The sequence below is a fragment of the Vulpes vulpes genome, chromosome 14 (assembly GCF_048418805.1).
Source record: "Vulpes vulpes isolate BD-2025 chromosome 14, VulVul3, whole genome shotgun sequence".
NCBI lineage: Eukaryota > Metazoa > Chordata > Mammalia > Carnivora > Canidae > Vulpes > Vulpes vulpes.
Window position 1 is genome coordinate 93,550,505 of NC_132793.1, and position 144,179 is coordinate 93,694,683.

Sequence of the window (144,179 nt, forward strand, 5' to 3'; positions counted from 1 at the left end):
AGATATAATAGATTTCAAGACAAAAACTATTATCAGAGTTAAGAGGAAAACTTCATAATGGTGAAAACATAATGACTCAAGAAGACATAACAATTATAAATATATGTATCAAATAATGTAGCTAAGAATAATTTAACAGAAACTAATATAATCAAAAAAGAAAACTAAACAATTCCACCATCATAATTGAAGATGTTAGTATCATTCCCTTAGAAATTGGTGAGTCAACTATACAAAATCAACAAAGGATTGGGACAATGAATGCTATCAGCCACTTTCCTTGAATATTAATGAGACACCAAAAAACTACAGAATGTCCTTTTTTGTCAAAGGCATCTGGTATGTTTACCAGGAAAGACAATTTGGTACACCACAAAGCAAGTCTTTTTTATTTATTTATTTATTTTTAATTTTTAAGATTTTTAAAATTTATTCATGAGAGACACAGAGAGAGAGAGGCAGAGACAGAGGCAGAGAGAGAAGCAGGTTCCATGAAGGGAGCTCGAAGCGGTACGTGATCCTGGGACTCTAGAAACATGCCCTGGGCTAAAGGCGCTAAACTGCTGAGCCACCCAGTCTTCCCTATTTATTTATTTTTTATTTTTTTATTTTTTTTTTTAAGAACAAGTCTTAATAAACAAGAAAAGATTGAAATAATTCAGAGTATATTTTTGACCACACTGGATTCATGATGGAATAATAATAATAACAATAGTAATAAGAAAGCAAGAAAAATGACAACATATATTAAAATTAAAGAACACAATTCCAAGAATGTATGAATGAAAAGAAAGTACATGATTATATATAATCTGGAGAAGAAATTATAAGTGGTGATAGAAAATATTTAAAAAAAAAAAAAGAAAATATTTTGAATGAGTATACAGTGTGTCAAAATATTAGAGTTTCCTGATATTCCCTACTTAAGGAAATGTTATAGCTTTCAATGTTTGTATTAGAAAGAAGAAAGACCTAAATCCAGTAATGTAAGCTTTCATCTTAAGAAATTAGTAAAGGGAGAACAAATTAAACTCAAACAAATGTTAAAAAAAATTATAAAAGCAGAAATCAATAAAAGAGAAAATGAGAAAATAATAGGTAAGATATAAAACCAAAAGTTGTTTCTTTGAAAGGATGTAAAAAGTATATTTTTAAAAAACTGATCAAAGGGAGGAAAATAGGAGTAAAATAATCAAAATTAGAAATGAAATAAGGGACATCACTATAGATCATGTACATGTTATATGATAAAGGAATACCATGAAAAACTTGTCAGTAATTGTGACAATCCATGTGAAATAGGCAAATTTCTTTAAAAACAAAGACTATGAACTAAACTAGGTGTGGAGGCTGAGAAAAATTAAGGCCATCCCACTTAAAGTTTAGCATTAGCACAAGTACAGCCATCTTAGGCCCCTGTGAATAAGAGCTGAACTTTACGGGAAAAACTACAGAATGTCCTCAATGTCCTCAGCAGGGAATCCCATACCAGAAAGACAACAGAGCCCACACCTGTGGTAGAAAGTCCCATATTAGAATGAGAACAGAGCTCAATGCCCTTGAAAGCCCCATATCAGAATGTAAACAGAACTTAAGAAATTCCTCCACCCCTTCTGAAAATCCCCTAGACCAGCCTATAAAAAACCCAGCTGTAACCCACTTTGGGGTCCAAGTCCCTGCTCCGCTGTGTCAGGTATACTTGGACCCAAGCTCGAGCTTGCAAATAAACCCTTGTGCGCTTGCATTGGTGTCAGCTCCTTGGTGGTTTTTTGGATTCGCAATCTTGGGCACAACATTTGGGGGCTTGTCCGGGGTTCGAGAGACCTCCAGGACCCTATCCAGAGGGTCCCATGCATGGTGAGTGCACTCAACTTTTTCCACCTTTTGCGAGCATATTCTCTGAGAGCTCTAAACTGTACTTTTACAGGAATTCCAATCTGTATTGGGTCCACGTTAGCTTAGGCAGACACGCTGGTGGGCCGACAACCGGGAGTCTTTTTTTTTTTTTAATTTTTTTTTTTATTTTTTATTTATGATAGTCAGAGAGAGAGAGAGAGAGGCAGAGACACAGGCAGAGGGAGAAGCAGGCTCCATGCACCGGGAACCCGATGTGGGATTCGATCCCGGGTCTCCAGGATCGCGCCCTGGGCCAAAGGCAGGCGCCAAACCGCTGTGCCACCCAGGGATCCCGACAACCGGGAGTCTTGAGGAGATGTCCCTTGCCCTTGCCTGGAGGACGGGGTCCTCATCTGTAAGGAGGGCTGGCTGCCAGCCCTTCGGATTACTTTCTGTTTTGTCTCTGCGGCGGCATGGGCCCGTTTGTCTGTGTTACTATGTCCTTGTTAACTGTGCATTTGTCTGTATTACTGTGTCTTTGTTAACTGTCATAACTGTTTACATAAGAAGAGGGAAATATCAAACTTACTGCATGTCAGAATGGCCAACCTTTGGCTGGGATGGCCCTGAGAAGGAACTTTCCACCTACCTATTATCTTATATGTTAAGGCCATGATCTTCAGGGACAAACCAGATGGCCACCCTGACCAGGTGCCCTACATCCTGGTCTGGCAGGACATGATCGAGAATTCCCCTCCTTGGCTAAAACCATTTTTACCCCCCAAAGCGCACAACTCGTCTGAAGGTAAGGAGAGACTCCAGGTCCATCGCCAGACTCTAACAGCAGGTCTCCAGGCTGCCACGCGCAAGCCTACCAATCTGGACGAGGAATGGTTATGTAAGACAGGGTAAGGACGAGAGTCCAGCAGCCTTCTTAGAGAGAATACTAGGAGAGAAGAGCTTTCAGGACTTATAGTAGCAGGAAGAGTCTATAATAATAAAGTCTGGAAGAGCAACAAACCAAACTAAGTGACCAACAGACCTGAAACCTGGCCAAAATCCTGCTGACCACAATCGTGGACCACCCACAGGAAAGACAGAGGCACCTCAAGAAGCTGGATTCAGGGACAGGTAAGGAGGATGGCCCTGGTCCCTGTCGGGAGTGCCCTAAGCTGAACAAAAACCAATGTGCTTATTGCAAAGAAGAGGGCCACTAGGTGAAAGACTGTCTTAACAAAAGACCAAGGCCCCTGCCAAGATCTTGGAGATGGAGGACCTGGATGACTAGGGGAGTCGAGGTTTGGCACCCCTCCCCGAGCCCAGGGTAACTCTCAGAGTGGAGGGGCAACCTGTTGAATTCCTAGAGGACACTGGGGCGCAACATTTGGTTTTATTACAACCCCAAGGGAAATTGGCAAACAAGACTTCATGGGTACAAGGGGCCATGGGCACCAAACAGTAGTCATGGACTACCCAAAGAACTGTGGATCTCAGCATGGGCTGGGTATCCCATTCCTTCATGGTCATCCCTGAGTGTCCCTATCCATTGTTAGGTCGGGATTTGCTCACCAAGATGGGGGCACAAATTTGCTTCCACCCCGAAGGGGCAAAAGTCCTAAACAAGGAGGGGCACCCTATTCAGGTGCTTGTCCTGAGTTTAGAAGACGGATATTGTCTCCACCAAATGCCCTCAGCCTCAATGACTGACATTGACCATTGGCTGCAGGAATTTCCCCAGCGTGGGCAGAAACTGGGGGAATTGGGCTGGCCCGGCACTGAACAGCCATATACATAGAACTAAAGCCAGGGGCAGACCCTGTCAGGGTCTGCCAATACCCCATGCCTCTCGTAGCGTGTAGGGGAATCACACCCCACATACAGTGACTGTGGGACTCCGGCATATTGAGGCCTTGCCAATTGGCATGGAACACTCCCTTGCTGCTCATTCGGAAACCACACTCTAACGATTACAGGCCAGTCCATGACTTAAGGGAAGTCAACCAGCGAGTAGAGGATATGTACCCTATGGTCCCAAACCCATACACCCTCCTCTATTTAAAAGATGCCTTTTTCAGCCTGCCTTTAGCAGCCAAGAGCCAAGACCTCTTCGCCTTTGAATGGACGGACCCTGAGAAAGGCATCAATGGCCAGCTCACCTGGACTCGACTACCACAAGAATTCAAAAATTCACCGACCATCTTCGATGAGGCCTTACACGAAGACTTGGGTGAGTTTCATTCTGAGCATGCTCATTTGATATCCTGTTGGCGGTGCAGGACCAGGACACATGCCTACGAAGCACCAGGGACTTGCTCCAAACCATACCGGCTCTAGGATACTGGGCCTCAGCTAAAAAAGCCCAGATCTGCAGATCAGAAGTGAGCTACCTTGGGTACAAATTAAAGGATGGACAAAGATGGTTGACAGATGCACAGAAGAAAACCGTCTTAAGGATCCCACAGCCACAAACTGTCCGCCAGGATGGACAGAGGCATTTCCCACCAAACATGAAACAGCACAGACCGTGACCAAGAAACTGCTGAAAGACATCTTACTGAGGTATGGTTTTCCTGTTAAGACTGGATCAGACAACTGCTCAGGATTCGTCTCTAAGGTAACACGGGGAGTGGCACTAGTACTTGGGACAGATTGGAAATTATATTGTGCATATAGTCCCCAAAGCTCAGGACAGGTAGAGAGGATGAACAGAACATTAAAGGAGACCTTAACTAAATTAGCACTGGAGACTGGTGGGGACTGGGTGACTTTCCTCCCCCCACCCTATATAGGGTGAGGAACTTCCCATATAAGTTGGGACCGACTCTCTACGAGATCATGGTCAGTATTCCTCCACCTATTATCCCCAATTTAAAACATGAGGTGCTTTCTGAGTTTGATGATTACCAACTCCTTTTCTCCCTCTAAATGTCACAACAAACCCATGAGCAGGTGTGGCCTAAGCTGAGGGCCCTCTACGAGACTAGGCCACCCCCAGGCCACCATCGATACTGGCCAGGTGACTTGGTATACGTGCAGAGATACCGACACCAGACACTTCAACCTCGCTGGAAGGGACCCTACATCGTGATCCTGACCACTCCCACCACTCTCAAGGTCGACAGGATTACTCCCTGGGTCCGCTACACCCACGTCCAGCCTGCTGACCCACACACGCCATTCTCAAGGACTTTGTTAAGACTGTGCCGTTCTCACTTACCCCACTAATGTTGCTTATGCTCTGTCCTCTTCATGCCAGAACCAATCCCCATTAGCCATTTAAAAATGTGTACCCCATTCAGCCTTGCTTTTAAAGTCTTTTAAGGGTTAAAAAGATGGGGGCATCTTAACTGTAGAGAGGCTTTTGCAAGCAAGGGGAGGGCTATATGTTGCCCCAAATGAGGAGTGTTGCTTCTTTACTGACCACTCAGGAATAGTCCGGGAATCTATGGCAAAAGTCAGAAAAGGTTTGGCTAGACATAAACTGGAGCAAGAACAGCAACAAGGTTGGTTTGAATCATGATTTAATCATTCCCACTGGCTCACTCTGAGACCAACCTGGACCCATGATTGGGTCCTTCCTTAGGTTCTTCTGAGAGGGGGAAATGTGGAGGCCGAGAAAAATTAAGTCCATCCCACCTAAAGTTTAGCATTAGCACAAGTACAGCCATCTTAGGCCCCTGTGAATAAGAGCTGAACTTTACAGGAAAAACTGCAGAATGTCCTCAATGTCCTTGGCAGGGAATCCCATACCAGAAAGACAACAGAGCCCACACCTGTGGTAGAATGTCCCATATTAGAATGAGAACAGAGCTCAATGCCCTTGAAAGCCCCATATCAGAATGTAAACAGAACTTGAGAAATTCCTCCACCCCTTCTGAAAATCCCCTAGACCAGCCTATAAAAAAACCCAGCTGTAACCCACTTTGGGGTCCAAGTCCCTGCTCCGCTGTGTCAGGTATACTTGGACCCAAGCTCGAGCTTGCAAATAAACCCTCGTGAGCTTGCATTGGTGTCAGCTCCTTGGTGGTTTCTCGGATTCTCAATCTTGGGCATAACACTAGGTAGATACGAAACTTAAATAGCTCTAATCATAAAAAAAAAAAATAAATACAATCTAAATAAAGAACCTTTCCCACTGCAGAGTTTAGAGAGAAAAAGGTCCCACAACAATCCTGACTCTGAAACCAATTGCAGATTTTGGGTTCTTTAATCCCATCCTCAGATTTGATAATTTGCTAGGACTCGGAATTTACTGAAGTTATTATATTTAAAGGTATAGTTTATTGCAATAAAAGGATACAGATTAAAAATCAGCCAAAGGGAGAGGCCTATGGTACATGGTACAGGAAATTTCCAAAAACAATGATTCAAATTGTCCTCTGTCAGTGGAGTCATAAGCAATACTAATTCTTCCCAGTAACAATGTGTGCTGGTGTACATGGAGCACTCTCAACCAGGGAAGCTCACCTGAGCCTTGTTAATCCAGTTTTATTGAACTCAATCTCTCCTGTAGATACGATTGACCACAGAAGTGGTCATGTGGCTGACCTTTAGTCTCTAACACTTATGGAGGTGGAGATGTTATAATGTGACCCAAAGCCCCACCATAAATTACATTGTTAGACTATGTGGTGTGGCCCAAGGCTTCCAGGTAAACAATGGCACTCTTATCAGGCAGGACATTCCAAGGTTTAGAAATCACTTCCCAGGAGCTAAGATCAAAGGCCAGACCTTTGATAGGCAAATTCTTTACTACACACCCATAAGGAAATCTCCAGATCCTGCTCTCCTCCTTAATAAATTCTATCAAACACCTAAGGAAGAAATAATATTAAGTCTACAAAAGCTCTTTCAGAAAATGGAGGAGAAGGAAATATTTACAATGCCATTTTATGAGGGCAGAAAAATTGTGATAGTAAAATCAGGTAAAAGCATCAGTTTTGAATACAGACATGAAAGTACTTAATGAAGTATTAGTAAGTGAAATCTATCAAGATGTAAAAGGATAAACATCATACCCAAGCAATGTTTGTCCCAGGATTTCAGTGTTGTTTCCACATTTGGAAAACCAATCAGTTTAACTACCCAAGTGAACAGAATAAAGGAGAAAGCCATATGATCATTGAAGTAGACAAAGAAAAAAATCATTTCATATTTGACACCCATTCATGAAGAAGAAAAATAAAACAAATTAAAAATAAAATGGAACTCTTTCAGTTTTTTAGCAAAGGAAACATAGACTGAAATTTCTTCAATCTGAGTAAAAAATGTGAGAAACCTCCAGTTAAATCATGCTCCGCAGTGAGTGGATCAAGGCTTTCTGCCTAAAAAGCCTTTCTGTCAAGGCTAGGCAAGGACATCTATTCTCACTACTTATATTCCACATTATCCTGCATTCTTAGCCAAAGCACCAAGGTAAGGAAAAGAAAAAGGCATACAATTTGGAAAGACAGAAAAAAAGTGTCTTTATTTGCAGATAACATAATAGCTTGCAGGAAAATCCTAAGGAGTCAAGAAAAGACTTCTAAAAATGAAAGTAAACTTAGTTAGCTTGAAGGATACAAGGTCTATATTTAAAAAGACTTAAAATAAAGTAAGTTGTATGTCTGCCTGCTAATAATGGAAAATTAGAAAATGAAATTATCTCCACTTACATTAGCATTGAAAAAGTACTTTGAAATAAAAAAAAATATGCAAGGTTTGTACACCAAAAACTGCATAATGTTGCAAAAGGAGATTTTAAAAGATCTAAAAAAGTGGAGAAATATACCATGTCCATGGGTTCTAAGACTTGAATTAAAATATTTTTTGAAAAAAGAGTTAATGCAATTCAATGGTGAGAAGAAAGGGGTTTTTTTGTTGTTGTTGTTTGTTTGTTTTTAAGAAATGGTGCTGAAACAAATGAATACACCTGTGGGGGGAAAAATCAACATCAACAATTGCATAACATTATAAACAAAATGGATCAGATATGATAAAACTATTAAATATAAAACAGAACATAAAGGGGAAAATTGTGATATTGGGCTGGCCATATTCCTTAAGTACGACACAAAAAAATCACAATTCCAAGTAGTGAAAATAGTAATAATAATAATAATAATAATAATAATAACTATACAATTAAAACCATTTGCTTTTTGAAAAATAAGTTAAGAAACAAAAGGAAAACCCCAAATAGGGTGAAAATGTTTGTAAACCATATATCTAAAAAGGGCTTATGAAATCAAGAATTACTTAGAACCAAGTAATAAAGAAACCCAATTAAAATGTGGGCAAATAATTGTTTCAAACATTCCACAACAGAAGATACACGAATGGCAATAAATATGAAAATACATCCACATCACTAGTTATCAAGTGGTAACACACAATGGAGTATTATTCAGTCATAAAAAATGAATAAGCCCTACCTTTTGTAAAAACAAGGTATTATACTAAGTGAAATCGGTTAGATAATGGAAGACAAATACTATATGATTTTACTTATATGTGGAACCAAAAAACAACGATAACAACAACGAAAAAAAGCAAACAAAACTTAGGGGAAAATAGACCAGATTTGTGGTTATTAGAGGTGAGGCATGGGAGAGGCAACATAGACGGAAGGTAGGCAAAAGATACAAACTTCCAGCTATAAGATAAAGAAGAACTGGGCATATAAAGTGTGACAGGATACTACAGTCAACACTGCTGTAGGATATATAGGGAAGTTGTTAAGAGAGTAACCCTGTGCATTCTTATCACAAGAGGAAAATTTTTTTCTTTTTTGTTTGCTTTTTTCTTTTTGTTGGATCTCTATGAGATCATGAATGCTAGCTAAAATTATTGTGGTAATTACTTCACAATATATGTAAGTCAAACCACGATTACCTTCAGCAGTAATGTATGTCAATTATGTCTCAATAAACTTGAAAGGATTTAAAACCATAATGAAATACAATAGTACATTCACATGAATGGCTAAAAATAAAAACATCTGTCAACATAAAAAAGTTTGGAGCTCTCACATGTGGCCACATGTGGGATGGCCAAATGGAATAGCCACTCTGGAAAACAATATTGTAGTCTCTTATAAAGTTACACTTACACTTATCATAGGACCCAGCAATCTAACTCCTGAGTATTTACCCAAAGGAAGTGAAGGCGTAATTTCACAGAATGACTTTTGTGTGTATGTTCAAAGCAGTATTATTCATGGACATATCTCAAAAATATTATACTCAGTCAAAGCAATCAAACCCCAATGGCAAAATATTGAATGATTCTATCTATGAAAGTGTAGGAAAGGCAAAACTGTATGACAGGAAGGAGGTTGGTAGTTGGCCATTCCTCAGGGCAGGGAGGGCAATTCACTGCAGAAGGCATGAGGAAACTCTAGGGCTATAGAAATGTTCTATTTCTTGACAGTGGTGGTGGTCACCTGATAGTATACAATTACCAAAATTCATCAAATGTATACTTAAAAACTGCATGTTTTGTTGTATGCAAATTGTACTTTAATAATGATAAAACATGATAAATTCTGACAACTGTTTGAAAGATTATTAAAACTCTTGATGTCTGTCAGGGTATATCTGCTGTCCTTTTGTTACTGTGGAAGATCTGCATAGTTGAGACTGGCTAGAAGCAACAGCAGTGAGACATTGCCATATTAGGAAGAGAAGGACATTTCTTCTGAGGCAGAGCCCCCTGGCTCCCTGGAAGGTTAATTTCTTTTCTCCTAGATTTGAATGTGAAGGTGACTTCTATCACTACAGCCCATGGATCATTCATAACTTCTTGGACAGGCTTTGCTTCTGAGTTTTCTGTTAAATTTACATTTTTAGGTATTTTGTGGGCCCAGGTTATCCCCCATAATTGCTTTCTATACTAAAACAATAACTATGTTGAGACAAAAACAAACAAACAAACAAACAAAAACAAACCAAACACTACTGATGAATTTGACCATTTCCTTCAGGTAAATATAATTCACTGAACGCAGTGATTTCTCCAGACATTTATATCTGTGGATTCCCCTTCTATCCTTTCCACAGAGAGCTCTTAGTTAACTATTGCTGAAATTGGAATCTCAAAAGCAATTCTGACTGAAAGAGCAACACTTCAATTAAATGAATAATCAAATTCAAAATGTTATTTGAATAATTTGAGTTCTTAAATTAAGCACGGTGATTTTTTTTTTTTTTTGCAAGTAGGCTATAAATTACATTTTCCGCTACATTGACAGTAAACGGGTAATTAATATCTCAACTTTTCTTTCTCAATGTTGATTTAAAAAATAAAATTAAATAAGCACAGAACATAAATCAGCATAGCTATCCCAGATTAGATGTGATTGCCTATCCCCTGTTTATCCTACTTTCACTCAAGTGTGTTCTTCCGTTTTGGAGTGCTGTGTGGACCTGAGAGAGAATGGTACACACAAGACAAGAATTGAGGTCATTGTGGAGGTGGTAACTGAAACTTTAGGAACATAATAAAATCTATTAAATAATTATTAGCTCTTTTTCTACTCCAAATATATAAATAATAGTCCTACAAATAATGGTGCCTTTGATTTACTATGCTACTTCCACTGTAACTGTCTTCACCATTGGAAAAGATAATTAAGTAAGAAACTAAAATATTACCCTTTAGGCTGTATTTTCTACATGTTCGATGATTTTGATAAGAACAATAAAATGTTATTTTAAAAATATCATAAGAGGATTTTTCAAGTGTGCCACAGAGTGCTGTAAAGGCTTTAGACATACTAATTCATTTAAGTTTCACTATAACCTTAGAAGCATGTTATGTTTATCATTTCTCTTTAATGGATGTTCAAACTATTAAGAGAAGGCAGCTGTTTGCCTGAGCTGGGAAATGGCAGAGCAGAGATTCAACATGCATGGTGCTTCACCAAAGCCTCGGAACCTAACTCCCATGCTAGAGTGCCCATCCTCACCACAGTATGGACTCACTCCTGCAGCTATCCATAAGAACAAGTATTTTACTTCTTGGTGCAATATAATTTTGAACACTAACTACTGGGAGTTAGGGTGAATGTCTCAGGTTAAGGGCGTGGTCCACCATAAGACTGCTCTCACTTCTGAGCGCCAGCCACAAACAGAGGGGTTTGCAGGTCACCAACTGGTTAAGAATTTGGGGGTCCCCACTACCTCCTCAAGTTTGGTAATTTCCTGGAATGACTTACAGAGGTCAGAAAAACATTACATTAAGATTATAATTTTATTAGAGTGAATACAAATCAAGACAAGCCAATGAAAAGATGCGTAATGTGAAGTCTGAAGGGTCTCAAATGTTATGTTTCCATGTCCTCAGGACTTGTAACTTTCCCAACACATTGATTTATAGTTACCAACCAGGGAAGTTCATTGAAGCTTTGGTGTCCAGAGTCTTTACTCTAGTGCCCAGAGGTTTTGTTATGTAGACATAATTAATTGTTACCTTAGGGAAGCAACATAAGAGTTATTATATCTAACTTCTCAGAAACCATGCAAGCAAGAAGAGTGCAATACTTAAAGTGTTAAGAAAAAACCCACTGTTCTGTGCCTTGCCCTGGCTACATCATTGAACTCAATCTCCACACCCACTCCTCTCCCTGGATTTTGAGAGGTTGGACCAACATCACTTGGCTCAAAGTCAACCCACCAATCTTATGGTTGGTCTTTCTGGCATCACTAGTCCCCAACCTGAAATGTCAAGGGACCTACTATGTGTCAACTTGTTAACATAAACTCAGTAACAGTTTGAGGGCTCACTAAGAATAACAAAGACACTTCTATCACTCGGGAAATTCCAAGGGCTTAGAGTCCTCCTCCCAGGAACCAGGAACAAAGACCATGCTTTATTATATAATGGACCATCTGATGAACATTCTTCTCCTCTTGCAGCACTGTCTCTCTCCAGCTTTTTGAAAGGCCATGCTGGAAAACCCTCCTAAAGACTCTAGCACTCTAGTAGAACATCTTGCTTGCTACCAAACCAACAGCATCTATGAAATCCAAGAGTTGGTGTTCAAACAATAGTAGGTAAAGTCTGCCATATTTCATGTGACCCAAATGAAGAAGCAAGAATTAAAATCAGCCACTTCTCTGTCTCTTTCACCCTTTCTATCTTCAGTTTTGATGACCCTTTCAGATCTTAGTCTAACTCATCTCTGTCCCTTGGTATCAGCCTCCTAGCACAGTTGTTTCTTTTCACAGATACACAACACCAACCCCAACTATTTCTTCCTAATCACATATTTGGGAGCATCTTCATTTCCTCCAGTCACTGTTTGGCTCCATGTGCCTTTGAGTTCCTTTTAGCATTTACATGTCTTTCAAAATTAGGATGTGATACTGAACTTAAAGAAATGTGGTATGGCCTCTGGCATATCTGCCACCAAACTACTTTTCTAACTTTATTATCTCAGGGAGTCTATTTTACCACACTGTGCTCTTTCTTAACGAAATAACACAGTACTGATTCTCTCTAGGGGGAAAAAAATCCTAACAACTTGTGTTTCTTCTAAAAATCTCTCTTCATTTTATGTACGTATCTATTTATTTTTAAGATTTTATTTATTATATATAAGGAAAGCAGGACATGAGCAGTGGGGAGGGGCAGAAGGAGAAGAGAAGCGGGCTCCCCACTGAGATACTCAAACACATCACTTTACAATCAGACTCAAAAATTATATTTATGTGTCAAAATATCACTAAAATGTAAAGAAATAAAAACAACTCTATAAACATAACTGGTTCCATTTCATTCATTCAAGGTCTTGGTTATAAAGCTATTTTAATATCCCTTTTTAAGCTAAAAGATAACTTTATCTTTGATTTTTTGGTCATTTACCTGCTGATTAATTTAATGTGCATCCACTGAGTTTAGAGCACGTAAAGATAGGGAGGTAAGAAACAAGTGTAATAAAACATGGTCCTTCTCTTTGACCCCTAGTCTCTGACACACGTGTAGCAAAAATCATGAATTATTAGTTTGACAGGATCTTTAAACACCTTCTTCAATATCATGCTCAAGGTAGAAATAGAGTCTAAAACATCCTATTCATCAAGTTGCATTTTGAGTACTTCCAATCAATTTTAACCCTAATGCTTAAAAATTATTTTAAAAATGTTTTCCCGTTTTCTATCTCATTCCCTTTCTACATAAAACAAAGGAGTATTCTTAGCTCTATTAAGTCAATCTCCCCTCTGGCTCCCAGTAAGCGATCCAGTATCCATGCTCATACACTACACAGAATAAATATAAACTCTTCTCAACATGAAGTACTCACTAGACTTTTTCTTTTACTATCTTAATGCTACTATTCATTTGGCAAAACTTGCTCATTGTTTCAACTGTTCTTCATGTGGCATTGTTTCTTGATGATTTGTCATCCTAGAATCCTTCCTCTGAACCCACTTAAGTGTACTTCATGTTCCTTGTGAGACTCTATATAAATAGTTAAACCCAAAGAGGCATAATGAAAGGGATATGAGTTTCGGGGCCAGACAGATCTGGGAACAAATGCCAACTTGGCCACTAAAATGAGCTGAATGAACTTGTGTTAGATATTTACCTTTCCTCATCTGTAAATGAGAATGATTATCTTTCAAGGTAAAAATGTAAAGTAGTATATGCAAAAGACCCAGTTTAATGCAATACATATATAGGCAAATATTTGGCATTTTTACGTTAGCTATCTCTTATACAATGAGGATGCCATTGTATTCCATTATCTTTCTGATAACTACATTATATTGTTGACTTATTATCCATCTATTAATTTACTAAAGCCACAAGCCTTTTGCTTGTTTGTTTTCTTTTCTTCTTTTTTTTTTTTTTTTTAAAGATTTTATTTATTCATTTGTGAGAGACACAGAGAGAAAGAGAGGCAGAGACACAGGCAGAGGGATAAGCAGGCTCCAGGCAGGGAGCCTGAGCCTGACGTGGGACTCGATCCTGGGTCTCCAGGATCATGCCCTGGGCTGAAGGCAGCACTAAACCGCTAAGCCACAGGGGCTGCCCTGCTTGTTTGTTTTCTTGTTCTGTATTTTCTTACAGAGGAAATCTTTGCTATCCTGTTAATTTATGAATTTCAGAAGAGGATTTAGTTTAGTATTTTCCAAAACTAACAAATTTGAAGACATGAAACTACAATTAATATAATCCTATTTCTACCTCCTCCACAGACACATAAAATCTATACACATAAAGTCTATTTTTTGGCTTTCTTCTGGTGACTCTTTGCCACCAACATTCTCAAATATACTAAAGAAATAACATCACAAGTGGATGTCATCATTCATAACTTAAGATTGAATATCAAGAAGCCAATAATTAGGCTTGAGTTACTTGACTATGGAACCTCAGTGAACTATGGAACATTCAGGAAATGTGACTCCACTTGCAACTTTGCCAGTTATTTGTATGACCTTGAAAAAGTTACAACTTCATCTGTAAAATCAGAGTAAATGATTTCTGAGGTCCCTTCCAGAAGAGACCACTATTTATATTACTGATTTGTATGTTCACATTGCCAGTATCTTTATTGAGAAGAAAAGAAAAATTTGGAATTTCATATTTCGATCTATAGTTTCTCATATTTAACCTTCTCTTCTACACTTACTGTTATAATCATTAAACAAATGGCCAAAAGGAAAAAGAACTAAAATGAGAAGAGAAAGAAAAGAGGAAGAAAGAAAGAAAAGAAAGAAAGAATAAAGAAAAGAAAAGAAAGAAAACAAAAGAAAAGAACACATCCATTTGCTTTTGAGTTTAATATTCAGGTTGTTACTTATAATAATTTTAGGCAGCTGATTCGTTTTACATCTCAAAAAATATTGCATTTACTATTTTGGCCTTTAAATAAATAATGCCATTATTCTTGAGAAATCAATTTCTTTGCATACATCTCTTTTATTCTCAGTGAGTCAAAAGGAATCTGCCTGTGACCAAGAAGGAGGGAAAGGCTTGTAACAACAAGCACCCAGATCTTGGCATCAACTACATATCTGCAATGCCCAAGTAGTAATCCCAACCAGCAGCTTTGCTCATTGACAGAATCAGGCTGGGGATGTACTCTGAAAAGGGAATTCGAAGGGATGCAGATCTGCCTAATTCAGATCCTCAAATGAGTTTTGCTGGCCCTACCACCTGGTTTGCCCACAACCAGGCAAGGAGTTGACTTACAGCCCTAGTCATTTGAAGTATGTCTTCTAGTTCCATTTGACCAGAAAGGCTGGTGAAACCTCCTGGAAGCTGTTCTGGAGCAGTGGTGCTCCAGCAGAAGGCTGGTGGGGCAGAGCTGATTGCCCCCTGGGCAAAGCCAGTATCAGGAGTTTATGGATTGGAAGAATTAATATTGTTAAATGCCAATACTATCTAAAATCACCTGTAAATTTAATGCAACTCTATCAAGATTTATGTGACATTCTTTACAGAAGTAGAAAAAAAAACTACAAAATTTATATGGAACCCAAAAACCCTGACTAATTAATGAATCCTAAGAAAGAAGAATAAAGCAGGATATATCTCATTTCCTAATTTCAAGCTATACTATTAAGCTATAGACATCAAAATAGTTTAGTACTGAGAGAAAAATAGACAATAAGATCAATGGAATAGAACCAAGAGCCCATACATGAACTCAAGCATATATAGTCAACTAATATTTATTTGACAAGGGAGCCAAGAACACTCAAGGGGGGAAACAGTCTTTTCAGTAAATATGCTAAGATAATTGGATATTCACATGTAAAAAAATGAAATAAGACTTACGTCTTACACCTGTCATGAAATTAATTCAGAACGGATGAAAGTCTTAGATACAAGACCTTAAGCCACAAAACTCCTAGAAGTTAGCATAGGAGTAAAGCAACTGGACACTGGTCTTGGTAGTAATTTTTTTAATATAACACTAAAAGCATAAACAACAAAATAAAAATAAAAATAAATAAAAATAAAAATAAAACAAGTGAGACTACATCAAGCCACAAATCTTCTTCATAGCAAAAGAAACCTTCCAGCAAAAGAAAATGCAACCTATGTAATGAGAAAAAATATTTGTAAATCATATTTCAGATAAAGAGTTAACATACAAAATTTATAAAAAACGTATACAACTCAATAGCAAAAAAACAAATAACATAATTAGAAAATGAGCAAATGACCTAACTAAACATTTCTCTAAAGAAGATATATGAGGGCAGCCCAGTGGCGCAGCGGTTTAACGCCTTCAGCCTTTGGCCCAGGGCGCGATCCTGGAGACCTGGGATCGAATCCCACATCAGGCTCCTGGTGCATGGAGCCTGCTTCTCCCTCCGCCTGTGTCTCTGCCTCTCTCTCTCTCTGTGACTATCATAAATAAAAAATAAAAAATTAAAAAAAAATAAATCTTTAACGCCTTCAGCCCAGAGACTGATCCTGGAGACCCGGGATCGAGTCCCACCCATGTCAGGCTCCCTCCATGGAGCCTGTTTCTCCCTTTGCCTGTGTCTCTGCCTCTCTCTCTCTCTCTCTGTCTCTGTCTCTCTCACGAATAAATAAGTAAAATCTTAAAAAAAAAAAAAAGATATATGAAAACCAACAGATACATGAAAAGATAATCAACATCATTAGTCAGTAGAGAAATGCAAATGAAAACCACAAAGAGGGCAACCCCGTTTGCCCAGTGGTTTAGCGCCACCTTCAGCCTGGGGTGTGACCCTGGAGATTTGGGATTGAGTCCCACGTCAGGCTCCCTGAATAGAGCCTGCTTCCCCCTCTGCCTGTGTCTCTGCCTTTCTCTCTCTCTCTCTCTCTCTCTCTCTGTCATGAATAAATAAATAAAATCTTAAAAAAGAAAACACACACACACACACAATGAGATAACTCCACACCTGTTACGATGGTCATCATCAAAAATACAAGGAATGGGGGATCCCTGGGTGGCGCAGCGGTTTGGCGCCTGCCTTTGGCCCAGGGCGCGATCCTGGAGACCCGGGACCGAATCCCACGTCGTGCTCCCGGTGCATGGAGCCTGCTTCTCCCTCTGCCTGTGTCTCTGCCTCTCTCTCTCTCTCTCTCTCTCTGTGACTATCATAAATAATAACAAAAAAAATGCAAGGAATGCTGATGTGGATGTGAAGTAAAGAAAACATTTACGCACTGTTGGTGGGATTGTAAATTGGTGCAGCCACTATGGAAAGCGGTGTGGAGGATCCACAAAAAATTAAAAATAGAACCACCATATGACCACTTCTGGGAATACGCCCAAAGAAAACAAAAACACAAACTCAAAAAGTATCAGTATCCCTATGTTCATAGCAGCATTATTTGCAATAGCCAAGACATTAGGAAATAACCTAAGTAGCCAAGGTTGGATAAATGGATAAAGGGATTTTGGCCATAAAATAAAAATGAGAAAATCTGACCATTTATAACAACATGGGTGGACCTCAACGGTAATATGCTAAGTGAAATAAGTCAGACAGAGAAAGACAAATACTGTATGATTTCACTTATATGTGAAACTTAAATCAAACAAAGAAAAACATTATAGAAGAAGAGATTAGACTTGTTACCAGAGGTGGAAGGTTTGCTGGGGGGAGGTGGGTGGAGGGAAGTGTATGAAAGTAGTCAAACGTAACAAACTTCCAGTTATAAAATAAATGAGTACTAAGGATATAATGTACATCATGACTATAGTTAACACTGCTATATAATATGTAGGAATATTGTTACTTTCAAGTAAATCCTAAGAGTTCTTATCACAGAAGAATTTTTTCCTTTTTTGTCTTTCTTTCTGTTTTATTGAATTTATATGAGGAGATGAATATTAGCTGAAACTATTGTGGTAATCTTTTCTCAATATATGTAAATCAAACTATCATGCTGTATGTCAAACTTATACATGATGTATGTCAATTATAACTCAATGAAACTGGAAAAAATAAGGTACTTCCTTATTTAAAAGCTCAGGAAGTTCTCAGACTATATAAAACTTTCTTTCCTTCCATATAAAACAATATGAATTGTATTCTGTTGATTACTGGACATTTTAAATAGTGTGTTTGCCAATTCAAGAAAAATAAAACAAAAATTCGCAACTTTGATTCTCAATGTCTGAGAATATTCCTGATTTCGTGTCATTTCTTATCAATGGTTATATTCCCTGACATGGTTAATTAGAATGATCTGTGTATTTGGCTAATTAACCTGCTTAGATAGAATTTGTCAAATGTGAAAAAAGAAAAGTTGATATCTCATAACTCATAAATAGAAAATCTTGGTATTGATGCTGCTTCCATAAAAGGAAGCTTTAATCATTTTGATACATAACTGTATTTGAATAAATATCAAACATTTACATTCATTGAGTATTAAGTAAATTCAGAAGAAACATTCATAATGCAAAGGCTCCTACGTCACCATAGTAGTCATATTGTAAGCCTGATACTACATAAGGTCATGTCATATCCAGTTTTGAAATAAATGTGTTTCTATTATCTGCATCTTCAAAGTGAAAAACCGGGGCTTTGTCTACATACTAGAGCATAAAATAAGGAATAGGTATTACTTATGTAATTTAACACACCAATGATTATGTTTACTTATTGTTATTATTATTATTATTTATTGCAGGAGGTACTAAAAAAGACACCATGCCACCCTACAGAGGTGAGAATATAAAAATCACCCTTCCCATGTCAAAGATTTTGATGTTACCAGTCCTCCTGGCATATCTTTGAGAAACACTTGCAATACTTCAGTGAGCTACTATTGCCAATGGAAATAGATTGGCCCCCTTTGGGAAGGGAAAATTAGTGAAAGAGAAAGAGACTGAAGATCTTTCGGTATAGAACTCAGGAGTGCAAACTCCAATTTCTACAATGGTCAGATGGGCAACATAAAAGTGTCACTCGGGCAGGAGTATAATACTAAGTAGAAGGCAGAGACTGGAAATCTATAGAGCGCATATCCTATTTAAGAAGATGCAATTGTTTTTGTTTGTTTCTAACTATGGAGCTAGCCAAATAAAACACATATGAATGGCACTGGATTTTGATATTTAACAAATAGTCAAAGGGGGAAAAAATGAGAGAGTGCCCATTTTACTTGGAATGGCTTATAATATTGATCAAAATAACTGAATGTCTCAAAGGTCTGTAGGAGTATTTTTCAACCTCAGCACAATTGACATTTTGGTCTGGCTAATTATTTGTTGTCCGGAACATTTGTGTGCGTTGCAGGCTGTTTAACAGCATCTCTGGCCTCTACCAACTAGATGGCCACAGTAGCCTCTTCCCCCCCCCCGGTGCAAGTCATAATATTTCGATGTGTCTTCAGGCATTGCCGAATGTCCCTTGGAGGGTGAAATTGCCCCCAGTTGAGAACCATGGGTGTCACATACAATTCAAAGTTTATAAATGCTTATGAAGATATTTTCATTAGTAAATAAAGGAGAACAAAGATAAAACATTTACATTAATGTAAATATTTAATAAAATAAATACCCAAACAAACCTAAGATAAAAAGAAAGAAGAAACTAATAAAGAAAAAGATAAAAATACTGATGAAACAAATAGAGTGAATATTGATTCCCCCAGAAAATCTAGAGTTAACTTTTTTATACTTGAAAATTATTGACAAATATAACTTCAAAACTAGAACAAAAGAGCCTAGCAAATACATAAAAAATATGAAATATATAAAAAATAGTGTTAAAAGAAAATATGTATAAATTTATGTCAAAATACTTAAAATTATCAGTGAAAGAAAATTCCTTATAAGAAAATAGATACCAAACTAAGAGAAAGCTAAACATGTAAGATTTAAAAATCACTAAAAATAACCTCATAAAAAAGAGACTAGGGTACAAAATATTCTAAGTGAATTTTTGAAACTTAATAAAAAGCTAAGTCATACACCACACAATCTCTTAAAGTAGAGAATAATATGAAAAATCCATTTATTTTTCAGAGTTCTTAACTATTTGCATTTTAGGAAAACCTCCCTCTCAAAAAAGGAAGAAAATGTATATCTCTATCCCCACCAACAGCCATCATCACTATTAAAATATTAGAGAAATTCCCAGTGTTACCACTACTAATAATTGTTATTTTGTTAGTACAATACTATAAGTATTTACTTATAGTAAATACTATATATTTACTATATATAGTATATATATATATACTATATATAGTAAATATAAAAATATATTTATATATATTTACTTATAGTAATTACTATAAGTATTTATAAGTTTAATATAAACCAGAGGTAAAATGACTGAAGAAGGTGAAGATATATACACAGTAGAGTACTTCCTTAGCTGGAAAAGTGAGAAACATCTGCTACTAGAGAAATATTGAGGACAGCTTCTAAAATAGGAGAAAAGAAAATAATCCTCCATATCACCATTTTAACACAATATTGTTTTGAGATATGATTAGCCAGCACAATAAGAAAGGTTAAAGGGATTAAGATTAGAAAGAAAAACAAGAATCTGATTGTTTTGCAGTTGATATAGTCTATATAGAATCCTAAAATTTCAACAAATTATTAGAAGTAATTTTAATTTAGTAAAATGACTAGATATCCAGAACTAATTTCAATTCTCTTCACTAACAAGTAACTAGAAAGTAGTTTTTAAAAATACAGCATTTGATATAGAAGCCAAAATTATAAAATACCAAGTCATAAATCTAACAAAAATGGGTAAGATTATACAAAGAACATTTTAAAACTTCAGTGAATAGACGCCTGGGTGGCTGAGCGGTTAAGTGTCTGTCTTCCACTCAGGGCGTGATTCCTGGAATCCTGGGATCACGTCCCACATTGGACTCCTTGCATGGATATGTCTCTGCCCCTCTCACTGCGTCTCTCATGAATAAATAAATACAATCTTAAAAAGAAAATTCAGTGAAATTCATTAAATAAATGGAGAAGTTGCACATATTCATGAAAATAAAAAATATCTTTCAGAGATCAAATCTCCTCAAATTGATCAATTTTTTTGATGTAATTCCAATAAAATTTTCAATAGACTTCTTCAGGAAATTTGACAAGTTCCTTCAAAATTTTATATGAAAAACAAGGGATTGTCTACCACCAACATTTTCTGAGGGAGAAAAGGTGAGAGAGTTGTCCCCTATCAGATATTAAAACATATGAAAAATATATTCTATAGCTATGTTAGAGCTATAAAACATATTGTAGAGCTATAGCAATTAAGATAAATTGACCAGTGGAGTAAATATTAAACCAGAATAGCCCATGCATACAAAGAATTTTAATATGTAATAGAAATATATGTCAGATCATTGAGAATAGAGGCTGTTAGTCAAGAAAAATGAAAATAAAAATAGAAGATGCTTTCAATACATATATTTTAAGAGGTTAAAACTCTTATAAATTGTTAAGAAAAAGGAAGCTCAGTAGAAAAATAGGCAGAAGACATGAGGGACATTTCACAGAGAAGAAAATCTGTATGTCCAGCAAACACATGACAAAACCCTCTACATCACAGCATCAACATCATTAATCAGGGAGGTATAAACACCAATTATGATAGTTGTTGACAATTATTCATATTGTAATAATTAAGAATTCTTAATAATACCAAGAGTTGGAGAGGATGTGACTCAATGTAATCTTGGACTTTGCTCTTGGTAGTGTAAACTGCTATGACAAACTCAGGAAATAATTTGGCATTATCTTATAAAGTTGTATACTTACATACCCCAGATTTTCCTCACTTAGGTACAGACAAAACAGAAACTTTTGCATATATGTACAAGAATGCTTACTGCATCACTTTAGTCATCCAGAAACAATGTAAGGGTTCATCAACAAGCAAATGGATAAAAACATTGAGGTATAGTTACACAAAGAATTGCAGAGAGGATAAATGAAGTGAAATAAAATGCAATGGAACACAGCCACACTTAACATTATGAATGACTCTTGGTATAATTTAAGTGAAAATTCCAGAAGACTACTTACAGACTGATACATTCCTTTTATAAAGTTTAAACCCAGCAAAATCCCACAATATGTTATTCATTGACATGTACATATGTCAGTGTGTGTGGTGGCTGCCTTGCTCTCTCTGGGAAGAGCTGTATGTCTTCAGCAGTGTCTCTCATTTCTTCTGATCAGCAGAGATCACTTTCAGCTCCCCTCAGATGTCACCAGCTTTCAGTGAAGCACCTGTAAGTAGTCAGTGAAGATGCAGCAAGAATTAGGGGGTGGGGGCAAACCCGTTATGAGGCTGATGCACTGTGGAATTCTAATCTGTCATGCCAGCCCACTTAGAGCCATTAAAAGACCATTAAAACTTAAACTGGCTTCTCCTTACTCTTTTCTATGGCCTGTCCTCTTTCTCCTGAGCTCCACCAGGGATGACAGCAGCTGTTGGTCTATTGTAATCTATCAAGGGATCTTTGCCTTCTAGAATTAATTTAACTTTCTTTGTGTTCTTGTTTCTCTGATGTTTTTAAAATAAACTATGATTTTGTAGTCTATCCAGTTTATTTTGCTTGTTGTGGTGAGAGTAATGAACTCTTTCAATTCTCTACAACCTCAGCCTTGATGGCACAACATTTTAAAGCTACAAATCATTGAAAACTATCAACTGTTGTCATGCGTTATTGTTATTTTTGTAACTTTATCATTCATTTTTAATTTTTTTGATATATATTGATTTATTAATTTATACATCTTTAGAATCATTCCTTGAGGTTTTCTATTATGCTTAGAAAGACCTTTCTTAGTTTGGGATTACTTACAAAAAAACATCTTCTCATGTTTTCTAATAGTACTTTAATGCATTTATTTTTAGTGTAAAATCTTTGGTCCATCTGGAGTTTATTTTGGTGTTGGAAATAAAGTAGGAATACAATTTTATTTTTTTTCCAGATGGCTACTAAGTTGTCCTAACTCCATTTATGGACAAAGAATATGAACAGAGTTTTACATATAAGTAATTTTTAAACATACGAAAAGATATTCAACTACAGTCACAATTTAACAAACTGAAAATAATAACTGTAGTTAAATGTTATTTGGCACTCTACACCTAAATTAAGTGTGCATATATCTCCCAATCCAACAATATTATTTCTGGGAGATTAGGTTATCACATATATTTATAAATACTCAACTACATGGATATTCATTGGTACTTTGTAAGTAAGTAAGACAAAAAAAGTACAACTATGTAAATGCCCTTTAAGATGAATTGGTATAAAAATTTTTGTACATCCACAGTAAAGACTGTGAAGCATTTACAAAGATATAGATTACACGTTAATGTTAAAGTATGATATTTAAGACATATTATTAAACTTAAATCAAAATGCTTTTATGTATGAACCATACACTATCACTTCACCAAAAAGGAACACATATACACATACACATACACGCAAACATATGTGCACTTGCAAGTTTATATGCATAGACTTCTCAGAAAGGCTTGTCACAAGATTCGGTGTGGAACAAGGTGAGTCTGGAAGTAGGAAGAAATCTCCTCTAGTTATTTGAAAGTAAGGAGTATTTTTCCAAATGTGATTTCAAGAATATTGTTGGGGCACCACCAAATTGAGAAAAGTGACTAGTCAACTTTGTGAATACAAAGGCCCACTTGTAAAGTCTTGTGATACTCACAAGTTCTGCTGGTGGTTTTGTAAACTGAAGCCAAACAAAGAGCAGAACATTGGACTTAAAGCTTAACTTGAAACTGAAATGCATTGTTTACTTAGTACAAATTTGCTGAATGCAAAAAGAGAAAAATTCAGTTTCCAATACGTCTTTCCTCCATCACTGCCATTACAAACAGAACACCCCCACAGGCTCATTTTCTCAGCCACTGTTTTTCACACTGGGATTGGTGGAGAGCCAGGCTTTCCTCATACAGGTTTCAGATGCTGCCCTGGGAAGTGTGTGTGTCTGGGGGTGGATAGGGGCCAAGGGTGCTTCCCACTTCCTTTCCCTGCTTAACCAGCACAGTTTCGCTATTGTCTTCTGTTACTAATAGGGATGAGGGGGATTCTAAATAATTTTTCTTTTTAAGAAATAAATCTTCAGTCAACTAAAGAAAGGTATCAAAGCATATTCTTCTCTGTTACTGCTTCAATAGACATGATGCAGTTAACAATGAAACAGCTTCATAAACTTCATGAACTTAAAACCCTGGAAGTTTAGGGCTAGGAAAGACCATACAGAAAATGTAGTCCTATCCTCTCATTTCATAAAATAGAAGGACAATGAAGTCACAGAGATGAAAGGATACGTCCAAGGTCACACTGTAATTGCTGGTGGCAGATTCAGGACTAGGGAGCCAGCCTCTCAAATTGGTAAATGATTAACCAGCCTCTCAATATTGACATTTGACAAGGGATTTGGATCAACATTTTGCTGTTGTGGCTGTAAGTTACTCACGTGACCAAGCTCCCCAATTCCTCTCTTTGGTAAATATTTACTTTTCAGTTCAATTTTTTTTTAAGATTTCCACCAATCAAATTCTGCCCAAGAAAGACAACTGCTCCCACTGGTTGTCACCTTTGACAGTCATGTATAAACCTAAACCTAGTCAAAGACAAAGCAACTCATCCAAACGGGAAAATGCATCTTTAGAATAGGTCTGAAGGTAAAAGCCTTGTGATCATTGTATCTATCTATGCATTTGTATTATCATTTCATAAGGCAAAACAGAAGGTGGCAAAAGCCTACTGCCATCCTCTAGTTTTTGATGGAACATATTCATCAAAAAAGCATCCAGTCCCCTGAGCTTGCAGCCATATGCTACAGGAAAATGTCACCAGTTAAAGATGTATTCATTTGCTGTTTTGAAAACTCTGTTTGATATTCATGCATTCCAAGTGTTTTGACCTAGATTTCTGTAGAGGCATTAGATCCAGTCTTGTGCAGGCAGCTAGACAGCTGTTGCTTATGTAGTCAAAGGAAGAATCTAAAGTTAAAAAAAGAGAGAGAATGAAAAAATGAAAACATTTATTAATGGGTGCCAACATTTTGCACAGCCAATATGTTTAATACTAGATGAACTAATATAAGCATATGGGGATGCATTTGTTGCAAAGCTTTAAAGAAAAGAACAAAGAAAAAAGTTGGAAGTAGCTAAAGTTCAAGGGGAATGGAATTTGCACTTTCTTCTGTAAATGAAAGCTTGGTGAAATGGCAACATACTTTAATTATAAGCAAGTGGCTAATGTCATAGCATTTAAGATATTTTAAGAGGAGATATATGATGTTTCATGCTCTGTGCACATCTTAGATAAACCTAAATTCTACATATCACAGCATATTCTTGAAATCTTTTTGGATATCAATCTTGTTCTTAGCCAGAGTTGTCTTTTTTTTTTTTTCTGATGCTTATAAGGTCTAGTGAGTTCAGTTGTGAATTCATGTTAAATAATTTAATAATAATGGTAGTAATAAATATGAATACTGATTCGTCCTCAGTTCTATGTTCTTCCAGCAAGGAGAGCAAAAAAGGTTATGTTACTCATCTAAATATTTCCATATCACATGTCTACAAGTTATACTGAAGTTATTCATCAACATCTTCTCCCCACCTCAGTAGGATAATAGTAGTCAGTTGAGTTATAATGCAGAATCATTTAGCGACACACTCCCAGACTCTGTTCCTCTACCTCTTAGTGACAGTGTTGTCAAATACATATTTATGTAGCAACTAGAAGTGTGAATCCATTTATCTGCCCAACTGCAAATGGCTATTGAAGAGCCAGTAAGAACAGACACTGTGTTAGATTCCAGGACCATAAAGATGAAAGGCAAAGTCTTTGTCTTTTAGCAGCCTAGAGATTAATAGGTAATTACTTCTCAAAGGTACAAAATGATTTTGTCCAATCAAGTCCCTAAAAGAGTTTCATTCAGCTGAAGTGTGGATTTGTTGGAAGCACAGTGAGAGATCATGGAAAATCAGTATGTCATGCAGAATGACTCTGTTAGTACCTAGGTTCTAACAAAGGAACACAGCATTTAGACTGACCACAAACCATGTTTTCCTAATCACTATTTATTGCTGGCTTCCCAATTTCCAGTAGGGGAAATGGACTGAAACTCTCCCTTTCACACACAGGTATGTGTTAATTCAGTAAACACTTATGTGAGTGTGTACACTGTAGTAGACATTGGAAAACTAAGATGGTCACCTAAAGTCCTTGCCATTAAGATGCTTGGAGTTCAAAAGTAATGGTAAGTACATACACACCTGATTATAATACAAAGTAATAAACAATGCTTGAGATTTATACAATGCCATTGAGTTGCAGAGTCGAGAATGATTTATGGCTGGGGAGGTAATTTATGGAATGGGTCATAAAGGATGTTTATAACTTAGCCATTTAGAAACTTGGGAATTGACATTTCAGGCAGGAATAATGAAATGTGTGTGGAGATAGAGGCCAGAATATGTTAGGTAAATGCTGGAATTGAGAAACCCCAAAATAATACAACCATGTCTTTGAAGCCTCTGTAGATGTAATAGCTTCCTTACTTCTTCATAGGGGCAATCTTACTTTCCAGAACAATCTTCTTAGCAACTTAAATAAATACTTTGGTAAACTTATTGGGTAACTGGCAAAATCCTCAGGATATGGATACTTAAGAAAAAACTTGTGCAAATCAGTACCCTAGAATAATGAAAATCGAATGTCTGATTGTGGGAGATGATGAAACAAGAGAATGGAAGGAAGAGAGAGAGAGAGAGAACCATGAGATAATAAAAAATGACTGACATTGAGAACTTATTTGAGATTGGGAATGTTCCATATGCCTCATGTGCAATAATTATAATGAATAATTAATTAATTTTTCACAAGAACTCTGAGATGGAAATTACTGTGCTCCCACTTTAAGGGAGAAAACCAAGGCACAAAGAGATTAAGTAATTTGTCCAAGGTCACATAGGAAGTGGGAATGCAAGAATTCTGGCCCCATGGGTGCCTGGGTGGCTCAGAGAGCTGTGTCTGACTTTTTTGGCTCAGGTCATGATCTCAGGGTTATGGGATTGAGCCCTGCATCAGGCTCTGTGCACAGCATGGAAACTGCTTGTCTTTCTCCTTCTGTTCCTCTTCCTGTCTCTCTCTCATAAATAAATAAATAAATAAATAAATAAATAAATAAATAAATAAATAAAATCTTTTTTTAAAAAATATGAATTCTGGTTCCAGAGTCAGTACTTTTAACTTTTCTGCTCCACTGCCTAAGAAAGCTATGAGGTACATGGTGGGCCTCTGCCCAGGTCAAAACTTCAGTAAGTCCTGGTGAAGTAGGTTTTTAGTGGAACAACCTGAGGAGCTAAGGTTATCAGCTAGATTGGCTGAGAGGCAAATAAGTAGAGTCAAACAAGGAAACATAGCAACATGTCCATGGTGGTCCTCATTTGGGATACCCTATACTCATGGGACTGAGAGAAGGAGACAATTTGGACTTTCCATTCTAAACAACTCTATCTCCACTTTGCAAAATACACACTATCAAGCAGAGGTAAAATAGACCATTTTCAAAAGTGGATCCTCCAGATTTTTTAATAATTGGGAAGCCACATAAATCCCTCTGTGAAGTAGTCAATGTTATTTATAAGGTGCAAACTAATCAGTGAATGCATTTCAATTCAACAGACTGATTAGTATATTTGAGATGCACAGTATCATAGCTAAGAAGACTCATGGTGCATTGATCAGCCCTGCTGTGTACTGACACAGGTTGTATGTACTGTATCTAATGGGACCAGAAAGGGCTCCAGCTATACTAGGCCCCATGGGGATCCACAGGGGAAGTTTTCATCAAATAGAAGCAAAACTGTCATTGAGCTCTTGCCTGACATAGGTATAAGGACATTTGATGCTGACCCACAGAGATAACATAATGAATGGGTATAACTTCCTTTGAATCTGAAGAAAAGATAAAGAATCTACTTTTTCTTTGCCATAACTTGGAGTTCAGCAGTAAGGCAGAGCAGAAACTGAGCCCCAGATTGGGTTGGTTAGCAAAGGACACTGGGAAATGGAATTGTAACCCAATGATTATCACAGAGTTGATTTGTGGTGAGCCCCTAGCAGATGAGAAGCTAGAATCAGGCAAAGTTCAAGGTTTTAAAATTGGCATATATTGATTACTCTGCCAAAGTGTATTAAAATCCACCAAATAATTGCGACAATCAACTTCTTTCAGTTGGAAGAAGGGGGTTCATATAAAAAAATACACACAAGTAATAAAGTTGAATTTAAAAGGCATAAGAATTACATGATTAAAATCATACATAAGACTTGATATAAATTTTGTTTTTATGGTAAGATGCATAAAGGACATGCCCACACCCTCCTTACCTCCCTGCTTCCTAGAGAACAAGGTCAGTTTCCTCTGCTGTTAGAAGAATTAGTAGAAAAGATTTAGATGGTCCTGTGAAGAATATTTGCTTTCTGCAAGGACTGAGTATGTAAATACTGAGAGAGGATCTGGGGAAGTAAATGGTAGAAATGATGAGGGAAGAGCTGCTTCTCTAACAGATATTTTAAATTTTATTTTTAATTTTTTAAAAAGACTATTTATTTGAGGAGAGAAAGAGCAAGCATGACAAAGAGAAGGGGTAGAGGGAAAGGGAGAAGCAGATTCCCCGCTGTGCAGGGAGCCTGGCTCTGGCTCAATCCCAGGACCCCAAGATCATTACCTGAGCCTAAGGCAGACACTTAACCAGCTGAGCCATCCAGGTGGCCCTCCATCTGATTTTAAATACTTCCAGAGCTGGTGGCCTTCTTAGTACTTCACTGTGTTATGAAGGAGACCTGCTAAGTTTATTATTGCAAGTAAAGGATCAGATTTTGATTAGAAAATGAAAGGTCCCTGTCCTCCAAATCACAATTTTTCAAGGATATAATTAACAAAGTCCAAATCCTTCTGCAATAAATGTTAAATTCCTTACCTATTACCAATACTATAGATTAGAAGGTTTTCTTCCTTAGTGCGAGTGACTGTGTTAATTTTATTAAAATCCCTCCACCAATTATAATTAGAGTAAAATGAGAATATATTTGTTTTAGCAGGTCAATTATATGTGGTATTATTTTCAGTTCAGCAAGTGTTGATTGATGACTTGCCATCTGCCCACCGTGATTTAGTAGCAGTACCTGTGGTGTGTGTATGTATATGTGCACATGTGTCTGTATGTGTATACACCTGTAACATACACACACCATATGGATTTTTCAAGGTAAGAATAGAAGAGTATACTTGATTATCATTGGACGAATTGTTAATGAAAACATTCCTTGGTTGTTTTTTCTTCCTTAAGAAGTCAACAGAGTTTTTTGGAGCAATGTATATCCTGAGGTCCCTTGCTTTTGGCTTTCACAGTCTCAATAAATGTGGCCATGAGGAAGCAACATTCAACTAAACTCATGCCACCCCATGTTTTACAAAATATTTTAATGCCATAGATCCATGCTTGTCTCAACACTCATTAGGGACATTCTCAGAATAGACTAGTTTCTACTCTGGCAACAACTACTTAGGCATCCATATGTAGCCTACTGGAAAGTCACAGAGATAAAACCCTGTACACAGTAAGGATGTTTAGAGCCATGCAACAGAGAAGATGAGTTGTCGATGTATATTCGCTCTTCACGGTTACATGTGTACACATGGGAGGCAACTTTGCGTAATTAGGATTGCAGATCCGACAGTTTCCCTATGAGCTGCCACATTAGGTTAAGAACTGAGGATTACAGAGGACCAAATGTTTCTGTTTCAGCTCCAGAGGATTAATTTATATTTTCCTCTTTTTTAAACTTGGCAAAGGAAGACATATAAATGTGAAAACAGAGAGTAACTAAAGAATTGCAACCAATGCATCTTGGTTAGTCATCATAAAAGTAACAACCTCTATATAGCCTGTTTAAGACATTTGAGAAATGGACCTGGTTGGGTGTTGTTCCATTTCTAACCGGAAGTGATTTCCCAAGGAGCTTTTAGATTGTGACTCTCTTACCCCATGAGCCCAGATTACTGTATCAGAGGGGCTATGGGAAACAGTGAATATATTTTTTCATTAGTATCATCCCTATCTGTAGCCATAAAGCTGCATTTCCTAATGTGCTCCAATTTAAAACTACATGCAGCTAGCTGTATTACAGCCAGTTTGAACAGATGGATTTAAGACAGTCAGAGTCAAATATATTTCTTTTTGGAATTTGGCTGCTTCAGTCACTCATGTTACTGTTACAGAGGGAGTTGCATTGCTGAAGCTGTCAGATGTTTACTCTTTTGCAAAGCTTTGTCGTAGGGTTCCCTTATTCCACTTGTAAGTAGAATTATTGAAAGGATGAACCTACAAGAGAATTAAAACATTCTCAGGTATCTATCTTTTTCTCTTGAGTAACTGGTACAGAGGTGTGTCTGTAGGCCAGGCAGGAGGTTGGCATAACCTTAGAGACATTCCAGCAGATCTAATGGGATCAAAGGGGAATCCAGAAATAAGAACATGCAGAGTTCTGGAAGGTCTGACAGTTGAGATGGAGGTAAGTCCAGTTGGAGAGGAACTGGGCTACAGAGATAGTAAGTGGAGGGCATGGTCCCTGGACCAGTGAGTAGCTGCAAAATCAAGACAAGTCTCCAGAAAACTGTGAAGAGTATTAAGATAAAGAATTAAATATGAGGAGAAAAGAAGAGGAAGCCTTCGCTAGAGCTGAGAAGAAAAGGTAAACAGGATTGAGGAATGAGTTAATACCAGATAAAGTCAACTTGGCCTAATGGAAAAAGTTACAGGGACCTAAACTCCAAAAGGACTTATGTTAACTGAATCTGGTGCCAATGAGACTCTTTAACAAATGCTAAATATTTATTCACATAGCATTAGAGCTAATTTACATGGAATTATTTGCTATCATTATTTGGATGTAATGGTACATCTTATAAAAGCATTAAATTCTGAAATCTATATAAAGGGTGAAAACCATCTCTTATAAGGAACACAGTTCAGAGAGTCTCACAAATCTCCCATAATCAATTTACAGAGGAGTTCTTATGCATATGATGCTTGAGAATACTGGTTAGACTATAGAAAGGAATAAAAGGAAAGTCTATATGCAATACTAAGATGTTCAAGTCATCCTTCTTATATTAGAAAACACTAGCAAATCTCTCTTGACAATTAGGTGATGTGGGAAGAGTTCCAGTGTGGTGTCTGGCCTGCCTGCAAGATTATGTTATTCATATTTTACTATCAAGTTTCTATGACTTGGACATGTGTATAGAGATTGACATTTTGTTATACAAGTTAAATAAGAAAATAAAGTAGTGTCTTACAAGGAATCGAAAGACAGAAGTCTACAGGAAACCAAAATACTAGGTTATAGTTCCAATACAACGTAATATATAGTTGTAGCAGTTTCTTTCTTTTAAAATATAAGGTAGAAATAGTCCAGGAACCTTCATCTGAATACATTGTGTACATTAGTTAGCTTAATCCTATGTGTAACCCTGAATGTTAGACATTTTTATGTATATTTTAGAGATGAGAGAAGCAAAACTCAGAAATATGAAGTAACTTCCAAGTCCATACAAATAAACCCATGATTTTTGAAATGTCCTGGTCTGCCTCTGTAGAAATTTCACTTAATTTGCAAATGTAATTCGATGTTAATAATTTACATTTTTAGAAGAGCTTCCATAATGACCTCAGAAAATATCCCCCAAACTCTTCTATCCAATTTATGCAGGAAAGGTCAAGTTGGATGAGTAACAACCATACCCTTTTTGGATTTTATCCCCCAACTTGCAAGGTCTAAATCGGCAGAGAAGTCATGAATTGCTGGGGACCCACGAGATCAAACAGACTAAACATCCATCTGTCTTTCTCAAATAATAATAATGATTAAAAATTAAATGAGGCAAGGTTATTTCTCAAGGACATGACTTAGAAACCCTCTTAATTCATTTAGCTAATTAATGGAAGAAGGAATGAAACTTCCCATTTTTAGCTGCTCACCACATCAAACTGCTTCCAGACAAAATCATTGAAAACCAAATTCAGTGACCAAAAAAATAATCAATACTGTGGTAAGTGAAATTCTTCTCTTCCTTGTAAAAAACAAACAGGAACTCGGGAACTATTTAGTGATTTCATTTGAATATTGGAGGATTAGATTCAACTTTCTGACTGCTGTTGAGTTTGCAGTGTGTATGGTGTGTATGTGTGTGTGTGTGTGTGTGTGTGATTTCATTTTGTTTTTTGTTTGCTTGCTTGCTTGTTAAGTTTTTTGCGTCTACTTTTCAGCTAAGCCCTGCCTATATGGATAAATCTATCTTATTTTCAAGAATATGGTTGTCCAAGTTAGACCCACTGCTGTCTGAATTCATTAATCTAGCAAAGCACATGGCTAACCAATCAGGCTCTGGGGTCTCAGGACCCTCTTTTGTGAGCTTTTCAAGATAAAGGCAGATTTATGAACTCAGCCTCAGTTGGGGAGCAGACACCATGTTACATGTTTCCCATGAACTAGAACAGGGGTATGCTTTTGTGCTGGGTCATCAAGGAAGGTCTCTCCAACCTGTGATCCGAAGGAAATGCTTCACAGCAACTCTGCACTGCATTTTCTCACATTTGATAGACGAACAAGTTGAGGTCCAGAGAGATCAAGCAATTTTCTCAAGGTCTCAGAAGTATGGAGTGAAATAGGTGAAATTCAAATCCAAGTCCATCCAACTTCAAAGCCAATAACCTTGTCACCACATAAAGAAGGTAAGTTTGAACTGATTCTTGGAGAAATAGACATGTAGAGAAGAAGCTCACACATAAACCCAACTTGAGACACTTAGAAAATAGGCTATCTTTTTTTGTTGTTTCTTAATGTGCTGAGGCTGCTTTTCACTCAGAAAAATTTGTCTCATATCAGCCAAGTACAAGAGGGACTATACAGAGAGACCCAAGTCATCAACAGCCAAAGAAAACTGGAAAAGTTGTTCTTCCCTAGCAAATTGGCTCTGCTTCTTCTAATATACACAAAAACAGAATGATAAAAAAGGAAGAATTTAGACAAATATTTATACATATGGTGGGTGAGGACACCTGGCAGAGCAGGTGAATCAGCTACAGAACGATATGCTGCCTGCAGATACAACTATGAAGAGAAGTGACACATTTTACAGTTAAATTTAATGCAAACCAGATCTCCAAATTATCCCCCCAAACTCAATAGAAATGAAGGATCTCTTTGTTTTCTTTTACATCCACAAGATTTTAAAACTAGGTGCTTGTGTGAGCTGACCCTCTATTCTGCACAGACCAACTTAGGAGGACAGAATTGAACATCTCTGCATCTTACCCAAATTTGTGATGTCACCTACATCATCCCAGAATAAAATCTGGCCTGTGCAAGTATAGTACTTACCATTAGTGTAATGCACAGACAGGCAACTGTAATGATTATTTAATTGAATATGGATGTTGGCTGAATACCAGTACAAAACACCATGCATTTTAAATCAATCATGATCTGTATTAATTCAGCACTCATAATAGACTATTTCCTATAACAAATGTAAAAGGGAAGAATCTCAGCCTTGAGATTTTATAACTTACACAAACACATATTCTACATTTAAATCTTTCATATTTGCTTGGAAAATAAGGGGAGAATTTGACAAAAGTTTTAATTTGGCATCAATGTGCAATTTATTTTTGCATAATGACGGTAATGGTTTTGAGAAAGCAATTTAAGGTTTTGCAGCCTTATTAATTATATAAATAGTCATTTTGCACAAATATTTATCGAGACATCTACTATGTACTAGGCATTATTTTTGATGCTGAGTGTAAAGCAGTGAACAAAAGAAAAAGGAGGGGAGTTGTCCTGATAAACATATATGAGAGGGTAAAGATACACAACAAAACAAACAAATAAATGGACACATAAAACTACAGACAATAACCACTGCTATGACAAAGACAAAAAAATAAATTCAAGAAAATAGAAAGTAGAAGTAAGGTAGGGAAATGGTTTTATATAAAATGTTCATAGAAAACTCTTAAATTACAAATTGTTTATTTAAAAGGGCTCTTTAACTAGTTATGTTAAAGTCTACAGATGGAATATTCCAGAAGGAAGAAATGCTAAGGCTGTATTGGCATGTACATGAATGTAGAGTAGGAAAGGCAGTGTCAGGAAAGCAGAATGACCTTGGAGGGCAGTGGTTGAAGGGGAGGACAGAAATTGGGTGTCAACCAAATAAATCACAAAGCCTCTGAGGTCATTGTTATGACCCTCTTTTCCTCCCTGTGATATGGGGTACCCTTTGAGGATTGTGAGTAGAGAGTGATGATGGTTTTAGATGAATATAGATTGGAATCCCTAGAAAGCAAATGTTCATCATTCAGAACTTGCAGAATCTCCAAATTGATCTTTCTCTCCTAAGAGGCTGATGTTTTAGTCTTAGAAGCAATAAAGTTGAATAAAGCATAACTACTGAACTGAAATAGACATTCTTCTTCATTTACGTCTTTCTCACCTGAATTTGAATACTCTTATAATTACATGATTGTGTTTTAGTGGATGTGGACTTCTAATGCAGAGTTGGATAGGGAGGAAGGTGTTCAAGAGATTGCAGAACATTCTCGCACACCTTATAGAATTGACTCTCCTCATGTTTTGGTAAGTGTTGAATGCCAGATTGCCCAAGTACTTTATTTACATTATAACATTTAATCTTTCTAACACCTTTTGAAGTAAACATTACACTAATGTGTCCAGATTAGAGGGTGAGGGAACTGAGCCTTAGGGAACTATGTGACTTACCCAAGTTCATGATTAGTAGGAGGTAGTCCTGATGCACGAGTTATGTGTTCTCTCTCCCTGTAATGCTTAGCAAGAGCAATGTTACTTAGGTAAGGAGAAGAGAAGTGGAAAAGAAAATATGAAAGATTAAAAATGAGTAGCATGCTGTAGAAAGGAGCTTGGTGATTTCTCAAAAGTTGAACATATAATTACCATATGAACCCACAAATGCACTCTTTAGTATATACCAAAAGGAGCTGAAAGTAGAGATTCAGGGGCTCCTGGTGGCTCAGTCAGTTAATCATCTACCTTCTTCTCAGGTCATGATCCTGGCCGGGGTCCTGGGACCAAGCCAGGGTTGGGATTCCTTGATTAGCAGGGAGTCTCCTTCTTCCTCTCCCTCTCCAACCCTCAGTCTTTCTCTTGCTCATTCTGTCTCTCAAATAAATAAATTAATTAATTAAAAAATAGATATCCAAACAAATACTTGTACATTAATTTTTTATAGGGCACTATTCACAATAGCCAAAAGGTAAAATCAATAAAACAAATTGTGGTATATCCATACAATGAAATATAGCTTCACCATAAAAAGAATGAAGTACTGATACATGTTATTACATACATGAACCTTGGGAACATCATGTTAAGTGAAAGAAGCCAGAGAGACAAAAGGCCACATATAGAGTAATTTGATTTGTAGAAAATTTCTGCAAAAGGGCAATCCATAAAGGCAGGAAGAAGATTGGTGTTTTCCAAGGGCAGAGGAGAAGGAGGAATGGGGTATAACTGTTTATTTGATACAGGGTTTACTTTGAAGGTGATGAAAATATTTTGAAACTTGTAGAGGCGGTGGTGGTTGCACGCCATTGTGAGTGTACTAAATGGCATTGAACTGTTCGTTTTAAAATTATTAATTCTGTTTTGTGGATTCACCATAGTAAATAAAAGGAGTAACAAAGGAAAGAAAGGCAAATAAGGGGGCAGCCCAGGTGGCTCAGCAGTTTAGCGCCGCCTTCAGCCCAGGGCCTGATCCTGGAGACCCGGGATGGAGTCCCACATCGGGCTCCCTGCATGGAGTCTGCTTCTCCCTCTGCTTGTCTCTCTCTCTCTCTCTCTCTCTCTCTCCCTCTCTCTCTCTGTGTCTATGAATAAATAAATAAAATATTTTTTTAAAAGGCAAATAAATAAAAGGCAGGAAATGAATGGTTCAGAGTTGCTCACAACTTTTCAAAAATGGTGGAATATGGTAGCAACTATATGTACGTGATCCTTTCAGTTCCACTGTCACCTGCTCTGGCTCCATGTTTATTACACAGAATCACCATAAAGCCATATCTGTCCTGAACTATCTTTTCTGTTTTATTTATTTTTAAATATTTTATTTATTTATTTATTTATTTATTTATTTATTTATTTATTTGAGTGTTCTCACAGAGTGAGAACATGCACCAACACGGGGAGGGGCAGGAAAAGGAGCAGGAAGCAGGACCTGGGACTCGATCCCAGGACCCTGAGATCGTGACCTGTGCCCAAGATAGATGTTTAACTGACTGAGCCACCCGGGGACTTTTCTTTTTTATTTTATAACTCAAATGTAGTGAGTTTCATCATGTAAAAGTTCAAACAATATAGTAGGGCATAAAATAGTAAAATACAGTACTCTCCCATTTCCCCTCCTCAATATTAACTGCTGTAACAATTAACTATGATTTTTTTTTTTTTCTTTTATCTCATTTAGTGAAAAGTGGTTGCCTGGAGGATCGAAGGTCTTACTTAGGAAAACATCATCATAGTTTAATACTAATGATCCTTCCAAAAACCTACTAAATCATCTGAATCATACCAAGGATTTATAAAGAATACTTTTTCTGATACATATTTACTCCTTACTAGTTGACCAGTTGTATCTCAGTGAACATTTTTAAAAAACAAACAGAAAAATAAATAAATAAAATTTTTCATAACCAACCATTGACCTAGTTGAATGAAGTGAGGAGTGCAGGTTAAATTAGCTAGGCTGCCATTCCATTGTGCTAAAGATGACAAACCAACTGAAACAGATAGAGGCAATGAAAGTAAATGGGCCCAAAGAGCTTGCAAATAAACCTTGCTTCACCTCATCATAGAATACATGACCTTCCAATATATTGTTGCCTTATTGTGTACGGCTAGTCTTGACCTACTATATCACAAATAAGGACTTACCATTGGAACAACTACTGCTTTTTTAAAAAATAATCTTAAACATAGAAGACTTTTCTGTTCTAAGAAGAAAAGTCAAGTTGTCATAAAGCCAAATATCTCCCATTGCTATTACTATTAGCTAAATAAAAAACAAGTAAGATAAATATTCACACACTACTTTAAGTATTACATTGAAGATTTTACAAGCTGTTAAATTTAATATGAAGAGTATTCTTTGCTACATGAGCTCTTACAGTTGTCTAGCTCAAAATCTACTAAGATAAAACTTTGGTATATCTCTCCCTACAGACACACACTTTAAAAAAAATATTCTTGAATCTAGCTATCACTGCAATAGCTGTATTGGCACAACACAGCTAATTATATTATTAGTAGTAGTTGTTTGTAATGCTTGTTTATTTTTAAGTACATATTTGCTGTACAAGATTTTTCTAGCAATGATTTGCATAGCCAATCCACACTCATTATGAAATGCAACTGCAATTATGATGACACAGATAAGAGTATCATATGGACACATTTATTTTCTTCCTGGGATAAAGTTACTGAGGATCATTTTATGCCATTAATAAAGTGGCACAAATGCCTAAAATTTGTTGTTGTAAAATTTATCTTTGGCTGCACTGAACACTTGGTCAATATCCATGCCTATATATCTTCTGGTAGTCCATGATGTACTATCTGTGAAGAAAACTGTATGACCTTCTTTGCTCCTTAAGAATCCCAAGAAACTAAACATTTATTCTCTCTCGTATATGTTAGAGTGTGAAATTTTTGTATAAATTAGAGAATTTAAGAGGTCAGCTGCTTTTTTTTCTTTTTGAGAGAGAGAGAGCACATGAGTGAGGAGGGAGGAGAAAAGGGAGAGGGGGAGAGACAGACTCTTTTTTTTAATTTTAGATTTATTTATTTATTTATTTATTTATTTTTAATTAATTAATTTATTTATTTATTATGAGAGAGAATGAGGAGAGGGAGGGGCAGAGGGAGAGGAAGAAGATTCCCCACTGATCATGGAGCCTGGTGCAAGACTCAATCCCAGGACCCTGAGATCATGACCTGAGCCAAAACCAAAAGTTGGGCACTCAACCACCTGAGCTATCCAGGCACCTTAGGAGACAGAGAATTTTAAACAGGCTCCATGCCCAGTGTGTAGTCTGACATGGGGCTCAGTCTCACAAACCTGAGGTCATGACCTGAGATGCTTAACCAACTGAGCCACCCAGGTACTCTCTCATATAATATTTTTGAAAATGTACTAAAAAGATGAAGTAAAACACTCTCTTAATGACATGTCTGATATAGTTAAGTGCTTCAGAAAGTTCTGCACTGAAATTTAGTTGATTTGTTAAAAATATTTTTTCTGCACTCTTGGGAACTACCTCCCAACAGGGAAATAGAGTATATCTCAGACACCCCGGCAAGAATGATAATGTTTGGCAGGTAATTTGCTAACTTTGGCAAGAATGTCTTACATAGAAATTTGAAAAAGTGAATGCCATTATATGAAATCGAAGAATCTAATATTAGCAAAGATAATAAGTAAGACATGAAAAGAACCATAACTGTGGTTCTCAACTGGTCAGAAATTTACCTAGGGAGTTTTTAAGAATCTGCATTATCTAGACAGAATATTTGAGAGTGGGGCTCTGGAAAGTACTGTGGGGTTTTTTTTATTTCCTTTTTTTCTTTTTTCTTTTAAATATTTTCTGGTTATTATAATGAGAAGCCAGGTTGAGAACCATTGAATTATAGTTAAGGATAAGAACAATCTCAGATGTTTATGTATTGATACTTAGCATATAAGCAATAGCAAAGTAAACAGGTGTTATTGAAAGTTGACAAAATCAGATTTTGGCAATATTAATGTCTTCTTCCATTGTGTTTTCATAGAACTTTGCAAATAACAATAGCAATTGTGTATTTATCTGTCTGTCTTCCAACAGGTGGCAAACTTTCTAGGAGTAAGGAGTGGATCACATTTTCATTATCCCTTTGTCTCTACATCATAAAAGACTGCCCAACACATAAGAGTTCTTGATAAAAACCTGTAAATATGGCAAATGATATTTAATCAAATGGCTTTTAAAGTTGTTGGTTCCCTTCTGGAAAATCAATCCGAGGAAGAATGGAAACAAGACAGCACAATGGAAACTATGCAAAACCACAGGAGAAAGAGAATTCTCTTTAACTTTTCACATATAGAGGATGGCACATGAGGCACATGGAAAGCTGTGGTAGGATAATACAGGAAAAAAACTTTTTAGAGTCAGCTTCTGCTTCATCCCCACCATTGCTAGAGACTACCAATGCCTGTCGCCCAAACCTGAAAGTATCTTCAAAAGTAAAATCTGACAACGCATAACGTGGTTAAGAGAGCAACAAAGTAAGAAAGTTCTGCGTTAAATAGCCTTGGAAAGCCTCCCTTACCCTCTCCTACTCTTTCAAAGCCATATAAAATAGATTGACTATAGTATAGGTAGTTTCTACTGTTGGGAAGGGACTGAGAGTAAGACTTCATTTGAGTTGTTCATTGGGGACAGAGGGATTAGCTACATTTTTCTGTGCAGAGAGCTCTCCATGCTAGGGTTTATTTACTCTAGTGTCTTTGTCCTTGAACTCAAGAGAGCTGACAGTAATTAATATCTGAAGAGTGTTTGAGTTGACTGGATAAAATAGAGGTTGAGTGCAGACAAGTGTGAAAGGGAGAAGCTCCTGGGGTCACAGTCACAGGTAGAATCTCAACCTTTTGTGGATTACCTCTCCAGGGACCCCACCAAGTTTTCATGGTGAACACAAGTAAAAGCTCCTCAAGCTGCCCAGGCAATAAAGAGGATGAGAAATCATAGTGAAACCCTCCCAGACTTTTCTACCTAAAAAATCCTGGTCTCCATGGATTAGAACTTTTCCAAAGGGCACTTCTGAAACTTTATCCAGCTGGGGGAAGAGAGCTCTGTCCTATGCCAGCCCACACGAGCCTTTCTGTCATATCTAAGGAATAATAAATAAATAAGAACCATGGTTAACAGAGGAGAATGCTTTGAGGAAATGATTAGGGTTGGGGTAGCTAGGGAATGGACAAGAGGCAAAACGTTAAGAAATAGCTATACTCCCAGAGGAGGGACAAAATACCTCTGAAGTCTACACTTCTAAGAAATGAGTCCACTAGGGGTGCCTGGGTGGTATAATTGGTTAAGCAGCCAACTCTTGGTTTCAGCTCAGGTCATGAGATCAAGACCAGCATTGGGCTCTGCACACTTAGCCTGGAATCTATTTAAGATCCTTTTTCTCTCTCTCTCTCCCCCGCAACCTGTGTGTACATCCATGCATACATATTCTCTCTCTAAAGTGAATAAATAAATCATTAACAAAAAGAAAAGAAATTAGCCCACTAAAAGACTTAGACTTGATAAAAATGTTAACTCCCTCCACTATACCTTATCACCACACTAGTAGACCACCGGTGATAATAGCAGTAGATTATGACAGAAAGTTCTTCAAGACACAGACTGTTTCTGAGAAACATTGTATAGGCAAGCAGAAAGCAAGAGCAGACAAAAAACAAAGACACTGAAGGTAGTAGAGCCTCTGGTGCCTGTAGCTACTACCATTAAATATAATCTACATCCTAGATAGATTAATATAAATCCTCACCCTAAAAGCTTTTTTTTTCTTTACCGCAGCTCCTGTTACCCCTAAATTTCAACAACAGCTGCAAAAAATCACAAAAGGAAAGAAAAAAAAAACAGTCTGAAGAGACAGAGTAATCATCAGAACAAGGCTCAGGTATGACACAGATACTGGCATTGCCTGACAAGGAATTGAAAGTAAGCACAATTAACATATTAAAGGATTTAGTGCAAATTATTAGGCAAAATGTAAGACTAAATTGGTAATGAAAGTAGTGAGATGACAAATCTAAGAAAGAATAAAAAGAAATGCTAGAAACAAACAAACAAAAAAACAAGACAAAACACAGCAACAGAAATGAAGATACCTTCAAGAGGCTCACCAATACAATTGACACAGCCACAGAAAGAATCAGCTAACTTGCGATAGGTTGATAGAAACTCCCCAAGTGAAACATAAAAAGAAAATTAAATAATGAAACAAACATTACAGAACATGTAAGAATTATCGAATAATATTAAAAGTATAACATATACACAAAAGAAATGAAACAGTGGGGCAGAAAAAAAAATCTCTAAATAAGCAATAGCCAAGAACTTTAAAAGATAAATGAGGGATCCCTGGGTGGCGCAGCGGTTTGGCGCCTGCCTTTGGCCCAGGGTGCGATCCTGGAGACCCGGGATCGAATCCCACGTCGGGCTCCCGGTGCATGGAGCCTGCTTCTCCCTCTGCCTGTGTCTCTGCCTCTCTCTCTCTCTCTCTCTCTCTCTCTGTGACTATCATAAGTAAATAAAATAAAAAAAAAAAAATTAAAAAAAAAATAAATAAAAGATAAATGACAAACACCAAACCACAGATCTAAGATGCTCAGAGAATACCAAGAAGGATAACAGAAAAATCACATCTAGACATGTGGTATTAAACTCAGAAAACCAAAGACAAAATGAAAATCTCCAAGAAGTCAGTGTGCAGGGAAGGAAACCTTACCTACAGAGGAATAAGGATACAAATTAGAGCCAGTGCTCATCAGAACCCATGCCAGCAGGGAAAAAATGTCAGTAAAATCTATCAAAGGGGGGGAAAAAAAAAGAAGAAAGGAAAGGAAAGGAAAGGAAAGGAAAGGAAAGGAAAGGAAAGGAAAGGAAAAACCCTACCAACCTAGAATTCTATACTCAACAAAAGTATCCTTCAAAAATTAAAAAAAATAAAGACTTTCTTAGGCAACAAAAACTGAGGGAACTCCTTATCAATAGAGCTGTCCCCTCCAAAAAAAAAAATGTAAAAAAAAATCCAAAACAAAAAAGAAAGCTTTTTCAGGTAGAAAAGCCTATTATTCCTTTGTCCTTTTTCTTAACTGATCTAAAAGGTAACTGCTGTTTAAGATGATAGCAGTAACAACATATTTGGGTATTCACATCATATGAAAATGTAAAATAAATCACAGCAATGTCATATGGGATAGAGGAATTTCAGAGTCCTTCATAAGTTACCTGTACTCCCTGTGGAGTGAAATAGTGTTATTTGAAGGTAGCTTAAATTAATTAAAAGTATATTGTACAACTAGAGGGAAATTCCTTTAAAAATCTGGATACAAAAGATATGTAAAAAAAAAACAAATGATATATAAAAGAGAAGATAAACTGGAATCATATAAGCTGCTTAAGTAAAATCAGAATATGCAGGAAAAGACAGAAGCATAGGAGAAAGGAAGACACAAAATTAACAAAGGCAACAGATAGAAAAAGATCATAACAATGGTAAACTTTATCTGACTATATCAATAAACACTTTGAATTGTATAAACACAGCAATTAAAAGAAAAGAGATTGTTCAATTGGATGGGGAAAAAAAAAGATCCAAAAAAAAGATCTATCTACAAGAATTCAACTTTAGGGGCACCTGAGTGGCTCAGTCGTTGAGTGCCTGGGCTCAGGGCATGATCCTGGGGTCCTGGGATTGAGTCCCACATCTTTTAAAAAAATAAAAGAACCCAACTTTAAATATAATGGCACAGATAGGTTAAATGTAAAGGGACAGAAAGAGAAATATCATGCTAATAGTAATCAAAAGAAAGTAGGAGGAGCTATATTAATTCTAAATAAAAAGGACTCTAACACAAGTATGATGATCAGGAATAAAGGAGGGATATTATGTAATGATAAGGTCATCATTTCTCCAAGAAAAAAAGATCTAAAACCAATAATATAAGCTTCCTTCTTTTTTTTAAAGATTTTATTTATTCATTCATTAGAGACACAGAGAGAGAGAAGCAGAGACATAGGCAGAGGAGGAAGGCAGGCTCCATGCAGGGAGCCTGATGTGGGACTGGATCCAGGATCTGGGGATCATGCCCTGAGCCAAAGGCAGTTGCTCAACTGTTGAGGCACCCAGGTGTCCCTATAAGCTTCCTTCTTAAGAAATTAGATAAAGAAGAGCAAACCAAACCTAAAGCAAGAAAAAAGAAAATACTCATTTGGAAATAAATCAAACAAATAGAAAATAAGAAAACAAAATGGAAATCAACAAAATTCAAAGCTATTTCCTTGAATGTAGTCATAAATTCATCACTTTCTAGCCAAGCTAACCACACAAAGAGAGAGAAGATATAAATTACTCCATCATCAGAATAAAGAGGGTCATAACTATTGATCCCATGGACATTGGAAAGATAATAAATATGTGGAATATCTTTCCTTATGTTATTGGTATGAATGAAAAATGATATTGTCACTTTGGAAACAAGTTTAGCAGTTTCTTAATCAGTTACACATATATTTACCCTATGATCCATCAACCCCTCTATAGTATTTACCAGAGGGACATGGAAACTTAGGTTCACACAAACCATGTACACAATGTTTATAGCAGCTTTATCCATAATTGCTAAGACCTAGACATGATTCCATTTGCATAACATTTTGGAAAAGAACAGTTACAGGAAAATAATACACCAGTGGTTGCTGGAAGATGTGGAGGTAAAGGGTGGAATATTCAATACCAAGTGGCACAGGGGAATGCTTTTGGTGATAGGTGGTTTGGTATCTTCTTTGTGTTGATGGTTACTTGACTGTATACATTTATGAAAACTCATGGAACTGTGTACCAAAAAGTGACATTTTCTGTAATTAATTTTTTTGAAGTGAATTTAAAGAAATCCAAGGTCTGGCCGTGTTGTTTGTTGCAAAGGGCAAGTTTTCGTTCTTTTTTTCTGTATAAACTTTGGTAAAAAACAAGTTGATGAGCAGAAAGACAGCTCTGGAAATGTTCTAAATTGCTAGTATAGTGTTTGTATCTATATACCTATAATTCATGTCTATATCTATATCTCCATAAATCTCAGAGAGAGAGAGAGAGAGAGGATATATGTGGTTGTTTAAATCATGTGTGGGGGGGGGATTTTTGATAAATTCAGGTCTCAAGAAAATTGCCTAAAACCAAAATAAATTTAAAAATTACAAAAGAAAAAAACCTCGAAGACATTATGCTAAGTGAAATAAATAAGAGAGAAAACAATAAGTACTGTATGATCTCCTGTATATGTGAAATCTAAAACAAACACAACCAGAAATCCCATGTTCGTACAAGGTCATAGATATAGAGAACAGATTGGTAGTTGCCACAGGCTGGGGTGGCAGTGGGTGAAATGGGTGAAGGTGATCAAGAATTATAAACTTCCAGTTATAAGAGAATCATGAGATGGAATGCACTGTATGACAACTATAGTTAAAAATAATGTACCGCATATTTAAAAGTTGGTAAGAGAGTAGATCTTAAAAGTTCTCATCACAAGAAAAGTCTGTAACTATGTATGATGACAGATGTTAGCCAGAATTATTATAGTGGTCATTTCTCAATATATACAATATATATGTTATACACTATGTTGTATACTTGAAACTATAATATAATGTATGTCGATTATACCTCAATAAAAAAAAAACAAATCCAAGACTTTCAGTTGACCAGAAATATGTATGTCTACAGTTTCAACGGAACAGAGCAAAAACAAAGACAAAATAGCAACAGTCAAACAAATTAATCACACATCTTTTGTCTATGTTTTAAAAACTTGAGTATCCAGATTAGCAGATTTAGTAGTAAGATTCTAGAATTTTTTTTTAGCTTAATTTGGTCCCAGCAAATAGTTCATCTAATTCCCAAGGAATGATCTGCACTTGAAGGTAGCTAAGCAATGCTTTCAAAGATGTACAGTTGGTAAGTAGATGAGCCCTGACTCCCCGTTCAGTGTTCTTACTTGTTATTTGTCAGCCACCCCTGATATTGTATCTTTTTTTTAATCCTGTGTCTTACATGAATCATCCAGAAAAGGGCAATTTTGATAGTAAGAGATCTTGAAATCTTAACACATGTGTAACACAATGAAATTGGTTACCCATGGTCTACAAATAAGTGATATTTTAAGTATGGGTGGATGTCCAAAAACAGTTTTCAGTGATCTGAGGGACAAAAAACAAACACACAAATAAAAATTTGGACTTATCTCACATGTTTGAAGGCGTTCAAAGAGAATACATGACAAGTATCAGAGATTTATGATAACTATCATAATCCCTTCAAATTCCTCACACTCTTGATTTCAATTGGAGTTCTACTGATGAGATGCATGTCCTGAAAAATATTATACCCTTCTTCACATGGATTTTTAAGAACCTCAGTTGGAAGTTTTGCCAGATGACTTTACATTTCCTATCAACCCAGAACTTTATGAGATCCTGGAGACCCAGGATCGAATCCCACGTCGGGCTCCCGGTGCATGGAGCCTGCTTCTCCCTCTGCCTGCTTCTCCCTCTGCCTGTGTCTCTGCCTCTCTCTCTCTCTGTGACTATCATAAGTAAATAAAAAAAATTTAAAAAAAGAAGTAGATTGCTTCAAAACTAGTGAGTTTGCATTTGGGTTATAAACAGGAAATTATGAATTCTGATTTTTCCCTCTTTATCTTCCTATTGATATTATTCAGAAAGCATAAAAAGATATACAGAATTCAAAGAATATTGGTTGCTATGTGCCAGTCAATATGTGAGTTCTACTGTTGAGACACAACAGCAATGACACACAGAAATAAAGAGAGGAGTTTAATTTTATTTAGCCAGTGTATCCTCACCTGAGAGAGGAAATTTCCTAAGTAGAGGTATCATCTCCAACCCTATCAACAAACCACACACACACACACACACACACACACACACACATCACACATCACACTCATATTGCACAGAAGCAATTTAAAGTGAATTGACTTTCACTTCTGTATTAGCATTCTGGGTCTGTATTTCTTAACTTCAATGGGCTATTGCAAATATGGGGATGGGTTAGAAAAATAAAAAATGTCATGTCCAATAGTAAAATCAGTGATAGTTATAATGATTACCACACCTTCTCCATCTGTGTTGCTCTCTTTACCTCTGTCTGCTTCTTATCCTTTTATTTATTTTGAAATATATATATATATTTTTTTTTTGAGAGAGAGAAAGAGAGAAAGAGAGAGAGAGCAGGGAGTGGGAGCAGACAGATGGAGAGAAAGAATTTGAAGCAGACTCCATACCCAGCACGGAGCCCAACAAGGGGCTCAATCTCACAACCCTGGGATCATGACCTGAGCCGAAATCAAGAGTTGGATGCTTAACCGAATGAGCTACCCAGCCACACTTTGAAATATATTTTAATCTATATTATTCAGCTATCAAGTACCTAAAATATCCACCAGGAATATGAAAAATGTTCCATGAAAAACAACATTTGGCACAGAGTGGGTTCTTTATTATGTTCAGGTTCTTCTGTAACACATAAGAAACAATAATAAAAGATAAACAGCAGCAGTGAGTAGGGAGTGTCCTGCATGTATTCAGAGAAAGGCAAGATTTTTGAGATTCAAAAGATCTGGTGAGGTGGAATTTTAACTGAACCTTGAAGAACTGGTATACTTGGAGAAGAATGAAGTCATATTCCAAGCAAAAATAGCCCTGCCACATCTACTTGATGATATTTTGATGACTCAAAGGCACTTGAAACTCAACATACCTAACACTGAACTTGTTACTATAACTCCCTCAACAAACCTGATTTTTTTCCACATCGTCTATGCTCAGGAATGGTTCCACCCTCCATCTAGTTTCATAAACTGAACATTTGGGGGTCCTCTTTATCACATCTCTTTCCTTTCTATTTCTCATTATGTTCTCATCTTAACTTCCTGAATACATATGGCTCCAACTTTCCCCTTGCTTCCATTGCCACTTTCCGGGCTCCAACCGAATCAGTTCTCCTCCAGGAGCTGAACTAATACAATAGCTTTCTATCAATAGAGCATCTTGCAAATCTGTTTTGCATATACCAAAATCACCTAATGGGGAGGGGATATATATATATATATATATATATATATATATATATTTCAATCCTTTTCTAAATCTTTAAGTGGCATTCATTCATCATGAGATAAAAACTCAAAGGTCTAGGGGCACCTGAGTGCCTCAGTCGGTTAAGCAGCCAACTCTTGATTTTGGCTCAGGTAATGATCTCAGGGTTGTGAGATTGAACCCCCGTTGGGCTCTGTGCTGAGCATGGAGACTGCTTAAGATTTTCTCTCTCCCTCTCCCCTCTGCCAACCTACCACCTCCAGCATGCATATTTTCTCTAGAAAAAAATTCCAAATGTCTAATATGGTCTATAGGGCATCCATAGCATAGCCCTGCCCACATCCCAGCCTCATCTCCCACCACAATGTCCCCCTCAGTCCAGGAGCTGCATCCACACTGACCTCCTTCCATTTTCCCATAAGACGCACCATTCTTGGGCTACCACAGTAGGGGGCTTTGCAAAGGCGCTTTCCTCTGCCTAGAATATTCTCCTCTCCTATACTTGCCTGCCCTGATCAGTTCAAATTCTATTTTATACCTGAAAACATCATGTACCCCCTATCATACAACACAGTTACTATACTATTCCTATAGCCATGTCATTATTTAAATCATCTCTCTTCCTCCACTAGATTACAAATTTCATGAAATCACGACCTGCCGGTGTTTTGTTCTGTTTCATTTAAACACAGTACCATAAGATTCAATAGAGATTTGTTGAACGAATGATTTTTTAAAGTCATTTATAGAAGATGAGTGTTTTGAAACATTTGAACTCTGTAGCATTCTGACTCCAAGGTAGACGTATTGATCCCTCATCTGTGTTCTTCTTTCCTATAATATAACACTTATCACATCAATTTTTTGTTACTGGTTATTATCTTTACTGGCAACCCAGTGACTTATTGCTTTGGATATGAGAGTGTCTTATTCATTTGTGCATCCTCTGTCCCCAAAGAACACTGGCCCTTAGTGAGACCCCAGCACAAGGTAATTGGAGTGACCTCCACAGCCGCCAGAGGGTAGCTCAAACAATGTACAAAACTGGGTTGCCGTTTCTTGGTAACAATACAACTGAGGCCAGCTTTATACAAAACAGACTCAGGCACGCATTGGAGGGGAATTTAGACCACATTCACCCAACATGGATAAATCAGAAAACTGAACCTCCAGCCTTATTATTCCAGGTTGATTAATAAATTGTTTCAAATTTATTGGTGCTCACTTTGCTTTGACTTCCGTTTGAACACTTACCCTAGAAATGGCATGTGCTTTTCATAGAAGGGACATAGCCCATTTCAATTGAACAACCCTTCATTAAAACCCGGGGGAGAGCCTACGTCCTACAAAGTGTAGGAAATCATTAATAAGGAAGAACTGAATGCAGTTCCTTGTTCCTCTGACCTGTGAATTTTTGCTTTGTTACAAGATTTCCTAGAGAGCCAGCTCCCGGTTGGAGAAGAGCGTGGGCTTGAGAAATGTTCTTTATTTCAGGGATCAAAATAAAATCAAAATCAAAACCATGGCAATGCATAGGTGGGCCAAAACAAACAAACAAACAAGCAAACAAAAGTTGCAAGACCTCCTTGCAGAAGTTACTGAGTATTGGCTCTGGAGCTAGCCGTCTGGATTGTGATCCCGGCCACCCCATCCAGTCGCTCTGTGTCCTCTTGGATTCTGTCTTCCTCTCCTCACCTAGACTAAGAAGGTGGGAATTCCGCAGCACACCCCCAGCTTGCTATGCAGAGTGGAGACTCAATACCTCCGAAGTGCTTAGAACCGTGTCTGGCACTTTTCAAAACCAAACGAATGTCAGTATCAAAATCGTCGTTGTTAGCGAATCCCTCCGCAGACCGTCGCGATGCTGCCTCTTAACGGGCCCGGAGGCCCTTCTCTCCGATGCCAAGAGCACGTTTTGAGAAAGCTCCGTCGCAGCGTGACAGTGAGCAAGGCGGTACCCGGAGGCACCGCCGGCGCAGAGGCGCTGCTCCCGGGCGCGGCGCGAGCGAAGTCCGTCCCCGCCGCCCCCGCCGTCCCCGCGGCGCCCCCCCCCCCCGTTTGTTTGGGGCGCGGCGGCAGGATGTGCGCGGCCTCGCGGGGCGCGTGTGGCTGCGCGCTCGGCGGACAATGGGCTGCGGGAGCGAGCCCTGCGCCGGCCCGGCCCCCGCCGGCGCCCCGGTTCCGGACTTGGGGCCGCACACATCCCCCCTTTGTTTGCCCGCCCGGCCGCGCGTGTCGCCGCCGCGGCCACCCCGCCAAGCTTTTCCGCCCGCCGCGCCGCGCCCCGGGGCCGCGGGGTCGCGGGGAGGAAGCGCGGGAGGAAGCGGAGGGCGGCGGCGGCGGCGGGCGGCGGGCGGCCGGGGGCGGCGGGCGGCGGGGGCGGCGGGCGGCCGGGGGCCCGCGGAAGTGCGGCCGCCGCCCGCCGCGCTCGGGGAAGGCCTGCGCGCCGCGATAAGGCCCTGCCCGGCCCATTGTCTGCGCGCCGCGGCCGCCGGGTGAAAGTTCCCGGCCCCGCGGGATGCGCCGCGCGGCGCCGCCTGCACCTGCACCTGCAGCCGCGCCCTCGGGGAGGGGGGGGGGAGGGGAGGGGCGGGGGGGGAGGGGAGGGGCGGGGGCGGGGCGCGGCCCGGGGGACCCGCACCCTGCAGAACCGAAGCCCCGCGTCCGGGTGTCGCAGGCCCGGTGCGCCCCGGCGCACTTTTATTTTTTATTTATTATTATCTTTTTATAATAAATCTATTTTTTATTGGTGTTCAATTTGCCAACATACAGAATAACACCCAGTGCTCATCCCGTCTCCCAGGCACCCCCACCCCCGCCCTCCTCCCCTTCCACCACCCCTACTTCGTTTCCCAGGGTTAGGAGCCTTCACGTTCCGTCTCCCTTCCTGATACATTCCTACCCGGCGCACTTTTAAAGGATCCTTCAGACTCGTCGCCTGGCCCGCAGTTTGCCAAAGAAAATGCCCTTGGCCTGGGGCCAGCGTAGGACCCACCAGTTCTCAATTCTGGGAGAGCTGAGGCCACTTCTTGCTCACTAAAAAAAAAAAAAAAAAAAAAAAAGGTGGGGGCGGGGGAGAAAAGGAAAAAGGAAAAATATAACGCTGAAAAGGAAAAGTGCTAATTTCTATAAATTAACGTGTTTAATATACAGACACACATCCGCAAAGGGGCACACATCGATATAAGGTTGTTATTTACAAGATAATTACAGCATTTCCAAAAAAAAAATATATATATATATAATCTCATTCTCAATATATAATATATATTCTCAATTATATATATAATATATATGTAATATATATTCTCATTCTCAATATATAATATATATTCTCAATTATATATATATTATATATATATATATATATATATTTTTTTTTTTTTTACTCTCAGAGATTGTGGTTGGAAATGATACAGTTGTATGATGAAATGTTTCTTTCTTCAGTCTGGTGTATAGCTGTGACTGCCAACCTCGCTTGGAGACAACTTGGATTTCAAAAATGTAAATAGGAGACTCTTCATAGAAGGCAGGACGAAGCCCTCCTACTCTGCGCTCTCTCCCGGGCCAAAGAGCAGGCAACTTGAACTAGTGGATCTAGGAGCCAGGATGCTGTGATACCCTTGTTTGAAAGCATTTCAAACCCACTTGCTCTACTTGGTAGGCTCTGTCTTTGCCCTCTTGCCAAACCTATGGGGATGTTAATTACAGACACCACCGCGCAGAATCAGAGAATACCATAGAAAAGGACATGCCAAGGCAGCCCAGGTGGCTCAGCGGTTGAATGCCGCCTTCAGCCCAGGGTGTTATCCTGGAGACCCCAGATCGAGTCCCACATCAAGCTCCCTGCATGAGCCTGCTTCTCCCTCTGCCTGTGTCTCTGCCTGTCTCTCTCTCTCTCTGTCTCTCTGTGTCTCTCATGAATAAATAAATAAAATCCTAAAAAAAAAAAAAAAAAGAAAATAGCATGCATGCCATCCATTCATAAACTTGTATATGAGACTATCGCATTGTTTCTTTCAAACTGCCTGCTTATCTTTGGTTACATATAATGCTCTAAATGAGCTACTCAGTACTACACCAAGGGCCTGTTGAAAAATAAAATGTATTTTAATAAAGAAAAATAGGCATCATGTATGTATAGCCCACTCTTCCAGCCCTGTTCATTTTCTTTGAGCTATCTGGCAACTCTTTGTGAATTGTGGGTTATGGATAGTAATGTAAATTCTGTCCTATCCAATAAAGAAAGATTTTCATTGGACAGTACCACCTCCTTTGTGGAAACACCATTTTTGTTTCTTTTTGCGACCCAACTCAACATTCTTTTAGGTATCTGTGAATTGTGTATATAATATGCCATATACATTTGTGGTCTTTTGACTTTTCCTTTGAACTAGTTATAAAATCTGCCTAGTTCCTTCATATCATAGAAAAATAAATTATTTCATGTTTTCCTATTTGTATCTGTATGAGGATCATGATCTTAGCTATTTTCAAAAACGACCTTTCATCAAGCCTCCCAATGAAGAGTAACACAAGTCAAAAGGAATGCATGAAGGACAAACAGCCAGAAGAAAGAAAGAAAGAAAGAAAGAAAGAAAGAAAGAAAGAAAGAAAGAATAAAACAGTGACAGATAGTTCCCCATTCGATGCAGAAGCTAAATTCATTAACTTGTTCACCATATATATGGAGCACTTTGTGAGAACCTTTTGCAGTGGGAGGCAAGTGTGAAGCAATTATTATCTCTTTGAATTGCTTTTATTAATCAGTGAAAAAACTGAGCGGACTCAGAAAGAGTGCAAGAATTGAAGCCAAAACATCTGTATTCAAATTGTGGATGCTGCCACTTAAAGCTCGTGGCCCAAGCAAGTTACTTAAACCTTTGGACCTCAGTTTTCTATTCCATAGAAATTTATTTACCACCCCAGGGTTGTTGAAGAAATAAATGAAGTAGTCTTTTGTGACAGTTCTACTATTGTGTCTGATGTTCTTGAAATGTTGGTTGACTCCATACTGTGTTGCATTCTGCTAGTTATTTTGGGTACAGATACAGGAAGTAGCAACATACAAGATCCTGAAATTGAGGAGCTATCAACATAAGGTAGAAATAAGATTTCAAGGCAGAAGTACTTTTTTAAAGCCTTTTCTTTTCTATATTTACATTTTATTTATTTATTTATTTAGTTAGTTAGTTAGTTAGTTAGAGAGGGTGGTGAGGAGGGGCAGAGGGAGAGGGAGAGAGAAAATCTCAAGCACACTCCCTGCTGAGTGCAGAGCCCAAAGCAGGGGCTCAGGAGTTCAATCCCGACCCTGGGATCATGACCTGAGTCAAAATCAAGAATCAGACTCTCAACAGACTGAGCCACCCAAGTGCCCCAGATTCAGAGCTAAAATTCACATTGAGATCCTGTGTTTAGCAGTGGACCTTGAATGAGTAAAATAATCTCTCGGAGCTACCACTTCTTCATCTGAACAGAGATTAAAATGTCTAACTGGGATAGTTGTTGGAAGTGAGACAAGGAGTGCAAAATTTGGGTTGAGACAGTGCCGGGCAGAAAGAACACTCAGTGATAGATACCTCTCAATAAGGCATATCTAAATAATTAAACTCAACATCTCTCTAATTATGACCATAATTCTTGATTTGCAGCAACATATTTCATAAACAAGCCAAAAACGCTGTGATTCCTTCTTTTCAGAGAAACCACTAATGAATCAAAATTTTTCGTTCCAACTTGTGCATACTCTATTCCCTGAAGCGACTGCCAACTGAAGAAGGGAAGTATACTTTGAAAAGTTAAAATAGCAAATCCGTTTCTACACAGAGAAAGGGATGTTTATTTGTCATCTGTAACCAGGACCGCCACTGGAGTATAAGGAAGCAGGAGCTTCAGGAACCAACCAGAGATATCCATGTGGTTTAGTGCTTTCTTGAGGGTTATATGGAATGTGGAATGTCTTCAATCTGTGATAAGCATAAAGTCTTCATGGCACTCTGATATTTAATAAACAGGGGTTGTGGGGAGAGCAAGCTATAATACAACATGTTGTAGATAGGAAAAATCAAGGATGGTCAGAATCACTTCTTTAGCATAAGTAGATATATTAATAGAGAACAGAGCTGAGCGAAAAAAAAAAAAAAAGCCAGAAGACTATATGGCAAAGATTCCTGGCTGTGCCCTTCCTTTTCCAGAATGGACAGTTGTCCCTGCAAGGCAGCTGCCCAGCCTGGGACATTTCCCAGTCCTCCGTGTCTCCACGGAAATTACATGTTAGCGCCTGGGTTGCAATCTTTAGGATAAAGGGGGAACTCTTCTCTCTTTCTTCTTTTATACTGGCTAGATGCAGAAGACCTCAAAGTCTGAAGGGAGTGAAGATACACAAGACAGAAGGAGCCTGGATCCCTAAATCCTGTTGAGAAGACAGCTGTTCACTGGCCTGAATTCCTGCATGGGACTTGTGTGGGTTTCTCGTGCGAGTTAGCACACCTCTGCTGCCTTAAGTCACCTTCGAGTACACGGCCATGAGGGTTCACTGCCACAAATTCTAGGCCATGTGTATCCCTAAAACACATCTTCACTTATTTTTTTAAAATATTTTATTTATCCATTCATGAGACACACACACACACACACACACACACACACAGAGGCACAGAGACACAGGCAGAGGGAGAAGCAGGCTCCATGCAGGGAGCCTGATGGGGGACTCAATCCCGGGTCTCCAGGATCACACCCTGGGCTGAAGGCGGCACTAAACTGCTGAGCCACCCAGGCTGCCCACATCTTCAATTATTCGAGGTAACTTGAGCCAAACATCTCTGAGCCTTATATTTATAGATAGATAGATGAATAGATGAATGGATAGATAGTCCTATCCGTACACATACACACACACACACACACACACACACACACACGCAGTTAGAAGAGACTTATAATTTTTGTTTTTTTACATACATTTCAAATTTTCTAACATGAGCATATGTTTTCTGTAAAACAAATATGGGCATGCACCCATACATACAAATACAAACAGTCACTCTATATCTGGCATAATGAATATTTTCCTACTCATTGAGGTCCTAAAATTTCTGATAAATAACATGCAATATCTTGATCCTCCTTGATAAAATATTTGCCAAATGAAAAGTGGAGCAAATAAGCAGTAGAAGAATGCCTGAACTTGCTGAAACAAAATATTTTTTCCTATAAAATAAATAACTAGGATTAGGGTTCTTGTTTTCCCTGGAGGTAGTCATGTCACTGATGTGCTGAGAAGCTAATTACTGTTACTTATTATTGAAACCTGACTGGAAATGAGTCTTTTGTTGAGCTAGCATCATTCCTTAATGATCTCAACAGGTCACTTTTACACTGAATTGATTCTAGAATAAACCTGATATTAAAAGATGGGGGCATTGCCAATCGAAACTTCCAACCCAGGAAAGAGAAAATATTCTCTCCAAGTTAGGTTCTCCAGTAACTAATTATGTGTGAGGTGGTATCTGGATCTCTCCTATGACTAAAGAATATTTCTAGAAACTTAAAAAGAGAGAAAGAGAAAGAGAAGAAGGAAGGGGGGCAAAAGAAAAGCGAAAGAAGAGGGAAATTAAAGGAACAAAAAATGCAGAGCTATATTTTCCCTTGACATGCAAGGCCACAGTGTACGGAAATGGGATAAGTGTGTGTCAATTTCTGTTGCAGATACAAGATATGATAGCAGTGTGACAACCCTAATGCAAATAAATGAACATCACAGCCAACTTTGAACGTCCTTTGAAAGTTAGTGGGAAAATGTGGCATTATATAATTTTTTGTGTGTGCAAAGAAAAGCAATAGGCAACATATATTTCAATAAACATATTTGTTGTAGCCAATATTCATTGGCTCTCGATTCTAAATATTCATTCAAACTTCTGGCACAAAGACACGAAACATATGAATTATAGAATCCTGACTGATTATTCTATCTTTATGTTTTGCCTTTGAAATGTGAATTTCTGCCTACCAGAATTAACAAACTCAATCCTAATCACATGCCCCTTAGGGAAGCCCCGTACTTATGGTCTTTTCGGAGGTACTGAATCATCTCCTTTGTAATACTATGCTCCTGGAACTTTTTGAGACTTCCCAAATATCGACTGGGAAGGAGCATATCTGTATAACATAGAAAGCATAAGGTACTTAATTTTAATGGAAAACTCTTTTTTCTTTCTTTCTTTTCTTTTTGACAGAGGCAGATCCTGCTGTGTTTGACAAATATGTTCTAGAAGAAAGCTCAATCTAGATGTTATGTGTAACTTTATCTTATTCCCCTTTGAGCACTACTGTTCTTACAAAATGATCTCTCCACTGCCCAAAGTCATTACATTCTTTCCCTTTCACATTGTCCCTCTGTAAATGTCAGGCATAACTACATTTTTATTTGCAGAGATACCACTGCTATGAATGAGTAAAAATTTTCTGCTCCCCCGCCTCTCTCTCTTTACCCTCTGCGCATTCTACTAATATGATTTGTTGGACAAATTGTTCCATTAATCTGGGGCTGTTTGACAGAGTGAGAAAATAAGTGCCAAAGTGAGAAGATTCACAAGAATCGGAAATCTCCGTGCCTCTTTCTCAAGGTAAATAGTTATTATATCAGGGTGTCAGACTGGTGAAATGGATGTGCTTTCATTCTCAGTTTGTAAATGTCACTTTTCCTCAGCCCATCAGGGTGACAAATGAGGTGTGGGTTACAGTAAGAGTTCATTCTTTGACAAAGTTCTTAACAGTCTATTTCAACAGAAAGCATCCAGCCTTCCTCACTTTTATAATCTAAACCCTGCACCACTGCCAGAAACTTCCCAGGGCTTGTCTTACTGCTGCATCACTGTCCTCAAAGAGAAACATGTCTATAACACAATTTAAAATCTCAAGTGAAAGTAAAAGTAAATAGATTAGAAGCTAGTTTATAAGCCATAACCCTGATTTCCCAGGGAAATTCCATTAACTGGTTCTCAAGATTTTATGATCCCAGAGAAATTTATTATATTTTGGTTTTCTTTAAATGTTCTTTCACATTTTTTTACATCTAATCTTGAAAGAGATTTTTTACACTTTTTCTTTATGACTTAATTAATGATTATATTATATATAAATAATCCAGGTAAACCCGTTGCTACAACAACAAATGAATGAAGGTCTGAGTGGAAGATAATACTGCATCTGACTTAAATCCTTGCCCATAAAACATGCTCCTTTGATTACCATGAGAATATAATATTTGCACAGGAATGAGATAGGTTGGTTTTATATGTAAAAGAAGCTTAAGATAATATGTGCAAGTATACAGAAAACAATGTCATCAATGGCCACACATACTATGATGGAAAGATTGATGCTAAAATATGGTGTGTAAATTGATGCCATTGCTCCAGGAATCACATTCATTTTTCTCTTGCGTGCAATTAAACATAGTTTGTTGGTGAGGCTCATCATCACTGTGATCTATCATCTTCCAATTTGCCACATCAATACTTCTGCAATTAGCAACGGAACCACAGGTTCGATTATTGATGCATCATGGTCTACCTTGTACCATGCCATTTGCCAACTCAGTTTTCATCTCTGTGACATTTAAGGTCCCTGAGCCTTGATCCCATCTATAGAATGAGTATGATGTCAGTCTTTAAAAAGACAATTGTGAGGATCAGTGAAATAATGGAAGCATACCCTATATAAAGTGTATTTATTGGCACATACGTGTTTTTCTTGAGATGTAGATCAGTAGATTTCTAAAATCCAGGAATCCCCAAATGGTAAAGTACCTCTTATTTTAAAATTGTTAGATATAGAGGAAAAAAGGGAAAGAATGAAAAGGAAGAGAGGAGAGAAACCTGGCATACTATAAGCCAAGAGAGAAGAAAAATGTATATTGCTCAACAATGTCATTCTCAAAGAGAGACAAGTCCTTGGGGTCGAAGAACCAGGATGTAAAAAAGGAAAGAGAAGATGAAAACTACCTGACAGTCCAAAGGCTCCAAGTGAAAATCTTTAAGGTATGACATGATGACTAGAAGATCACTATGAGCAAGCCTAAGATGGAAGAAGGATAGAGGCAAAGCACCTCAAAAGGCCTTAGCTGAGGAGGATGATGATTCTGCCATGGATCATCAGGCCTTGGACTCCATGAATGTTACTATGGTGAACAAGAGGTAAGTTCATGGCTACAAAGACACTGAGGATGAAAACACAGAGAAGGTAGTTTTCCTGCTTCTTTTACATGGGGCATGTAACCAATCTTCTTAACTGTACATACTTTCAAAACTCATCTTTCCTTAATTTAAAAAAATACAGAGAATGGTAGCAGTAACCATAAAAGGAAACTTTACTAAATTCAACCAAAGTGTAATTGAAAACTCTGTATATCAAGATTCCATAAACAGAAAAACAAGCCACAAGCAGGCAGAAGTCATTGCCAATGCATAAAACCAGAAAGTCTATTCTCTAGAATACGTATTTTGAAAACTTTACAAATCAATAAGTAAATGGCAGTCAGTCCAAGAAAAAGACTTCAATGGGTACATTCCAAAATAGGAGACGTAAATGGCCAATGAACATAGAAAAAATATATTCAATCTCATTAGCATTCAGGGAAATTGAAAGAAAACTTCAATTGGCAATATTTGAAAACCAACTGAGGCAGTGTGGCCAAAGGTAAGGACTTTATTGTAGGCAAAGAGCAAAAGAAAAGTACTTCATCAAGAATGAAAGCTGAGATAAGACCATAAATGAGATGATAAATAGTGATGCTAGGAGCTCTTATTTATTTGGTTAGACTCGATGCCCAGGGTGGGGTTTGAACTCAGCACCCTGAGATCAAGAGTCCCATGCCTACTGACTGAGCCAGCCAGGTGCCACACTTTAGAATGTAGCTCCCAAAGTGGTTTGGGTCCTGCTGTTAAGGACTAAGCCCTGAATGGTGAGAGTATTTTAGAAACCAGTTAGCGTGCCATAGCTTTGAGAGTGAGCCAACCAGGCAAGATAGGCAAGGCATAGATTCCGAATATCAACATGGTAAGTAACATGGGAAGATTTGAGTTCTGTTTCTATACCAATGAGTTTCTTTAAATAACAGGAGAATGATCTCTATCCAACCAACCTATGTGGCTATTTGTACAGTGATACTTCCAAGTAGTCAATAGACCTCTGGAATAATTCCATGTCAGAGGTCTTCTATCTTGCCCAGTGCTCATAATTATTATCTGGGAAAGCAAAAGAAGTCTAATAAGATAGCTTCCCACTGTGCTAGAGAACTGGGCTGAGTAAGAAACTCCCATCAAAAGGGACAGGTGGAAATTGTGCCTGCAGACTTAATCAACAAGAAGTCAGAGTTTGCTATGGTGAAATAATGTTCATTAGAAAGTTAGTAATAACTGACTTATTTAACCAAGATTTTAAGGCCATCAAAAATTAGTAGTATAAATCTGAGTGACTCTAAATCCTGTTACCTGATTTTGGCTTTGTATATATTCAATTCTTAGGCCATTAAGGAAGTATGCTGATGGATTGAGAGATGTGATTACAATCCCTTTGTATATGTCTTTATATTATTCATATTACATTATTTTATGTTCCCCAAAAAGTTGTAACATTGGCAAGACAGGTGTCACGTTCCTCACTTTACAAATAAGAAAACTGGGACCCAGAGTTTCTAAATTATTAATCTAAGATCTCAAGAGCAAGGGAGGAGCCATGATTGTGAAATTCAGACTTTCTGGTGGTGCTAAGTCCAGCTCTTTCAGCGATACCATAGTGCTCCTGAGGAATTTTGCTGGAGCGACTGTGAAAGTATGGACGCTACCTAAAAGGAAACTTTCGTTTAGCATGTTCACCTGGAGTCTCTTACTGTGCGTAGTCCTTGGTCAAGGCAGCAGTCATGGAGTGACAAAGTAGGAGAGTGGTGACTTGAAGGTGCTTTGCCATAAAAGACAGGTATGGAGGGTTATGGCTGAGGTGGATGGTGGTACTGACAGAAGAAATTGATAAAAAGGGACTGGGAAGAATAAGTTTGGGCTGGAGTGAGGCTGTCAAAGATAAACCTTATCTCCTTATATTACCTGAGGCCAAGTTCTATCATGGGTCTTTATATCTCTTCTCAAAAATTCATATTCATTACTTTTATTTTCACAAGGAAAAGTTAACCTATGCCTCAAGGGATGCAATTGTTGAAACTAAGATTCTAATTGAAAGGGTCCCTGTGTATAGAGACATGTTAGATTTATTGCCATGTTAGATAGTTTTAGATTACTTCTACCTGTGTTCTTAGTGTTTTTAGTTGAGAAAAATAACAAGCTGGGAAAATATTTGCTACATATTAAAGATATGTTTAATCTATAAGTGGCTCTTCTAAATCAGAAAAAAGGGGAGAATACACATGAAAAGAAGTATAAAGAATGTGTACACTCAATTCTCAATAGTATGCAAATGATCACAATAAATATATAAAATAATATTGTCCTTCACTAGTGATCAAAAAAATTTAAATTAATATGAGATCATTTTCATCTTTCATTTAAAAAATTAATGATATTTCATGGTGTTATGGAAGATATAGAAAAAGAGATGTTATATATTGCTGTGGGAAGGTAATTGGTATGTTTTTCTGGAGGGCAATTTGGTATAATATATATCAAAAGCCTTAAAAATGTCCACACTTTTGATTCCTTAATTTCCACTTCGAAGAGGAAAAAGTAAAATCTAAGTGATTACCTCCTTGTATGAAGCCAGAACTATCCTGATTTTGCAACAAGACAATGACATTACCAGACAAAACAATTAGAGATCAATATACCTCATCAATATGTGTTTAAAATCTTGAAGAAAATATTTGCAAATCCAATCCAGCAATATATAAAAAGTACCATCCATATCAATTACAGTTTATTCCAGGGCCATAAGGTTGTCTTATCTTCTGGAATAAATCAGTGTAATTCTCCATTTTATTTTTTTATTTATTATTATTTTTTAGAGAGAATGCTCAGAGTGGGGAGGGGAGGGACAAAAGGAGAGGGAGAGAGAGTATCTTAATAATCTTAAGCAGGCTCCACAGTGGGTGTGGACCCTGATTCAGGGCTCCATCTCACAACCCTGAGATCATGACCTGAGCTGAAATCAAGAGTTGAACACTTAACCAGCTGAACCACACAGGTGCCCCTAGCTCTCCATTTTATTTCATTTTTTTAAAGATTTTATTTATTTATTCATGAGAGACACACACACACAGAGAGAGAGAGGCAGAAACACAGGCAGGGGGAGAAGCAGGCTCCATGCAGGGAGCCCGACATGGGACTCGATCCCCCATCTCCGGGATCCACCCCTGGGCCAAAGGCAGCACTAAACTGCTGAGCCACCAGGGCTGCCCTAGCTCTCCATTTTAATAAAATAAATAAAAACATATATTATTTCAGTAGGCATAGGAAAAGACACCTAACCAATTTTGATGCTCATTCATTCATGATAAAGAGCTTCTACATACTAGGGATAGTAAGAAACTTCCTCAACCTAATAAAGCACATACATAATAAATCTATAGCCATCATCATAACTTATGCTAAAACAGAGAACATTTTCCTTTGAGTTGAAAACAAAGCAAGGATGTCTATTCTTATCATTTATGATCAGCAATTTACTGGAGGTTCTAACCAATGCCTTAAGGTAATAAAGAGAAATAAAATCCATCTATATTAAAATTAAACTATCTTTTTAAATGGTGACATTATTCCATACTTTTAAATTCTAAATAATTTAAAAGAATGAGAGAAAGGAAAAAAAGAGACAAAGAGGGAGGAAAGAAATCTTCTGTTCTTCAAAAGGCACCAATAAGAACATGTAAAGTCAAGCCTTAGGTCGAGAGAAAATATTTGCATTCTGCATCAAGAATGTTTAAGGTGCTCTTGAAACTCAATGATAAAACAAACAATCCAATAAAATGCAGGGCATACAGTTGAACAGATACCAGAAACAAACAAACAAAAAAGAAGAATGCTCAAAAAGCAAAAGGAAAATTCTCAACATCATTAGTCACAAGGAAATTCAAATTTGAAATCACAATGAAGTACCATTATTCATCTTCCAGAATGGTGAAAATTAAAAATATGGTTAGTACCAGGTATTGATGAGGATGTGAAACAACTGAAATTCTCATTTGCTGGTAGGAGTGTAAATCATACATACATTCTGGAACACATGTTGATAGTTTCTTACAAAGCTAAATATATGCTTAACATGGGACACAGAAATTTCACTTCTGATTATTTACCCCCTAAATGAAAATATATGCTTACAAAAATCTGGATGAAAATTTTTGCAACAGTTTTATTTTTATTATCAATACTAGAAACACTCAAATTATCCATCAACATTGCAAGGAATGTATAAACTGTTGTTATATTATTATAGAATGGAACACCACCCAGCATTTAAAAAAAAATGAACTACTGATATACACGATAACATAGAAGAATTTAAAAAACACTCATCTGAGCTAAACCTCACATACACATAAAAGATTATGTGTCCTACATGATTGTATATATATGTTATATGTATACATATATATGTATGTAATATATATATGTGTGTATACATATATAATGAGAAAAAAACTAATCAATAGTGATAGAAAGGAGATCAGTAGTGCCTGATACTGAAGATAGGGGTAAATTGGCTACAATGGGTTAAAGGAGATGGAATGATGGAAATGTTTTATTATCTTAACTAGGGACATAATTACCTGGGTGCACATGTTCATCAAAACTAATTAAGCCATACATTTAAAATGGGTATGAATTTTTGCATATAAAGTATATTTCAGAAAACCCTGACTTTAGGGGTGGGTAGGTGGCACAATTAGGCTTCTAACTCTTGCTTTTGGCTGGGGTCATGGTCTCAGAGTCATGGGATCAAGCCTTACCTTGGGTTCTGCATTCCACTTTGAATTTGCTTGAGATGCTCTCTCCCTCTCCTTCCCCCAGCCTCCCCCCACACACAAATAAATAAAACCCACAAATTTGCCTTTAAAAATAAGATTTAACTTTATGGAATGATAAGACAAATAACCCAATAAAATGGTTGGGTGACTCAGTTGACTGGGTCACTCATTGGCTAAGCATCTGCCTTTGGCTCAGGTCATTATCTCAGGGTTCTGGGATCCAGCCTTGAATCAGGCTCCCTGCTCAGTGGGGAGTTTGCTTCTCCTTCTCCCTCTGACATTCTTCCCTGCTTGAAATCTCTCTCTCTCTCTCTCTCTCAAATAAATAAATATTCTTAAAAAAATAAGATTCAATGAGTGATTGGATGTGGAGGGTGAGGGAGAAGAGATTTCCTCTCTTGGCAACTGATGTTATCATCCATTGAAACAAGAATCCAGAAGAAGCAAATTAGAGAATAAAGGCAAGAGGATGAATATAGTTTGAGAACTGGAGAGTTCAAAGTGCCAGAATATCCAAAAAGAGATGTAGAGTACACAGGAGAATATATGTCTCTGCTGTTCAAAATGTGAGAAAGATATATAAATGTAGGAATCATCTGCATATCATTGATACTGGAACTTGCCATAAAAGGTGTGTAGAATACCAAGAGGTTGTTAGGAAGTTTATAATTTTAAGAAGAGTCAGCAAAAAGAGAAAAGCAACACTTGAGTTGAATGTCATGTTTCATTTCAGAATCTCCAGTTTCTTGGAGATTGGGTACTTAGCTATAAATAAATAATAAACAGATGGAGTTGAGTCCTGTGACATTTCACATGAGGAGAAATGGTTATTCTGAAAAAGACAGTTAAAGTTGACCTATTCAATGGCAACATGTTATGATTTTGTGAATGATCCATGCATGGTTAACTGGTTTGCAGTGATTATTCCTGCTTGCTGTAAAAAATAATCAAAGGTGCCTGTTTATATTTTACAGTTAACTATGGTTTAAAAAGGACCTTTGCACAAAGTACTTTATTTTTTCTATGTAAGGAAAATAAGGCAGGTATTATTATGCACATTGCAAAGATTAAAAAAATCAAGTTCACAGATTGGAATAAATTGGATTAACAACAGGCTTACCAAAGCTACAAGGTAGGTCTCTTGGCATAGTCTCTCCAGGCTCTGGAAAGAGCAAAGAACCATATCCAAAAAGGGCAATACACTCGACAGACAGGATTGTGATGGGATAGACCTCTAGAGCCGTAGTCCAAAGGATCCTGAAGACAGAGAAAGGCAAACATCATCTTTCAAAAAGTCAAGGTCTTTTTGTTTAAAATGTTGTTCTGGAATTAGAGGTCAAGAAGATAAAAGGGCAGCCAGGTGTATAACAAAGGATAGTTTGTCTTTTATGCTACAGTGATGGGAGAGATGAAGAAAACAAAGGGAAAGCATACTCAGAATTCATTGTCTGGAGCCCAGAAGTATGTGAGGGTCTGGAGAAGTTGAAGTCCTTGACTGAACTCCACAGCCCGTGGCATTTGACTGCCATGGTGGAATTAAAGCTGAATGCTTGTTACTTTTCATTTTTCACTTCAGACCCACCTTCCACCTCTTGTAAATCTTTTGGGATTGAGATGCTGACTCCTGTGTAATAAATCAATGAGGCTCCCTGGTTTTCTGGTTTCCAGCTGGGTTCAGATAATAGGAGGCAGTACTGAGCGATTGGAGGAAAGGAGGAGTATGGTTTATGTATACAATGGAATATTACTCAGCCATTAGAAATAACAAATACCCACCATTTGCTTCAACGTGGATGGAACTGGAGGGTATTATGCTGAGTGAAATAAGTCAATCAGAGAAGGACAAACTTTATATGGTCTCATTCATTTGGGGAATATAAATAATATTGAAAGGGAATAGAAGGGAAGGGAGAAGAAATGGGTAGGAAATATCAGAAAGGGAGACAGAACATGAAGAGTCCTAACTCTGGGAAATGAACTAGGGGTGGTGGAAGGGGAGGAGGGCGGGGGGTGGGGGTGAATGGGTGACGGGCACTGAAGGGGGCAGTTGATGGGATGAGCACTGGGTGTTATTCTGTATGTTGGCAAACTGAACACCAATAAAAATAAATTTATTATTAAAAAAATAAAATAAAATGATATTCAATGGCAAAAAAAAAAAAGAAAAAGAAATCAGAGTATTTATGTTACTGTCCCCATGACACCACTGCTCCCTAAACAAAAAGCCCTCTTCACACAGCTTCCTTGCCTTTACTCAAGTTCCCTCCTTTCACCCTTCAGACCTATGGATGGCAATGGCTAAATGTTACTAGTTCCAGAACAATTTATTATTCTTTGTAGGTTCCCTAAGTTCTTTTTTTTTTTAATTTTTTTTTATTTTATGATAGTCACAGAGACAGAGACAGAGACAGAGACATAGGCAGAGGGAGAAGCAGGCTCCATGCACTGGGAGCCCGACGTGGGATTCGATCCCAGGTCTCCAGGATCGCGCCCTGGGCCAAAGGCAGGCGCCAAACCGCTGCACCACCCAGGGATCCCCGGTTCACTAAGTTCTATTCATACCTCAGTAAATACTACCTGTGTAAACTCTCCACAAGTTATCCTATCTGAATCTCTGCTGTCCTTTACTGTGACAGTGGTTACCTCTAAATTGGGGAGATTTTGCCCCACTATCAGAGTTAAATTGCTTAAGTAAATGATAACCCCATCTTTTTTATTTTAATTTCAGGAAACAATTTTATTTATATCAATTTTTTTAAACATGTGCACCTAGAATATCTTGTTTGAGACTAAATTTCATTTTGTCAATCATACTCAGTACTACTCAACTTCACTTTACTTTGGTTAAAAAAGGACATCTTATTTAAATGCTGTACCTATGATAAAGATTAGCTTGCTCCTCTTACTTAAGCAGAGCCTCTGCTCCCATTTACTTGGGACAAATATAATAGGAAAATTATTTTCCCCATCAAAATGTGAAAGTCTCCCTGGCCAACCAAACAACAAAATGTTGTTCCTGGAAGGAAGAAATAACCCCTTTAGCTGCTAGATTCTTAGTGTCCCGTAGTCCCTCTTTCATTGGGTATCAGTTGCCTCTGGTGTTTAATTCTCTAAGAATATAGACCCAGGAGGTAACTGTAGTTCAGTTCCCATTATAAGGGGGCTCTGTAATCTATGATCCTCATGTATATCTTTGGAAAGACTAATTACTTATGAGTGACGTAGTTTACCAGAATATGTATTATTTCTGGAAGAGGTTCAACGTTCCTTCCCATTCTTTCCTATAGCAATGATTAGTTCAGGACTCCTGCATGTAATTTCCCCTGTCTGATCATCAACATGGATTAGATAAACAGGAACTCACACCCACCAATGTATGAGTCAAGATTTTAAAGTATCTGCCTTTGAGGAGAGGCAGAGGGCCTCTTCAAAACCCCAAGTCATGTAACAAACAAGTATTTTATTTTAGGAGTTCAATGTCCATTTTATATCACTGAGTAATAGTAAAAAATAGTAAAAGGGAATAAAGGGGAAAGGAGAGAAAATGAATGAAAATATCAGTGAGGATGCCTGAACATGAGAGACTGACTCCTAACTCTGAGAAACGAACAAGGGGTAGTGGAAAGGGAAGTGGGCAGGTGGTTGGGGTGACTGGGTGACGGGCACTGAGGGGGGGCACTTAACAGGATGAGCACTGGGTGATATGCTATATGTTGGCAAATTGAACTCCAATTAAACAAATTTTCATTCTTTAAAAAAAAACTTTTTTTCCTTAATGTATTATCATTTGTTAGTTTGTTATCTATCCTTTTCACTCAGGTAATTGAGAAACAAACTATTTTTTGATTTTCCAAACATTGTAATTATAAACATTTTATAATTATAAGTTTTCTAGTTTAGGGTGAAAATGTCATGACACCTTACAGCATCTTGAATAAACACATGGAAGGTGTCAGGTAAATATTTTCTGTCGTATCAATAATTGAAAAAATAAAAACCACTTCAGAATGGTAGTAGTACATATGTAAGACGAAGTTGTGCTAAATACCCCAGAACGTTGACATTAAGGCCCATTCTTGTTAAACTATTTACACTTTGAAGTCATGCTTTCTATTAACATACGTTGGTTCTATCTGTGGGATCATATTTGCATATGATATTCTGCTTTTTTTCTCCCTCCTCATAGCCTGTTGCCCAAAGAGGATGGCCAAATCAGTGAATAAAAGAAGGATATCAAGAACAAAATCTGTCATGCAACAGCACCTCTTTATTTGTAAACACCATGCTTTACACATCATTATCAGTGATTTATGTGCTCACCAAGCATATAGCTTTATTACTATAATGTGAGCAAATTGCCTGTAATTCATGGTCCTGGGAACACATATCTATAATTTGGGTCAAAATATGTCTGCTCACTCTAATTTACAATAAACCCTTAATGTAGTTCCATTCACAGTGGAAATTTCTGAGTTTTCATCTTGACTGTTACTCCTAGAACTACAAAATGAAAATTAACCAGGGAGTAGTTCCCAGCTTTGAGTGAGATGAATACAACTAGGATTGGGCTCCCCTGGGACATATTAAAAAAAAAAAGAATCTTTGCCTTTATCTAATATCAGGAGAATATTGTATTCACTGTAGGAAAGGTGTGGAATTTGAAGTCAGTAAGACCTACGTGTAAATCCTTGCTCAGTTTAGTGTTTCCTGAAGGGCTACACTGAGGGCTAGCTTCAGTATTCTCATTGTAGTATTAATAATGCCAACTTTATGAGAATCACTTGAAGGCATGTCATTTAGTACCTAGCAAAGTACATTTCACATTGTGTTTATAAATTGTGATTTTTTCCTCCTTTTTTGTGTTTGGACTATCTTTTCAAGGAAAAAAGTAGAAAGCAATTGCCAATTATGGATTATAAAAATGGGTCCAAATGCTTACCTTCTTATGATCTATACCATTGAGATGTGATGCTGTGAATCTCCTCATCAAGAGGTGGAATCTGTTTTCCTACCCCTTGATTTTGCATTGGTTGGTTGACTTTCTTTGGCCAATGGGTATTAGAAAACATGACGCAAGTTTAAAAAGAGCTTGCACTTCAGGACTTGTGTTCTTGTACTTAGAACTGTGAGACCACTATGTGAATGACTCCACGCTAGCCTGTTGGAGGATGGGAGGGCATGTGGAAGAGGTGGAGGCACCCCATCCTCCAGTCAATTCAACAACTGATAAGCACCCATCTGCCAGAGCACCACAGCCCTGACCCAGACCAGAGGAAACATCCAACAGAATTATGAGCTAAAGAAAATGATTATTGTAAAAGCTACAAAGTTTTGTGGTGCACAGCAAAATCTAACTAATATACAAATCAGATTTCTTATACTTAAAGTTCTGATATGCAAGAATGGCTTTTCAAATGTATACTGTGTGTGTGTGTGTGTGTGTGTGTGTGTGTGTGTGCTGTAAATTTGGAAGAACCAAAATTATGGTGGTCCTTTTAGGTCTGTCCAACAAAGTTATAAATGTGGTGTTCCCTTAAGACCAAAGGGAAGGAAACTCTGGCTGGTCCTATGAAAAGAAATAGTCATTGAAGAGAAGAGAGAAGTAAAAACAAGGAAAGAGAGAAAGAGAAGAGAGAAGTAATGTCTAACAGTTTTAATTTACAGGAGGAAGCAAGCCAAACATTCATGATGTTCAAACAATGTGTAATGCCACCAGCAATGGGCTCTACAATCAGAACAATGGATGAGTGCTACCAACATAATAAGATGCTAACTGATTAAGGCAGAGGCAGTAGACTGTCTCAGTATAAATGTTATATAAATATCCCTACAAACACAGCACCTATGAAAGGGTACAGAAATAAAGAGATATATGGATAATATGAGGTTTTCAGCAACCTACCTGTGCACAAAGACCTCACTCTCCAGGAATCAAACCTTGAACCTGGTGTTTATGAGGAAGATGTTGAGAAATATGACTGAAACTGTGACTTTAAAAATCTAGTCAGTGTTGGCTGTAAAACTTTCTATACATTTCCTGCTTATAGAATGATGAACATAGGGCTGGTGGGGATTGAGTGAATTTGCTGTTGGAAGACATTAGTGGATTCAACTCTGAGGAGGTGGCACAGAATTAGACTGTGGGATCAAGGAAGAGGGCTATTAGTGAAAATTTTGTAATAGAAAAATTAATATAAAAGGGACATAAAAGGTGTCTGTGTGTAGTAGATTATCTCTCAAGGACACAAGGACCTAGGCTGATTTATTAACAACCATGTCACCCTTTACTACATGCAACATGCAGAGATGGGGAGAAAATATCCTGATCACTTTCGTCTCTTCTTTAAACTTAGGACACTTAGTCCTCAGTACTTACAGTCCTTAATGAAGGGAAGGAACCCCCATTCAAGCAGTGTGTAGTGGCCACCTGAATGCATTTGAATGAACTAGTCTAGTGCTCACTCATCTTTTTAAACCACAGAATATTTTTTTGTTATAATGCATTGGCAGAGCATCATATATATTTATGAGATTTAATTTTCATTTTTCCTTTGTTTCCTTATTGTACCATTCAACATTACTTTGAAGTTTTTGAACATTGCAATAAGAAAAAAAAATGAGGTATATATTGGACAGGAACAAAGTGATTAGAAATTAATGATATTATATTCACATACCTAAAATTTCCAAGAGGATTAATTGAAAAATTACTAAAACTATTACTCTCAAAAGAGTATTATAGGTAGCCAGATATAAGTTAGCTTTGCTTTTTTATACAACAAATAACCAGTTTTATCATTTTAAAAGCGTATTTAGAATAGCACTCAAAGTTATGAAATACATAGAAAAAAACTAAAAAAAGGAATATATAAGGCTCATAAAAAAATAACATTTTCCTGAAAGACATAAAATAGGACCTGAATTGTTGACAAGATATTGCCTTTCTGGATGGGATAACTAAAAATTGTAAAGATGTCAATTTCCCCCAAATCATCTTATAAACATAGTGCTACTCACTTCAAAAACCTAGTGTATTTTTTAAAACCTTGACAACTTGATAATAACTTTTAACTGAAAGAATAAATACACTAAGGTAGGCAAGAAAATTGTGAATAAGAATAATGAGAGAGGACTTGCTCTGTCAGGTATCAAAATTTACTGTAAAGCTACAGTAATTAAAGTAGCATGTTGCAGATAAAAAATCAGCAGATAGAACATTAGTAGATTAGAAATTCCCAAGATTTATCCATGCTTGTGTGCATTGTATATTTCATAAAGGTTGAATTTCCATCCCGAGAGGGAAAGATGGATTAATCAACAATTGGCTTGGCATTTGGAAATAAAATTAGGAATAACTCAACTCTTAAGTAACATCAAACACAAAAATACACCTACTAGATTTGTTGTGTAAATTGGAGGAGAAGACCAATAACAAAAGCCTTTGGGGGGATCCCTGGGTGGCGCAGCGGTTTGGCGCCTGCCTTTGGCCCAGGGCGCGATCCTGGAGACCCGGGATCGAATCCCACATTGGGCTCCCGGTGCATGGAGCCTGCTTCTCCCCCCGCTTGTGTCTCTGCCTCTCTCTCTCTCTCTCTCTCTCTCTGTGACTATCATAAATAAATAAAAAATTTAAAAAAAAGCCTCTGGAGATTATCTTTTATAATTTAGATACAGAAAAGACTTGTTAAAGCATGATAAGAAGGTAGGAAGCAACAGCAAAAAGTACAGTAGACTTGGGCCAAATAAAAAGTGTTTAACTTCTATTTTAAGATCAACAATAAACTAGGAAAACATTTGCAAAGAAAATTACAAACAAGAAGTTGATGCATGATATAGAAAGAATCCCTACCAATCAACTTTTAAAGATCTGTCCAAAAAAAAAAAAAAAAAAAGAAAGAAAGAAAAAGAAAAAGTGGCAAAGAGCACAAACAAGCACTCCATAGAGAAAGTAATGCAATTATAAATATAAAATATCCTATTGTTAGCAAAGAAATGAAATTTTTTGAAATCTCATATAAGATTTTCCATCATATTACCAAGCAACTTTCAAAGCATGAGTCTGTAAAAGGCTAAAATAAAACAAAACAAAAACAAACAAAAACCCCAGGTACATCACTCAATCTGTATACCTAACATTACATGATTTTCCTCTGCTACAATTACTCAATAGCTATTTGCTTTTGAGTAACTCACACACCCACTCAAAAAATGAGTTAATTTAATGTACATGTGTAGAGTAATATAACCATGATAAAAGTCTATTTGTACTTAGACACATACAAGTTATTTTGAAGTTTATAACTTTCAATGAGCCAGTCCCTGAACTGTTTGCAATGAGATAAATACTGAAATTGAGAGAAAGCAGCTAGAAGTATTTATAGCAATTTAGCAGGTTAATTTTATGTCTGTTAAACCTAGTAATAAAAAAAATCACAGATTGTATATTTTATTCACTTTTTTAGTAATACATTTTTACAATATTTTATAAAGGTATTGGACCCCTTTCTTTCTGTTTTCTCTTCCTTCTTCCTTTGCCGTACATCTTCCCTTCACATTTTCTCTTTCATGAACTTCCAATCTTTCCATCCCTCCTCTTGCCTTTTTTGAATGCAGGAAATGGCAGGGTAGATGCATATAAGGAAAGGTGAAGGGGGATACAGGTATGCAGGGGCAAGAAAAAAGTGGGAGGGGGTAGGGATGCTGCTTGTGAGTGGAGAAAATGGCCAGAATATTTGTGAGCATGGTTTCATTAAACAAGTAAGTACAATGATTAAGCAAAGAAGTAGATATATTGAAGATCATGGAGGCAAGTTTTTCATTGACAGAAGATATTTACAACCATAGCAAAGAGGGGTAGATAAAGAAACAGTGATACATACATAGAGAGATCATTGTGTGTGTGTGTGTGTGTGTGTGTATGCCTATCCTATGTTTACATATATGTGTGGGGATACATAAAAAATATTTCCTAATACTGTCCACTGTACTGATAACAGTGAACTGACCAGCTCCATCTTTTCAGTCTGAAAAATAATGCTAAAAGATCTTCTTAACTGAAGGAGATTCTCATACTGATCGGCTGAGAACAAGATACCGCTATAGGGTCTCTGGAGCCCTGTGGATACTCATTCACTTTCTGCTTGGAGGCGTCGTATGATTAGGAAATTTGTGGAAGGGAAGGGTAGGGAAATTTACCAAGAAGAGTCTCAAAAGATTCAGAACTAGAGAACCAGAACCTACAGGCAGAAGCAAGAAGAGCAGGAGACAATGACAACACTCAGTAGGCCAAAATTCACTGTATCTGACTTTCTTAAAATAAAGCCACTATCAGTAAGAAGGTTGAGGTATGCTCTGGGTGACACATCCATTCCTCACTCATCAGGGCCCACCATTGGGCTGTAGAGAAGAACCTCCTGCATTTGGAGATTTAAGATTTTTGGTTTTAAACTTTTGCTGTGTATCTTACATCCCTCATTTAATGTGTATCTAATCCTTCTCAACTCATGCTGGCTGCCAGTACTGTTTCTGCTTGCTCTGTACTAAATGGGTCAACCTTGCATCAACATGGCCTCCGAAGAGAAACAAGATATTGTGTCAGATAGACTCAAGGAAGCAATTTCACAACAGAAGAAAATCATCAGATAGCATTAGGTTAGGATGCTTCAAAGCAGATGAGACAAAAATGAACTGTGGCAGAGAGCAAAGAGCTTCAGAAAGCTTGATACGATGAGAAGCATTGAAAATCTTTAAAGATACTTATTCTTCTTACTCAGAGTTTACTGTTAGGTTCTATTCCTGGGAAAGGTCTTCTGAAAGTATTCAAGAGTCTTATTTTTCCAGACCTTGCTCAACACCAAAGGTTAGATATCTCTGATATATCCACAAGATTTTGCCTCTGAACAGGCTTTTGACCAATCTGTGGGTTCTGCTAGCATGGGATTTCTGGATGAGAAATAGAATATTCTGCATCCTGAAAAACTTTTTTTTCCTTCTGGACCTCTCACTTCTAGAGAAAGAGAAACAGCCCAGCCAAAACACAGGCCACCAATTGACAAATACTAGATAAAAAATGGTCTATTTTAATGAGTGCCCAAATATGCCACTCCAAAATATGCCAATTTGGCATATGGATTATTTTGAGCCAAAGGCAATTGAGAAAAAGCAGTTACAAGAAAAGATTTGGCTTTTTCCTTCTTTGCCTCAAAAGAGAACATACATTTATAATGGTGTCCCTCCTCTTTGCAACCAGGAAGGATAAAATTTAATTCCTAGAGACAACTTTAGGCTCTTATCAATGGAGAACATGCTCACTTAAACACCCATAAAATACTCTTGTTTACCTTGGTTTTCGAGGTATCATCCCCAGTACTGGTCTCCCCCCATACCTTTTTCTTTTGTCTTTAGTGAGATGACATTCAAGCTGGAGTTCTAAGCTATCTCTGAGAGTTATTAATTTTTCTCTAGTTATGTCTCCTGTATACACAAGGCCTATTAATAAACTACTTAATTTTTCTCTTGTTAATCTGCCTTTAATTATGGGGGTCTCAGCTAAGAACTCAGAAGGGTAGAGGGAAAATTATTTTTCTTCTTCTATACTAATGAACTGTATTTTTGTCTTTAAGTTGGATTTTAAGAAGCCTATTATATTAGGAAATTGTATTTGCAAATTTTCTCTTCACAGAATATTTTAGAACTTATATTTCTGCAAAAAGGAAGTATCCAGTATTCTGGATTTGTCAAATTTTTGGATGAGGCCTCAAGTCACACAAAAGACTACTCCCTAAAATGTCATTGGTATCTTCATGACACAGGTATGTCTGATGCATTGTTGGGTTTGGTTTGATAGCGATGGATACTTTTTTTTAGTATAGCTTATTTTTATTTTTTTAAGATTTTATTTATTTATTAATGCTAGACATAGAGAGAGAAAGAGAGGGGCAGAGGGAGAAGCAGGCTCCATGCCAGGAGCCCGACACGGGACTTGATCCTGGAACTCCAGGATCACGCCCTGGGCCAAAGGCAGGCGCTAAACCGCTGAGCTACCCAGGGATCCCTAGCTTATTTTTCTTGAATGGATCTTCAACTAACAGAAGTTGAATAAAATTTTCATGGTTAATTACTATTGTAAAATATAAATTTGGAATGATCTAGTATACACATTAAATCTACTTTCCAAGTTTGGCATATAGGTTCAAGGTTCAAAGAAAAGAGAGGTCTGAGGAACCTTGACTTTTATCTAACACATGCATATATAATAGTGGAAAAATGCCAAGCCTTTTCAAAGCACTTTATAAACTCTTCTCTATTTGAAGATTCACAATGTTTCACCCAACATGATTTTCTCATTTTTTTTTCTTGAAAACTTACATAACATTTAATGAAGAAAGGCAATGAGTTGAAAAGACGGCCACAGGTAGAGAAACATGGTTCTTGTTGATATTGCTTTTCTTTGAACTCTGGATAGAAACTTAGCTTGATAAATTAGCTGCTTCACATTTTTTGACCACTAAAGTCTACTGTAATTTCTTTGCATCATATTATATTTGTGTTTTTAGACCCACAACAGATTTGCCTGTATTTTGAATTCAGGCATTCTGACTACTGTCTTCTGAATAAATTATCAATTTAAACCAAAAAAAAAAGGGGGGGGGGAACAAATGTCCATTTTTGAATAACTGCAGAACAATTAGTTCTCCCATGAGATAAGGAAATTTGAAACATGTTGATGTAAACTGTAAACAATGTCACCCTTGCCCATAATCCTTTCACAACAGCCCTAGAGGAAGAGAATACAGCATGAAATATCTATGCTCAACAGCTTGGTAGCTAATTTCATCGTGTGTGTGTGTGTGTGTGTGTGTGTTTGTGTGTGTGTGTGTGTGTGTGTGTGAAAAGAGAGTGGAAGAAAACAGAAGCATTCACTCATGTCCAATAGCCGTAGAAATCTTGACAGGTGGTTGAAGAAGAAAAGTCCCTTCTTTACAATTAACCAAAAATCAGAGATTATGGGAAGATTTACAAAACAGCACATAAAGACAGGCTCTTGAAGATAATCACAACCAATAAATGGCATTTAAAAATCTCTCTAAAGTGTCTGAATAATCTGAAATTGGTAGGCTGGTGAACATGCTATGTTAAAGGAGTCACAGGAGAACTTCCTTCTTTGATGTAGAAGAGATCATCCTGTTGTGTTATTGAATCACACAGGGCAGATATCACAGATTCATACCATTGCACCCAATAAAGTTTTTAATTAAAATTAGTAAACTGGGGATCCCTGGGTGTCTCAGCTGTTTAGCACCTGCCTTTGGCTCAGGTCATGATCCTGGAGTCCCAGGATCAAGTCCTGCATCGGGCTCCCTGAATGGAGCTTGCTTCTCCCTCTGCCTGTGTCTCTGCCTCTCTCTCTCTCTCTCTCTCTCTCTGTATCTCTCACTAATAGATAAATAAAATATTTTAAAAATTGGTAAACTGGAAGCCCTCTGAAACATTATTTTCTATTCCATATAACCTACGAAGAGCTAGAAATAAGAGATAAGAGAAGATAGAAGGCCAAGGTTGCCTACCTTCACCCAATGGTCACATTTAATGGTTTCATTCACTTGTTTGCTCAGTACATGATGATTAAGGATCAACTATGTGCAGGCCCTTGTTTTTTGGTAGATGTGAACCTTGGAAAAATAGAATATAAGATAAAAATGATTAAATAGGTCATCATGCAAGCTTCTTAATTACTTGTTGGGTCTCCCTAAAGGAAAGAAAACACGTTGGATTTGGTTATTTTCAATAACATTGCTTAATGAGAGTAAATGTTCTATTATTTGTCCTCTTGGGGGGAAAAAAGAAAATATCCTTTTCACTAATCAAATCATCTAGTTCATAGAGAGATTCCTTTTAAAGAATATATTGCTTTATTTGGACAATATTTTTATTCAAAAATAGTTCTCATTCAGTACTTCTATCTTAAAGAATACTGTAGGTCATTATATACTTTGTAAATATATATATATATATATATATATATATATATATATATATATATATATATAAATATATATACAGAAAATTGGCCTGGAATCCAAAGCAGTCTGTTGTAGATCTGGCTCTGCTTAACTTGCTCAATGAGCATGACCTTTCTCACAAAGTACATAATTTTTCCTGGGCTTGTCTTCTTTTTTTTTTTCTAAAATAACTACAAAAATTGTAATATCTGTATCTTTAGAATTTTACTACAAGCATGGAAAAGAACTAATACTCTTAGATTATTTGAAATCCTATGTCTTTAAACTGAAATACCCACAGAATATAAATCTTGCCTTCTGTGATGGACTGAATATTTGTGTCCTCCCCAAATCCATATGTTGAAACTCTAATCCTCAATGTGATGGCATTAGGATATGGGGCCTTTGAGAGATAATTATGTCATGAGAGTGGAGCCATCAAGAATGAGATTAGTTCCCTTATAAAAGAGACCTCATAGAGCTTGCTCTCCAGTTCTACTATGTGAAGACACAGCAAGAGGGCAAGTCTATGAACCAGGGAGTGGTTCTCACCCGACACTGAATCTTCTAGAGCCTTAATCTTGGGACTTCTCAGCCTCTGGAACTGTAAGAAATAAATGTTGATTACATAAGCCACCTAGTCTTTGATATTTGTTCTAGCAACCAAACAAACTAAAACAGTCTCTAAATTCATTCATGAGTTTGAGTTTCATCTTTACAGACTTACTTCACATTGCTACACCTTGGACTGCTCCCTCTTGAGCTTATTTTTAAGCTCTGGGGACCCTTCCATATACATTCAAAAACAACATCAATTTAAGAGATAGAGAGAAAAAAACTAATTTGAAATTAAACCAAGAAGAACCTCATTTTTTCTATTCTAGAAATACAATGGACCTGAGATCTGAATGTACATGTACTTTTAAGTGTTCTCTGACAGAGAAATAAAAAAGATAGTCAAAAACAGAAAACAAAATCCCAGATCACTGGGGTCATGTCAAACAAACCCTACACTAAAATGCCACCTGCTATCATTGATCTGGCGATGTTTTGTGCCTTGTGAAGAAGAGAGGAAGACTGCCCTAAATGAGGGCTCTTACCTTCAGCATCTTGAAATCTTTTACCCTTTCATGTATTCAAATATTTAATCAAAATCAAGTGCTGCTGCCCCTATTTATACACGTGCTTTATTATACTGTACATTATACCACAACCTGTCTGGTTCTTAATGTGACCTAAAGAGCTAGTCGGCATTTATTACAAATGCGAGGCAGTAAGCTTCTGGCTGAGCAATTAATCACTGACACCAAGGAATTTCTTCTCTTCAGGTGGGGAACCCATCCAAAAACTAAGAAAAATAATCGGGCTAATTAATTCTTATCTGCAAAGAGCAATTAGATAAATGACCTCAAAGAAAGACTTGTCACCCCTAGTGAGACACTCACTTTCTAAATAGAATGTGTCTGAGTCTTTTCACTGGGCTGGTGATACTGTGAAATGGAAATGACAGAAATGAAAAGGAGGGAAATGATAGGGGAGCAGGTTAATTAGAATGAAGGTCAATGAGAGAGACAGAGACAGAGACAGAGAGATGTTGAGAGATTTGGCATAATCTCATCACCCCGCTCTCCTTTCTCTGTATGCAGGTAGATAACAAAAAAGGACATTTTTAGTATTCCCAAACACATGGAATTTATGAAACTCGACTGCAGTCTGCTTTATTCTCTGTGACACTTTGCTTTCTACTAGTGAGCTGCATTTCCCCTGCCTGGCTTTCCATGGCATGCTATTGCTCATGGGAGGTACAAAATACTATTAAAAACCAACAATGCTATCTTTTGTTTCTTCCTTTCTAAACTCTTCTTTGATTATGGTTCTCAGGTCATATCCACACCTGACGACAGAATCAGAGAACGGAATGGTTCAGCCTTAAAAACTGGCTACTAAAGCTAATGTTTTTAAAGTCCAAAATGCAACTTTCATGTGTTTTTTTATAAATACGGATTTGGCTCTTTCTTTCTTCCTCCCATCCTTCCTTCCTTTCTTTCTCCCTCTTTTTCTTCCTTCCCTCCATCTCTTCCTTCCTTCCTTCCTTCCTTCCTTCCTTTTTTCTTTCTTTTTTTTTTCTTCAAGAAAATGAGATTACATACCTCTCAATGGTGGATTAATTTATTCTTTTTTTTTTCTCTTCCTCCTCTTTGTCTTCTCTTTTCTTTTCCTTTATGCAAATTAATGTGAACCACAAACAACCTTTACAGAGGATCCTTCTATAGTCATCATCTGCTACCAGTCATCTTAGAATGTAAGCCCACTAAGGGTTTCAACATTGTGAGGTCTAGCCAATCTGAAGAGCCTAGCTAGAGACATTGGCTCCTAGGGATGCAGGATAACCATAAATACATCTCTAATCCTCACTTTGTCTGCTTCTTGGTTCTACTGTACTCAATGTGGACACATCAGCCCGTTGTCTTTAAGGAACTCTATATAGCTATACTTTTCTATTTTCCTTCCTATAAAGTCATTAAGATCTTCAGTTATAGAAGTAGAGTGGATGTGGGATGCCTGGGTGGCTCCGTTAGTTAAGTGTCTGCCTGTGATCTCAGGGTCCTAGGATTGCTCAGCAGAGAGTCTGCTTCTCTCTTTTCTCCTGACTCCTCACCCCTGCTCATGCTCTGTCTCTGTCTCTCTCAACTAAATAAATAAAATATATATTTAAAAAAGGAAAGAAATAAAGTAGATGTAAAATCAAGGCTAATTTGAGGCTGAGTAGGGCACCATTCATTCACATCATTGGGAAATTATGTCACTGTATACTACTAATGCATTCTCTGTCTCCAAAAACTCCTTCCAAAATAATATCTCCACCACTTGCTCTGGAAAGTGCCTTAAATCATTCCTTTATCCAAGGACATTTTTTTCTTTGTTATCTCTTCCATTTTTATGTATAATAAAATTTATTTTATGATATTTTTATATCTACAGAAAAAATATAAAGATGGTATATAGTATTCCCATACATCTCACACTTAGTTTGCCCCAATTATTAACATTTTAATATTAATATGGTATATGTGTTACAATTAATGACCTAATAGTGACATATTATTATTAAAGTCCACACTTAATTCGCAATGTCTTAGTTTTTACCCAATGTCCATTTTCTGTTCCAGGATGCCATTTATGATGTTACATTATATATAGTTACGATGTATCCTTAGGCTCCTCTTGGTTATGACAGTTTCTCAGACTTTCCATGTTTTTGATGACCTAGATAATTAGAAGATAGCAGGCATGTAGCTGCATCCCAGTAATTCTAAATCTAGGGTGGTGATGTCTCAGTGTAGCCAACAGACAGTGATTGAGACATAGGTTTATTGGGGGAACTTGCATATGGGGAGTCCAGGAGCAAACTGGACAAAGAATCTGCTTCTGGGATCTACATAAAGCAATTTTTTATATCATAGCAACTTATCCTAGCAACTATCATTGGCCCTTCCCTTCCTTGTACAGCCAGTGTTTCCAAGGAGATTAAGACTTGTCTCTTGGACATTTCATTACAAAAGAGAAGTTGGCCATTGGCTATTTTTGGACCCCCTGACCTTCAATGTTGAACAACACATTCTTCTCACATTCTGCTTAATGGGAATATAGAAGTAAAAAATCTGTACTTTTGAGATAGTGATTAACAGAGACATTCTCTTTATGCTTGCACAAACTAACTATCCAGCATGTACCATACAACTGGTCAGCTACTTTTTTTAAAATTTATTTATTCATGAGACACACACAGAGAGAGAGAGAGAGAGAGAGAGGAAGAGACACAGGCAGAGGGAGAAGTAGGCTCTATGCCAGGAGCCTGACATGGGACTTGATCCTGGGACTCCAGGATCATGCCCTGGGCCGAAGGCAGGCACTAAACCACTGAGCCACCCAGGGATCCCCCAGGTCAGCTACTTTGTAAGGATGCCCCTTAACTGGAACTTGTCTTATTTTTCTTTCATGATTATATGGAGTTTATGGATTTTGGAAAAGAAAACCATAGAGGTAAAGTAGCTTTCTCATCATATAACATCAAGGACACATACTATCCACTTGACTAATCACTATTGTTGTTGACCTTGATCACTGGGCTAAAAATAGCACTGGTCAGGTGTCTCCACTGTAAAGTTATTCCCTCATAGTTGCCACATTTCCATACTGTACTCTTTGGAAGGAATACACTATGTGATGACCATACATAAGGGATGAGGAGTTATACTTCCTTGAAGATAGAGCATCTACATAAATTATTTAGAATTCTTTTCCATGGGAGAGCTTCTGTTCCCTCACATTTATTTAATCAAATATTTACATATATGCATATGGATTTATGATTATTCATTTTATACTTTAGTCTATAATCCAACACTATTTTGTCACTCAAATTATTCCAGCTCTAGCTACTGGGAGCTTTTTCATTTGGTATCATGTCTCTTAGACATATCTATATCATTGCAGATTTTTAATTTTTTTAAGAACTTCCTTACTTTATGGCAGTAAAAGTTGCTCCAGGCCCAAGAATAACTTTAGTTCAAAATTAAAACTAAATGTTAAATTAACATCAAGGCAACACAAACACTGGATTAAATTCAGACTAAAGAATGTGTGTGCACATGTGTGTGTGTGTGTGTGCGTGTGTGTGTGGTTTGAAGTTATACAAGGCTGTTTATCATAATCACTCAGAAAAGAAGGCAGAAAACATTGTTTGCAATCTTCCACCAAATATTAGTGACATAAAAATAGAAAAAAAGTTATGGGAGATAAGGGGAGAAAGAGAAGAAAAACAGTAAAGTTCAGAAGAAAATGTAGAATTAGAGCCTAAAGGAGGAGTGCCTGAGTGACTCAGTTGGTTAAGCATCTGCCTTTGGCTCAGGTCATGATCTCAGGGTCCTGTGATCAGGCCCTGCATCAGGCACCCTGCTCAGTAGGAGGTCTGCTTCTTCTTCTCCTCCTTGCTCATACTCTCACTATTTCTGTCATTCTCTCCAAATAAATAAATACATTAAAAAAAGAAAAGAAAAGATAAAGAGCCTAAAGAAAAAATAGAAGGCACAGGAATTAGGCTTGGTCTGAATTTCGGGTTTTCTCAAATCTACTCCCAGGTACTGCTCTAAATTTGATTTTCCTATGTAATTAATAGATTATTTTATTCTCCATTTTTATTTCCCAAACAATTCCCTGTCCTTAGAAAAATATTATATCATGATTGCAAGGGAGAGACAATGTGCTGATGTAGAAGTGTTATCTAAAAAAAAAAAAAAAAAAAAAAAAAAAAAAAGAAAGAAAAGAAAAGTGTTATCTTTAGAATATGACAAAAAAATTTAAATTTCTGGTTCTTCTACTTATTGGCTATGTGATCTAATGTAATTTCCAACATCTCTGAAGTTCAGCTAACTCAAAAAGGACATAAATTCAAATAGACAAATGATAGGCAGGTAGATAGATAGATGATAGATAGGCAGATAGGTCAATAGATTGATTGATAGACGAAGGAGAAATAGAGAATGGGATCCATCTAATAGGTTGCCATAGTAGTTCTAAACATAAAGACTAACGTATTGGAGGTAGTTATCAGTCAATGTTAGCTCCACTCTACAAATCGAGCTGCCTGGAGTACTGACTTGTCCACAAAAGTATCTGCTTCACCAATTTTGGAGTACACAGAACTCAAAGCATTATGTGTGCAAGTAAATTGTATTGAAAGCAGATGAGGTCTTTGAAATATTAGATCATGTCCAAAGCTCTTGAGTTTTCATATCATTCTTTGAGTATTTTTACTCTCATAAAGATTACAAGGGAGAAGAAAGAAGAGATATATATTCACAAAAGCCAATGACACTTAAAAATGTCTAAAATTCACTATTTTCAAAGACACCTTCTCTGGCAACAATTCTAATACTGAAGATTAATATTTGACACTTCTATAAAACAGATGCATTTTGTAATTCAACCCACCAATTGACCGTGACATTTTGATGCTAGAAATAAATAATAAATAATTTGAAACAAAGGATTAGATGAGAGCATTGTACAGAAGCCCGAGTATAATTTTAAGAATAATATTCTTTCTAAATGAGGGACACTTAACAATTGCTATATTGGATTTAAAGGAAAATAAGGAAAAATGGAAAGTTTCTCCATATACAATAGACAATCATGTACACATTATTTAATTTTAAGCAATTAAAATTTAGTAATATCAACAATTTAGTAATTGGTATAATTTCAAAAGTTGAGATGTTATCTAATAGTATATTATCTTTTAAATCACTAAACTAGACCCCAAAGACCCAGGGTTAGCCTTTTTTTTAAGTGACTTTGATTCCACTCACATTAAATATTCAGTGGAATGTGTAAGTATTTTAGCTCTTATAATCCTTGTGAGACAAGGCTGAGGATAAAAAGTAAAAACGAGTGATATGTGCCTCAATTTCTTTACCAAGGTTTATTTCAGGCCAAAGACAAAATAAAAGGTTAACTTAGAGGTTATTTCCAGCACTACTTCAATATGTATATATTAGAAAAATAAGTAAAGCCTCCAAATGATGCAATTTATACATTAGCTCAAAGAACTAAACAAGCTTCTGCAAGTGGTAGAAGTCTCTTATCTGGCTTGCTATAACATGGCAATGTGTAGTAAGAGGGTTGCAATGGATGCAATTCGTTTCCATTAAGATAAGTTGCTAACAGAGGACTGCACCTCCACAGGACTCCAATCAGACTATTATATAACTAAAGCTGCTATTCAGTGGGTGGGAAGTGTACCTGCAAATGAGCTTCTTATTAAACTGCAATTCTACTCCATAAAACTCCACTGGAGAATAGTACATGTTGACAGCAAAACATAGGACATACTTAGTGCTAACCCAAGGTCCCTTGATCCCATTACAGACATTTCTTTTTTTCCCAGTAGATATAGTACCAGTGTATGAGGTGCATTCTCTTGTTTAGCAAAAAAAAAAAAAAAATGTCTCTTCAAATGTCTCTTAGATGCACATTAGATATTGAAACTTTCTCATACAGACAATTTCTTTCTTGAGCTCATAAAATAAGCTGGTACATCAGGAGAGAAGGCAATGAAATGTAGATGATGATGATGATGATGACAGCTATTATTTTATGATTTGTAGTAAGCCATTATAAATATCAGCTTATTTATGTATTCTATTTTTTTTTTAAATTAACCATTGTTAGAATTGCCTTACTTTTATGAGAGCTATTTGGAATACTTAATCAGACATTTCTCTCCTCTTCACTTTTTAGAAACCAGAATTTTATAGGGGATTGAAATCTCATTGAGAGAGATTTTTGGCAATATTGCAGAAAACTAAAATTATTTGATTTTAAATCTTATATAATACATAAAACATGATTTTGCTATTCTAACACATAGAAGGTGTAAAGTGTATATGCAATATTGCACACACAGAAATAATTAATTAATTTAATCCTTTTAATTGATTTATGAACTGAAAATAAAATAAAGACTATTCAGAAACTAAAATCTAACTTAAGTCCAAAGAAGTAAAGTTCGGTCTGTCCTAAAACAGAGTGTGTGCAAAACCAGGTAAATTTGAATTAAAGATTACAGGGATTTATTGGGGCTGGGAAACAAAAGACAAATCCTAGAGTCCAACCAAGGAGAAGCATCTAATAGGATACCCACATATAAAGCTGGCACTCTAGTGTCCTACATTTCAGTACTAGACTACATAAAAAATAAAATTGCAATAAAGATATCTCACTAAGTCGTTAGCATGGAAACTTGCTTGCATTTCTTTCTCCTGAAAGCAGCGAAATAATTCTAAAATTTGACAGCAGCAACCAAAATTAAAAACTAGATGAATTAAATGATCTTTTGATATTTTTTATTTGCTCTTTCTCTGAGTACACTAGACCTAATTCCAAAAACACTACTCATTTGTCCTTATTAGATCAAATATTACCTGTCTTATGGAGAATATCTTCAACTGATATTGGCAGACCCTACCATGAACCTCCCATTAGGACTCAAATAGATTCCTCAAAATCTCTCCTCAGAATTAGTCAATGCCTTATAAATAAAAAGGAAGTGACGGAATTAAGCTAATAATAGAAGACTATAATGCCCAAACCTCATTTTCCCTTGTACCAATCCTGCAACATTCCTATTTTACTTGTGAAGGAGTCAAATGCTTACGGATGGAGGCATGTTGAGGACTTCTGATCCATAAATAATATTGTCATTCTTTGTCATTCTGTTGTCCCCAACTCTCACATTTTATTAGCCTTCATCCCTACTCAGAGCAATTTTTTTCCATGATTGATTTATGTAGTGGTTTCTTTAGCATGCCAGTGTTTAAGGCTGGTCAATACCTCTTTACCTTTTCTTGGGAAGGACAGGAACACACCTGGAATGTAATGCCCCAGAGTTTAACTGAAACCCCTTTTTATTTCTCACAAAATTTTAAGGCTGACCTAGCTGATATCTTGTTCCTATAGGCTCCACTTCAATAAAATATATGGATGACTTACCTCTCCATTCCCTTTCCCAAGCCTCCTCCCAAGAAGATACCATCAATTTGCCACTACTCCCAGACAAAAAGGGATGTAAAGTCTCTAAGGAAAAATTACAATTTGTTCAAACTCAAGTTCAATATTCAGGACAGATCCAGATAGGCTCTGTGGCATCCTGAACTTCCCAAAGTCCAAAACCAAACATCAACTGTGAAGTTTTCTCAGATTGGCACACTGTTGCCATAGTGAGATTCCAAAGTTTTTCTTATGGCTCAACTTTTAAATGATCTGTTAAAAACTACTAGACTTAACTCTATCATCTGGAACTATTTAGATGATGTAACTTTTCAAATATTAGGGGAAAGCTTAATCCTCCCCCTGGGACACCCCAATAATCAGCTCTCTTTCTTCCTTTTTAAACATGAACAAAAAGGGAATGCCCTTAGAATATTCACCTGAAAGCATAAAGATCACCAATCCATAGGTTATAATAGCCAACAACTAGATTCTGTGGCCCAGGAATACAGACCATGCTTCAGAGCTATCCCTGCTGCTTCCTTTCTTATAAGGGCCACTGAAGAAATAGTCATGGAATCTGTTTGACCATCTTTGTGCCATATGGCTGTCAAAGCTCTTCTTAACTCTTATCATACTCAGTATCATTCAGTAAGCTGTTCTGCTTCCTATGAAATTATCCTGTTAACTGCCCCTATATCATTCTTGCTTACTGTAATAACCTTAACCTTGTTACTCTTCCTCACTCTTGTACCTACAACCCCCTTTATAACTGCTTAATACTGACAGATCACCTTCTGACCCCCTGTGATGACTTACAGAAAACTCCATTGGATAATGCTGACTTTTCATGGTTCACTGATGGTTCTTATTTGAAAGATGAAAATGGTAAATATTGCCTGGATTTGCAACATCAAGTCCTTTTAAAGTAATTGAAGTGGCACCTTTGCCTTTGGCTACCTCAGCCCAACAAGCTAAACTATTTGCACTCACATGGGACTGTATCCTAACCAAGGGCAAAACTGCCAACATTTACACTGACAGCATATATGTCTTTGGAGTGGCTCATGATTTGGGAATGTTATGGAAGCAAGATGGCTTCCTTACTTCCAGCAGAGATAAAATTAAAAATGGCCCTGACATTCAAGAATTATTGGATGCCATATTCTTACCTGCTGCTTTGGCTATTATTAAAGGCCTAGGGCATTCTATGCTTGACTCTCTAGAAGCTAAAGGAAATTACTTCACTGACATTTCTGCAAAAAAATTGCTGTCCTCAAAGGGTTCAAAAGTCAAATTTTTGTCATGGTCCGAAGGAACTCACCTCCACATGATAATTCAGAGAAATTGACTAGAGACACTCAACATTCAACACCAGAAAAGGAAAGACAACATCAACACTCAAATGGGTGTTCATAAGATGAGATATCTCTCTTTGACCATGTTGGAAAAGCCCTTTTCAAGTGTTACTGGCTAATCCTTGTGCCACCAAACTCCAAGGTGTTGACTTCTGGATCCACGTGTCTTATCTAATCAAAGTTCCTGACTGGACTTGGACACCAACTGGTGATCTCAAATTCATATTTCCAAGGAATTGATGCAGAGAACCACTGAAGCAGACAGCTTTCCCAAAATGACAGGCTTGTGTTGTAGATTCTTTTCTTTCTGCTGTTTCTCACCTAGTTTTCTCATTCTCTATCCTGGAGAGGAAAGGCTCTTGTTCAAATTTCCCAAACCCTTGCAAAACGAGGGAACCTTTCAGACTGTTGGATATGTTCTTAAAAACTGTGACCCTTTAGCCTTCCCCATAGCAAGCTTTTCCTTCATCTTCAATGCAACTGTTAACTATTCCTGCACCTCTATAGATATTTCTTTACCGAGTCAAACTTTTACAATCAGAGGTCCTGGTGTCTTTCTTTGACCTCTCCTCTGTCATAACTCTCACTGCAACTAATCATACCTATTCCATCTATGTGGTTCCCCATTCTCACCACTACCATAGGTCTATTTGCTGTAGCAAAATACTTCCCCTCTGTACTGCCTTCGAGAAAAAAGTCCACACAACAGGATGGCTTCTCCCCAATAGTTTCCCAAACACCACTGACCCTTGGCTTGAAAGGGTTAATCAAATAATCTCAACTAATGGCACTACTAATAATCAAACTCTGATAAGAGTCTTATGTGCACCACTTAGTTTTATCTTTGTCTGTGGTGAATGAGCCTTAGTGAGTCTTTGAGTGTTTAGACAGCTGGCAGTGGATTGGAGGCCAATGCTTACTAGGATTTCTAACTGTCTCTTTGGACATTCACACTAAATCTGAGGTTTTCCATTGGTCCTGTCATTGGTCTTCCCCATTACACCTCATCATCACTTAAACAGGAACTTTCAGGAGGTATATGTGGCTCTGGATTTGCCACCATCAGAAAGGCCCTTATCCCTTTTGTGGGAATTCATTCTAATGAAGAAATGAATAGGAATCTCTTTCTAGAACTGGGAAACTTGATGATCCCACCACTGAGTGTTTAACAGTCCAACAATGTCATGGGGCTTGTTGACCTAAGTAGCTTTAGGCAATCACATAGCCCTCTATTACCAATTTGCTGAACAAGGAGGCATTTGTGTGATAGCAAATGCCATCTGTTGCATATGGATAAATTCCTCCAGAGAAATAGAAACCTGATTACATAAAATTAGAAACAAAGCACATTGGCTACAAACTCCACCTGATGATCAATGGTCTGTTGATCACTTTAGCTGGTTGTCTTCAAGTTTGGGCTCCTGGTTTAGAACAATTTACAAACTAGGGTCATATGTCTTATCCTTATTTTGTATATCCTTTTTATTTTTTCAAGATTTATTTATTTATTTTAGAAAGAGAGAGAGAGAGAGAGCACAAGTAGAGGGAAGAGCATGGGGAAAGGGAGAGAAAGAATCCTTAAGAAGACTTCCTGCAGAGTGCTGAGGAGCCCAATACAGGGCTTTATCACAGGATCCCAAGACCAAGACCTGAGCCAAAATCAAGTCTGTCACTTAACTGACTGAGCCACCAGCCATCCCTGTATAATCATTTTTAAGATGTATACCTATTACCTGTTAAACTTTTGTAGAAAAGATATACCCAATAGGGTAATACAGACTCAAGATTTTAAGATGATTTCCAATGTTTACACTGATTTTTCAAGATGTATTTATTTATTTATTTATTTATTTATTTATTTATTTATGAGAGAGTGAGTGGGAAAGAAAGGGAGAGAGAATCTGAAGCAGACTCCACACTGAGCACAGAGCCCCATGTAGAGCTTGATCCCACAGCTACTATATCATGACCTGAGCTGGAAACCACGAGTTGGTCACTTAAGAGACTGAGGCCACCTAGGTAATCCCTCCAATGTTTACAATCTTGATAAAATACAGAGTTTAGATGGGAAACGTCTGAAATTACCCCCCTTCTGCCCTTCCTTTATACTCAAATGTGGCCTCCACAGTTTCTAATATGTGCACTTCCCTCCAATATGGGATGTGACACCCAAGCCTGGCACTGAGGGACAAAAATGATTCTAAAAAGAAACAGATGAGCCAACTCCTGATCAAAGAAAGACCCTGATCAGAACAGGGAAGTGTGAAAATGAGTTGAGGAAACCTTAATGAGTGGAAAAATCGTGAGGGCTCTCATGCATCTACCACTTGTTGAAGCTTACACGTCCAGCAGAAGGGAGAGAGTCTTCCTTGTAACTCAGCTACAACAAGCTGGAGGCACCTGACAACAGCATTCTGCCCTCACCTGTAGCTGATGAGAGGCTGCCACCACTTCAAACTCTCATTTTCTTCCAATGCGCTTTTGTTCAAAGCAATCCCTCCCCACTTCCTTCTTTCCCCTGTAAAAGTATGCTATCCTCCTTTGTTTTCCAGACTTCTCTATAATTCACCATCATTTGCTTGTCCCAGATTACAATTTCTCTGTTATTCCCACATAAACTACATATTACAGGGTAAATTGTTTATCTGTTTGTTTGTTTGTTTGTTTTTTAAAGCCTGACACTTCTTAACAAACTGGAAGCCAGAAATCTAAGAGAATGTGCTAAAAATTAAATTTATTCAGAAATAAAGAGAGAAAGAGAGAGGGAGAGGAAAGAAGGTGGAAGGAGAGAGGAAGGAAGGAAAAGGAAGAGAAAAAATTCTGAAAAGAATTGATGATCATATAAAGTGCTTCTAATATGCATATTGTATTATAAACTAAATACATATTAGACATAAAAACAAAAATAATGGTATATAATTTGTGGAGTTAAAAGACAAGATTAGGGATCCCTGGGTGGCGCAGTGGTTTAGCGCCTGCCTTTGGCCCAGGGCGCGATCCTGGAGACCCGGGATCGAATCCCACGTCAGGCTCCCGGTGCATGGAGCCTGCTTCTCCCTCTGCCTATGTCTCTGCCTCTCTCTCTCTCTCTCTCTGTGTGACTATCATAAATAAATAAAAATTTAAAAAAAAAGACTTAAAAAAAAAAAGACAAGATTAAAAATATTACTGGTTCAAAATAGAACTTGAGAGTGATCTAAGTTAAACTATTTAAACATTTTTTACTTGTTTGTGAAAAAGTTAAATATATTGATGAATTTATACTTTGATGATTCATATATGGATTGTAAAACTTCTAAGACAATCAATTACAAATATATATTGATATGTATTTTTTTGTCTGATAGTGAAAAAAACTGAATCAACACAAAAGAGGGCAAAAAATGAGAGAAAAGATATATAACAAGGACAGGATAAGAAATAGACTCAAAATATGAAAGTAGAAATAAATCCAAATATATTAGCAATCAGAAAATTTGCAAATGGATTTAATGCTTTATTTAAAATGCAAACACTGCCGAAGTGTTTTTAATACAAACTTCATGCTGTTAATAAAGGAAATATTTAAACATCAGAATATGGAAAGGATAGAAGTAAAATAATAAAAACCAAGCAGGTATATAATATATATATAATAACTATATATATTATATATATAACTATTATGTAACTTGGTATATAACTATACCAATAAAATTCAATATTCAGAATAGCATTTACTTCTGAAGGGAATGCAAAAGGATGCAATTAAGTAGAGGCAATTAAAAGGCTCCAAGGGTAATGACAATGTTCTAATGTTTGATTTCTTGCAAGATATCATTATATCTTATATCATGTACCTACTTTTTTTAAGTAGGAGCCCACATGGAGCCCCATGGGGCTCAGACTCACAACCCTGAGATCCAGACCTGAGATCAATAGTCAGAGGTTCAACCAACTGAGCCACTCAGGGACCCCTGTCATGAACCTATTTTGAAAAAAAAGTTCAATGTTTATAAAAAATTAATTGTCCTAATTCTTAGCACCAAAGTGTAGGCCAATCGATATATTTAATCAAAACAGATCTTGTAAAATGAGCCTATGATGTAATTATTACCAAGTCACATGTATAAATAATACATGCATAATTCAGTTCCTTGTATAAGTAATGGAAACTCTTCCCACAGACTTTTTATTTTAGAAAACTCCAAGCATCAAGAAAAGTTGAAAGAATAATAGAACAAGCATGTTTAACTGCCACATAAATAACATTTGTTGATAATCTTTCTCTTGCGTCCTCTCTCATCTCACTTTAGGTTTTTATAATAGTATATTAAGTTTAATATTTTTTAATCCATTATCATCTCAAATTGGGCCAGTTGCAGCCGTTCCAAAGCTAGCTTTTAGGTTCTTTTAGCCAGCGACCATTAGTATTTGAGCCCAGTGGAACAAATTTTGACTGTTAATTTTTCATTGACAGAAAGCATACATCTTTGATGTTATTATCAGTGTTTGCTCATTTATTGTTATCCTTCTGAAATTGTCTTCAGATTCAGTAGATACAAATCAAGCCTCAATGTATCTATCCCAAATAGTTTTTTTTTTTTCTGGAGAAATTTGTTTATAAATAAAATCTGTGTGTGTTTGTTTTAACGAATTTGAACTCAAACTTGACTTTTTAATCTTCCTGAGTATGTGAACTGTGTCTTCCTCTCTTATTCCTCCTCTTGAATCTGGCAAATATAGATGTTTAATTAATATTTGTTGCATTGCATTAAATACCAGGCAGCTGTGTGGTGTGTGTGTGTGTGTGTGTGTGTGTGTGTGTGTGTGTGTGTGTGTGAGCACACATGAACTAAATTGGAATAACCTGGAAGGAGACCGGGCTGCAGTCTGTAAGTTAACAGAAACCACATTTCATCTTTATCTCTCTACTTAAAAGCTGATTGGCCTCTGTTTTTCAAGGTTATCACCCTTGCCTGAGAACTGAAGAGGTTTGAAATGCTCCTCACAAATGCGGTTGTTGACTTTCAAGCCAGAACCTTCTCCCTGGCCCCCCGCTCCCATTATCCACCTCTCCCAGAAACCAGTGGGCTTTTGAGTGACTTCTGCTTCAGTGGCTGAAGTGATTGGAGCTGACTGGAACACTACAGGCAGTCCTCAGAGCCACACGCTCGGCCTAACTTATGTAAACACTGTCCTGTTGACAGAATTCTCCTACCCCATCTGCAGCTGCAAGGGAATCCATTATTTTTCTGGTCCCTGGGGAGAGAAAAGGTCTCAGGCATCATTACTCCTAGGCAAATGTAACTGACTCTACTGCATACCCTAATTTGCTTGCCATAATTATAGGTCACTCACCCGCTTTGTTATTTCCAACACCCCCCCCCCACCACCACCCCTGTTTTTTTGTTCTTATCAATAATAAATGGAGCCCGTGAATCACACCGCTGTAATATTTAGGTATTATTAAAATGCTAATAATAATAAGGTAGCGTCAGCAACACCCTGGTTTTATCAGCTGATCAGATGCTCTATTAGGCAGCCAGTGAGGAGTTGGAGCAAATTGGTTATGTTAATGTCCTGTAGTACTTGGAAAAGATGAGGCATTGGCAATTAATTTTTTCCAAGCTGCAGGCCGACAGGCGAATTTATATTCCTCCCTCTCCATGGGATCAAGCTAAGAGAAGGTGAGGTAGAAAAGTGAGCTTCAAGTAGCTTTCCAGGATCTAATTGAACGGTGCTAAATAAAGCCTGGAGAGGAGAGGGGAGAGGGGAAAAAGTGCACCTAACAATGGGCCAAGGATGCTCTTCTCCATTCATTCCGCTGACAGGGCTTTTGCAACTTAAACCTGTTTTATTAATTATGTTTGACATTTCCTTAATTAGTTTCATTTACATCCCATCAGCCCCTACCAGACAATTGCTCCATACATCATTTTACTAGAGGAGCGTGATGCCTACAGAATTATAACAACAACAGACAATTTTATGTAACTTACAGAAAATTAGTGGACAGCCCTTTTCATTTTAAGTGGTTTTATAGAAAAGGGAGAAATTCATTCCATTTTTTTTTCTCTTCTGAATTTCTAAAATACCTAATCTATTTACTCTGACGTTAAAGATAATTCAAATTGTATACCGATCTACTCAAGTTCATTGTCCAGATGTGGGATTCACAACATCTTAAGAAAATTACTCTTTAGGAAAAAAAAAAAAGAATAAATGAAGTAGGGTTAGAAACATACCAGGGATGGCCTTATACCTAGCAACCTAATGTTGCCTGCTCTCACCAGCCAAGTGTACTCAGGTGCTCCTTACCTAAGAACTCAGCCAGTACTCATACAGCAACCCAGCCTCACCAAGCCCTTAGATACTAGGTTGGACACAATTAAGTTGATTGGATCAATGAATTAATGAATGAATAAATTAGGAGCCCCAGATCCTGATTTTATCTGCCCAAATTCTGTGTCAGTGAGTTATCTAACACTCTGGCTTTGGTATGAGAGTTATCAAAGGATCCAACATAAATGACAGACATTCACATAAGATATTATTTTTGTTGGCATTATTGTTGTTCAGGTCTGTGCTTGTTATAGAGGTGTTTGCAGGGCTCCTGATGCCTGTTACTGTGGGTTCGTGCTTTAAAAGTCTGACTTCTAACAGTCCTGAGTGGCTCAGTTGGTTAAGTGGCTCTGGTCAGGATCTCAGGGTCCTGGGATGAAGCCCCCTGTAGGGCTCTGTGCTCAGCAGAGAGTCTGAGGATTCTCTCCCTCTGTCTCTCCCCTCCGCTGCTCACACACTCACACTGGGGGTCCCACTCTCTCTATCTCTAAAATAAATAAATAAATAAATAAATAAATAAATAAATAAATAAATAAATATAAAAGTCTGACTGTTGGTCCACAGATCTTTTTTTCAGAGAGCCCCAAGCCTTTTTCTCAGGTTCCCAACCTGAGGTCCTGATTTCAAGATGTCTTATAAAATGGCACCTCCCCTGTCCACTGACCTGACTTTCTTCGGTTTAATTCTGGCCTTATTACCTTTCCTTAGCCTATCTCTGCTGCCATCTTGGAGTGTGACCATATGGAACCAGCCTGGGAACTATTCTACCCAGGTTCTGGAGTGATAGTTTGCATAAAATACATATTCAGAATCAATATGAAATGAATAGCCTCTGGCAAATTGTATTTTGCCAACAACTAGGGGCTATGAGTCTTGGTTATTTTTACCACCCTTTAACCAAAACCATGCTGAATAGTGTCTTCCTATTACTCCTACTACTGACCCAGCTCACATTGCCTTTCATTCCCCAAAGTTACTGCTACTTCTCATTGAAATCATAGTCCAGAGTCATGACCCTTATTGGCTTGATAATGTTTTGCTGAGCAATGGTCAATCAGCTCCATGCATGGAGCTGGTCTTCTTGATGCATGCTGCATGTTTTAGGCTGAGCTTCAGAGACATGTGTTGGCACTGCTTTCAAGTAATAGCCACAGCATGGACCTCCGTTAATTGGTAGCTTCTACTTAGGTTAATCCAAAACACTTTAATGAGTTTCAAAGAACCATCATTATCACATACTTCATTATTGAATGTATTAGAGATTACATTTAATGAATCTCCCCTTTCTGTAAACACCACCTCTCCAGATCTATCCTTTATTCATTCTTTTCTGTCATACAGAAATTGGTGATTCTCCTCTTTTCTAAAACTATCTGTGGCATGGAATTGCCTACTCACACTTTCTTTCCAAAGCATCTTTTTTTTTTTTTTGCCCCCAGATTTTTGTCATTAATCACAACCACTTTTCCCTTTTTACTGAGGAAAAAGGAAAGGAGAAGAAAATTGCAATTTTCCTCTATGAGTTCTTCTCATTGCCATTTCACTTTTCTCTTGTTTTCAGTGGTAGAATTCTTAAATAAGTCATCTGGACCTCTACACCCTGTTTTTCTCTCTGACCTATCACAGACTCCCTCTGCAATGTCTTTCAAACATCTCACCATTGACATAGGATTATGGAAAGTCATTATTTCCATCATAATCATGCTAGTCCTGCAATCCCAACTCGTAAGCCTAGTTTTTTGGGGGGGAACTTTCATGGAAAACTGACCTTTCTTTGTTGAAATTCAAGTTTTTCCTCCTTCCTTTCTACCAATCCATTAAAAAAAAATAAGGCCTATTCTGCACAAGAACTAATGCTTGTGGATTCACACAGGGGAAAAATTCTGTTCCTCCAAGAATTTGAATCAGGAAAGGAAAATATAAACATGTGGAGAGTGAAAAAGATCTCTAAGCAACAAACAGTCCTTCCTTCTGAACCAGCCAGCCTTCCAATGCTCTATTCCTATATTAGGGCTGGTTTTACTCTCCAACTTACCCAGCTTTTCCTGCAGGAAAAAAAAAAAAAAAAAAGCAGCTTTTCCTGCTTTTCCATTGCTCTTTCTTTCTCTCCAGCTACTCCTTTATCCACTAAATTCCTAATTACTGATTATTTTAGTGTCATTTGCTAAAACTCCGAATCCCTCAATCCACGAATTGAGACTTCATGCTTAGCGCTCAGTTCAGTATCCTCCCAGTGTGTTCTTGTCCAGCTCACTCAGGGGCCTCTCCTCACCCAAATTCTCACTCCTTCCTCAGCACTTCTGACTTCTGCTTCTGCCCTGAACTTGGACTGCTCTTGTGCTGTTGTTTTTGAGTAAATATTTTTTTCTCCTCATGTATCATTCAACTTTTTACCTATTTGTGCCATATTTCTCCAAGAAGATTGCAAGTCCTTATGTTTCCATGTATTTATTTTTCTCATAGCATGGACGTGTTGCTCATTAAATACTGATGAAGCACAGAACAGCATGCTATGCTTGTCTGTGCCAAAACAAATTAATCTGGAGTATCATCATATGATGCTCAGGAAATAGGTGATGAGTGAGGATTAATACCTTCAGAAAAAAAATTTAAAAATCAGTAGACTCTGATAAGATCTATACTGTTATAAAGAATTATTTCTAAAACTATCAGGATACCATTTACCACATTTTGTCTAAGTAGGTACTCAAGAGGGAAGTATAATTCTGTTCATATAATTGCCACTTAGAGAATAATAACATCAATAGTGTGTTTATCCAGGTATCAAACATCAGACTAGGTACTACACATGCATTGTTTCAAATGTACACAGTACAAAGTGACCTTTATTATGAATGCTTTACAAGTAGAAAACGCTGAGACTTAGAAAACAAAAACTTTCGGAATGCCTGGGTGGCTCAGTGATTGAACATCTGCCTTCAGCTCAGGGCATAATCCCGTGGTTCCAGGATCAAGTCCCACATGGGGCTCCCTGCATGGAGCCTGCTTCTCCCTCTGCCTGTGTCTCTGCCTCTCTCTGTGTGTCTCTCATGAATAAATAAATAAAATCTTTTAAAAAAAGGAAACAAAACTTTCATGAGTTCAACAAGCCACCTTAAACACTCGTGCTGAGCTGAGATTTGAATGTGTATCACCTTAACTGGAGGCTAATGTTCTTTCTAGTTTGATATGGGTTATTCATCATATTAGAAAACTACACCAATCATATTAATATATAGTCATGTTGCTCAGATTGGTGCAGATGGGGAACTAGATCAAGTACTGCTTTGATTTTGACTTACCTCAAGAAGTATAATAATAATAGCCAATATTTATTGAATACTTACTACATGCCAGGCCTGTTCTGGGAGCTTCACTGTGGTTAAATCTTCTAATCATGTCTACTTCATTAGATAGGCACTATGATTCTTGCTTTATAGAATAAGAAATCAAAGCACAGAGAGTTTTGATTCCTGATCAATGTCCTATAATCAAGAAGTCGCAGAACCATGATCTCACTCATACAAGATGACTCCAAGGCATTTAACAGCCATGTCAGTTCAAAAACTGTATTAATCCATTGGAAGCCTTTGTAGGTAAGCCCTTACACAAAAAATTGACTGTTTTGGACTTTTTTTTAATACTCATACCTGCTGACACCTCTAAGTGGTAAGAAGCATATCATGCTAAAACACCCTCATATCAGTTCTTTCACCAGACTAGCACTACTCTTCTCCTATTATGGAGGAAAGCGTGAGACAAAAAAAGAGAAGAAACGATCTTCTCTATCCCTGAAACAGGAGCTCTTGAATTGGTCCTTGTATAACACGACCTGAACTTTGCAGTGTGCACATACCAATCTTACCAATTTCTATTTTCTTCGGCCAAATGCCCTATGTGTTCCAAATATCAGGCCATAAAAGTCATTTTCTGTTCTATTGCTACTATTTCAATAATTCTATTTTACATTTTTATGGAGCTTCAGAGAGAGTACTTTTGAAAAAGCTGCTTGCATCCAGGGAGGTAGGACAAAGGCCAATTAGGAGACCACATGGGATGTGAAAAATACAACCAAGGTCATGATACCCAGGACCATTAAGTCCTCTTCATAGGGGTCATGGCAATAGATTTAAATAGTCTATTTCTAAACTCGATAATTATATTCTGCTTTTTTTCTTTCCTCTTGAATTGTTAGTGATGTAAATTCATCACACAAAGTCCAAAATTATTACCTATTGTCTATTCTATAGTACTTGGAAGTAGCTTTATTTTAGTATGTGAATGAAATGAGATCTGATATCTATCTTCTGATGCTTCAGGAATCTGGCTGAAAATAGCACCAAGTATGAATTTAGCAATAAGCTACATGGTTATGTCCACCTAAAACTGCACCTAAAACTGTTTACCTAAAAGCTGCATCTGTAGCTGGTGATCATATCAGTCTGGGTCAGTACACATCACATCCTCCCATTTTGTCTCATTTGTACAATACATTCTTGGGTCTTTCTTTGGTGATGAATCTTCCAGTGTTGACTCCAATGAAGAGGAACTACTGAACACTTACTATGCCTAGACAGTGCTGTTAGAGGAGTGAAGAAGGCCAGTGGTAAGGCCCTTGATGCCAGAGAGTTGACATCCTACTGGTAGAGCAGGTAACATCCAGAAGAATAACATGAGACAGTGAAAAGATATGATATAAGTGGCGGGTCCTAAGGGAAGCCAAAGAACTTTAGTCAGGGTGATCGGGAGGACAGAGTAGATGCAAAGAGGCAAGGTGTGCCAAGATACGGGTTGAGAGGAGTCATTCAAGGCAGAAGAAAAGGCACATACAGAGCCCTTCAGCGAAAAGGAGTTTGATGCATTCAAGGCAAAGAAGGCAGCATGGCTGGACCTGAGTGAGCAGGAAGAGAAGCTCAAGACATCGGAGGTGGACTTATGGACATCATTCTGAGCTTGATGGGAAGCCACAGAGGATACATCTGTTTTACTTCACAACAATTAAAAAATCAGCATCAAAAGGACATGAATTTAAATTAGAAAATAATTTCCATGATAATGAAAGTTTAATGCAATTTTAATTTTGTTTTGTTTAGGTTTCAAATCTTGTGAATAGCTGATGGGAAAAGACTGGGTTGAGATGTGGAGGGGCTTATGGTGAGCTTAGTAAAAATAGTTTTCCAGTGGATTTTTCTCCTCCCTACACCAAATCATTGTTAGTTGTGCTCCCCAAGGATTTGTGAAGAGACTAATAAAATAAAATGAATTTTTAAATGTATTTTAAGTTTTAAGTAAAAGATTAGTAGTCACACCCTTTATTTTTCTTTCATACCCAAGAAGTCACTTGTAATTGTTCAGAAGAAGCTCAGAAAAATGAAAAGATGTTTACGTTTCCTTGGAGCCTCTGACAACTCTGGGTTTCGGGCTATGAGTTCATATGTTTGTTTTTTGTTTTGTTTTTCAGGGTTTTTTTTTTTTTTTCTCTCTCTCTCTCTCTTCTAAGCAAAGTCCTTGAAGTCACTGATGGTCTACATGGCCTGTTACTCTCAAAATGTAAGACTCATTTTCTAATAGGATTCAGCTAAAAACCAAAAGAGACAGAGCTTCCAAGACAATTAACTGCCTGTATCATTCTTCTATAAAACAGTGTGCTAGTTTATGAAGGACTTCAAGAGATCTGAAATATCATCAAATGATGAAAAATCAAAATATTTTGCTGTCATATGCTGTCACATACTGTCAGAAAGCCTTGTGCTGTGGCCACAGTCGAGTTGAATCCGATTAAAAGATCAGCAAACAAGGCAGGTTTAGGGGTATTTGACCTCATCAGGGCTGTGCCTGCAAGTACCTGTCAGCGTTTCAGTTGTCCTATGCTGTGACACTATTGCTTATGCAGCTTGCCAATGGACATGCCTGATGACATCCTGGAGAGGAAACAACAGATTCATGTGTTCAGTTTTCTATTTTCAAATACTATTCAGTGCTGCTAAGATGGAGCTTAAATTTAATTCCAATTACCAGTTCCACAAACAATGAATTATTCAAGATAAACTGCCCAGTTTTACTGAAGCATGTGTGTAATATGCATATATTTGCTTCTGTCTACACATATGTGGACAGAGATGGAGAAATTAAATTAGCCTATCTTCCGTTTATTAGAATTCCATAATGCTATGTATTTCAAAGAAGCTAATCAATATTTGCTGAGTTGGAGTTGCATAACTCACGAAAACTCCACAGTCCCAAATATCCGTGTATCCACTTAAAAATTAGAGATAAGCCAAATGAGGGACCATGTATTTTTATATTATAAGCAAGAAAAAGAAGCTGTGTGTAATATATGTATGTGTGTATCTGTGTGTCTACGTATTTTTCAAGAATGAGGTGGAGGGAATAGGATCGTTGAGACAGGTCTTTTTTTTTCTTGAAACAATTCTGATATTGCATTGCGTGAGTAGTCATATCATAGAGTTGTTGTCATTGTGTTAATAAAAATAAAATTTTAGCCATCTTAGAGAAGAAATAAAGCCCTTCTTTCCGTTGTGATTTTTATGGTGAAACTATATACTTCACTTTCAGCAATTCTGCCCCAAGAATTTTCATATATTTGCCTGAGGCAAACTAATTTGTTTTTATCTTCACTTAAATTTTTCACATTTCACAGGGAAAGAAAAAAATCGTGCATAGCTAGAGCACAACAGTTTCCCCATCTGTGAGAAATTGCTCTGAAAACATGGATGTAAGTCTAAAAACTATTTCTATTTTTTAAAGCCCTTAATTTTTAATCTTTTTTACCAAATTATAAAAATAGAGAAAGTGCACAGATCATTAGGGTAAAGTTGGATTAATGTTTATAGTCAACACACTTGTAGAAACACTACACTGATGAAGAACCAGAATATTGCCCCATCAGAGTCCCTATCATCCCCTCTTCCTAATCAGTAGCCTCACATCTATGGCTATCAGGTAGTGTTCCTACTTCAAACTATGTGTATATATATAAAACATATATATACACACATATATAATATGTATATATTACATATATAATATATAATTATATATAATACATATATATGTATATATATTATATATATAGGATCCTACTGTCGGTCCTTTCTTTGTGTTTGGTTTCTTTCATTCAGTATTATGTTTGTGAAATATATCCATGCAGCTGTATTTAGCATAGGTTCATTCTTGTTGCTGTATAGTATTCCATTGATTGGTTAGACGACCATTTATTTATATGATCTATAGTTGATGGAATGTTTTAAAAAATTTACTTGTAAATAGTACTGTTTTAATCATACTTGCCCATTTTTTTAGTGCACATTAGTAAGTACTTGTTAGGAATATACCTAGAGTGGAATCCCTGTGACACAGGGCATAAATACGTTCAACTTAATAGGTTGTGTTTAATAGGTTACTGAAATGCTCTCATAAATTTGCACTCCCAGCTCATAAGCATGCCTGTTATTCCACATCCTTGCCAGCACCTGGCATGATCAACCTTTTTAATTCAACCATTTCGATGGATGTCCATTGGTATCTCAATATGGTTCTTTTTATACTTAGTATTTGTTTTTTTTAAGATTTTATTTATTTATACTTACTATTTGACTGATGTGTTGTGACTCCTTGGTTTTGTTTATGGACACTTCTCTAGGCTTCTTTGTCAAGTGTCTACTTAAGTATTTTTCCATTTTCCTGTTGCATTGTGTGTTGTTGTTGTTTTTTTTTTTTTTCTTTCAATAGTCTTCTATTTGTTTAGTGTGTCTTCTGTTCTGCTTAAGGAATCCTTACCTACTTCAAGATTTGATGATATTCCACCATGTTATCTTCTAGAAACTTCATTATTTTAGTTTTTACCTTTAGATCTTCGGTTTATCAAGAATTGTGAGATACGGGTTAGATTCATTTTTCTCTAAGAATAGCCATTTGAGCCAGCACTATTTGTTAAAAAGGCCATCTTGCCTCCCATTATATTGCAGTGTTACAATTGGTATAACTCAAGTCAGCATATATGTATTGATCTCCTTTTGGTTCTTTATTTTGTTTCATTAGTTATTTGTCCATCCTCAGGAAAATACATTTCCTTTATAAGCTATTGGAAGTCTATAACACTGTAATGTCAAATAGTGTTAATATCCCAACTTAATCCATTTTTTTATTGCCATTGCAATTCTCCACCTTATCATATATATTTGTGGGAGAAAAAAAAACTTCTCAATTTTCAAAAGAGTCTTCTTGAATCTATAGATCAGTTTGGGAAAAATCGACATTATTATAGTATAGAGATTTCTATCTATTAGCTTGATATATAACTCCGATGTTAGTGCTTTTTTAATGTCTTTTGATTTTGGTAAAACATTTTAGAAATTTTACATATCTTTTGTTACATTTATTCCTGGGTATTTGATTTTTTTATGTTGTTATTGTAAATAATATTTTTAAATTTCATTTTCAAATTATTTTTGCTAACATAGAAATACAATTAATTTTTGCATATTGACTCATTTACTAATGACATTGCTGATCTGACTTAGTAGTTTTATTTTGTATACATATTATGGGTTCTATATACATTATACATATGTCTTTTGTTATAAATCTTTGTACCTTCTATCCTTGCCTATTGCACTGGTTGTACTTTCCAGTACTGAAAAAAAAACAGTGTTGAATATAAATATCCATAATAGACATAACTTTTGCAACCTTAAGACCTCAGGGGAATTGCTTTCAATGTTTCACTATAAAGTATGAAATTTGCTATAGATTTCTATGGACACTCTTTTTCAAACAGACCAAGTTTTCTTATAACCCTAGGCCTTATGTCTAATTAACATTTTTAATTATGAATGGGTATTGAGTTTTTTCAAATGCAGAATTTAATCAAATATGAGATGTTCATGTTACCATTTTATTTATATTACTGTGGAGAATTCCATTGATTGACACCTCACTTAAAGTAACTTGCATTTTTGCAATAAAACCAACATGCTGTGATATATCATCTTTTTTATGTATGGATGTGTTTAATTTGATAATATTTCACTTAGAATTTTGCATCTATTTTTAGGTAGGTAATTCATCTGTCATTTTTCTTTCTTGTAATGCCTGTGTCATGTTTGGTTACCAAAACTATGCTGCCCTAATAAAACAAATTTAGAAATTCTCCTTTTTTTCTTTTATCTTTAAGAATTTTTATAAGAATTATGCTATTTATACCTCTCTAGAGAATTCACTAGAAAAAACACCTGGCTCTGGATTTTTCTTTTTGAAATGTCTTTATTTTTTTTGAAATATCTTTAATTATAATTTTAATTTAGATAAAGATATAGGACCATTGAAATTTTCTATTTTGTTTTTGTGTTAGTTTAAGGCAGTTGTGTTTTCTAGCAATTTATATATTTTATCTAAATTCCCAAATAAACTGACATGTAGTTGGATGGAATATTGTTTTATTATCTTAATTATGTCTGTAAGATCTGTAGTGTTTTCCATTTCATCTTTTCTGAAATTGGTAAATGGTATTCTGTCTCTTTCATTTTTAACGTCTTTCTAATGGTTCTTTGTTTTTTGAAATATTTTCAAAGAACTAGCATTTTACTTAGAGATACTGTTTTCTTTACAAATTTTATTATGTTTTTTTCCTTTACTTGTTTGGGTATAATTTACTAGCATTTGACTTAGAGATACTATTTTCTTTTAAAATTTTTATTATTTTTTTCCCCTTTACTTGTTTGGGTTTGATTTCTGAATTTTTAAGATACTACATACTTAAATCATTGATTTTTAGCCTTAGGTTTTTTGAAAACACACACACACACACACACACACAGGCCCTGGATGGTGCTTTTTTTATTAGAGACTTTAATATTTTTCCCTTTTAGTCAGAGAGGATAAGTACTTCATCATTGATCACTTTAGTTAAAATAGACTGGATTGGGTTGATATTAGGTTGGAATTTTGTTAATATTTAGTCTACTTTTGATTCATTTCTGTTCCTAGGTCATGATCTTCCAGAGATTGGCAATCTCTGTTCTCATATTTATGGCTAGATGTCCTTCATCATTTTTGGGGTATCCATTGCAATTATTGTTCAGATATTGCTTCTTCCCCACTTTTTTTCTCTTTTCCTTATGGAAATTTTAATTATAAGTAGTTTGCAACTTTTGCAATCTCAATTTATCTCTTAAACTTATGCCCTAATTCCTATCCCTTTCCATTCTTTTTTCTCTCTAGGGCTCAGTATTGGACATGTTCTACAAATGTGAATACTTATTTTCTTTTTATTGGTATCCAATCTGCTGTTAAACCCATCTAAGTTCTTACATTCAGAAAATCCATATTTCTTAAGTCCAAAATTTCCATTTATTTTTTAAATAGATTTTTAATTTTTCAGTTTCTCAGTTTATTATCCATCTTGCTGAGCACATTATTTTCAGTTATTTTTCAGTCTATAATTGCTATTCTGATATTTGTATCATTTATATCTATTCATATTGTCAGTTTTTATTCTTGGTTCTATTTCTTGGTATGCCTGGTAAATAATTTTTTTAAAAGATTTTATTTATTTATTTATTTATTTATTTATTCATTCATTAGAGACAGAGAGACAGAGACAGAGACAGAGACAGAGACAGAGAGAGGCAGAGACACAGGCAGAGGGAGAAACAGGCTCCATGCAGGGAGCCTGACATGGGACTCGATTCCGGGTCTCCAGGATCATGCTCTGGGCTGCAGGCGGTGCTAAACCGCTGAGCCACCTAGGCTGCCCTGGTAAATATTTATTACATTCTAGTCCTCTACACACAAAACTTAAGAAATTATCGATTTTTTTTTCTATTTTTCTATTGATAGTTCATTCTATTTCTTAGAAGGCATATCAGAGGAGCATGTCATATTCTAATAAGCTGTGTTAAGTCAAGTTTGAAGACTTCGTAAGACTTGACCCACTCCTGGTAAATTGCTACTGCATAGTCCTCAGATGCTTTGATTAAGAGCCTGAAACTGGTTTTCAGAGACTTGCTGGGTCCTGAACTTCATTTTTTATCTCCTTAGTACTGTGAAAGTTCTAGGCAGATTTTTAAACACTTGTTGCAGAGATTCTTAGCATCTTGCCTTGCATAATTTTAGATTTTGAAATTTTTCATGGGGAAAATTGACACAAAATTTAAACTCACTTCACTGTTTCTCACTTTCTTCTGAAATAACAGGCCCTTAAGTCCTGGCTGCCCTGGCAAGCACAAATTTGACTTTTTGTCTTCAACTCTGTGAGATTGTTGCAAGTTCTACTGGTTCACTTTAGCAGTGGCCTACTACTTGACCTCTCAACTGCTTTTGCATGGCTTACAAGTCAACAAATGCCCTGAACAAAAATTATGTTGTATAACATTGGGCTCATTATAATGCATTTCTCCAAATCTCAGCTTAGCTGGTTTGGAACTCTTTGATTCCTTAAACACAATATTTTTAGTATTTTATATAGATGTACTAGTTGTTATTAATGGGAGTTATGGTCTGCCCCGAGCTACAGCACCATAGCTAGAAGCAGAAACTGTCAAAGATTTCACTTTTAAATTATGAAATATTTCATTTTAAAATTTTACCAACTTTCTCCCCACCAAAAATACTTTTGAACTGTGATGTCTTTGTTTCTTGAATTATGCAAGAAACAGATATCTAATGGAATATTCCATAACATATCAGTGAGGATACAAAAGTGAATAATAGGAATTTTGCACATATACAAAAGTTTTAAAAAATCTTAGGTAAACACATACCAGTATTTTGAGTTCTGAGCTGACCACTTTTCACAGATTTAATAAAACTGCACACATATTATACTATTACCAAGGTAATTCAATAAACAAAAAGTAAAGTCATGAAAAATAAGTAGAATTTCCCTTTGTGTTTTGGAAGACCTCTCATTACATATAATGTCATGACATACTGACTGGCTGACTATATGATGGATTGTCATTTATGACAGAATGACTTCAATTAGGTTGATAGAGGGATGACATGTTCTATAGTTGGTATCACACTTAGTCTTTCCATTTTTTTCTAATAGCAACTGTGACTTTAAAGGGTCACAATCTTGGTTATTTAATGAGAATTTATTTCTTTTATTTATTTTGAGAGTCAAAACAAATATTCATTAAACATATTTCCAAATGGAGCATTGGGAAACCCTTTTCATAAAGAGGATTTTTCTGCAGCCTGGATGCCTTAAGCATCATATTTGCCTAACAGCTTCCATTTTCCACACACACACACACACACACACACACACGTACTTCCACTTCTTCTCGCTCTTCCTTTTCCCTCTCCTGAGTGAGTTAAGGTGAAAGAATGATTGAATTTCTTTTTTAAAAAATTATAGCTGAATAGTGTGTTGGTACTCAAAATCTTTCCTATTTAATTTCTAATAATAAAACTTGCCTTTGATTAAGCCTACCCTAGACCGACAGTTTCCTTATCTCGAAGTCCATTATCACCTTCTTGAATTCTGTTTTGGCTTTATATTGCAGACAGCGTCCTTGGAGCTATCTTTCTCTTATGATTTGTTTTCCCCACGTGAGTTAACTTAGGTCAGGCTCCCTAGACTTAGAGCCTGAGGTAGGGATTTAGATGCACATAATTGGCTGAGGGAATACTCTTTAGATAAAAGAAAAAACTACAAAGTAGAGAATGAAACAAGATGGAGAAAGGCAAAGAACTAAGCAAGAACATGGTCTTGAATAATGTCTTGCCTTGGTTTAATTCCCTGGGTTCTCTGGAATATAAACTCCACTATAGAGTTGTATCCCTTAAGGCAAGAAGGCTGGGCTTTTGTGTCTAGTACCACTCAGTCACTGTCTTTGGGACACTCTGGAGAGGATTGTAAAACTTCCCAAGGAGGCCACTCCAGTCAACTGAGGGAAATTCTGTGGAGAGGCAGATAACTATGGGCCTTTGGTAGCCAACAGTCATGGCAGGTGGCAGGACACCCAGAGTCTAACCTGTGAACCTGTAAAAATATAAATTATACTGAGAGGGGCACTTGACAGGATGAGCACTGGGTGTTATTCTGTATGTTGACAAATTGAACACCATTAAAAAATAAATTTATTATTAAATATATATATATAGGGGGATCCCTGGGTGGTGCAGCAGTTTGGCACCTGCCTTTGGCCCAGGGCGCAATCCTGGAGACCCGGGATCGAGTCCCACGTCGGGCTCCCGGTGCATGGAGCCTGTTTGTGTCTCTGCCTCTCTCTCTCTCTCTCTCTCTCTCTCTGTGTGTGTGTGACTATCATAATTAAATTAAAAAATTAAATATATATATATATATATAAATTAAACTACGTCAGTCCTCTGCCTAAAGCTTTCCTATTTAGAATAAAACAAATTTCTTAAAGGTTTCTCTCCACAATGCCTTATGTGATCTGGCTCCCATCTACCTCTCAAATGCCATCTAGTACCATTTTTACCTTCATTTATTTTCTTAGCAAAAAATCTTCATTGAGGATGTGCTTTGTACATGCACTTTTCTGACATGAGGAGTGCAGCTGTGAACAAAGCAAAATTCCCACAGTCAGAAAGCTGCTTCTCCAGTCTTTTCACTCACCTCATTTGAGCATACCTCCATTTTTTTTCTCAAAAAACATGATAAATTGAAAATCAACTCCCTGGTTTGTCATAGGAGACTCACTCATATTCTCATCTCAAGCATTATCTCCTTAAAGAAGACCTCCCACTGACCTGTTCTAATCCAGCAACCCCACCTGCCTTACTCCACTCTGGATGCTATTGCAAGATACCACAGGCTGGGTGGCTTAAAAACAGACATTTATTTCTCAAAGTTCTGGAGGCTGGGAAGTTCTAAGATTGAGGTTTAGATTCTCGAATTCAATTCTAACAAGAACATTCTTCCTGATTTGCAGACCATCATCTTCTTCCTGGGTGCTCACATGGCCTTGCTTGGCTTCCCTTTTTTTTTTTTTTTTTTTTTTTTTTTTTTTTTTTTTTTTTTCCTGTTCTAAGGACACTAATCTCATCATGAAGGTACCACTCTCGTGACTTCATCTAAACCCAAGTACCTCTCAAAGACCTGACTTCAAGTACCATCACTCTGGAGATTAAGGCTTCAAATGAATTTTGGAGGGACAAAAATATTTAGTTCATAACACCACTTTGTTTTTTTTATTTGTTTTGTTTGTTTTAGATACTTTGTATTAGTTGATTACCGTTGTCACAAGAATCTCAGTGTATAATTTTTATTTAATTATAGTTTTACTTATTAATGACTGTCTCCATGCTGCTCCATGTTAGCTCTGAAAGAACAAGCACCTTGGCTCTCTTTTTCCCTAGAATAATCTGTAGCTACTGGGAAATTTCTAGGTGCTTAGAAAAGCATTTCTAGGTGATTGAGAAATGTTTAAAAATAAATATCTAAGTTAAAGAATGTAGTTTGGATGTGTTTGGTTTTTTTTCCCCCTTTTTATTTTGATAAGCTTAAATTTTGATGTAAGTGTCAATATTAATGGTACAAGCATGTATCTCTAATCTTTTTATATCCTTCAAGGCATTGCACACACAATTGACCATAATAGGTACCAATTTTTATTAATAGCATTCACTTTCCTTAGTTGGGTAGTCCACATTTCAGCTACTAGTAACAAAAGTCCGGAAGTGTTTTGATATACTATGATGCAGACCTCAAGTAGAAGGAGTGAGTCATATAAACCTTATTCACGACAGCTTCTGTTTGTCAAAATTAAAAAGGAGAAGTTTTCTCTTGGGTACGCAAAGGGTCCCAAGAAAGATAATGCCTGGAATGAGTTGCCAATGCTACTCCAAAGGATGAGCACACAATTAGGATATTTTGTGGCCATTTATAAAGATATGTTTCCATTATGGCAGGTTGGGGCAGAATCAGCTGCTCACAAATTAGAGGGTCATGTGTTAGGGACAAGGACTCTGGATGCATAGACTCTTTGATCGACACAGGTTGAGGAAGAGGAAGACTCATAGGGCAGATTGATACTGGGAAGCAAGGCATGGTTTTATCATCCCATATCTTGCTGGCTCCCTCTACCTCCAAAGCAGCTTCTTTTGGAAAGGAGCATTTCCTTGATATATGTATGAACATACCATTAAGGATGAAATGCTACTTATCCTTACCAATAGATAAGTTCTTAATGATATGAAAATAATTCCAGATACTGCATCTCTATAGTTGTTTAATGCAGAGGGTACATACAGCCTATGTTCAGTGTCCCAGGGTGGGGTTGGGGGGAGGAAGGATTCCAGAGGAAGGAAGCTGGGGGTAGTAAGAAATCATGGAAAGAGAGAGAGAAGAGAAAACCCTGCTGAGTTTAATCTGAACAGTGTATCCATCACCCAAAATGATACAAATCAGCCATTACTGGATCATGCAAAAGCAACTCTCCTACCTGCGATCCCTTCTTTGCTTTCTAAACCTCTTTGCAGCTCAGCCTAATGAATTGTCAGAACTGTCAGACAGCTCTAAGGAATGACAAATGTCTATGATTTGCTGCTGCTGCTGCTATTTTGCTAGAAACACCTGATGTATGTAGTCTTGCATTCTTCAGTTTCGAATTAGAGACTTGGAAAACAAAATCAACCTTGATAAATATAGCAATTTTTCCCCTGTTCTGTAAGCTGAACTGAATGGATATTTTTAAAGATAAAGAACTCTCTTTTGTTCTTATAATATGTGCATGGCACAGGGTAAATCTCAAACAAAGAGCTAATACCCTAGTGGTGGTGGGCGGGGGGGTAATCGCCAATTCATGAGTTAGAGTTCAGTTTACATTACTATTGTCAAGATTAATCATATGTCCCTTTTAAGTAAGTTGTGTTGCCTTGATTAATGCTATTAGGGACCATTAGAAATTGAAAACCTTGGATTTCCATAGCAGACATCCAGGTTCAGCCATCATTTCATAGACCATTGGTTATATTTACTAATAAAAGAAATAGGATCAATTTCCAAAGGTTATTTGATATTTTAAGAAATATCCTTACCAATAGATAAGTTCTTAATGATATGAAAATAATTCCAGATACTGCATCTTATAGTTGTTTAATACAGAGCAGCTGAGGCTTCAATAGGGTGAAATATATAAATAAATAAATAAATAAATAAATAAATAAATAAATTTAAGATCTTCAAATAATTGGAAATTTAGTGCAAATTTCAATATGTTGGAATAAGTAAAATATCGTACTCGTGGACATTCTTCTCTAGATTCTCCATTACATGTTTATGAATATGTACATATTCTAATGATATGGCTTTAAAGCTGAAACTTCTAAATAGCTTTCTTTCTTCTAGTATCTAAACATTCTTTTCCCCCATACAATGAATTCACATTAGCTGTAACAAGCAGAAAGGTTTACAAAGGTTTATAATGCTTTTAAAGATCACCATATCCTTCGATAAATATCTCTTTTAGCTTATCAGTCCCACCAGGGTCCTCAGCCAAACTCATCCCAATTATAAAAATATTATGATTCTATCTAGTAAAAGTGGTTCTTTTCTTTCTGTATCAAAACAAGAGGAGTTATGTCAATTCCTTGATGAGCATGCTTCCATCTATAGTCCTCTCTTTTTGGTCATCTTGTTTTTTTTTTTTTTTTGAGATTTTATTTATTTATTCATGAGAGACACACAGAGACATAGACAGAGGAGAAGCAGGCTCCCTTTGGGGAGCCCAATGCAGTACTCTATCCCCAGGGCCCTGGGGTCACAACCTGAGCCAAAGGCAGATGCTTAGCCACTGAGCCACCCACGTGCCCCTCTTTTTGGTCATCTTTCACAGAGCCAACAATTACTACTGCTGAGGGGACTTTGAGGTCATACTTTGAATGATTATCAAACGTAGTGAGAATATCTACCTTCAGTGCTATGTGTCCTTATACAAAGACTGGTTATCTGAGCAGGGGTCGACAAGTCAGTGAGCGGACACATGCCCCCATAGTGCAAACTAGAAACTCAAAAACCATATAGATGGTTAGGGTCATACTAGTTTGTATTACTCAGTAGTGAGAAGATAACAGAAAAAAAGTGTGTGTGGAAAGTAGAACACAGGCTTTTCATTCAGAAAGATTAGCATTTTCTTCCCTTCACTGTGGGATTTTGGGGAGGTTCATCATCTATGAAATGAGAGTCCTCAGTGTTGTTGCCAAGAATTATTAAAAAAAACATGCACATTGCATGTGGCATATCATAGGTCCTCGAGAATCAGTTGGTATGGATAAGTAAATATTTATACCTTGGCCTTATATGGCAACAATAACAGACTCTCCTTATCAGATGCTTTTGTTTCTGAAAAGTATACTTTTGGGGTCTTTTAAAAATCTAACTTCTTACTTCAATATCCTATATCTCTAGAAGCCATTCGGATTCACATGTTGCTGACAATTCTTTAGTTGAAGACTTTTGCACTTGAATTAACAAGTAATCTAAGAATTTCGTCTCTTGCCCTGAAGACTCTCAAACCCTTTAGTTATGAAGAAAGGAGAGCAATTGTATTTCTCTACATAATAACGTAAAAGGAAAAAGTAGAAAAGGAAAAAGAAAAAGATAAATGCCCAGAGAAATAAAAAGGCCAAATGATTAAACTTGGTAACGGTATAAAACTTTATGCTTTCACGAATTATTTAGACTGTATAAAGCACTTCATATTTGTAAAATGCTTTATAATGGCTAACCAGATAGTTTTTCTCAATAACCCTTTGAAATATGCTAGTAGTATGACCTCCATCTCACAAGAGAGGATGCTGTGGTACAAGGAGATTAAGTGATCTATTTAGGGGAAAATGCTTTTGAGCTTCCATGGAGGGCATAGAGGAAATACTGAGCTTGGTTCTTTCCCCAGGGCCCAGTTCACTCCCTGAAAGTAAGTTAAGTGCTAGAATGCTGTATAGACATGGTGGTGGAGGATTAAACTTTTTAAGTCAACAGCTAGACTTGTCAAAGCAAATAACTGCAATAACTCCATGATTCTTCACCTCTTTTCCCCCACTTGGTTCCTGTCTGGGTCTTCCAGTTAATGGGAGAGCACCAATGAGGTCAAATGGTTACAGGTACTTCCTTATCTCAGACACACATCAACACATGACCTCATTCACAATGGGAAGCAGGGCTCTGGGATACATCCATAGCATCACAGTTGGAAAAAAAAAAACATGTCAAATAAATTTCTTTTTTTTTTTGTATTATTTTCATAGATGAAAGAAAGCCTGATTCCTGAATTTGAGGTATTTTAGGTCTCATTTTTTAGGCTGATAATAGTGTTCTTTTTATTTTCTATAAAATTTTCAACTATTCATTCAAACTGTGGAGAACTGTAGGGGAATTAACCTTTTATTTCATATCCATTTTAACTCTAACCTCTCTCTAACCTTGCTACAGAGTTCCTTCCTCTCCTTAGGTTGGTGATTAAAATAATGGATAACTAAGCTGAAAAGAGGAGAAAAATGTTGATGGGATTAGAAAACTTGGCTTTAAAAAAAATCAGCTTTACTCTCTGCTGCAGCAAGAATAAAAGAGCAAAGCTCAGAATTTGGGCAGTGGATTTGGAAGTATTGAACAAGAAGGAACCAAATGGATTTGTTCTTTCAGGGCACAGAATATGAGACAGGCCATGTTTTAAATGCTGGGCCAGGGCCAGGCCACTTCATAATACAGCTGCATTATACAGGAATGAGAAAGATAGAACTGAACGCAAACAGAATGATAGAGGGACTTGGAGAGCAGAGATTCTCAGGAGGGATGGGCAAATGGTGTGGATAAAATAAGAACCAAACTGAACTCTCACCCCAGCTGAAGCAAAATCAAACTCTTTTAAGAAAAAAAAAATCTGAACGTTATATCATTTCTTTTCTCATCACATTATGTTTTATTTTTGCCCCCTTTGACATCTAGAAAATCCTAGCAATATGAGAAGATGAGAGGATGAAGGAATGGCAAGACCTCTTCTGGTGTTATTTCCAGACAAGAAAAAAGAAACCCAGTGCTGCAAGAAATATCACCAAAGCCCAAATATATATGCATAGGTGATAGAGATATGGGTATGTATATATGGGATATATGGATGGGTAGAGAGACTGTAGATATAGCTATATTTATGCAAATTCCAGCAGCCAGGAGGTTAAATGCACTCAATCACACCCATGCTCAAACTCTCATCTTCCCATCTTCTGAGCTCTCAATCATCTCTACACACAAACTTTGGCAGATAATACACTGCAGCACCTCACTCTCCTATCTGTGGTGCCAGAGCCCTTGGTTTATGAGACTATCCTAAAGTAATATGTGTCAGAGGGCTGGCGAATAGGCACTGCTCTGATCTATAGCCATTTAAGAGCCCAGCTACCACATGTCAGCTAACAATAGGCTTTCCCCTCCTTTGTCATGGCATGGCTGGGGTGGTACAACCGTGTGTGTGTGTGTGTGTGTGTGTGTGTGTGTGTGTGTGTGTGTGTGGTGATTAGGCACTGACATTTCAGAAGTGGTGGCCTCTGTCCAGGCAGTTCCTGTCCCTAGTCCTACTAGCTAGCCCAAACTATGAAACTTCAGAAGCTCCAACTTCCCCCTTGAGACTGGCAGCCACAACCCAAGAACTTCAAGTGTGGAACAGGCAGAGCTGTAGGGAGGCATGTTTGACCCTCAAACTCATCTTTCTGCACTTGCCCCACAAGCAAACACCACTACAGATGCTGTCAAAGACACAATTCCAAGGAGCCTGGTAGTCATGCCAGGTTACCAGTCTATTTGTGGCTGCTGCCACTCAGCTCTCCTCTGATTAAAACCTAAAGTTTGAGATGAGACGAGAAGGAGGGCTGAAGGGACATCAGTTCCTGTAAGCCCCTCATCTCTTCAGCTGTGAATATGAAAATAATCCCCCCACCATCATAACTCCAAAAACTGTGGTGTGTGAAGGACTTCCCATATTGTATCTTCATAAGAACCACCTAGAGATGAAGACACTGATGTCAGAGGAAAGAGTGCTCGAGCTGTTGATTATCCCTGAAAAGGGACAGCTGGGAAATGCACACTTAGACACATCACTGCTCCCCAAGCTTCATCTGACACCATTGCACAATGATGGGAAAAGAAGAGCTTCATGAAGCCATTTTAACATTATTGCTAAAATTGGTAAATAGCAGCATGCTGAGGAAGAGCCAGTGCTCTGGAATTTAAATTCAAATAGCCCTATCATTAGGGAGTTTTTTGGGTTTTGAAAAGATGCATTTGAAGTCTATTTTAAAATCAGCACAACAAGAGCTCTGATTTTCTTCTACATGCTTCTTTTATTTGGTCATCATTATAATCATCCAGGCGATGATCGTTTTCACTGGGGACTCCCACAGATGAACTGGAAGCAAACACTGGTGGAAGGTATTGGATTGCCCAGCACCTGGAGGCATCAGCCTGTAATCACCTCATACACCTGGGTTTGGTTCCTGTCAATTTGCAACGAGAAAAAAAAATCACAATATTCTTGTCATATTGCCAGAGGAAGTGGGTGACCTTAAGCAATGCAGAAAGTTTGAGCATCTTATCTGGATTGCAAAATGAGGTTGGGGACGTGGAACATGGTTACTTGAGAACGTATATTTGAAAGCACACTATCATCATAACATCATTGTAATTACATTCTTCTATATTCATTGATTCTTATTGCTGCTCATCAAAACTTGTGTCCCCACCCAAATGTGTATATTGAAATCCTAGGGCATCCCCTGTGGCTCAGAGGTTTAGCACCTGTCTTCAGCCTGGGGCATGATCCTGGAGACCCAGGATCGAGTCCCACATCGGGCTCCCTGCATGGAGTTTGCTTCTCCCTCTGCCTCTGTCTCTGCCTTTCTCTCTCTCTCTCTCTCTCTCTCTCTCTCTCTCTCTCTCGAATAAATAAATAAAATCTTAAAAAAAAAAAAAAAAAAGAAATCCTAACCCCCAGTACCTCAGAATCTGACCTTATTTGGAGATTGGATCTTCACACAGATAATCAAGTTAAAACGACGTCATTCAGACAGGTCCTAATCCAAAATGACTGGCATCCTTACAAAAAAGGAAATTTGGACATTAGAGATATACCTACAAGGAAAATGATGGGAAGAGACACCAATCATCAATGGCGTCTCCCAAGATGATGGGAAAAGCCAATCATCTCCAAGCCAAGAGAAAGACCTAGAACAGATTCTCCCCCAATAGCCTCTGAAGAAATCAACCCTACGGACACTTCCATGCTGGACTCCTAGCTTCCAGGACTTGAGATAATACATTTCTATCAGCTCATCTAGTCTGTAGTACTATATTATGGCAGTCCTAATAAACTGATAGCCAATTATTAGCATTCCACTTGTGTACCAAGGACCTTACATTAAATGATATTTAATCTTACCAAATAACTCTATAAGCTTTTTATTCTCCACATGAGGAACTGAGAATTGCCCATTAAATAGCTTGTTCAAATCACCATCTGGTGAGCATTCTGGCTGGGGTGCCACCTTGGACCTGCCTGACTTCAGAGTTTGTGTGCAGCTATAGGTGACAAGAAAAACAGTATTTTAGGCTATACATTCACATTCTTAGGGCTTGGGTTATGCCCATAAGACTATAAATGTGTATTATCTGTATGTGTATATATAAATGAGTGTGTAAGAACATTGGCACAGGAACAAGTTTGCCAGTGGTCTTCCTGAATCCTTTGGGGTTATAATTCATAATCCATGGAGATCAACAGATCCATTAGATCTACAACACTGAGGACAATGTGGGAGGACTTATTGGAAGAAGTGCAGTGAAGATGATTGTTATTCCATTGGATCTGCTTCTCCAAAGGCTTTTGGGCCACTTGTAAAATCCTAGACAGGGACCTTAGGAGCAAAGAGAGGAATCAGAATTGCTTCCCAGTAATCACTGACTCCTTGTATTGCATTAGCAGGTAGATCATAGCCAAGTCTGCTGGGATTGAACCATAAGACACCCCCTTAAGTGGCCTGAACTTCGCGCTATATCATCACTTGCTATTGTCACAGAAATAATCATGCAGATTCGGCAGCAGAGGCGCGTCTCTGGTAGAACAGAGTTCATGCATGACATATGATGTATCTGTTCAAAGGGACAGATACATCTTTCTTACTGCCGCCACGCAGCAGCTCTCATCCGCCGGCCCTCCCGTGCAAATCACCTCAAATAAATGTGAGTACTGTGGTGCTCACAGTAATTCCTTCATTTTTAAACACATAATGGAAATGTATAACTAGTCCTCATAAAAATTTATATCTCAATCCTTCCCTTTAATTTATAACAGGCCCTCTAGGCGGTTATTATTCAAACATTAATAAAATGCCTATGGATCACCACAAGCGAGCGTCTCTAAGTTCCCTTCTCTTCATATTTGTACGTATATAAAACTAGACTAGCATTAACGCCACTTCTGGTTCTAACAACAATTATGCCTTAATAAGAGAGGGCCTTGTGATGTATTATCTTAATCATGTTAGGAATCCAGGCTCCTATCGTGAAACCAAAGTTGAATTTTTCATGCCCTTTGCAACAATTGTTACTCTTACTGCCCTATATGTTTGGATTCTGCAGTTTATGCAAATACTCCCTTTCTATAAATTTTAGATTTATCTCCATTTGTCATTGTATGTATTCTAATATAAGGTGATTGTTATTTTTCCCCTAAAATATGATTAAAACCCATTTCAATTATTTATACCAGGCAGGGAAATAAAATAAAAGTAGATAGGATTTTCCTCTACGGCAGGGTTAATTATATGACTTTTAAAATGTTAATAAATTTAACACAGGTCCAAACCTCTCCTGAATTTTTAAAAATAGTTGTCTTGAAAAAGGACTTCATTGAACTAAAAAAAGAGAAGTAATGAGCATGCAGCTCTTATTTTCATTACACAGTTGAAATGTTTGATTCAGAATGTTTGGGAGGAGAGCCTTTTTTCACTCTCGTGATAATGCGGTTCAGTTTCTGTGTTTGCCCAGAAGCCTTACAACCTTGTAGCATGTGTTTTCCTGAATTAAAGAATAAATAAATAAATAGCTGACCTGTGTTTCTCCTCTAAACTTGAGTGATGCATTTCAAACTGTGCTTGATGCTTTCCAGCAAAGTGGTTTTGCACAAGGCCGAGTCAGCCCCCTAGAACAACACGGCTGTGGCTGGAAGTCTTGCTCTAACATCTTATTTTTATAACAGATCTTTTCCTGATATTAGCAGTGGGTCTTCATCAATGCTCAACAACCACTGGGTTGGAGAGATAACCTTTCATACCGTGAGAAATCCAAAGCGTCTGTGTGATATGTGTTCATAAGAGAAGTTTATTTTGTAATAAGTTACATCTCTTCTCATCCATCTCTCTCCGCAGCCATTTAAGAGTACCAGGGGGGAAAAATAGATGAGAGGTTTCCAGTGAACCAGGAAAAATCTTTAATAAGGCCCGTGAGTTCAATATATTAGCCAATTTCCCACAGATTTTATCATGACTTTTGATTTTTCACCTGTGATCCCCTTTCAATAGATTTACAGCAACCAAGCTAAAAAAATCATAGGTTGATTCTGGTTAAATGTTAGTCGTTATTGCTAATGAGATCCTGTACCTTTAAAAAGCTAACTCTGCTTTAGTTCCTTTATATCCTGCTACACTAATGGTCTTTCCACTAATTGGTTCTGTGTAAATGAAACAAGCTGAAAAACACTGTGGCACCAATAAATATTAATAAGTTATTGTTTGTTTTCTTTACCTTGCTTATGAATTCATACAAAGACAGTGCTAAGACATTAACTCCAGTCTATTAATTGCCACCTGATAATTGCCACCTGATACTTTTCTCCTGGATAATTAGGTACCCATTAGTTCTAATCAAGTAGTTACTTAATTATTGCAGTAATTAGTCTAATGGACTAGCAAATTGAAGCTTTATCACTTTTGGATAGTTAATGTTCCTGACAGAGTACTTCACAAGTGTCAGGGTTCCGGATTCAGCAACCTGTCATCCAAGAACCCCCTCCTCCACTCCCACCCTCATCCCATTATCACTGCATCCACTTTCCCTTGGCATTGTTGTGGAGCCTTCCATGAGGCAACCTAAACCCACATCCTCCCCCCTTCCCCCCGCCCCGGCAGGGGCCCTTCCTGGTGAAGCCCTATGGCAATGTGCTGCTACATCTTCCCAGGGCAAATGCATGTTGATTGGTCTAGAGTTTGGGCCACTGTGAACCAGCAGCCCATACTCAGAGACCATTCCAGGGAGATGCAGACAGTCTGCAGATCAAGTATACAGATGAAAGGAAGACTTGTTTAGGAACACTAGGGATCTAATTAATAATGATATGTCATATCTTCCCCCATTGAACCAAGAGATGATGCATAACAACCAGAGCAATGCAAAAGCTTAACAATCTGTTTATACAGGGACTGAATAAGCCATGAGTCCAAATAAAATTCACATTTTGATGGACTGTAAGAGGCCCTGAAAAATGATAAAATTGCTTTTCAGGACAATCTTGTGTCCTCTGTTACAGAATTTTCACAGACATTGAATTTACTGATTGCCTTCTTCCCCATAAAGTGCAGTCTTACGTTGCTCAGACTTCTAGAAAATTCCTTCACAGAGTATGCCTCTTCATTTCTGATCATGGCTTATCTTCTCCAATGTCCTCTCCAAGAAAGTCACTAGGTTCTATTCAGGGTCCTCTTTCTTCATTGGCCAACATTTCCCCCTTTTATTGTTTACATTACTATCTCTGCAAATGTCTATATTTTGGTGGGCTCCTAGAGCTGTGTCCTGGGATTGTCTTCTCCATAGGTGATCACATCTCTCAATAACCTACAGATCCGATCCTATCATTTTCTTCCTTAAAATCTTTCAAAGGTTTTCATTACACTGAGAATATACTCTGGACTCCTGACCCAGGAGGGCCTACTCCCCCTCCAGTTCTCTGTGTATTTCATGCTTCCTCTCTTGGGTCGTGTCAGACACTTGGATTTTTATAGTCTTGGATCATACCCAAGTCGTTTCTGCCTCAGGGCCTTTTCACTGTTTTCCCTATATTTGGAAAGCTTTTCTCAGCTCTTCTCATGCCTGGTCCTTGGTTACTTTGGCCTCAACTCTGGAGTCACCTCAAAGAAGTCTTCCTGAAATATTCTATCTAGAAACACCTCCCCAAGTAAATCTCTATTTCAAAGCTCTGATTATTTCCTTTATAGCACTTTATAGCACACCAAATGCTATCTTCCCCACTCACATTTAACAACATAAAAACAGAGACCTTGCCTGTCTCGTTTGTTACTGTTATGCTCAGACACTTGAGCAGATTTGGTACAGAGAAGGCACCAAATACTTCATTCTAAATTCATCAGTAAATTAAAGATGAGAACTACTCTTCAAGCCTAAGACATGTAGATCAAATATATTTCCCTGGAATTTCTCCCTGCTGAGAATGACCTTGTGGTCTTGTTAAATTCTGGTGACAGATGAAACTTTTGAATATCATTAATTGGTACCCAATCACATCCTCTGTATTTCACTGTCTAAAGTACTGTAGAATGTATACCAGTTGATTAAAAGAGAGGGTGCCATAGTTAGAAGTGTGGACTCAGATGGCCCTGCTTTCACACCACAGCTTTCCAAGTCATGTGGCCTCAGGCTTCGCTTTCTTAATTTTTAAGGAGGAAATAATAACACCTAAAAGGAGAGAGCCTTATGTGAGCATTCTTTGAGATAATGAATACAGATATGGTTAAGCGTGTGACAGCAAACACTCCCTGAAGATAGTTATCATCACTTTGAAAATATGGCCCTGTGTTGCAGAGGCTCCCACCATTTTAGCAAGCTCCTCTTTCATGACCTAAAATATCACATACAAAGGTGATTTCAGTGGATTGGGGGCTCACCAGAATTGCTTCTCTTCATCTGCCTTTGGACTTGTTTTGCTCATAAATGCACTAGAGATTTGTTTCTGTAGGTTACTCACTGCGAGGTCTCCACTGGCATCTGATATCCCTTTGTGTGAAAAATTGCATCAAAAGGCAAAAGTCACAGAAATGTAAAGGAAGCAGATTATGTTAGCTATTTCCTCTTCCTTTTGCTCTGCCCCACTGCCTAATTGAAAGCCTAATGAACATAGTGCTAGGAAGACAGACATGATCCAACTGCAGGCTTCCTAAGAAGTGATGAGGCCTGGGAATGTCAACCCCAGAGGATGTCGTGAGGCATTATCCCATGAAAGGTGCTGCTAACCATGTCACCATACTAAAACTGGACTTTATCTCATACATTGATTTGATTCGGATTCTTTTCAGTCCTCAAGTCAGTATCTGAATTGATCACTGAGCCTTTGACAAGTGTCATCTGCCATATATATTGCAATTCATGACATTTAAGGGTCTATTGACCTAGAAATTCTGCTCCCATGTGGGAAACAAGATACCAATTCATTTAAAAATGTGGTGCAATTGACAAATGCTCATATTAACTCAACTATATACCAAGAGGCAAAAGATTAAGTGTTCTGAAATCTATTTAATGACTCTATTTAGATTTTACCACATCTTTATTCTTTCACTCAGCAAGAATATGTTTATTTAATGCCAAGTGAATATCAGAAAATACAACTATGTTCCCTTACTGCTGTGGAAGTGTTTCAATTTTAGAAATCATAAGAATTTTAAGAAGGGAGTATTGGATGTTAGATGCTTTTTTTAAAAAGCAGATAAATATTTAATACATTTTGTAATTATTTTAATGAAAAAACATATTTTTAATACCAGTATTTGTCAAGATATGTTAAGAATTGCATAATGTACAGGCACCTGGGTGGCTTAGTCAGTTAAGTGTCTGATTCTTGATTTTGACTCATTTCATGATCTCAGAGTCCTAAGATGGAGCCCTGTGTTTGGCTCTGTGCTCAGTGTGGAGTCTGCTGAGTATTCTTTCTCTCCGTCTCCCACTGCCCCTCCCCACCCTCACGATCTCTCTTTCTCTCTCTAAAATAAGTAAATAAATCTTTTTAAAAAAGAATTGCATAAAGTAACAATAATATGTAGACCCGGTTTTCTGGAGGAAATCTGTAAATCTAATCATGAAACATAAATGATGCTACAGAATCAACCTCAAAATATATGGTTGAACCCATACTTGGCCTAATCTCAGTTTTATAATCTGTGAAATGGGAACATGAATATCTATCTGCCATGCTTACTTCACAAAGATGCTATGAGGGTCAACTAAGTAAACGTAGAGAAAAAATTATTCGGAAAATTAAAAATTTGCTTCAGAGGAAAGCAAGAGATCATGAAGAAGATAGCCTATATTTTATTTTTTTCAAAAGAGAAATCGTCCAATCTCATTTGTCTTTGATTCTGAAAAACTCAACATGCTATCTTTCCTGCATATTTTTAGATGTGAGAGGTTAGGACACCCAAGGCCATAGCTTCTTCAAACCCAGCTCTTAGTGCATGGCCCCTTGGCTGACACAGGAAGGCTGACTCCAGGACTACAGATCTGGCCCAGCAAAAGAATGGAATTTCAGTGAAGAGAGTGCCTGGACAAACTGATGGTTTGTTTTGTTTTGTTTTGTTTGTTTTTTATCTTTGCTTCTAGTTTGATGGAGCTCCATCAGTGCTTCCCCACCATGACCATTCCTGAATGATGATAACAAAAAGATTACCGTTAGTTGAATTGCTGCCATGTGGCAGACACATACTATGCATCTTCAAAGTAGACAACACAGTTGAGTGGTTAGAGTTCAAGGAATGTCGAATGGTTTCTCCAGGATCGCAAGGTGGTGATTTGCAGGGCTAGAATTCAGTCTACCCGAACAGTGAACTCTTCTGTTAGTTTCTGCCCAGAACCTAAAGAACCTAGTACACTGCTGAATTTTCTAGACCTTTTTCTTTGAGGGAGAAAAAAAATCAAGACTTCTACATTTTTCACCTCCCACATAGTTCCTAGCTAGCTGAATGCTTACCATGTAGTGAACAAATATCTAAAACATATTGGCTGCCCTTAAGTGATTGACTACTTCTAGCCACACCTACTTAGTGTCATGTAATTTGAGAACAATCTCATTTGTGATATGAAGTATCTCTGCTTACACTCTATGTTCACTCAAACGTCAGCCTGCTCAGTTGAGACAGCCCACACCACCAAATTAAAAGCCTGTATGAAAGTGCTAGTTTCTCACAATGTCCATTTGAACTCTAACTGTCATCACTTCACCAATAGGTGCATGAGAAGTTGATTGTTCACTGGCTTCCAGCCTTGTGCTAAATTGTTTTAATGGCATCATTTTTTAATGACTGTGGGGTATTCCTTTTTTCCCCTAAGCATGAGCACCACTTGTGTATGATGAGTATAGGCTTTGGAATATGGAAATGATGGTAGTTACTCATCCATTGATGTCTCTGGCAGGTACCACTTGCTGGGTTCATCCTGTAATGTTCACCATCTTTTGCCCTCATCCTTATAACTGAAGGCATATGCTAGTCTTTGAGGTGCATGTATTGACTGTGGATGGTGAATAACAGAAATTGGAAGAAGACTGTAGCACTGGTCTCATTATTATGCTCCAATCAAGTGAATTTAAATAGACACAAAATAGGCTGTCATGAAATAGTAAACTATCTCTCTTTTTGAGCCACTGTAGTATAGTCAAGGACTTTGTTAACTGAAGTATTAATTGACATGCAATGTTATAATAATTTCAGTTGTACAACATAGTGTTTTCACAAATCTATGTGTTATCCAATGTTTACCATTATGTTAAGGGTATGCTATACTAAGCGTGGTTAGCATTGATCACCATACAGTTATTACAATATTATTGACTGTATTCCCTATGTTGTGCTTTTCATCTCTGTGACATCAGTAAATCATAACTGAAAGTTTGTACCTCCTAATTCCCATCACCGATTTTGCCCATCCCTTCACCTACCTCCCCTCTGGCAACCACCATATGTCCTCTGTATTTACAAGTATGCTTCTATTTTTATTTGACTGTTCATTTGTTTTGTTTTGTTTTTTTAGATGCCACATGTAGGTGAAATCATGCAGTATTTACCTTTTCCTGTCCGACTTATTTCACTTAACCCAATACCTTCTGAGTCCACCCATGTTGTCACAAAGGGCATGGTTTTTGGACTGTGGTTCCACCGTATACTATTGGATGAGATATTCATTCTCCATGTGGCTTAGTTACCTCATCTTCAAAATGTCTTTTTCATGGGTTCTGAGGCTTACAAAAGATAAATGGGCAGAGAAAAGTATCTTGTTAATCATAATGCAGTCTGCAAATGTTAGATATTTGTCCCTGTGAGAGTCAGCTTTTTAGTTATCAGAAGAATCTTTCTATCATTTGACTTCCTACTCTATCTACCAGCTAGCATACTGGAGGCTGGCTCAGCTGGGTCAGGAGACCATCTGCATTTCTTCCCTGCATTTGGTAATTCAAAGTGGGTCACTCATATAAGGCTTTATTGGGAGTATTCATACACAGAAATTGTCAAGTGCTACAAATCAAGACTTCTCTGCATCCCACCAAGGGCTTGTTGAAAAACATTTACCAGCATGCTTCTGATCCCTTCCCTAATTTCTAATCCCTCCCACCTTCTATATCCATGGAAGCCACAAATTCCCAGGATGTTGGATTTGTAAACCCTAGAGGGGGGAGACCTTTTTGTTGTGAAGTTTTGTTCACTGTCTAGCACAGAGCCTGACACATACTAACTGTTCAATAAAAATGTATTGAATGAGGGGCTCCTGGGTGACTCAGTAGGTGAAGCATCTGACTTGATTTCTGCTCAGGTAATGATCTCAGAGTCATGAGCTTGAATTGAACCCATGTTGGGCTCCATACTGAGTGTGGAGCCTGCTTAAGATTCTCTTTCTATCTCTCTCTCTCTGTGTCCCTCCCGTGCTCTTGCTCTTCTTTCTCAAAATAAATGAATAAATAAAATTTTCTTTAAAAAGAGTCAAAAGCATCATTTTTAAAATGTATTGAATGAATGGGTGAATTGATGAATGAATCGCTTGAAGGACACAGGGCAAAGATATATTGGGGTGTGAATATTGACTCTAACTCATAAAACCTTTATCCTTCCAATTAACCTCCCTAAATTAGGTTTCTACATCTGTAGAATGGGTAAGTTGATGTGTACGTCACATAAGATCGATGTGAAGATTTACTAAGGTGGCATGAACAGCACATGTTGGGCAATGAATAAATGTGAGATGTTTTCCTCTTTCCCAAAGCTGATGGGAAATTCTATTCCATCTCCTATTCATCCTCCTGTTTTACTACACCCCACCACCTCCCACTGTGTTTATATACATATTTATGTTTACACACAAACATATGTTTAACAACTAGCTGCGTGACTATCATTTCACACCAGGATGCCGAGCTCAGCCAACACATTCAGATGCTAACACCTGTGACAGAGGCAGAAAGAATGAGTTCCATAAACCAACGTTTAACTTTTGAAATTGGAGTGGGTAATTCAGAAGGGTAATTCATGAATTCCCTAGTTGTTTCTTCTTCCCTTTCAAGCTCAAACCTGGTGGGGATCCTGTATTAATTTTTGCTTTACCTGTTAGAGTAGCTGTAAGGTTCAAGTGGGACAATGTATATGAAACACTCTGCATACACCGATTATTGCCACTCTGAGAACAGGAAAGTTCTAGGAATGAATCCTAGAACCACAGAGCTGGCAGGCAGCTGAAATTATAATTTAGTCCAACCCCATTCATTCTTAGATGAGCAACTTTAGGCAAAAATAAAGTGACTCTTCTTAGGTTACTCAGTTTAATTCGTGGCAAAAATTAATCTAGCATCTACTGACTCCAAACCCAGCACCTTTCGTTGTGCTAGTGCACACCCACATCCTTGAGCTGACGATAATTAAAATGGCAACCACTGGGAGCAACGTGCAATCTGAGGCACACACATGATGATTAAAAGAACAAGAAGAGGAGGCTAGCATATATTGAGAAAAGATTCATATATTCTGAGTCAAATTAGTTCATTTCTGTCACATGATTTCAAATGCATTGTTTTATCACCAGGAAAATACAATTGCAATTAGTTAGTGGAAAGGAAAACAAATGCTTCTTAGAGAGCTTTATAAAATGGCCAAGAAAAAAAAAAGTCTTTAATGGCCTAAAAGAGGAAGGGAAATAAGTAATAACTGGGGCCTGCATTACTTTGGATGCAACGAATGGTGCTGGAGAAAAGGGAACAAAGCAGGACTCACAAGGCAACAGAGCAAACAGAAGCCCTGCACGTGTTGAACACAACAGTCTCTAGCCATGTTCAAGCACCATCTTCTCCCATCCTGAAATTCTCCAGCTCAGATGTAATCAATTTGAGCTTGTAATGATCCAGCCGCTTAAGATCTTCATAATAGTCTAGCCCACTGCTGTTCAACTGCCTGTAACTTCTGGAAAGGAAGATGTCCTAGGAAAGCACACAGTGGGAGGGAGTATGTGCAAGAGACTCTCAGAGATAGGAGAAAAGATGCAGGCAGAAGCATTTAGACCTCCTCAATGTTTCAGATAACAGGTGACTTTGTCAGCTTCTCCCAGGGGTGACACTCGAAAGATTTAGGAACTAGTAAGGTACAGCCTCCAAATAATCTGAACTGATGCTGGCTAAGATTTAGAGCAGAGTTCTGCTCTGTCCCCAGGGGTGGCACCAGGGCTGCCAGGGTGGGTGGAAGTGGGTAGAGAATCCCAGGGTTCAAAGCAGCAACTATTTGCCAGTTGTGGGGGCCAAGGGTAGTGCTGGAAGGAGGGAAGTTTTGGAACCACCAGGAGCAATTCTCATGCCTACCCACTGAGTTATTTGTGTGCCCTTCATACTTTTCTCCTTCTTCCTTTGCCCTACCTGTCCATTTTTCATGGTTGCTATAAAGACATCCTGACAGGGCAGAGTCCAAAGCTCTAGGAGAAGAATTCTCAGAGAGCAGAGGGTGAGGCCATGCACATGAGCAAGTCCTGTCTGAGGTTGATTCCCATTATTTCTGAGGTGACACCATCAGGCCATGGCTGTCCAGGGACGAGGCAGCTCAGATAGGAACTGTGGAGAGCTGAAAAGCACATTCCTCCCAGAGACCCTAGCTTCACCTCAGCCCCATGCTCACAGACATGCAGGTTCAGGTTGCCTTCAAGTCAGAAACTGAAGAGTTACTAGTTTTGAACCCTATGCAGGCCAATGCTGGAAGGATGCATTTGCAACTTCATGCTTGCCAAAAACCTGCATGGGAGTACAAAGTCTGACGTCCTCCCAGGACGAGCTGAGATTGGATTTTCTCCAGGTGGATTATTCTTTCTCTCTATGCAAGGACCAACAATCCATGTGGACTTCCAAGTTCATGGGTAATCTGGCCTCCCTGGGGAGGACCCCTCCACTCTCAATGGTAAAGGCAAATTGATGGCCTTGACCGTAGGAGCCGGGCTTGCACTGCCCTGGCCCCTTCTCTAGACCCCAATTTAAGAAGCAGCTGCCTTTGAGAAAGGCCCCTTGTCCATTCTTCCCTGCTTGCGGTAGCTAGATGCTTCTCAGCTGCCTACGTGGCGGAGCTTGTTGTACCCAACATCTTGCAGATATAAAATGGAAAATGGGCTTCTACTCAGAACAGCAGCAGCTGTTTAACACCATCAGAAAACGAAATCATCATACTTTAAAACCATATCTAGCAGTTTAAAAGAGCTGCAAAGACAAAATGAAGTGGACACAAGAGTATGGTTTTGCAATTGGCATTGCCTTTACCAAACCCTCTACTTCATGGAAGCACAACTTCAAAACATGAAAGTTCTGAAGTCTTGGGTTTTTTGTTGTTGTTGTTGCTGTTGTTTGTTTTTTGGTGTTTTTTTTTTTCGTTTGTTTTTGTTTTTGGGTGTTTTTTTGATTGTTTGTTTGTTTGTTTTTTGAGTGGACGAGGATTGTCTCTCCATGTGTTCTTAAAAAGAAAGCATTGAAAAAAAAAAAAAAAAAAAAAGAAAGCATTGATTTATCCCATTCCTCCTTTTTAGGAGCCAGCATCCCTGACTTAAATCCTAGGGATGATACACTTTTACCTTGACCCCATAGCCACAAAGGTGGCTGAGCCATTCCTTTGTTTGACAGCCGTTCTCTACTCTGTCGAAACTGGTGCCAGGCAAGATGCTCAGTTTTATTTCCTCATGAGTTATACAGCTTTAACCTGAGATATCTCCTATTATTAATATGCTAAGGTCATTTTTCCTCTTTTGAGTCAGCAACTGGTAATTTCAGAAAATCTACCAGACAAATAACTAGTACTAAAGATTGTTATTCCACATAGCAAATTGTTTTAGAGGTCTTCCTGTGACTTGTTTTGGTTTTTGTGATGTTTTTGTTTTGCTTTGTTTTAGATCTAAGACATACCTGGAAGGTACACTTGTAAAGGATCCTCCCCAAATTCCAATAATTAGAGAATCACCTGTTTCCCAAAGATGTCTATTCTGATGCTGAAAAAATGTCGGTGGGTGTATTATAAAATGTTTAAATATTGTAATTAGGCTCTTTTTTTCTTTATATATCAAATGAAATAATTGCATTTTGCTGGATTTTTTTTTACCTCCTACTGTTTTGTTTTTAAATTGTTTTGTTCTTTCTTTTTCTTTTTTCTTCACTCTGTGTTTTGTTTTGTTTTGTTTTTCAGAACTAGGTAATGAGTTCCCCTGTATAAGTTGTCTGGTTTTTTATTCCAAGATACCTTATCATAGATTGTTTGGCCTATCAATCATAGTTAAGGTGAGGACCAGCTTATTTGCCAATTTTTATTTTGGTTAATTAAAAGTAAGTGTATCAAGATCAAAATCTGGAAATGCTAGAAAGCTGGGAAGGGTGCATAGGAAGAAGAACATGCTGGAAATGCTGGAGGTGGGGAAGACTGGTGTGATTTAGGACCCCTAGAAATGAGAGGGTTCTACAAGGATATTCAGGAAGCAGGCTGAGCATGTTGCTGTTCTAGAAGCCTGTCTCTCAAGGGAATAGTAAGAACTGAGTATGTAATGGAAATTGGAAATGATCCTCTCTTCTTTGCATGATTCTGCCAAGACAGGGAAGAGCACATGAGAATAAAGCTTAGGAAACCAAGCCAGAAGGCCAAGGCTGACCCACATGAAGTCAGTAAGACCAGCAGTGGGCCTGGGACCCCAGTGGTTTCAGGAAGGCTGTCTGCAAGAAGGGCCCTGGATGTCCTCTGAAGGCATTTGGGACAAGCCCATCAGCTGAGGAGGTCAGCGCCTGCCTTGACCCACACCAGCGGGTAGCCAGTCAATCATCCTGTCCAATATAAAGCCTCATTTTCTTTAAAAGAACGTTTGTGTGCTTTGTTCCAGGCAAGGAACTCAAGTGACCCCAGACTAACTGCAAGCCGTCCCCTGACCCAAATCAAAGGAGCCCTCCAACACCTGCCATTCATCAGGTTCCTTTCAGCAGAGTAGCATGAAAGAGAAATAATTTTACTCGCGCCTAAAATGTAGTTCTTTGGGAAAGCAGATGTTGAACAGCAGCCCAGCAACCTGGTACAACAGTTTAGGACAGGAAGTCGAGAAAAAAAATAGATTCAACAGGAATTGCAGAGGGAATTGAGAAAGGCAGAGCATAATTACCTGCATTGGAATAGAGCCTAAGCACTGACGCTAACATCATTACTCTTACATTAAGAGGAGAGGATTTTACCCTAAATACAATCAGAGCTTTGCCCTTAGATACCAGCAATCCTATGGAGGGCAGTGGAGGCAGGGAGCCTTTCGAGAAGGTGAGAAGATAGAAAGAGGAAATTAGACAGACAGACATAAGGGCACCTTTCTATATCAATACTCTTGGCCTCACTGTCTGCTTCTCTAATCCACTTACTTTTTGGCAGGCACCCGTATCACATTAAAAATGCATCCTGTGATTCTAATATATTATCTCTGCATTTGTGCTAGATGGCAAGGTGGTGCTGATGGATACTCAAAGTACAGGCTTACGTATTTCTTAGAGTGGCAATCACTTTTCAGCAACGATTCGGTATATAATCGTGATAATATTTCAGCTCATATAGTATTGATGACTGCTTTTAATTGGGAGAGATCTGTACTGGGTTGTGAATGAGGGTGGGTCAAGCATCTGGGTCCAGTTCCCAACTGGTGGTGCTGGGCAGGTCACTTAAACACTCTATTACTTCATCTGTAAAATGGGCAATGATAGAACTAAACTTGGTGCGTGCATTCAGCAGTGCAACAATTGTAAAGCAGCATGTGATAACTGTTAGCTCATACTATCATTATTCATTGCACTCCAAAATAAAAATCAAATTCAATGTAAATGACAAAGCCTATTTCAACTTCTCAAATGCCCCTAAAGCCAACAGGCATGGGATGAGAGCTCTCTAAAACCACGTCCCCAATAAGACCATAAAACTTCCCAAACCAAGACGAGTTACATTGTCCATATCAACTGACAGCTGGGTCCATTTTTTAGATTTGCTATGTCATGCATGCAGGGCTGGTTAAAAGGCTTTTTAAATAAGAGCCCAGTGAAACCACAGAGGAGAAAAAGACAGAAAGGGGAAAAAAAAAATTCCTCCCAGGCAAGTGACAGAATTCAGAACCCAAGCATGCAGTGATGCCCTAAACCCAAAGTCTTTACAAGCTAAGTGGTCGATGTAGCTGCCTAAGATCATCCCCCAATATGGCCCTGAGAGAACTAATAAAGGACCTGGCGCTAAGGGGAGAGAGAGGAAAGCGCTCGGCTGAAAGATTGACTGATCTTGCTACAGATCAGATGGATGGTTCTAAATGACCTGTAAAGACATTCCCGGAGCCCTGGGCCACAGCATTAAGAGCCCAGACACCACTCGCACTTCTGAAGTAGTTATTAGTGACTGAAGTCACAGTTGTCAACTGTGACTTCAGTTTCAAGTAATGGTTTAACAGCATCAACTCGAGGAAAGGTTATATCTCGGTGTGTCTGCCGTACTGCTGACACTCAAAGGAAATAATTGGTAGATTTAGAGCAGAGAGAGACGCCAGTGGGTAGAACAGGAGGGGCGGTCAAAACTTCGGGTAGAACTTGAGTGTGATTGCATGAATCAGAACCGGGATCTTTGCTGAGCTGCTGTGCATGCAAGCAGGGACTTCATCCACCTGCTTGAGGATGCCTCCTGCTGTCTCCAATCCCTTCTTCTGGACAGCAGCCGAAGAGGTCTCGTGTTCCTCCCTCCCTTGGTCAACCCACCAAGCTACGAGAACTTTCCACGTGCCTACGCTAGCTAGTTGGAATGCATTGAGATTTTAGAAGGACAGAATCAAACAATGAGAGAAGTGTGCTTTCCCAGTACCTTTGGGGTGTGCAAGGTCTGTGAACAGGGCACTTAGACCTTTCTGTTCTTCCTGCTGCTTGGCAGCTCGACATAAACCATCAATAACATGCATGGCTCCCACCCCACCACCTGACTGTCATCATGTTCAATCACCAGGATTTGATTTCTGGGAGGTGTTGAAGGTTCATGTTGGCAGGAGGGAGACTGGTGATGCATTGCAGGCAAGGGGAGAAAAATCTATTTGTGTGAGTGTGGGTGTGCACTTGGGTGCAAGTGTGCACATGCGAGCATGCATGTGTGCATGTTTATCCCCAGGTGCAGACTTTGCCTTCAAGAAAGTCATACAGGTAAGTGATAAGTTCGTTGTCAAATTTACCCAGATTTTGATCCCAAGCACCTCTGACTTTAACCATGTTAATATCACAGAGATTTTTTCTTTCTCCAGAAGACATTTCTGATGTTTTTATTAAAAGGTAACAACCGACCTAATTTCAAATCTCAGCAGGAATACTGCCATAATTTGCATATTGTAAGATTTCTATTGTTGTTATTTGGCTTTCTTGTCTTCCTTGTATTTGTCCTTCCTTCTTTTTCCCCTTGAATGATATTCCATCTGCTTTTCTCACTCCTGTATGTGTCTATCAGTAGGAAGATGCAGAGTAAGACACGTTTAAATGACACCATTCATGACATAGGAACTTAAAGCACATTAATGGGTTGACCTGGAAGGCCTGGAGAACTGCCCTAACTTCCCACAGAATGGCTCAACCTTTGGGCTGGATGAAAGCAGCTGTATTCTAAATACAAGCAATATGGCAGATTGGAAGGATGCTCTCCTAAATCACTCCTAGTTGCCATTGATTGAAAATATTTAGATGGGGATCTGACAGGCCAAGTTGTGTGTATTCCCTGACTCCAGTGAAGAGTGTCTGGGGAATCATTGTAATTCACCACTGAGACGGACAGACTCAGGCACTTATTTTTTCTGGGAAACCACCAAGATAAGGTTAAAGGCATAAAATAAAAAAACAAAAGAAGAAGAAATAATAAAACAAGTGAAAAATGAAAAGAAAAATCAGCCAAAGTTTGGCCTGTCCTGCAATCTGGCTCCTCTCCAGTGAAAGATAACCCATGGCTGACAAGGGCATTCCCTGAGCCCAGCTGACTTAACCAGGTTTACTGTGTGGACCATTGTTATGTAGAACAGGCTCCTGCTGTATTGAGCCAACAGAACTGCTTCTTCACTCTAATGGCAGAGAATTCACCTGGGAGGTGTTAAATCTTCAGTCTTTTCCTAAAGGGACTTCATGTTCCCCATAATTAATTCCTTCACTGGATGTCTATATAATGCCATACTCTAGTGGTCATTACGAACTGGTGTGATGGCTCCTGGAGACAGCTCCAGGGCTTCTGGCTTGGTGTTTGGGGAGGCCCATGGAGACTTGCTCATCGTGGCTGTAAGGAGAATGTGACGTGAGTTCCAGCAGCACACGTGCACATACACGCAGGGAGACTTGCTCAAAACTGCTGAGATGGCTTTTATTTTGGCATAGGAAATGCTTGTCAGACACATCAGCTGATAGCATCCACAGAGCTGGAAGAAGGAAAATGAACTGCATTACAACGAACTCAGAGTCCCAAGTGAAAGCTGCACACTGACATTTATATTAGCTTAGTTTGACATGACCTAGCTGTTCGGATTGGATGAAGAGGAGCTGTCTTCCCTGTTCGCCCACCCCATCCCATAAAGTGAGTCTTGCCGGGTCTGCAGGGGTAAAAGATCATGCAGAATGTTGCAATTTCCTGCTGGCTGTTCCCTCGGAATGCAGAAACCCTTGATAACTCAAAAGCATTAGTTTTCTATGGAATTGCTAAATGTAAGAGAAAGTTACCCATGCATCAAAAGCATGGAGAAGCATTCTAACTAAAACAGTGGTCCTCAAACTTCATGAATGCGGAGGAACAGGTAGGGGGCTAGTTCAAAAAGCAGATTCCTGAGCCTACACTCCACATAAGCCAAGTCATCTGGCCCGAAATAGGGCTTGGCTCTCTGCACATCTGATAAGCAAATTCTCGCACCATTACAGCTATGATTATGGGTATTGATAGGGTATTACCGACATCAACATTTATTTGTTATTTGACTCATTATTCAATAATATCATTAGGTTAATAATCATATAGCTATACGTATATTTTAGTCATTGACTACTTTTACCACAAAGTGAACTTGTACTATCAATCAGGCTTTGATGTGGTCCAGTGGCTCAGGAAAAATTGACTCATGCAGCAGAGCAGACTTGGGCTCAGCATGTGTCAGGTCACTTGGCAGATAGTTCACAGACTTGAGAATTTTTGCCAGAGAGTCAAACATCTCTGAGTTTCAAAGGGGACTCAGAGAAGTAAAGTCAGTTTAGGAAGAAGCTGTGATTAAACCTTTGCTCTTCTGACTTTCCTTCCTGATGCGAGTTTCAGGCTAGTGAAATAATCACTCTACCTATTGTCATTACAGATCTTTAGCAAGGATTATCTAACATATTCCTCAAGCTCAGTCTATGAAGCAGGCAGTGTATTTTTCTTTAGTCATTTTGGCAACAGAGAATTTGAAGTTGAAGGACTTGGTAACTTGACCTGTGGTCACCTTCCTGGTCATTGGGGGAGCAGCATTCAAAGTCAAGTTCTTCAGCTCTAGAACCTATGGTCTTAATCATCATGTGGTACATTCATCTCTTCATTTATTTTATGAGGAGGCACTGAAGGTCCATGATCTCCCAGGCCTTTAGAAGATGGGAACACAGTGATGTTCATGACACAGTCCCTGTCTCTGAAGCCTAAAGGCTAGCAGGATACCATCCTGGGTAATAGAACATGGTCCAGCTAGTGCCATAATGGAAGAAGAACATTGATTTGCTTCTTCTGGTGCAGTTAGAGAAGGCTTCCAGAGGACAAGAACTTGGACTGAGTGGTGACAAGATGGGGACAGAGGGACGTGAACCAAAGGATGGAAAAAGCATGTGCAAAGGCCCAGAAGTGAGATCACATTTGGAGAAGGGGTCAGACAAATACACTTTAAGACTAGGCACTTAGCTTCCACCAGCCAAGTCAATGAAATTGCTATCTACGACTCATTTAATCACTGAAGCTTAAACCATTCATACCAGTTAAGTAACATCAACCTAGAGGATTTGCTTAGCTTTGTGGTACAGTAAGGAGGAGGATGTCCTCCAGAGAAATGGTATGATATGGCTGGAAGAATGTTGGCTTTCAAGTCATGAAAATCTCTACTCAGTTCTCTCCAGCCCCTACTTACTAGCTAATGAGGTAGGATCGAGAAAGTGTTTAACCTTTTCTGATCTGCAGTTACCCCAGCCTTCCAAAAGAATGATAAAACCTACCCGCAGGGTTCTTGGGGATTAGTAATAATGTGTTTAAAACTCTGACACATAACACAAGAGCAAAAGCAAAGCCAAATTACACACTGGGAAAAAGCATTTGAAACACATTTGGCAAAGCAATAACTTCATTAATATAGAAAATATTCCTACAGAACCATAAGGAAAAAAAACATGAAACCTGTAGAAGAATGGAGAAGGGTGTAGTCAGAGTTCACAGAAAAGGAAACACAAAAGGTTCTTAAATACCCAGTGTTTCAGAAGGAAATATGCTTGATCTCACTCATGTTAAAATAAGTACAAATTAAAACTGCAATGAGTTACTATGTTCTACCTTTTAGATTATCAAAGTCAAAAGAGTCAAAGTTAAAAACCACTCCATGTTGGAGATGGGGCAGGCAGAGGGATAGTTTTAGCAATATTTGTTAAAAATTTAAACTTGCAGCCTCTATGACCCAACAATTCCACTTTTGGCAATCCATCATACAGATGTTGTGACACTTGTGTGCAAAGAAGTATGTATGAGAATGTTCACTGCAGCAGATAGTGATAGAGCAAATTATTGGAAACAACTTAAATGCCTATCAAAATGGATCTAGTTCAATAAGTCGCAGTAGAGGGAAGCAGTATAATATAAAGCAGCTGCTAAAATGAATGAGGCAGCTCATTCATGAATTGTCACAGGACGATCTCCAAGTAGACAATCATCAGTATGAAATGCTGTATTTATTTCTGTATGCCCAGATATGCATGGGATATCTCTGGAATACCACACCATAAACTGACGGCACTGCTTCCCTCTGGAGAGGGTTTGAGAGTGGTGGGAGACTTCATGTTTTGAATTCTGTACTTAAATACATAAATATTTAAAGGAGCAGAAAATGTAAAAATATAAGAGATGAAATATAAAGAACTAACACATGATTGTCTGTGATGCACACAGCCTAATCTTGGATGTATTATTCAGAAAGGAAGAACGAACTTGAACATCCATACCCTCTCCCTGTGTCCTTGGTGACAGATGTCCCTTTTCATGCTTTGGGACAGCCTATCATCGATAAAGAGGTGCCATAAGCAACACTGGACCAGAACGAAATGGGCAGGTTAGTTCATCACTTGTGCTGTTGAACTGAGTTTAAAGCTGTTTGTCTGTTCAGTATAGCAGCAGAGGAAACAAAGGAGATTAAATATTTTGTTCTAACTGCAAAGTCCAGCTCCATCCACCAGCTCACTAGCTATGTGATCTTCAGTTACTTAACCTCTGAGACTTACTGCATAGATAAACTAAAGGAAAATATTCCCTTTGCTTATGATGAGAGCATGAGGTGAGATGGTGCAGTTATAGTACAGCAGTAGACATACAATTGTTTGATTTTGCTGCTATACTCAAGAAGAAAAGGTCTTTAATTTAGTTTAATTTATTCATTTTAAAGAAGGGGGGAAGGGGCAGAGGAAGAAGGAGACAGAGAATCTCAAGCAGACCCCCAGCTGAGTGTGGCCCTTGACAGGAGGCTCGATCTTACAACTCTGAAACCATGACCTGAGCTGAAACTAAAAGTCAGATACTTAACTGTGCCACCCAGGCAACCTTAATTTTATTTTTTAAAGTTCTTTTTTTCTCCAAATTTTTATTTAAATTCCAGTATTAACATTGTGTAATATTAGTCTCAGGTGTAGAATTTAGTGATTCATCACTAACACACAAGACCCAGTGCTCATCACAAGTGCCCTCCTTTAAACATCCCCACCCACCTCCCCTCTAGCAAACTTCAGTCTGTTCTGTATAATTAAGAGTCTGATTTTTGTTTTGCCTCTCTTTTTCTCCGCCTTCTGTTCATTTATTTTCAATTAATTTATTTTTTATCTCTACTCCCAATGTGGGGTTTGAATTTACAACCCTGAGATCAAGAGTCTGATGCTCCACCAACTGAGCCAGCCAGCTGCCCCCCAAAAGGACTTTTAGTTATTTACTTTTTGTATGCTTTCTATTTACCATGGTTAATGTTTAGATATTGCCAAGCTGCCCTGGTAATTTAGATCATTTAAAAAAAAAACACATAAATTTTTGTTCTTGGGCTCCACCTCAAACTTAAGCACTAACTTTCAACACATTTTTTGAAAAGTGGGTCATTTTGTCTGCTTCAGTTATTTTTTTTTTAATCAGCAAAACAGTAATAATAATTGCATCATCTCCTAGAGTTGTAAATCTCAAGTGCATGTGAGAAGTGTATTCACACATAGCAACTTAAAGTTAAAGACTTTTTAATAAATAAGCCAAAGTAATTAATTTACATCATATGAAATGTTCATTCTTATGATGAGTAACAGGCTGGGTAGACAGTGTAGGGAAGGCCAAGCCATACATACTCCCTCATCTCCATCCCTTCAATAAACCCTCTTGCAGCAAACAGGTTACTCTTGTGAAGTCTTCTTTAGAAACTAATATAAATTCATACTTTAATGGGTAATTGGCAAGTAATTATGAGAGAGAGACGACAGAGATGTCTTGTGAGAATATGAACAAAGGTTGAAAGAGGTAATGATTGGCTCTGTAGATAATCAGAAGCAGTGAAAAGATAGGAAAAAAAGGAACAAAATCACAATTACTGTGTAGGATTTATAGATCGAACATTTACAAAGAACACTGGGGACTGGGAGTCCAGGACCCTCCTGCTTCAAGGTAATCAGGCTAGTGTAGGGAACTTGAACAAAGGTGACATTGGTCCAACTAAGCAGGACAGGGGCTCACATTCTTCACAGCTACAAAGGGGTCACTGAAGCCAAGAGTCTGGTTGGTCTCAGATCACTGAGCAGAGCGTTATGGAACTAAGTAAAATCCTTTGTTAGCTCTAGTTTCTTAGCTGACCAAACTAGACCCTGTACTTCGTCTATAGGCATATAATTTTTCTGCCTAATGCAATTAGTTATCTGCTAAATGTCCACATGTTTGTCACTCTGGGCTCAAACACACTGAGCTGAGCATGTTTTCACTAATACTTTGCCATTAAGAGTAACTATGTTACATGGATTTTTTTTTTTTAGAATAATGCCAATTTCACATGCAGTATTATTTTGGCCCCATGAACTATCAAGGTAACTGGGGAATTCCTAAACTCATGTACATTCTGATTAGATTAGTCATTCCAGAAGGCATTACAGTAAAAAGTATACATATGTTACAAAAGATTCTCATGAAAGAATTAATGTTTGAAAACGTATCTAGTTACTCAAAAGACCACCAACATTTGCACTTGAAATTTAAGTGTTAATGGATATGCCATGTCCTCTAGTGCTATTCACTTAGGAGTGGAATTATTTGGACCATCTGCCAATATAGAAATTCACATGACAGGCTACAAGGCAAAGACAGTTGAGTACAATTTAAAGAGAAAGTTAAGTTTTCCAAGTTGCTTCTGTAAAGTCATTGTGCCTGCCAATCAAACCATTAGAAGTGTTCCAGTCCATTTAATTATTATGTTTTATTTTAATGTCAAAGAGAGTACAAGGAGCAGGGAAAGGAACACATGTGACTCTTTGGGAAAAATATGCATTAGGAAAGAAAATGCTATTTGGGGAATATAAATAATAGTGAAAAGGAACAGAAGGGAAGGGAGAAGAAATGGGTAGGAAATATCAGAAAAGGAGACAGAACATGGAAGACTCCTAACTCTGGGAAATGAACTAGGGGTGGTGGAAGGGGAGGAGGGTGGGGGGTGGGGGTGACTGGGTGGCAGGCACTGAGGGGAGCACTTGATGGGATGAGCACTGGGTGTTATTCTATATGTTGGCAAACTGAACACCAATAAAAAAATAAATTTATTATTACAAAAGAAAAAGAAAGGAAATGCTCATGGACCTATATTCTTAGTTCAGAAAATAATATTCTCCAGACTTTAGCTCAGATGAAAGTGCCTCAAGTTCACAAGTTATGGCAGCAGATGTGGAGGCCAGAGCAGCAGGCTGAGAATGTCAACATGGCCTGGAAAGACTGTGAAGCCCAGGATAAGCAGCAGGCCCTTTTGGATGACAGCTTAATGTGAAACAAGAAACTAGCTTCTATCCTACTCCCACTGCATGGGTGTCAACATCAGAAAATGCTCCATCACACAGCTAGTAGAAGCACTGCCTGATGGACACAGAGCCTGACCTTGCTTCCCCAGGAGACAATCCCTCCAGGTCGTGGGTGAGGGATACTGGCAAGGGTCACGGAGGGGGGCGTGCAAGTACAGCTGCTTGCTCAAAATCCATCCTCTAATCAACAGGACTCAGCCTCAAGGGGTTGTCATGCCAGCCCTTTCTCCCGTACTCACTGAACAGGCAAAAAGACAGGAAAATACTCTTTTATAAAGACCTAATGCTGCACAGAAAAGAGAGCACTGAAACAACATTAAAGCAAGCATCCAACTTGGGTGGGTGGGCCAAACTAGCTGGTTGTGTTCAACCACACCTGAGTCCTTTATTGCAGAAACTAAAAAAAAAAAAAAGAAAAAAGAAAAAAGAAAAAAAAGCTCTACTTAAAAGTGGTGCAAAGAAAAGGGAAGATAGATGATGGATGAATGGATGGATGGATAGATGGATGGATGCATAAATGGAGAGTGGGTGGATGGGTGGAGTGAGGTATGGATGGATGGAGGGAAGGAAGGATGGACGTATGGATAGATGGATGTATAAATAGAGGGGATGTATAAACAGATTGAAAAAAGATAGATAAATATTTGGTCTACAATTACACTTGTATAATTATATCCGTACCTGTAACTTTCTCTCTTCTTGCAGATGTAGCCATGCTTGAGGTACACTGACTCAGGCAGTGAGCAGATAGACCCCACTTTTACATAATCAGGGATATTTAAGTTCCCCAGTTGATTCTTTCAGAATGAAATCCTGCCTTGTGGCCTTCTGTGATATGAAGAATTCTGCAGAGCCCTGAAGGTACACATCAGAGTCCGTGGTTTATTGGGTAGCTGGAAACTGCTTAGATTCAGGGCAAGGAGAATGACATGTCCTGCCTCTGGAAAATGGGTCATCACTCCCCTGCACTGTGCCTTTAGCAGGCACTTCAATGTCAAGGGTATTAAGGCTCATTATTTTCTTTGCTTCCTCTGGTCCAATCTCTTCTTCGACATTGCCCATACTGGCCTCTTTCCTCCACATTCCACCTCTTCCTCTCATTAGGTTTATCTTCAGTGACTACTAGCTGGCCTGGAAGTAGAGATGTCAAGCTGAGCTTACAAAGCTAGCAGTTCATGAGCCCTTCCAGCTGGAAAGAAGTAAGACCTGGTGGTGGTCCTTCCATGTGGAAAAAAGAGATAGGTTTCTCATACGTTTGTCCAACTCAATTACACCCATGGAGGTAAATTATTTCTGACACCTACTACATTTGTCCTGATTTGTAACCCATCAAGAAAAACGAAAGAAGAGGAAAAAAAGAAAGAAAGAAAGAAGAATGAATAGGTCACAGTCACAAGATATTCTACTTGTTTGCAAAGGACTTAAAAAATTAAAAGTTGAATTAATGAATCCATTTATTGAGTTAATTGACATTTAGGTTAGAGAAAAAAATTATCTGTACATCTGTTCTCTAACAATAACAACAACAGCATGAATGGTTTAATGTTTGAGGAGGCTATGAACATATTTCTACATATTTGGATTTCATAAATTTCTGTTAGAAAAAAATAGTAGGTGAAACTTACAAGCAAAAGTAGTCCTAATATTAACTAATATCATTGAGTGATTTAAGTGTCCCTAACCACTTTACATGGATTATCTTTAAACCTTACAATCACTTTAGGAGCTAGGAATTATGACTTTAACTTCATCACATAAAAAGGAAACTGAGGCACAGAGAGGTTCATGGGCATATGCATAATCTCATAGGGACTAAAAATCAACCCAGGAAATTAGGCTCCAGTGCCTATTCCGCTTAAATCTCACACTATTCTGTGCCCCATCATGTTTACTGATAACTGATCTAGGTAAATTCTCATTTGAAGCCTCCATTGGTTTTGCAGACTATTAAAAGACAAGTCTAAATGGAAGCACACATTTTGTTCATTTTTATGGTTCATTTTATCCAGGCTGTAGGTAAGAGGCATGGGCACCATTTTACAAATAAAAAAACTTTCATGACAAACCAGACAGACTATTATGCAGTCAAGACAGGGGCATTCTGGGGGCACCTGGGTGGCTAAGTGGTTGAGTGTCTGCCTTTGGCTCAGATCATAATCCCAGGGTCCTGGGTTCGAGTCCTGCGTCAGGTTCCCCAGGGAGCTGCTTCTCCCTCTGCCTATATCTCTGCTTCTCTCTCTGTGTCTCTCATGGATAAATAAATTTTTAAAATCTTAAATAAAATAAAAGGGCATTCTGGATTAGGGATCAATCACATTCTAGGAAAGTTTCAATCATTGGGCCGTAAAAACGTCTCTGGCTCTACAAGTGAACAGGAAAGAGAAATATTCCAGAATGACTCTAAGTAGATCAATACATCTGCTTTCACTCTGAGACATGGTTCTCTCACTGCCCTGCTTTTTCCTGACACTGTAAACCTGCCTGCATGTCACAGAGAGACAATGAATCGAAAAGTTAAATGGCCTACAGCCTGGTGACAGTAATGCAAAATTAGTTAAGAAGGAAAAAGTAAAATAAAACAGCACTATTTCATTTACTGTATACAAAACAAGTTACCTACATCAATGTCACTGGTTACCAAAACCAATGTGAGTGAACTATATCCTCTTCCATTGAAATGTTCCAGAATAGATGTGTTCTATGTTGAAGCACATTTAGGAAATACCACAAACTCTTCTTGGAATCCATTGTGAATTACTTTTCCAAGTTCAAACAGCTTGTTTAACATCCACTTAATGATTATTAAAATAGCATTAAATAACTATTAAAGGCTCTGAGGAGTCCGGCTGTAAAGAAACTTCCTAACTTTCCTGAAAGTAGTGTTTCCCCAAATTATTTGTCTTTTGTAGTTTATGTCCATAGACATCACATCCACTCTGGGAAAGTCTTCACTTGGGTTTGGACAACATTGAGGTAAAAGAGTATGTCTTTGCTATTTCCCCCTCCATAGCTGTTTACTGCGAGAAACCCATCAAGCTCATAAAAGACTCCTGTCTTTATAGAAGAACCCATGGAAAAGCATGGTTTGTATTGCTGCTCATTTATCTTCAGATCAGCCTGGGCCACTTATTCAAAATACAGACCACCATATCCCAACCTCAATATTAGAGGATCTCAGGGCTTTATCAAATTCTGGACACTCTTCCTTTGATCCTACAATACTCTCTGCCTCTCTTTCCAGAAACGTCTTTTCCCAGATCCTGGTCTTTTGGCTTGATTTGCCATCCTTAATACACGTTCCCCCTTGAACTTAGCTTTATTCATGATGTTTTTTTTTTGGACCTAGAATTTGTGCTTACCATCAGAACTAGCCATGTCAGGTCACACCAGGTAATTGCCTGGATGGCTCAGTCAGTTAAACATCCAACTCTTGGTTTCAGCTCAGGTCATGATCTCAGGGTCGTGATATTGAGCCCCCATTAGGCTCTGTGCATAGCTCAGAAATTGCCTGAGATTCTCTCTGCCATTCTCTTCTGACAACTTCTCTCTCTTTCTCTCTCTCAAATAAATAAATAAAATCTCCTGAAAACAAAACAGAACAAAACAAAACAAAAAAACAATTCAGATCAAAAACTCAATCACAGCATGGCTTTCGCAACCCGTTTCCCCCAAAGATTGCTCTTCTTGAAGGAGAATCAGAAATCACTGCCCCAATCTGGAAACAAAATCCTGGCACTGATCATCTACAGATCTGGAGCCTACTCTGGATGCATAGATAGATGGCATTATCTATAACACTCAGCATGACATAGTTTCTCTAGTCCTTACTTTATTGGTCTATAAGATGGTGACTTTCTTACAGCACAGAGGTGGACAACAAATTGCTACACAAAAGCATAGTCTTTCAATTTTTAATTTGTTCTTGTCCTTTTCTTCTGTATCAGTTTGTTCAAAATATTTGTATGGCTCTCAATAGTTTACAAAATGTTGTTAACACACCTGTTTTCATTTAATTCTAATAACTAGGTGAGGTAAGGAATATGATGGTGATTCTGATGAGACAGCTGTGCTTCCAAGAAACTGAGTTACTCAAAGTTGCCCAGCTGGTAAGAAAGATGGTGATCTGTGACATCATGGAGTGAAGCCAGGGGCAGAAGAGCCACCCTTGGGGTCTCTTGACCTGCAAGTGTCTTCTTTGACATCAGACCCCTGGGAACCAAGACTGGTGACCTAGTGACCTGGCCTGCATATCACGCCCTACTTACAATTTTCCCAAGAATGCATTCTCTCTAAAGAACAGAAAGTTGACCACATGATTGACTGTTTCTACCTTCAAGTCAAAAGTAAATCTCAAACAAATGCCCCCTCTAGACTTTCACACCTAAAGTGACATTACCTCTAGATAACCATATGGTTGAGGGGTAGCAGGTAGCTAAGTCATGGTAAATGAATGCCTTGTTCTGTGAGGTAGAGATAAAAACCAAAATGTTCATCCAACCATATATCCACCCATTCATCCATTCATTGATTTCTTCACTACAAATTGAAAACTACCCTGTGCCAGATGTCCTTCCAAGAACTGGTGATACAGAGAGAATCAAAACAGAAAGTTTCCTCTTCCACCACTGGGGAGCACGATAATACATCAGTAATCACAAATTAGGTTATTTTTGATATTAGGAAGTCTAAGAAGCAAATTTGACAATAATGGGGAAGAGTTTCTGTTGAAGGTCAAAGGAACAACAAGCATCATTGATGAGGATGATTATGGAAGTCCTCTCTGGGGAGGACCATGCAAAAGATACAGCCTAGGACCTTCAAAACAAAAGAGTAGGCCAGTAGCAAAGATAAGCTGGACCTTTTATTAGTTTGTGTGGGCTCAAGCCCATCGATTTGGATTCCTACAATTCTGGGTCATACATGATTCTTCAGTTTCTTCTGGAAAAACTCCATGCAAATTTGTTTGAAATCAACATTTATTAGATGCCAAGGGGCTGAGGAAAATGAAGTTTTGGAAGAGAGTGAAAAAATTAAGGCTGACCTTGTATCAATTAGAAGTCTTCCACTTTGATTGTTAAAAGGAAACAAGCAAAAGGAAATGAAAAATTATCTTCATGAGAAGGGGTCAGATGTGGTCTGCTCACCAAGCAAAGCCAAGGTCAGTGGTGGCTGTCTTTTGGCACCATTAACCACACTCTAGTTTATGCGGTTTGAATTCTGACTGCTGAGAAGTTTTAAGCTATTCAGTGAACGTCTTCTGTCATGTTCATTTTCAAAAGGATATAATTTCCTATCCAAACTGTAACATACCAACTTTCAAAGGAAGCTGCTGTGGGTAGGTGGTGATGGCACTGTGTTTCCTAACTGGTGATTAGCAAATTTATTGCATGATAAACCATTTTCAGTGCAGTTTTGAAAAATAAAAACATGCTTCTTCCTGAGTAATTAGTTGCTCTTTACCGCCAACAAACTGTAATTTTTATTCCTTTTATACAAGCCCATTTATTAGGAGAGAGAGAGCTAGCACGCATTTGTGCTTTTGTGTTTATACTGCAAAGAAGACATGGCATCGAAAACCCTGCTATGAGAATTCTGAATGCCGTTATATTTTAAAATCCACATTAATTATAGATCCACTTATTCTTAGAAAAGACAGGAATTGCAGCAGGGTGGTGGTCCAGGCAGGGGCTGGGGTGGGGAGGGACTCATGTATAAATTGCCTCCCAAGGACCCCACTGAAATTTCCATAACATTCACCACATGACACTGATGTGTGAAAATTGACATGAAGATTTGAAAATTGGGACCGAGGGAGCCCAAGCATAAAATAACTTCAATTTTGCGCTCTCTCTGTCTCTCAGAGGAATAGCACGTAGGACTGACCAACACAACACAAACAAGCGAAGGGGAAAAAAAAAATCCAGGGAGAAGGATAGGAGTTATTAAGGAGAAAACACACTTCTCACTCACAGAGAGAAAGGATGATCAATGGATTTAGTCACAGAGAAATTCAAGCAGAAAATTGCTGCTGTTTTTTATCTGAACGGCAGAAAGTTTAACCAAACCAGAATTCTCAAATCTGCAGAAGGCTACCTGTGGACAAAGGGATGAGACTTGGGTCTCTGATCCAGACAAAAATGCTTAAGTCCTCTTACTCTTTACTTATCTGATGAGTAGATTTTTGTTAGAGACTTGCATCTGAAATGGCCTATGCCAAGGATACCATCCACTGCAGCCCCAAAGAGCTTCAATGTGTGTGAATCTGCTTGGTTCCAATGCCTGCCCTTGAATGAAAATAATACCCCTGAATAGTATCCAAAATGAATGTGAAAATGGTATGCAGTCCATGGACAGTCTACCTGCTAGGAGTGACAAATGTAAAATCATTACTGACAAAATGGAAAGTACCAGCAATTCTTCGCCTGGCAAAAATATTTAAAGAATGGCTCAAATCACACTATTTTGGCAAGTGCACTTTTGGGGCTTGAGGAAAACAGAATGGGAAGAACAAAACACAACAAAACCCTTCATCATTCACTCAAGTCTTTGGCTGTCCTGGGTTACTTTTAATGAAAAGAAAAAAAAAAAGAAAAGAAAAGAAAAAAAAGAAAAGAAAAGAAAAGAAAGAAAAAAGATGGAAAATGCAATTGCTTGAATGCTATAGTTTTAAGTAAGAAGTAGCTGCCCACACTTGGAGAATAACTTCACAGAATGTCACTTTCAACATCAAGATTTTAAGACCTGTTGGAATGAACAGAATGTTCTATGTGAACATCTATCTTCTATTCCTCTGAGACAGAGGAAGTAAACAATTTGACTTTCTTCTAGAAGAAGGTTAAGATTTTGAACAGTATAATAGAGTGTAAATGCAGATTTGGAGGGAAAAAAATAGAACTCTAATGAAAGCCCTCAGCCCTTGGTAAGTTTTATAATTTTAGGCAAGTGAATTGATCTCTCTAAAGCTCAGTTTCTTCAACTGTAAAAATAAGAAAAAAAGGGAAAACATCTCCTTCAAAGTGGCTGGATGGAATAAATTAGATAAGGTATAGAAGATTTGCATCCTATAGTAAGAATTTAATAGATGTCAGCTGATGGTATGTTATTTTAATATAACTTTAACCATCACTCCCAATGCTTTATGCAACCAAGCCATTAGAAACCCTTAAATCCATGTATTTTAGAATTTTCATGATTTTCCACATCCTTATTCATCTGTTTGATCTTTGTGTTGATTACCCCAATATTAGCTGCTCTAACAAACAAATCCTGAAACTTTAGTGATGTAACATATAAAAAACGTTATTATTACTCTTGTGACAGTCCAGCGCAGGTCTTCTTGGTTGGGACACAATCTCCTTCCCGGTAACGCAGGGAATCAGACACCTCTCACGTGATTCTACCGTCCTCTTGGGCCTTAAAAGCCTCTATGTACAGTTGGCATTTGGGGGATGAGTATGGACAGTCATGAAAGCTTTTTTTCCAACCACATCCTTCTATTTAGATTCCATCCATCAGTGAGAAGCCATGTGGCCCCAGTGAAACAAAGAGAAGATTGGAAACTGTCCTGGGAGTCCATGCCCATGAGCAGGGAAACAGTCTTTGTCTAAATCCTCCCCCTTGATAAATTCAAGATTTACCAAGAGTAAACTTGATTTCCCTATTTTATATGTAAGAGTAGAAGTGAGAATGGCTTCTGAAAACTCCTAAAAGACTTGGACCCTATCCTCATCGCAGCACATTGATTTTGCTTCTAGATCCCTCAGGGTCACAGCCAGTACCAAGACGGCTTGAAAGATAAATGACAGTCATGTCTTTAGAAGTGTTTCCTTTGCACTCTTCCCTCCCACCCTCAAGCTATCTGGGTCACTTCAGCCAGGGAGGAAAAGGACGTGACATTTTTAAGGAGCTTCTGTCTAAGGAATCCCTCTAGCACTTGTATTCAACTAGATCGTAGAGGAAGCTTCATCGCCAATAGAGGACAAAGTTCTACTCACAACAAAGAACTGGGAACATTGCTGAGGTAGTGAGCCCCCCTTTATGAATGCTCTTGTCCAGGAAAGCAGCTGCTTTTCATTTTTCTGAATATTAGGATCCACAAAGCAATGATACTTAGAAGTTCAGGCCCAGCTTGTTCTGTTCCCTTCCCCCCAGAACTGTCCGGATAAAATGGACAGAGCATTGTGAGTTTTCGAGAAGCTTGAAGATCCACCAGTTGTCATTTTAAAATGTACTAGGAAACTGCAAGCCTTTGGCCAGAAATGCCCAATTTCTCATCTCACATGGCTTTAGGACCAACAAAAAAAAATGGGTGGAGAATTCTCACCAGATTGTGAATCAGACCCATTCCCTTTTTTCACCTGGAACTAGTCTGAATCAACATTCAGAGAGTGCAAGACAAAAGGTAATAGAAGTTTACCGCTGAAGAGTCTAAATTCTTTTGCCCAAAAGACAGTTATTTTATTTCACCTCAAACAACTTCAGGATATTGCCCCAGGGCTATGGGAGTATTTTGTTATCATCTGTGTAAAATATTATATTCCCTGGTGGACATGGGGAGATTGTATTACCGTCCACTGATTCTCTGAGTTGACACGGGGAGCCGTGCTCTGTGACCTCAACACTCAGAGCTGCATCCAAATGTGGAGCTTTTCTGATGGAGAAACAAGGAAAAGCTCAGAGACTGGAAGAGGCCATCGAAAGCCAAGATACTAGAGAGTCTGTGAGCTCTGAGGGGCAGGGATGGGCACATTGTGTGTCTACTTGCTTGAGTGCTGTTACAGTCTGAAACACACAGTCTGATGGGCTGCTTGGCATAGGTAGCTGATAAAAACCCTCATAATTCATGCCATTTACCAATCAGTGCTCATAGGAATTGAATCAGGTGAAATATGACTTGGTCTCAACTGAGTTCTTCTGTACTCTTACATACAGATAAATCTCTCTCTGCTGGTAAAAATCAGCTGGCATGAAGACAGAGAAAGATCTGGCACGTATATATATATTTTTTCAATCACCATTAGAGTTGGGATACATCTCAGAGGCACAAAAACTTCCAGAGAGGGATAGAATGCTAGGATAGTTATGGTATCAAATTTCACCAGAATAACTCTCCTCTGGGTTCATTTATTATTATTTTTTTACTTTGTGCTGCATTAGGTCTGTGACTTTCCTTAAGATGATGATCTACAAGACTGGCTGTTTGCATGCTCTGGATCTCATTTATTAGGAAGTGAAGTATGTAATGGTGAAAAATAGCTCAACGGGTTTCCTCTTTCTCTGGGGTA